Genomic DNA, 144,179 nt, shown 5'->3' on the forward strand with positions numbered 1-144,179 from the left:
GGAGGACATAACTAGTGTGAAGGGGCCACAAGGAGAATGTAACTACTGTGAAGGGGCCACAAGGAGGACATAACTAGTGTGAAGGGGCCACAAGGAGAACATAACTACTGTGAAGGGGCCACAAGGACGACATAACTACTGTGAGGGGGCACAAATGTAGGCATAACTATTGTGAAGGGGCCACAAGGAGGACATAACTACTGTAAAGGGACACAAACGTGGGCATAACTCTAAGGGGGCACAAATGTGGGAATAACTATTGTGAGGGGGCACAAAGGTGGGCATTACTACTGTGAAGGGGCCACAAGGAGGACATAACTACTGTATAGGGACACAAACGTTGGCATAACTCTAAGGGGGCACAAATGTGGGCATAACTACTGTGAAGTGGCACAAAGGTGGACATGGCTACGGTGAAGGGGCCACAAGGAGGACATAACTACTGTGAAGGGGCAACAAGGAGTAGATAACTACTGTGAAGGGGCCACAAGGAGGAAATAACTACTGTGAAGGGGTAACAAGGAGTAGAGAACTACTGTCAGGGGCCACAAGGAGGACATAACTACTGTGAAGGGGGTAACAAGGAGTAGATAACTACTGTGAAGGGGCCACAAGGAGGAAATAACTACTGTCAGGGGTCACAAGGAGGACATAACTACTGTGAGGGTGCACAAAGGTGGTCATAACTACTGTGAAGGGACCACAAGTAGGATATAACTACTGTGAAGGGTCACAAAGGTGGGCATTACTACTGTGAAGGGGCCACAAGGAGGACATAACTACTGTGAGGGGGCACAAGGAAGACATAACTACTGTGAGGGGGGGCACAATACAATACACATTGACAGTGGTGCCACAAGGATATGTGCATTCCCCAACATCTGTCATGGACTGGTAGCTAGGCATTTACAGCAACTGCCTACGTTGACTTGCATCATATACCATTATATTGATGACATCATGCTTTCAGGATCAGCTTAAAAATTGTAACAGAACATATGCAACAAAGAGAATGGGCAACAAATCCTAATAAAGTGCAGGGACCTGCACAACAAGTCAAATTTTGTGGTGTGATATGGGCAGGACCACAGAAGGTCATACCAGAACTAGTGCTGGGCACAGTAGCCAACTACTACATCTGTCAAGGAAGCACTAAAAGTGCATTTACAGGGACATACTGTATCTTGTATTATATGGAGGGGCTGATTCTCTTGTTTATATTTCTTTTTACAGATTGATCCCGATCCTAGACTGAGATCACCCTGATGTTGATGCTACTGATGCCTATGAGTTTTGTGAAAACATTGATGAGAGATGAATACCAGCAAAGGAGACCTAGAATGATACATTTCTGAAAAATGCATGATGAGTCCATTGCCCAAAAGAACTAATTTAACAACTGTTAGATTTGCTCACACTTGCCAATTTCTTCTAAGACTATGCCATGTTTAGCTATTCCATTAACTCAACTACTTTACAGAACATGTGCACCTGATTTGTACGCTAACTTCATCAGCAATTGGAGTGCAACCAGATTATCATTGAAAGCCCTACCCTTAATATCTACTCTTTTTCTGAGCCCCTTTATCTATATGATTTTGGTGTATATGTGTATATATTTAATGTGCCTGTCTATTTCTAGTGATGTGGTGTCAGCTGTCCTGCAAGTCCCCACCATCCTTTTATTCATGGACTTGTCCAGCTGGCTGGTACCATAAGTCACTTTTACTGTTATTTTGTATGTTGGACACTTGGCTACTACTCCTGGAAGACCCCCCTATTTCCCAGCCACATTCCTTCCAGAAAATTAGTATAAAGACCCTAGGTTCTGTTACCTCAATTGGAACAACCTACTGTGTCCAGAGAGTGATGGTTCTCCTGGGCCATAAAAAGTGATGGACAGGGCCCCCCAGACTGTAATCCTTAATAAACTATTCTACTTTTTAATTTGTTGTGTTTGTCCTTCATTATACAGTGTCCATATTATAATTTTCCCATTTGCATACAAAATTAGCATGGGGTCAATCCACTGGCAGATATGTGACCAGAATCAGTCTCCAATTTTTTTCACCTATTCTTCACCACTTCAGTATTCAGTTGCAAGAAAAAGTATGTGAACCCTTTGGAATGATATGGATTTCTGCACAAATTGGTCATAAAATGTGATCTGATCTTCATCTAAGTCATAACAATAGACAATCACAGTCTGCTTAAACTAATAACACACAAAGAATTAAATGTTACCATGTTTTTATTGAACACACCATGGAAACATTCACAGTGCAGGTGGAAAAAGTATTTGAACCCCTAGACTAATGACATCTCCAAGAGCTAATTGGAGTGAGGTGTCAGCCAACTGGGGTCCAATCAATGAGATGAGATTGGAGGTGTTGGTTGCAGCTGCCCTGTACAGTTCTGGGTTTGCTTTAAAAAAAAAGCATTGCCTGATGTGAATGATGCCGCGCACAAAAAAGCTCTCAGAAGACCTACGATTAAGAATTGTTGACTTGCATAAAGCTGGAAAGGGTTATAAAAGTATCTCCAAAAGCCTGGCTGTTCATCAGTCCATGGTAAGACAAATTGTCTATAAATGGAGAAAGTTCAGCACTGCTGCTACTCTCCCTAGGAGTGGCCGTCCTGTAAAGATGACTGCAAGAGCACAGCGCAGACTGCTCAATGAGGTGAAGAATCCTAGAGTGTCAGCTAAAGACTTACAAAAGTCTCTGGCATATGCTAACATCCCTGTTAGCGAATCTACGATACGTAAAACACTAAACAAGAATGGATTTCATGGGAGGATACCACAGGAAGCCACTGCTGTCCAAAAAAAACATTGCTGCATGTTTACAGTTTGCACTAGAGCACCTGGATGTTCCACAGCAGTACTGGCAAAATATTCTGCGGACAGATGAAACCAAAGTTGAGTTGTTTGGAAGAAACACACAACACTATGTGGAGAAAAAGAGGCACAGCACACCAACATCAAAACCTCATCCCAACTGTGAAGAATGGTGGTGGGGGCATCATGGTTTGAGGTGACGTCATCGAGCCTGCTGAGCTGTGGAGGAGAGTGCATAGGCCAAAGATCATTCCCTGGATGGAGAATCAGCTTGTCAACTCTTCTGCTCAGCTCAGCAGGCACGATGATGTCACTGCACTGCACCTGCTGCTGGACAGAGCATGATGTGCTCCATTCATTGGGCGAACAGGGCTAATTATTTTGTGGACACTACTGTAAGGCTAGTTTCACACTAGTGTTAGGCATGTCTGGATCCGGCACTGCCGGACCCTACCCGATACCCGCCGGCCCCATTCACTATAATTGGGACCGGCGGAGATCTTGCCACAACCTGGCAAACATACTGAGAAGAGGCCAGACGAAAACTATTGCATCCAGCAGTTTTCGTCTGGCCGATTCTCTGCATATTTGCCATGTTGCCACCGGGTCTCTGCCAATTCCCATAATAGTGAATGATTCCGGACGGCGATATGGTAGCTTGCAGCAATGCTAGGATCCAGAGAGATCCAGCACGGACTCTTCAAACGCTAGGGTGAAACTTGCCTAAGGGGGCAACATTATTGCAAGGGGGCAGCACTACTGTAAGTGGGGCATAACTACTGTGTTGGGATACTTAGGGGGTTAAACTACTGAGTGGGCCAGTAAGGGGGCTTAACTACTGAGTGAGGGTGCTAAGGGTAAAATTCAAACAGTCTCTGATCTTTGTGGTTACTTATCGGCGCTGCAGATCCACCAAGCGACGTGGGTAAAGTTCGCTTCACAGTCAAAGTTCCAATAAATGTTGATCGCGCTGCCTATGAGTGCAGAATTCCAATCCCAGATTCTTATCCCAAATGCGCAGTTTTTTCACCTTGTAGCCAAACAATCGGTTTAAAAGCCTAAGGAGGGTCCACCACAGAAGCACACGGACATAAAAATTCAGCCTTTAAAATCAATGTATTCTCATCACAAAAAGTCCACCCGACCCGGGTTTCGCCAGTCCAGCTTCGTCAGGGGCAATGATGAAACTGGACTGGCGAAACCCGGGTCGGGTGGACTTTTTGTGATGAGAATACATTGATTTTAGAAGGCTGAATTTTTATGTCCTTTTTGTAAGTAGAATAAACTGCTTTATGCGGAATTACCTGGTGGAACTTCACTATTTGTGTTATAGCTTCTCTCTAGGGTGCAGGTGTACGTGAGTGCACCAGCCTCTGGAAACCGATTGTTTGGCTACAAGGTGTAACAACTGCGCATTTGGGATAAGAATCTGGGATTGGAGTTACTACAGCGCTTCTCCCATTGAAGAACTGGAAAACCTCTTTAAAAAAAAAGTCTAGGGAAATCACGAGATCCTCTTTATGCTTCTGACCGGCTTAAAGGGTGAGAGGGCATGTGCATATTAGTATAAAGAAAACCCCCCAAATTATGGCTTTTGTTCATTTTAAAATAAAGAGCGGGCACTGAAAGCAGCACATCAACACTGTATTACAGATATATAATGTGCACCAATCTATGGGCCCATACCGTACCTCAGTATATCTCCCATATTATACTGTTACAGAATCTGTGACCAAAGAAAAATGCCCTAATACATCTTAGAAAGAATAGATATTTGGGCATTTGGATCATCTACTTCTCCATAACATGGACCTCTTGGCAGATGTGGGGGGGCATCTCTTATAGCTTATGTTAAAGAATTGGGGTTACAAAAAATGTTGTAAGAAAACCATGTATACAACACACAGGAAACCACGTATATAGGTCATATATGTTGCTTTCAGAAGCACTATGGTTATGTCACTGCACCTGCCACAGATTGACCTCACCTCCCAGCCTCATTGGCACATAAAGGGTGTATATTATATGATATATTTCATTATGGGGGAGGGGGGTTAAAATAAAGCGAAAGTCCTCTATAGGGGTGAATTTTTTTAAACTGTCCTTATTATATCCTTTATGTAATATTTCTGATATAAACAGAATGAGAGAGATTTATAAAAACTGGTGTAAAATAGAACTGGCTTAGTTACCTATAGCATCCAATCAGATTCCACTTTTCATTTTCCCAAGGCGCTCTAAAAAGTGAAAGGTGGAATCTGATTGGTTGCTATAGGTTTTCCTTTATACCAGTTTTGAGAAATCTCCCCCAATAACGTTATCTTGAGTGACGTCAGAAGAACGCGTTTCCATCTTGGTCACGCCTCGGCTTCCGTAGAAACTACTTCCGGTTCCTTGTAAACAAGGTAGAAAGTGAGTGTTAGGCATGCCGCCCATACACCGCTCCCGGAGCCGCAGTCCGGTCTCTCCACGGAAACGGCACCACAGCAGCAGCAGTAGCGACAGGTCCCCGGAGAAGAAGAGCAGGAGCTCCAAGTCCCGAGAACGGGGTGTCAGCAATGGCCACCGCCGCAGCCGCTCCAGAGAGCGAGCCCCTTCCAGCCGGACGTACCACGGCAAGCAGTGGGGGGACTACTACGAGAAAGGAAAGGAGGAGATAATGAGACAGAGGCAGGAAGCGTTTATAGCCAGGTGAGGAGGAGACATGTGCCCCCTGTACAATGGTACGACCCGGCCAGTGTCTGGATCTGGGAGAGCTAGTGCAGCCGTCTCCTATAGCAACCGTCAGGTTATTACTGTCCAAAGCCATATGGGAAATGACGGTTCAAGTCTAGTTGCTATTGACAAAGTACCCCAGAATCCCATAAAGCTATGTTCACATGTTGCAAATGCAGCAAGTATTTTATGTAGAAATCTGAGGCTTAGAGCCTATCTGTCCGCAGATTTGTAGCTATCACACTGGCTGATCTGGTACATGTGCAGTGGCAGCTGAAGGCATCTGTGTTGGTCCCATGGTCATATGTGCCCCCATTACTGAGAAAAATGAGCCTCTCGGAGCAACAGGGGAGTTACTATTACTCCTAGAGGCTCTGATCTCTCTCAAATTGCTGCGCCCCCTGCACTTTGACAGGGCCAGGCAATGATCACGTCTGATCCTGTCAATCAAAGTGGAGAAGGGGGCGGCAGTTGTAGAGAGAGCAACGGCAACACCCCCGTTGCTCAGAGGCTCATACATACATTAAAATATGAAAAGGAAATGACTGGGCACACCTAAGGATATGTAGTGACCAAAAATTTATTAAGTAAAAGGACAAGTGGGTTTGCGGTAATTACAGTATCAGATATATAAATGCAAAACCGTTGAGTAATATAAGGTTTCCACACTTCAACAATAATTCATAAAAGGTCCATATAAAAATCCATGTAAAAAACACTATATATTTGTGGTTAATGTATAGACCATTGAAAATATGTGTTTGTGGATAGCTCACCCCCTTTCTCAGTATGGTCAAGGTGCTCTAGTCAAAGACTGATCGCCCAATCAGTCAGAGTAAAGGAAAAATTTGGATAGTAGAGACTGGCACTCAATATGTGGGTCACAACATCAGCTTTTAATATTTAAAAAATATGACATATGTCTAAAAGTGAATACATGGTGCATAATACATAAAATATCCCCCTAAAAACTCAATAAAATTACCACTTGTCTAACGGTCCTAGATGGATGACATGTGCAACTAGTTCAAATTGGAAAGTCCATGATACAAAATTTCAATCTGGGACAATGTTCCTTTAAATACCAGCAATCAACGTCCGGACAGTACTGACTTCTTTCGAGTCTGTGATTCAGATCTCGATAACATACAATCCGCCAATTGTGGCGTTCAGTCTTTCCTCACCATAGTGGGTTGTGTGCGGTGGTCACAGGCTGTGGAGAGATATTGCTTACCGGTGTCTGCAGATATCCGGCCCTCTCGTTCACCTGCTTTCCACACCGCGCTGCTGTACTTACTTCCGGCGTCGTCGCACTCTGTTCTAGGTCACGTGTTCCTGCAGAGATATCGCGGGACTTCGTTACTTAATTCCGGTATCTGATGTGCTAGTGCTCATAGCAAGATGGGAGAAATGGAGCGCTCCAAATTTGAAAAGTCAATGAAATGATCTTTCTCATGTCCGGATTAACACTTGCAGCAGGGATTTCCACGCCATGAGCCACTGAGGAAGGGGATACTCTAGCCCCGAAACGCGTCTGGTCTGACCCCCCAAGTTCAACTTCATGTGAGTGCACCACATCGACCCCAAATTAGGAACAAGTTTGTACCGTTTTTATAAAGATAAGTCGGTCTGAAACTTTCGCCCGGAAGGCTGTGATACTGCAACCGCACCCAAACAAGCGGAACCACGTGCAGCAAGTCGAACAGGGTAACAGGTGACCCAGATTACTTATTTACTGTGGGATTCACCTAACCGTAACGAAAAATCTGGGAACAAAGTTTCGAGAGACGGCCGAAGTTTCTTCTACACGAGAGAAACCTTCTAATATCGGTAAGACTGTTCCTAAATACATTTTTATCCTATTGTCGGATCCCTTCCTGACTGTAAGCGGGACGCCGCTAAGTCAGCTACGGAGTAAGTCAATACTTACAATCTCTGCACTTTTGGCCACATCAAGGCCAGTAATCTATTCCTAACTAACATATAGTTCACTTGGACTCCCATGACCACTCCGGGGCAGTGAATTCTTATGTCGGGTTGATTATAACATCACCATCTAATCGCGGCTTAAGTTTTATATCTACGAACTATTGTCTGCACTGAATTTAAACTGATACTAGATTGCTGCTTTGTTATTAGTTTTATCTTGTATTCCATTTGTGTTTGAGGCGTGGATATCAGTCACGGGCGGTACCCTTACCATCCAGTGACTGGTCTATACATTAACCACAAATATATAGTGTTTTTTACATGGATTTTTATATGGACCTTTTATGAATTATTGTTGAAGTGTGGAAACCTTATATTACTCAACGGTTTTGCATTTATATATCTGATACTGTAATTACCGCAAACCAACTTGTCCTTTTACTTAATAAATTTTTGGTCACTACATATCCTTAGGTGTGCCCAGTCATTTCCTTTTCAAACTCTTTCTTTGCAAACAGCGGGGTGACGCTGTTAGACTGAGAGCACCCTTCTTTGATGTATCAACCTCCCTGTGCGTCCGACTAACACTAGTTTATCTGATACATTAAAATATACATATAATAAAACATAATTTTTCTCAGCAATGCGGCACATATGAAAATGGGACCAACACTAGGGTTGTTTTGGGTATTGAACTTTCGATACCCAATCGATACTTTTGTCCTGGTATCGATACAACGCTCATGTACAAAGCACCATAGAAAATGAATGGGTCAGGATTCAGTGTGGGTGCTATGCGTTCACGTCACGCATTGCACCCGCGCGGAAAACTTGCTCGTGTGAAAGGGACCTTAAAGAGGTTGTCCAGCTTTGGAGCCAACAACCTCTAGGGTCCTAATCAGTGCTCCTGTTCCTGATCCCACCTCTGCTCTGTTCCTGACCTTGACAGCGGGCATGGGACCATGCTGCTTCCTGGTCCTGCAGGGTTCAAAAGCAGCCGGGGATGGAACAGCGGTGAGTCTGCAGACAGGCGAGTGGGATTTTTTTTTTATGGCAAGGGTCAACAGTTAGCATGCAAGGTTTGTCATCAGCAATGCCAGACAACCCCTTTAACATTTGTGCTGGAGCCTTTTCCTGGCTTATACACTAAACATCAGGCTCAGATCTAACCTTTACTGAGCCTCTGTGTCTTAGATTCTGCAGGAATCGCTAACCTTCAGCTGGCTTCACTGTGTTGCTCTAGCGCAGGGGTCTCCAAACCCCGGCCCGCGGGCCACATCCGGCCCGATTGTGCGTTCGATCCGGCCCGCCCGCAGCTGGCAGGTTGCAGGAACCAAATCCGCACAACCGCCCAGGGGCGTAACGATCGCGGTCGCAGAGGATGCGACCGCGACCGGGCCCGGCGGTGGGGGGGGCCCGCAGCTCCGTCGCCCCATCGCAAGTAATTTTAACATTTTTATGTAAATGGCTGGTCGCTTGGGCCCCCGGCCTCTGTGAGTAGTTGCGCCGCCCCACCAACCCCAGCCCTGCCTCCATCCATTCGGGCTCCGCCTCCACCCATTCAGGCCTGGTGGCGCTGTGATATCGCGCCAGCCAGGTCTCGCGGGATCACACAACGCACGCTGGAAGACAGGATTGTGGGCTGCAAGCAAGAGCAAGAAGGCGGGAGCGGAGCAGTCTGACGAGGTAAGTATTTTTTTTTTAAATGTGCACACCACCACTGCCTGGCTATAACTCACAGGGGGGCACCTGGCATGGAACTAAATGTCAGGCAAGAAATCCTCCACAGGGGACCAATGGGGAACAAAAATATATTTCAATAAGAAAAAAAGGCAAGAAAAATGGAAAAAAAATTAAACAGATAACAGAGGGGGCAAAAATGCAATATATACACACAGGGGATAAATGATTATGGAATATATACAGAGGGGGCAAAATGGATATATACAGGGCCCCTCTATTTATATCCATTTTGCCCCCTCTGTATATATTCCATTTTCCCCTCTTTATCGATATTCCACTTTCCCCACCTGTGGAGCAAAATTGTATATATCTTATTTTGCCCCCTCTCACATTGTATATATTCTGAGTGAGAGGGGGCAAAATAAAAATATATTCTGAGTGAGAGGGGGCAAAATAAAATGTATTGTGAGTGAGAGGGGGCAAAATAAAATGTATTGTGAGTGAGAGGGGGCAAAATAAAATGTATTCTGAGTGAGAGGGGGCAAAATAAAATGTATTCTGAGTGAGAGGGGGCAAAATAAAATGTATTGTGAGTGAGAGGGGGCAAAATAAAATGTATTGTGAGTGAGAGGGGGCAAAATAAAATGTATTGTGAGTGAGAGGGGGCAAAATAAAATGTATTCTGAGTGAGAGGGGGCAAAATAAAATGTATTCTGAGTTTGCTGACATTGCTGTTCTGATGGGGACATTGCTGTGCTGATGGGGACACCGCTGATGGGGACATTGCTGTGCTGATGGGGACACCGCTGATGGGGACATTGCTGTGCTGATGGGGACAACGCTGATAGGGACACGGGTGTCCCCATCAATGGTGTCCCCATCAGTGGTGTCCCCATCAGCACAGCAATGTCCCCAACAGCAGCGTCCCCATCAGTGGGTGTCCCCATGATGGGAATATTGTTTTTCTGATGGGAATATTGTTTTTTTGATGGGAATATTTTTTTTTTTATGGTAATATATTGCTTTTCTGATGGGGACATTGCTGTTCTGATTTGGCCATTGCTGTTCTGATGGGGACACCGCTGATAGGGACACGGGTGTCCCCATCAATGGTGTCCCCATCAGCCGCGTCCCCAACAGCAGTGTCCCCATCAGTGGTGGCCCCTATCAGCTGCTAATGGGGACTCCGCTGATGGGGACATTGCTGTTCTGATGGGGACATCGTTGATGGGGACATTGCTGTGCTTAAGGGTGACACGGCTGATGGGGACATTGCTGTGCTGATGCTGACATTGCTGTGCTGATGCTGACATTGCTGTGCTGATGGGGACATTGCTGTGCTGATGGGGACATTGCTGTGCTGATGGGGACATTGCTGTGCTGATGCTGACATTGCTGTGCTGATGGGGACATTGCTGTGCTGATGGGGACATTGCTGTGCTGATGCTGACATTGCTGTGCTGATGCTGACATTGCTGTGCTGATGGGGACATTGCTGTGCTGATGGGGACATTGCTGTGCTGATGGGGACATTGCTGTGCTGATGGGGACATTGCTGTGCTGATGGGGACATTGCTGTGCTGATGGGGACATTGCTGTGCTGATGGGGACATTGCTGTGCTGATGGGGACATTGCTGTGCTGATGGGGACATTGCTGTGCTGATGGGGACATTGCTGTGCTGATGGGGACATTGCTGTGCTGATGGGGACATTGCTGTGCTGATGGGGACATTGCTGTGCTGATGGGGACATTGCTGTGCTGATGGGGACATTGCTGTGCTGATGGGGACATTTTTGTGCTGATGGGGACACCGCTGATAGGGACACGGGTGTCTTTGCGTTGTTTTGCTAAAGTTTTTTCTCTTTTGTTCTCAGTCATATCATGCTGATTACAAAAACGATCCATGTAAAATATATACATTTAATTTAATACATAACTGATTTTTTTTTCCGGCCCCCGAATACTTGTAAAATCTTCAATGTGGCCCTCCTGTTGAAAAGTTTGGAGACCCCTGCTCTAGCGATTTGTTCAAGGTACTGTGCAGCACCATTCTAATGTACAAGAGGCCTCTGAGATATTCACTTTGCTGCCTCTCCCAGCAATACATGCTGGATCTGTGTGTCCAGGATGCTGATGTCCTCCCCCTGCAAACTTGTGCGTACTCTCCTCCCTGTCTGTAGTTTGTGTAAGCTGCCCTCCTTGGATTGTCACCTCCTTTCACTCTGATGCCATCTCGAGCACAAAGAGAGGGGAGGGGGAGAGCAGAGAAGCATGAGCTCTGACAGGTTTGTCAGCTATGTGAAGGACTTGCACTCTACAGAAACAAAATGATAAGATATTTGTAATAAAGACTATATAGAAAGCAGATGAGCAATAGCAACAAAAGAGTAAAGGCGTCCACAGCCTTTGATTAGCACAAAAGATGCACTCTTATCTGGCTACAAAGGGTAAATGCACATTTTCAGACAAGCCGCACTGAAATCTGCAGATGTTCGCAGAGAAATACGTGCGGTCAATCCTCATCAATTGATGCAGATTTTCCGCATGTGAATTTTACTGTCCCCACTGAAGTGAATGGAGAAAATCCAGACAGGAAAAAAAAAAAAAAATTGACATGCTGCAGGATTTAAAATTCGCAGGTCAAAATCCTCATGGAAAAAATCTGCATTGTGTGCATGAGAATTTCAAATTCTCATAGAATACAATGTACATGACCTGCGGTGCGGATATTCCACATGCAAATCCACTCAGAAAATCTGCACACAATCCTGATCCTGTGCATTTACCCTGATAGGATAGGCCGTAAATGTCCAATAGGAGGGGGTCCCAGGAACAGGTCTCTTGTCAAGTAGGTGAGAGGTGTACGCGCATGCGTGGCTTTCCTGTCTTATAAGGTTTTTCACATTACTGTGTTTTTCCTTTGTGCAGACGTCTGAATGAAAGAGAGAGGATTGGAGAACTGGGAGCTCCAGAAGTCTGGGGTCTTTCACCGAAAGTTCCAGAACCAGAGTAAGTTATCACCCCCTCATCGGTCAAAGGATTTTCCCACAAACATGACTAATGAAAACTAAGGTATCACATATCTGCAGTATAGGATATTGGACCTCTGGGATCCCAATCAGTCACTAGTATGGGATATTGGACTTCCCAGGTGCTCTGCATCAGCATGTCCACGGTGAGGAGCTGTGTGGAGCATTTGTTCAACATGGCCACTGTCGCTCAGTGCAACTCTATGGCAGGTACCTAAACAGCTGAGCACTTACACTGAAATGAGTGAGGAAAAACCCTTTAGGACAGAGTTCCCCAACTCAAGTCCTCAGGGCCCACCTACCAGTCAGGATTTGAGAATATCCCACAGAATGAATACCTGGGGTAAGTCCTAAGGCATTGACACTAATTATATCACCTGCTCAATACTAAGGAAATCCTGAAAACATGACCGACAGGTGGGCCCTGAGCACCGGAGTTGAGGAACACTGCTTTAGGAGACATTTCCATTCTTCTCATTGATGGCAAAGCCATCGGACACTTTAGAGAATGGTGGTCCTGTGCCCCTGTTCACTGGTTCATACTGACCCTTTTTCCCTTAGTGGTGAATGAACAGGTCGCTCTCCACGTATCAGGCCTCTTTAAGCTGCAAGTCCTCATTTTGAGGGGACGAAAAACAGTTTTACAGTAATTCTGCTTTGTTTGTCTGTTGCAGCTCTGATGAACACACTCCCGTAGAAGAGGAGGGAAAATCGAAAAAATCTAACAGTTCAGACTCTTCCTCAGAAGGTGGGTAAGCCTTCTCAAGCTCTCTGGATACGTTTGGATAAGATTAGGATTTCTGTCTCTCTTTTTTTTTTTTTTTTTTTTTCTTACACGTTTGAATGTTATTTTTTAGAAGAGAAGAAGAAAAAAAAGAAAAAGAAAAAAAAGAAAAAGTCATCAAGAAAAAAGCATAGAAAACACTCAGAAGACAGCAAAAGCGGCTCCGAACAGTCAGAAAGCAGTGGTAACTCGTAGCAATCACTTTTTCCTCAGCTAGGGTTCACATACCGGCAGGGAGAATTTAGAGTACATGCCATGGTAGCACTTGCTTAGAAAGTGAAAGCTGTACACATTATCGTTTTCATGCCGCCCCTCTGAGTTTTGCCCTTTCTGGTTGGAGGGTATCCTGATATACGGTCCCTAGTATGCAGCGCACACTATATGCTAATAGAGAGCGGTATTCCAAGGCGACGTCCATCTTGGCTCCTGGGGTAGAATAGTCTTCCTAGCTGTGACGCTGTTCAGCCATCGCAGTCACGGTGCAGCTTTTTTTGAAAGCATTATTGTCGGTCGCGGTCATTAGCCGCAGGCCATTTCTACTCTTTAACTCATGCAACTCTCATAGGTATTGCGGCACTATGATATTTATTTATTTTTTTTACGTTTTTTCTTCATTTAGGTCAGTGGTTCTCAACCTTTCTAAAGCCGTGACCCCTTAATACAGTTCCTCATGTTGCGGTGACCCCCAACCATTACATTTTTTTCCTTGCTACGTCATAACTAATTTTGCTGTCAATTCTGGCTTTTTTGAGTGCATCAGCTTTGCTTCTAAAATAGTTGGTATCCCTGCCGGCAAAGCTTGGATGCTTGCTATCAAAATGGCGTTTTAGTTTGTTTGGCTTCATAGATTCAGCTGATAGAACTTCACAACAAATAACACATTGTGGTTTCTCAATCCCTACTGTAATTATTGAGGTAAAACCATACTGTAAAAAATCCTCACTATATTTTCTTATTTTAGGGTTCTTCTCTACACGATCCATTGTCATGGGATGGTTTGTTTTCTAAATGAAAATAATATATGACAATAGCTGATGAACAATAATTCAAGTGTTGCCCTGTCTTACCTCCAATGCCTTTAACACAGCAGCTGCTTTCTACAATACCTGCTCTCTGCAGATGTGTGACCAGTCTGCATAAATACAATGGCGCCAACCCCAGTGTCGGACTGGAACTCCCGTGGCCCACCTGGAGAATTGGGTCTGATGACCCACCAAAAACACGCACAGACACCAGTGCACCAAATGTTAATTCAAATACACAAGTATTCATTCATAACCACAGAACTTTAGCATAAATACAAAATATTTGTAAACCAAATAAATAACTTTAAAATAAATAATAAACAACAAATACCCCCTAAAAAAAAAATCTGTGGTGCTCGGGGTACCCCTCAAATAAATAAATCAGTGGTGCTTCAAGTCCCCCCCCCAAATAAATAAATCAGAAGTGCTCAGGGTCCCCCAAATAAATAAATCAGCGGGGCTTCAGGTCTCCCCCAAATAAATAAATCAGTGGTGCATCAGGTTTCCCCCAAATAAATAAATCAATGGTGCTCAGGGTCCCCCAAATAAATAAATCAGCAGTGCTTCAGGTCCCCTTCCCCCCCCCCCCCCCCAAATAAATAAATCAATGGTGCTCAGGGTCCCCCAAATAAATAAATCAGAAGTGCTCATGCGGTGCGATTAGCCAGGCTCAATTAAATCATTGGTGGCAGTGGTGCTCAGCGGCGGTGTCATTAACGAAAAAACTCGGACATCAGCAGACAGACTTACCCGTCCAGACGTCAGGCTCCTTCAAGCACAGGCAGTGATAGGACATCACTTCCTGTGCGCGAGGATAAGGGGCCGCTGCCGTTGTGCGGGCGACCCACAATAGGAAGCCTCAGGCGATCCCCCCCCCCCGGAAAGGGCCGATCGACCCCCAAAGGGGTCCCGACCCCTAGGTTGAGAACCGCTGATTTAGGTTTTATTGAAATTTTGCAGTATAACCAAAATAGAAACAAGTGCAAATTCAAGCAATGTTAACAGTACAAGTATGATGTCTACAGAACTGTAGTGGGTGTGCGCACCCGACATCAGGCAATGTAAATCATGGAAGAATATGAATTAGGCATATCTAAACGGACATGTAAATTATAATAGTATGTAGACAGACGAGACATTGGACAAGGGAACAGGGGGGAGGAAAAGAAGGGGGAAGGGGTACAGTTTCTTTTGAAGAGGTTAGACCTGCGCATCCCGAAATGCGGCTGAAGAGCGAAAGGCTTCCCAGGGGCCCCATATCTTCACATATCGTGAGGTGTCTGCGGGCGTAATACTAATGAGGTCTTCCAGCCTCTGATACAGAGCAATTTCATCAAACCACTCCTCAGGCGAGGGGGGAGAGGGGGATTTCCAATGCCTGGGAATCGCCGCCTTTGCTGCCTGAACCATGTATTTTAAGAGGGATTTCTTATATGCCGGGAAGTTCAGGTTACTGTCGAACAGTAAGAGGGCTTCTGGAGAATTTTGGATGGGGACTCCTGTGACTTCTTTGATTATTCTATGAACAATGTTCCAGAAGGGCCGTAAGCCACTACAATTCCACCACACATGGATCATCGTGCCTTCCTCTTTAAGACATCTCCAACAACGGTCCGACACTGTCGGGAACCATTTGTGGAGTAGCGCTGGTACTCTGTACCATCTGGATAAAATTTTGTAGCTCGTTTCTTGAGCTTTGGCCGAAATTGTCGATTTGTGTGATAGAAGGAAGCATCTGCTCCACTGGGCTGGGGTATAATGATTCCCCAGATCCCGCTCCCAGGCCTGACAATATGGAGGAAGGCACGAGGATCGCTGGTGTATCAGCAGCTTGTATACAGAGGATATGGGGTGTGGGATCGCTGAGGAGGAGACACACATCTGCTCAAACTCAGTGAGTTTCCTGGCCAGAGTGTGGGTTTTGCTTAGGGAGGTATAAAAGTGTTGAAGCTGCAGATATTCAAAGGAATAACGGGTTAGTGGAGCTTCCAGAATCTGGGACAAGGGTTTCAGTGCGGGATCAGAGAGGACCTGGTAGAACCTGATCGGGCGGGTTCTTGTGCCTTGAAGAAAGTGTCTAGATGAGCGCCCTGGAGGGAATCTAGGGTGATCAGTGACTGGCACCAGGGGGCCTTTAGGGTCAATCAGTGAGGTTAAGCGACCTATGGATGCTAAGGTTGCAAGGGTATGATGGGCAGAGAAGGACAATTGCGATGACGTTTGACGTGGAGAGCCCACTAGCCATGGGAGGGTTGATACCGAGCACGGTGAGGTGTCCTTTGTAATTTGCACCCACGACTTGGAAGTATCAGTACACGTCAAGTCCAACAGTCGGGCATAGGCTGCAGAGTGGTAATATAGTCGACAATCTGGGAGACCCACCCCTCCCGTTTCCTTGGTGCGAGTCATTATCTCCCATTTTATCCGCGGTCGGCCAGGGGCCCATACAAACTGCGTGAAACATCTGCGGAGTTGGGACCAAAATGTGGACGGGATGCGGAGGGGGATGGTCTGTAAAAGATACAGTAGTTTTGGTAAGAGGGTCATCTTTAATATGCTGATCCTACCAAACCAGGAGAAGTCTCGTTTACGCCATCCGTCTAGGTCTTTTTGGAACTGTAGGAGGAGGGGCAAAAAGTTCAGTTGATGAAGTCGCGAGAGATCTGCTGTCACCTTAATCCCCAAATATGTTATGCCTCTTGGTGGCCAAGCAAAGGGAAAAGAAGCCTTAAGAACGGGGGTCAGGTCGCTCGGCAAAGTGACGTCTAGGGCCTCTGACTTGGACATGTTGATTTTGAAATTGGACCAAGCACCAAATTGAGATATCTCCCGCAGCAAGGATGGTAGAGAAACGCGTGAGTTGGTTATGTAGAGAACACCATTTATACTCTTGTGATCCGATCGTTATTCCCATTATGTCTGGATTGGCACGTATGGAGGCCAGCAGATGTTCCATAACTAGGACGTATAGCTGGGGGGACAATGGGCAGCCTTGCCGTGTCCCGTTATGGATTGGAAAGGGGGAGGATAGGGCCCCATTTACTTTGACTCTAGCAGTGGGATGTTGGTAAAGTGTCAGGATCTTTGACAGGAATATCGGGCCCAGGCCTATATGTGAGAGAGCCTCATGGATGGCGCGCCAAGATATCCGGTCGAAGGCCTTTTCTGCGTCTAGGGAAAGCACCATAAGGGGGACCTTTTTTTGATTTGGCATAGTGAATGATATCTAAGGTTTTAAGAGTGTTGTCCCGGGCCTCCCTTCCCGGCACAAACCCAACCTGATCAGCGCAAACCAGGGAAGGTAGATAAGTGTTCAATCTATTCGCCATTAATTTGGCAAAGATCTTGAGATCTACGTTTAAAAGGGAGATAGGACGATAGCTGGCACATAGGTGCGGGTCCTTTCCCGGTTTCGGGATAACTGTGATATGCGCCTCCAGTGGTCTGCGCCGGGAAGGGGAGCCCAGGAGACACCCTATTGAAGACCTGGAGCATAATAGGGGAAAGATTGGAAGAGAAGGATTTGTAGAACCTAGCCATAAACCCATCGGGGCCCGGGCTCTTGCCACCCGGGAGCGACTTAAGTACCGTATGAAGTTCAGCGTCTGTGAATGGAGCCTCCATAGTGGCAGAGTCAAGTGCAGAAAGCTTGGGAAGTAAGAGAGGCGGGCCAGGAGAGTTACCCACTTCTTGAGGGGATGTTTGGGGCAGGTTGTAGAGCTTCGAGTAGGAGTGGAAAGTAGCAGCAATATCAGTGGTTGTGTGAACCATACGGTCTTGGGCGTTTTTGATAGCGGGAATGTGGGAGGTTGCCAGTCTTCCCCTTAGAGCCCTTGCCAACATACGGCCACTTTTGTTCCCGTATTCGTAGAATTTACTCCTGCAGATTTGTATCATACGTTTTATAGGATACTTCTAGGAGGCGTTTAGCTTCCATACGTGCATTCTGGAGATTGTGAAGAGTTTGCAGGGTAAGTGCTCGTTTGTGGGCAAGTTCCAGGGAAGTGACTTTTTGTAGAGCAAGCTTAAGTGAGTGGGCTTTCTCCTTCTTGAGACGGGAGCCGTGCTTAATGAGCACGCCTCGAAGAACACACTTCAAGGCCTCCCATTGGATCGGAATTGGGGTAGTATCCTCCTTGTGATCCGACAAGAAGTTTGTTATACTGCTAGCGAGGTCAGCAGCACACCCCGCGTCAAGAAGGAGACTTTCGTTTAACCGCCACGTCCACTCCTGTCTAGAGAGGAAGGGCAGATTCAGGGAACAGTATATGGGAGCGTGGTCAGACCAAAGGATGTTTCCTATCTGTGTGGAGTCAAGACAGGATAGGGCCGATTTGCTGAATAAGGATATGGTCAATGCGACTATATGAGCCATGGGGGGCAGAGTAAAAGGTGTAATCCTTATCAGCTGGGTGCTGGATCCGCCAGGGGTCGCGCAATTGTAATTGGAGCAGTGCCCGTTTGACCTTTTTAATGGTGGAGTATGTGAGGGAGGCACGTCCAGTCGAATTGTCAAGTGTGGGGTCAAGCGTCAGATTAAGGTCCCCACATAAAATAACAGTCCCCCGGAGCAACGGTATGACGTTGTTAATAAGGTTTACGATGAAGGGAGCTTGATTTTGGTTGGGGGCATACACGTTAAGGAAGGTTAATTCTTGGCCTCCAATAAGTAATGCGAGGGCCAGATATCTCGCATCTGGGTCGGCAGTACATCCCAGCACTTGATGAGGTAAAGACTTGTGGATCGCTATGGCGACTCCTTTAGTCTTGTTTACCGCATTATTTGCAAAGTGCCAGGTTGTGTAGTGTCGATGTCGTATGTTCGGGGCACTACCCTCCTTAAAGTGCGTTTCTTGGAAATAAACAACATGTACCTTTTGGCGATGGAAATGGTGAAGTACCTGGGCCCTTTTTTCTGGAGTGTTGAGACCCGTCGCGTTGAATGATGCGATCTTCAGTGACCCCATTGCTGTGGGGGGAGGGGGGGAAAGGAAAAAAAAACACAAGGGAGGAACGGGGAGACGATCGACAAAAAACTATTAGAAGTAAACAAATGAGAGGAAAACCCTGAGAAGGGAAGGTAGAGTGGTTTTAAGTGACCCAAAGGTCTAAAGAGGCTGTCGCTCGGGGCACACACCCCAAGGGAGAGTCTCTACTTATTTGGGGGAAAAAGTGGCAGCCAGACAAGAGCTGACCCGCCACAACACCGGTGGATGCAAATAGAAACTCATAAGCACCAGCAGTTTAAGAGCATAAAGGCAGAGAAAGAGAATGGGCAAATAACTAAGAACCAGTATGAAACATTCACCAAGTTAAAGCTTTAGTAGTCCCAGGCAGGTTAAGCAGGAAGCCCCTTATATGGTAAGGTGAGGTGGGGATCTGCGACTCTAGTAGCCTGGTCCTTTCTGGCGCCGTTTTCTTGAGGTCGGAGCAGAAGATCTGGGAGCTCTTTCAGCAGGTGATGGACGATGTCGTCCCGTCGACTCAGAGGCAGGCGGGAGAAGAGATGGCCAGGGCCGCAGATCAACCGGCGGCAAGTCCAGCTGCTGCAGAAAGCGGGGAAGATCTGTAGGGTGACAACTTGATCCTTGGGGCCTGCAAGTAGAGCAAAAGGAAAGCCCCAGCGGTAAGGGATACTGCGCTCTTTGAGAAGGTGCAAGAGTGGGCACAGGGCAGCGCGCTGGGCTAGGGTATGGCGGGATAAGTCCTGTAGCAAGATAAAGGGGGCGCCTTCATAGGACAGAGACGACATCTGTCGAGCTTTGAGCAGGATCTGATCCTTGATGGCATAAAAGTGGACTCTGCAGATGACGTCCCTTGGCTTTGAGGGGTCAGGATTGGGGGGCCTCAAAGCCCTATGGGCCCTGTCGATTTCGATGTTGGAGCTTGGTGGACGTCCCAGGAGGTCATTGAAAATTTTCACAATGGTAGGTAAATGTACCGCCTGTGTTATTGACTCAGGGAGGCCTCTGATCCGAATATTGTTGCGGCGACTCCTATTTTCGACATCATCCAGATGATATTGCAAGGCGTGCAGTTGCGCATCATGGGACTGTAGTTTGTCTTTCAATACTTGCACATCTGCAGACAAGGAATCATGTTCCTGTTGAACGGTGTCCACCTTGTATCAGTCAAGGCCATCTCAGAGCGTACTTGTGTGAATTCTCTTTTACATTCTTGTAAAATGTTAGCTGCAAAGCTAGAGAGGTCTGCCTTGGTGGGAAGCGAGCACATCAGGTTGCGCAAGTCCGCCATGGTAGGTGGTCGAACAGAGGAGCATGAGACGCAGGTCTCTGGGGCAATGGTGGAAAGCCCTGGGAGGCTGACGCTGCAGGGGTGGCCAGGATCTGTGTGTCTGGTGAAGCAGAGCCATCATGGCGTGGATGGTATCCGTCCCATGACGAGCCTGTGGACCAGTGCGGTGAAGTCGCTAGGGACGGCTCAGGAGAGCAAGGTCAGAGAGGCTCCCGCAACGTGCACGGGGAAGAGCCTGTGGTGAGTTTGGGGCCGGTTTGTTCGCAATTCCGGACTGCCCCCGGTGAAGAGCATCTCCCTGTGGCAGGGAATGTCCCATATAGCTGGCTGGAGCGCAAAACCAGGGGGACCCAGTGGGAGATCCCACCCCTGGGCGCAATGAGGCCGCAGACGGGCTGGAGGTTCCATGTCCCCGGGAGATGGGGTGAGAGGCTGACTGAGGAGCCATCTATAGCATGGGGAACTCCTCCTCACTGACCTGTATCGCCGGAGAACAGGGGGACAGCGTGGCGGCTGTCAGGCTTCCTCTCTGAGCCGAAGGTGAGGGCTCAGAGCGCGGTCCAAGGCCTCCTTCTTCCTGGGCATGAGGCGTCTGTGCCTGATCGGGATCGCTGCATAAGGTCGGCACGGATGCGGACCGGGCTCTTCGTCGATCCGGTAAGTACTGCACAGATCCAGGCTCCGCTATTTCTGTTGTGAGCGGAGTTACATCAGGGCCGGCGGCGCCATCTTGAAAGCGCTCGGCGCGCTCAGCCATGTCAGGGCCCGGTGTTGCAGGCTGTCTAGCGAAAAGCCTGGGTATGTCCCCCTGTGAAGATGTCAGGGGGGCCACAGAGCGCGCCCTGGTCTTTTTGGCAACTTTGCCCTTTGTTAAAGGGTCGCTGGCAGTGGATTATCTCCGGTGCTGTGGAGGAGCTCGCAGCACACACGTCCTCACTCCTGCATAGCTGGCCACGCCCCCTTTTTACATTTTTTTTTTTTTGTGTAAAAGAATTTAAACATGTCAAAAAAAATAATGCTGACCTGCAGAATAAAGGTAATGTGTCATTTACACTATAGGTTGTGGCTCTCAGAACACTGTGATTCAGGAAAGAACCCAAATCGATACGTCCCTAAGGCCCCAATATAGCAGCAAGCTTTGGTTTTCGGGGACTTTTATATTGGTGGTCTATCCAACACACGGCACCTCACCGATCATCGTTTCTACAGTAGGTCTGGCCAGAGCTGGTTACTGCGGTGCTGCTCCTGTTCAGTTCAATGGGAGCCGAACTGCAGTAACCAGTGGCCACTACACAATGGACGTAGCTTTGTAGTTGTGGTGCCTATTGCTGAAGCTACTGCAGAACAACTGATTGGCGGTGGTGTCAGACATCCTTCCCCCCCCCCCCCCCCCCTCCCTTGGTCTGAGAATAGGCTATCGATATATAAGTCCCAGAAAACCCCTTTTAGGGGTTAAAAACCATTTCAAGCAGTGCATAAATTAGCTGTATAAAGTTTTCAAAATTATTTTTTTCTTTAATAGATGAAGATGAGAAAAAGAAATCAAAGAAAAAGAAGAAACACAAAAAGTAAGTTGATGCCATAATTACAAGACAGATATGAGATGATTGGTTTATTTGCGTATCTATCATGATTGGGCTTTTCTTATGTTAAAGGGGTTTTCTGACTGTTAAGACCCCAGTGGGGCTTCCTTGTCCCAGCAGGGAAGTGGCTGCGCATGCTCTGTACCTCTCTGTTATACTATATGGGATTTACAGTGGTGCTTAAAAAGTTTGCAATCTCTTCAGAATTTTCTATACTTCTGCATAAAAGGGCCTAAAAGTAGATAAAGATAACCACGTCAAACAAATGAGTCAAAAATATTAGACTGGGTCATTTATTTATTGAGGAAAATTATCCAATATCATATGACTGTGAGCTGGGGATCGACCAATTATCGGAAGTACCGATATTATCGGCCAATATTCAGGATTTTGTACATTATCGGCATCTAACCTTGCCGATATACCGATAATGCGTATAAAGCGAATACTAGTAAGCGCTTCCATTATGGAAGCGCGCACTAGTATGCATCGGGTGCCGGGAGTGGGTAAGAAGCGCAGCAAGCGCTTCCGATACTCACCCTCCCTGGTCTTTTTTTATGGGGCCCGTGCTGCACTGTCCTGACCCCGTACAGCGTCAGGATGTAGTGCGCGCACTATGACCTGACGCTGCACGCTGTCAGGTAACAATGCAGTGCGGGCCGGAGAACACGGGAGCGAGACGCTGGACCCAGAGATGAAGAGGAGCCGCGGCGCAGGAGAGGTGAGGAGTTTATTTTATTCATCTGAGGTTTGATAGGGGTTAATAAAGGGCTGATATGAGGTCTGATGGGGGTTAATAAAGTCAGTGAGGAGGGAGGATGGTGTGGAAATTGGCATTTGGCACTAGTATATTATAAATGTAAATTATAAATTGACTACCAAACTAAGGGCTTTATTAATTTATAATTTACATTTATAATATACTAGTGCCAAATGCAATTTTTCACCACCTCAGTGACTTCGAACTAATATAATAATATATTATGAGATATAAAATATCAGTATAAATGATCGGCCTGAAAGTTCACAGATTATCGGTATCGGCTCTAAAAATCAATATCGGTCGATCCCTACTGTGAGCAGCAAAAGTATGTGAACCTTTTGCTTTTTAGACGTTTCTTCTAATTGCTGCACATCGGCTTGGAGGGATTTTAACCCATTCCTCTATACAAAACGGCTTCAATTCTGTTATGTTGGTGGGTTTCCTCCCATGAACTGCTTGCTTTTGTCCTTCACATCATTTCTATCCGATCAAGGTCTGGACTTTGACTTAACCATTCCAAAACTTTATCTTTATTCTTCTTTAACCAATCTATGATAGAAAGACTTGTGTGTTTGGGGTCGTTGCCTTGCTGCATGATGAACAGATGTCACGGACAGATATCCTGACACTTAGAATTAGCTGGAAGCTGTAATACTGTATATAGGGACAATTCTAGTGATAGCTTACTGCTCGCCATTATGTACCTCCTGGCAGCTGGTTAGAAATCACTGCCAGCCCTGGCCACTCTGATCAGTGAGAAATGGCAAGGAAGATGAATATATTTAGGGTACAGATATTAAAGGGGTTGTTCAGCCGTTAATATTGATGACCTGTCGTTAGGATAGGTCATCAGTATCTGAACGGCGGGGGTCCAACACCCAGCACCTCCGTCGATCGGCTGTTTGAAGAGTAGGCGGCGATCCATGCCGCCTCCTATTTATTACTCTGCACTTGGAAGGTCAGCGTAATACAAGTGCCCGCTCCATTCAAGTGGATGAAGCAAGTCTTGTAATTAGACTATGCCGCAGCTACACAGGAGACAAGACATAGTATAATGACTAGGAAGCGGCCACCTCCACTTTAGCTGATTGCCGGATGTCGGACCCCTGCCGATCAGATATTGATTACCTCTCCTAAAAATAGGTCATCAGTATTAACTGCTGGACAACCCCTTTAATTGTCCTCTGTGCGGGCAGCAGCTCCTAGCCCAGTCCGTCTTCCCACAGTCATTACTGCACTCTACTGTATTAGGAAGACGGATGTGCCTTAACAAAACTCACGCTGCTAAGGGACATTTCTGGGCAAGTTTTCTACTATAAATGTATGATTTCTCTAAATAAAGTATATTTAAAAAAGTTCCCTATTTCTGTCCCTACACCTTACCCCAAAAAAAATTCATATTGTTTTTCCAGGATTTTACTTGTCTTTTTCATGATTTACTCATTGTTTCACTTTGGAATAGTGATCTGTAGTGTTGATCGATCACCAAAGTGCTCAAGTAGAACACCTCGGGTGCTCTACCGAGCACAATGGAAGTCAATGGGAGAACCCGAGCATTAAACCAGGCACCCCCTGCTCTGAAGAGGGGAGGGTGTCTGGTTAACAGGAAAAGGTCAGAAATTGATGGAAACACCACTGAAATGGTTCTGGAACAGCATGGGGAGGATGTCTGGATGCATCTTGGACTCCCAGGTCGCTGCCGGGAATGATGTTGTCCAAGTAGTACGCCACTTTTACAGACTGACAATAATACGCACAAAACCGAAGATAAAATTGATTTTAGAGGAAAAATTGTTTTCTAACATTCTTTCCTGTATATTTACATGTATATAAAGTGCAAGTGCTGCCAGAAAGAAGTATGGCCCGCAATCCTTGGCGTCGGTAGCACCTGAACCATCCCAGGGTACGACTTGCTCCCGGCCTCCACATCGTTCACCCAGTGTGCAGTCGGGAAAATGTAGCGTCCCTGGCCACAAGCACTTGTCCATGTGTCAGTTGTTAAGTGGACCTTCCCAATAACTGCGTTGGTCAGGGCACGGGTGATGGGACACATGCTGGTGTAAGGCGGGGGAAAAAAGTGGCGGCTGGGGACTGAGTAACAAGGGACCACCGCCGCCATCAGGCTGCGGAAAGCCTCAGTGTCCACTAGCCTAAATGGCAACATTTCCAGGGCCAGCAATTTGGAAAGGTGCGCATTTAATGCTATGGCCTGTGGGTGGGTGGCTGGCTGGGTATTTGTGCTTTCGTTCTAAGGCCTGGGGTATGGACATCTGTACGCTGCACTGGGACACAGAAATGGATGTGCTTGCGAAGGTCCAGGTGCATGGCGGGAGGCTTCCGGGCCTGCGTCTTGGACAGGGGATTGGCCAGCATGTAACACAGGGGAAGAGGAGGCAGTGGTGTGACCCGCAGACACTGATTGTAGACCCAGGCTTGCGGCCCACCTATTAGGGTGCTTTGATGCCATGTGGTTAATGCTGGTGGTGGTGAGGTTGCTAGTGTTCACGCCCCTGCTCATTTTTGTATGACACAGTTTGCAAATTACAATTCTTTTGTTGTCTGCACTTTCATCAAAAAAGCGCTGGACTGCGGAACATCTACCCCTTGGCAAGGGAGATTGCCGCAAGGGGGTGCTCCGGGGAACAGTTGCGGGCCTGTTTGGTGTGACCCACCTTCTCCCTTTTGCCACCCCACTGCCTCTTCCAGCCTGTTGCGGTGCTGCGGATTCCTCCCCCTCTGTACTGCTGTCGTCGCTCGGCTTGCCACCTTCCCAGGTTGGGTCAGTGATTTCATCGTCCACCACCTCCTCTTCCACTTCCTCACTCTGGTCATCCTCTTTATTGGCAACTGTGTCTCCTAATCATCCTCATCCAACTCGTGAAACACTAATTGCCGTTCTCCACCGTCATCTTCTTGTGACTGTGGATGCTCAAGAGTTTGGACATCGGTGCACACGATCTACTCATGTCCCTCCTATAAGCGGTTGGCGAGAGGCCCAAATCAATAAATGGCGATGAAAAGAGCTCCTCGATATATATCCAAGTGTGGGGTCACTTGTTTGGCAAGACTCTCCATGGTGGGAGAAAGGAGTATCAGGGTGAGGATTCTGTTGACCAGACTCTTGGCTACTGAGACTGGACTTTGAGGAAGACAGGGTGGTGCTTAACCGACTGGAAGCATTATCTGCTGCAATCCAACCGACCATCTGGTCGCACTGGTGTGACTTCGATAGTGGTGTCCTGCGCTGCCCTGCAAACTGGGACATGAAGCTAGGTATCGTGGATGAGTGTGTTTCTTGTGCTCTGGCAGCAGGTGCAGTTTCACCGCGGCTAGGGCCGCGGCCACTTCCCCGTCCCTTACTGCTCGCCTTTTGCATATTAAATTGTATATATGCTTGCAAGTATGTCACTCGTACACTAGCGCAGGTTTTGTAAGTGTATGCGCAAATAAATTAAACTGAATGTCACTGATATTTATGATGCACAAAACTACACTGATGTCACAGATATTTTTGGCTGCGCACACGTTACATAGGAGATGTAGCGCAGATGATGTCGCTGTCTGCAGCGGCCAAACAATTGCAAGCTATTTAGTGCAGGTTGTGCTAAAAATATATATTGCTGTCAGACACAACAATAGTCTTTAAAAGGACTTTTGCGTCTCTAACACCAACCCTGCCTAACCAAACCGATGACGCGTTCCAGCCAATCACTGTAATGCCAGTAACCAACATGTCTACGCATTACAGTGAGTGGCAGTACTTACCTGCACGTTTATTGGCTTGCAGGGGGGAGACTACAGCATCGTGCTCGAGCACAAGCGGTATTCAGCCGAACACCGCGATGTGCCAAGCATCGCGATGCTCGAGCCCACCATGCTCGATCAACACTAGCGATCTGTGTTGTGTGTGTTTTTTTTAATTTTTTTTATTTTATTTTTTTTTACGTACTACAAGAAGAGTGGTTGACATAAATGTGACTTCACTTAACATATTTCACTATTTTTACAGAAAGAAATCAAAGAAAAAGAGAAGCAAGAAAACCAAAAAGGAGTCCACGGATTCAAGTAGTGAAGACTCCGACCAGATGCAAGAAGAAACTACATGGGTAGAGAGAACAAGTAGGTATTTATTTATTTATTTTTTTGGCAGAATATTGCACCCTAAAATTTTGCTAAGTGAGCACAGAATAAAAACCTAAATGGCACTTAAATTAACAACGTTTTACAGTACCGGCAAAGTGGATGAAATTTTCTAAAATCCTATCCACACTGCTGAAAATTGTAAATTGCATTATGGATTTTACATCCACAGCATGTCAGTTTTAGGGCTCATTCAGATGGCCGTATGTTGCTTTTCGCATCTGATATGCAATTTTGCGGATTAGATGTGGACCCATTCACTTCTATTAGGCTCCAAAAGATGCGGACAGCACACCGTGTGCTCTCCGCATCTTTTCTTCCGTTCCACGGCCCTGCAAGACAAATAAAACATTTTCTATACTTGGCAGTGAAAATCAGGAAGTCTATGGGTCCCCAAAAATACAGAATGCAATCTGTTTTTTTGCGGGCATGCTTAACTGTCCGCAAAAAAAAAAAAAAATCGCCAAAAATCATACGGCCATCTGAATGAGCCCTAAAGCAGAGGTTGAAATCAACAAATCTACAGCAAAATCGTCATGTAATTCGGATTTTTGCCATGGATCCCATGGCAGGTATTCAGCACCAAAGTACATTGCATGTTGCCATACCCTAAATAGACCTAGGCTTTCATTGAGACATTTGACTAGAATAAGATAGTATGCACTTGTGTATGAGAGCATGTTAATAAATGCATATAGTTTATGCTGCATATTAAAGGATGTAAGTCAACTAAAAGTACAATATTGGAATTTATTTCTCCACAGAGGCTAATCTCGAAGACATGGATTTTGTTGGGCCTGAAGCTCCAATGACACATTTATCACAGGATGATAAACCATTAAAGTAAGTCTACATGCTACTTATTAGTGTTTAAAGGTTTTGCCCCTCTTTTTATATTGATGGCCTATCCTCAGGATAGGCCATCAATATCTGACTGGTGGGGCTCCGATACCCAGCACCTTCGCTGTTCTAGTGTATCTCCAGTGCTGGAACTACACAGCTCTGTCCATTGTGTAGTGGATGAAGGCCAGTTTCTGCAGTGCTGCTTCCATCACAGTAACTAGTTCTAGAAAGTGGACGAAGCTGTCTCTGGAACAGCTGATTGGCGGGGTATCGGACCTCTACCAGCCAGATATTGACAACCTATCCAAAGGATAGGCCATCAATATAATAGGTATCGGCAACCCCTTTTAATTGTGGTGATTTTGGTGTCAAAGATTTACATTATTAACTGTGGCACCATAATGGAACCCTTAAAGGGGTTGTCCCACGAAAAATATTCTGTACTTTTCAAACCAGCACCTGGATCTGAATACTTTTGTCATTGCATTTAATAAAAAAATGAGAATAGCCACTGAGTTATACAATAAAATGTATCTGTATAGCGCCACCTGCTGTTTTTTGGTTTTTTCCCATACTTTGACCTGCTCACTGAGAAGGCCGCACATGCTCAGTTTCAATCTTCAACTGCCTCCTGAGTTGTGATAGGTAGAGTTGAGACACGCCCCCTGAGCTGCAGCAGAAAAGACACTCCCCTTGAGCTGTCAGCTTGATCTAAATCTAGCAGAGCAATGAATGTGGAGATCTCTGGATCCATGTGAGGTACAGGGCTGGGTCTAGAAAGAGATTATGTACTATATGATGACTGATTTTTAATTTTTTTACATTAGTAATGGGATAACCCCTTTAAAAATCCCAAATAGTCTGTCGGGTGCGGTTGATGTCTGCCATATCATGGGCCAGGTGCTTTTTTTTTTTTTTTTTTTTTTTGTCCTGTAGACCAGAACAGATAACCGGAAAATATGCTGCAAATGTGAACCTATGGCTATTATAATTTTGTAGCATTCTTTAACAAATAGTCTAAATTTTTGTAACATTACAAAATGGTAAAAATATCATCATTTTCTACACTTCCACTCCTTGTCGTGTATAGATATTTGTTTAACACCTACTTTCTGGAACTGAGTGACTTGGTAGCCCCTGTTACAGTGAAAAACGGCCCTGTATTGTGCCTTTTAGTCACCACTAGAGCGGAGCTGGATCTTTTGACATCCAGTAGCTCTAATACAGGGATGGGCAAACTGTTGTAAAACTACAACTCCCAGTATGCCCAGTCTGCCTACAGCTATCAGCCTACAGCAGGGCATGATGGGATTTGTAGTTTTACAACAGCTGTAGAGCCGCAGTTTGCCCATCACTGCTCTAATACATTGTGGGAAATACCACTGCAACCTGTAGTGTATTCAAAGTCATCAAGAGGACAGAAGCCTTACACGGGGGTTCTGGAGGCTTTTTCTGTATGGGAGCTTAATCTTTTGCATTATATTTCTCTTTATAAACAGCTATGGCCATGCTTTGCTACCTGGTGAGGGTGCAGCTATGGCAGAATATGTAAAGGCTGGTAAACGTATCCCGAGAAGAGGTGAAATTGGCCTAACAAGTGATGAAATTGCCTCTTTTGAGATATCTGGCTATGTGATGAGTGGAAGCAGGTATGTATATACATTGTTCTTAGGAGAGCTGCCTATAGAAATAATCTGTCATGGAAGTCCCACATCATTGACTTGCATCTAGGTCGACTGTTAGGTGGTTGTTTCACGGAGGATGGAATCAGCACTTGCCATGAAATATAGCCTTTAAAGAAGATCTGTTGCAGTACACTCTTGTGTGTTAGTGCAACTTTTTGATGGTTACTTAAATGGGCAGCGCTCAGCTATCTACGTCAATCCAATAGATAGTTAATGAAGTGGCAGGGCACACCTCTCCATTCAACAACTTCCAGAACTGGGACATGGGACTCCCCATTCTAGAGATTGGGGGTCACAGCAGTGCACCCTCCAGCGATCATACATTGACCTTTTGGATAGGTGATAAATGTATTTTCATGAGACATGACATTCAAAAATGAACAAGCTGTCCCAGCACTAGGAATACTGACCTCCTCACAGTATACTTGTGTTGCTTTACAGTTAAATAGATTGACATATGCGTATTTTGTACATAACTTTTCATGTATGCCATCAGTATATAATAAAACATCCCTGTAATCTGAATGGGCCTAAGCTAACATGTCATTGTTTTTCAGGCATCGGCGTATGGAGGCTGTCCGTCTGCGTAAGGAGAACCAGATTTATAGTGCAGATGAGAAGAGGGCCCTGGCTTCCTTCAATCAAGAAGAGCGGCGAAAGAGGGAAAACAAGATCTTGTCAAGCTTCAGGGAGATGGTTTACCGGAAAACCAAGGGAAAGGACGACAAATAAGAACCAGTATCTACACGACTTACAGCATTTGGTTGTACCTGGAGTTAACTTCTAAGCTTGTCAAGGAAACACGGTGGAGGGCTTTTTGCAAATGTGAACTTCATAGACCCTTGTATATACCTAGACTCACTGTACACATATATAATCACACAAATTATCTTCTGACTCCTTTTGACATGTTTCTGTTCAGATTTATATGGGCTCTTACAGCGCGTGTATTGTTCATTTTTAAATAACTTATTAAAAAACTGAAAAATGTTTCAAGAACCAAAGACACAGTTTATTATTGTGTTTGATTGGCACTGGTGATAGTTTGGTTACTTCTATCACTGCTATATGTCAGAAGCTAAAATCCCTGCCTGGAACATTTTACTGCTGGTTGTCCTCCTTTGGATCAAGCCTTACAGTTTCTCATCTACAAGCTGTTGACTGCAGCTCCACCGAGTTCAGTAGAGGAGTAAAGCAACTGCACGTTTTACCCCACAGCATTGCAGCCTGGATTGGCCATGTTCATATGTGAATTATTTCTTGTGGGTTTTCCATATAGATCTTGCAAGAAAGTATAGTACATGTGCATAGGGTTTACAAACCTCATTTATGTCCTGCCAAAGAAATGTGCACAGATAAGTTGCCATGCTGCAGATTGTAGTTTTGCACTGTGGTAATTTATGACAGAAGTCTGAGGTTGCACTCACTTTTTTTTATTTTTCATATATATATTTTCTTTTTTTTTTAAACTGCAGCATAGCCTATATTGGGCGCACTTATATCTTGACCTTTCGTTACTGACTAAGGCCTTATTCACATGTCAGTGATTCAGGAACGTGTGCTTTCCGTGTTCTCGATGGACCGCACAAGTACCCATTCATTGTAATATGTGTATTCCCACATCCATGGTTTAAGCACGGAAGGAAATCCTATTTTTATCCGTGTTTAGTGATCCATCACACCCATTATAGTTAGTGTTAAGCGAAGCGAGCTTCAGATGCTTCATCCGAAGTCGCTTCATTTATAACTTCAGAATAATACTGTGCAGAGATTCGTCTCCGTACAGTATTAGAATGTATGGGCTCCGATGAGCCGAAGTAATTATTCACGAAGTCGCACGTGACTTTGTTTAATAACTTCAGTAGTTGATTTTTAAAGTGGAAAACCACTTTAAAACTTGAAAAGAACTCCTCTGCTTCGGTTCCGACGAGTACCTCGGAATCGAAGCAGAGTACAGTATTATTCTGAATTTTGAACGATGCGACTTCGGATGAAGCCTCCAAAGTTCGCTTCTCTCAACACTAATTATAGTCTAAGGGTCCGTGAAAAACACAAACACCATCCTTGTTTCACGGACCATTTATAGGAGATGCTCTGAAAATTAATTTTCAGCTCTGCAGTGTCTGTGGAACACAGATGATACATGACAGAGCAAAAAACGGAGACATGGACCAAACACGGGTGAATCACTGACCTCTTATCAAAGATTTCAACACTGAATGGTGTATAAGGTCTAATATGGAGAAAAGTAACAGCGTTAAAACTATACATAAAAACAGCATTACTAGTATTTGTATGCAACACTGAGATGCAGAACATTTTCCTAGAAAAATTCGTTATGCACTACTACTGTGACTTTGGAAAAAATCCTCACCATTTGCCACAATTTGTACAAGTATCTGTAGCATTAGGCTTCCATATGTCTTTATTTAAAGTAATAACTTCTCCTGCCATGTGAATAGACCACTTCAAAACCAAGCCCTGTATTATGCTTCACTTGAGTCTCGCTCATTGATTATCTTGTGACAATGGCACTGGGAAATAGGTGGGATATATTAGGCAGTGAGTGAACAGTCACTTCTGGAAGTTGATATGTCTGAAGCAGAAAAATGGGCAAGTGTAAGGATCTGTGCAACTGATAAGGGCTAAATTGTGACATCTGGGCAAGAACATCTCCAAAACAGCAGGTCTTGTCAGGTATGCAGCGGTTAGTGCCTACTAAAGGGGATTCAAAGAAAGGACACTGGTGAACTGGCAACAAGGTCCTGATCTGATTCCACAGAAGAGCTATTGGTGCACAAAGTTAAAGGGGCTAGCTAATATTTTCAAGTTCTGTGGATAGGGGATAACTAACTAGGACCTCCACCAATCCCCAGAACAGGGCTTCCATTTCCCCATCCTGATGGAGCGGCAGTCCGAACATGTGCCCTGCTGCTGCATTTTTTTTCCTGTGAGGCTAGCAGAGTACAGCACCTAGCTATTTCTGGCAGTTTCAGATAATTATATGCCCTGCCGCATCATCAGACCAAGGGAACCATTCTTTGAATTGGTGGGGATGCCGGAGGTCGAACTTCCACTGATCACTTATCTCCTATGCGGTGGGTAGGGGAAACTTGAAAACTTGGCACAATCCTTTTAACTGCTGGCAGTGATAGAAAAGTGTCGCAACACAAGGTGCATCACGGCTTGCTGCGTTGTCGCAGACTAGTCAGATTCTTCATTCTGAACGCTGGCCACTGCCAAACGCACATACAATAGACTCACAAGCATAAGAGTTGTACTGTGAAATGATAGAAGGTGTTGTGGTCTGATGAATTGTGTTGTCTTATACGTCATGTGGACGGCTATGTACATAGCTGATCAAAATTTTGATCAGCTGAAAAACAGCCTGTTTCCGTTTATTCGTTGCTTTCATTAAATTGAATGCTCATTTCTTCTTGTTGCATGTTGAAGCTCTACTTGGAACTTTGTTAAGATCCAGCCATGCTAAATATGATATTTTGCCATTTTTCAAGTGGTCTTAAACTTTTGATCAGGACTGTATGTGTCATTTACCTGGGGAAAAAATAGCATCAGGAAGCGCTATAGGACAAAAGCAAACCAGCCAAGGCAGTGTTATGCTCTGAGCAATGTTCTGCTAGGAAACCTTGAATCCAGTTCATGTGGATGTTCTTTTGACAGGTAGAACCTACCTAAATATGGTTACATACCCTGTACCCACCTTCATGGTAATGGTATTCCCTAATGGCAGAGGACCCTTTCAGCAGAATAGTGCATCCTGCCACACTGCAAACATTGTTCAGGAATGGTTTGAGGAGCATGACAAACAGTTCAAGGTGTTGACTTGACCTCCAAATTCTCCAGACTTCATCTGATCGTCCATATGTGAAATATGCTGCAAAGAAATGTCCATGGAGGCCTCACCTGACAACTTACAGGATCTGCTGCTAATGTCTTGGTGCCAGATCCACAGAACACTTTCAGAGGTGTTGCGGAGTCCGTGCCTTGACAAGCTGTTTTGATGGCACAAGGGAGAACCTACATAATATTAGGCAGGTGGCTTTAATGCTATGGTGAGTACATACTCCATGTTTCCCACTAGTAGTAACATTTTCCATTTTTAGGTAGTCTCATTGAGGTTCCTGCCTTTAGGTCCATACTGTGCCCAAAGATTACACATTATAATACAATAAAATCATTTTCACTTGCACTTTAATAATACATAGATTAGATATATAGAGTGATCATTTATAAAGGGTAATGTATTACAATAATTAACATAATACAATGAGCGTGTCACCGCCTGCTTATCAATCCTTCCTGCCACATGCTCCCCACTACAGACATTGATTACAGGAGACAATTGTTCTCAGGTCAGCTGGTAACCAGCCCCCGTTCCCCCTATATTTGAGGAATAAGGAAGAATAAAGTCACTACTACTTTCCCAATACTTCTCCATGGCTTGTGTCCACTAAAGTGAATGGATCTGAGCTGCAATACCACCCACAACCTGTGGAAAGGTGAGGTGCTGTTTTGGAAGAAAGCAGTAATGTTTTTTTCTAAAGTCGGACGTGCCCTTTAATTCTATGACTGCAATTAACTCATTACAGTTGCTTAATTTTTCCTGAGGTTTAAAATGGCATTGGAAACATTACACCTTTTACAGTTCATACATTTTCCTCCATATCTAATTAGTCACTTTATATAATATATTAGGCAAGTGCTTAAATATACATTCCACAATATAATGTTATAACCTGCTATAGAGTTCTCATGGCAATATGCAGGGTGTGCCACAAATCTGCCAGCAGACGGCATATACTTTTGACTCAACTAATTACGGTATGTTCTACTAATCAGAGGATGAATAATCTGATGAAATTGAAAATACAGTAATATTGCCACATACAGCAGACAACACTGATTTTACATATAACATAGAATTGCTTATAAGAGTTTTCCCAGGCTTTAAGGCCTCTTTCAGACGGGCGTTGGGGGAAAAGGTGCGGGTGCGTTGCGGGAACAGGTGCGATTTTTCCGCGCGAGTGCAAAACATTGTAATGCCTTTTGCACTCGCGTGAGAAAAATCGCGCATGTTTGGTAACCAAACCCGAACTTCTTCACAGAAGTTCGGGCTTGGGATCGCTGTTCTGTAGATTGTATTATTTTCCCTTATAACATGGTTATAAGGGAAAATAATAGCATTCTGAATACAGAATGCATAGTAAAATAGGGCTGGAGGGGTTAAAAAAAAAATTATAATAATTTAACTCACCTTAATCCACTTGCTCGCGCAGCCAGCATCTCTTCTGTCTTCTTTTTTGCTGTGTGCAGGAAAAGGACCTGTGGTGACGTCACTCCGGTCATCACATGGTCCATTACATGATCCATCACCATGGTAACAGATCATGTGACGGACCATGTGATGACCGAAGTGACGTCACCACAGGTCCTTTTCCTGCACACAGCAAAAAAGAAGACAGAAGAGAAGCCGGGCTGCGCGAGCAAGTGGATTAAGGTGAGTTTAATTTTTTTTTTTTAACCCCTTCAGCCCTATTGTACTATGCATTCTGTATTAAGAATGCTATTATTTTCCCTTATAACCATGTTATGAGGGAAAATAATAATGATCGGGTCCCCATCCCGATCGTCTCCTAGCAACCGTGCGTGAAAATCGCACCGCATCCGCACTTGCTTGCGGATGCTTGCGATTTTCACACAACCCCATTCATTTCTATGGGGCCTGCATTACGTGAAAAACGCACAAAGAGGAGCATGCTGCGATTTTCACGCAACGCACAAGTGATGCGTGAAAATCACCGCTCGTATGCACAGCCCCATAGAAATGAATGGGTCCGGATTCAGTGCGGGTGCAATGCGTTCAACTCACGCATCGCATCCGCACGGAATACTTGCCCGTGTGAAAGGGGCCTAACACTGATGACCTATCCTGAGGATAGGCCGTCAGTATCTGATCGGGACCCCCGCGATCAGCTGTCTGAGAAGGCACCGGTGCTACAGTGAGAGACGCAGCCTTCTCACAGCGTACATTGTATAGCGGCTGGGCTTGGTATCGCAGCTCAGCCCCATTCACTTGAATGGAGCTGAGCTGCGCCTAGGCCGCGTGACCGATGGACGTGTCGTCACTGGCCTAGGAAAAGCGCCACTGCCTTCTCAAACAGCTGATCGACGGGGGTCCCAGGTGTCGGACCCCCACCGATCAGATACTGATGACCTATCCAGAGGATAGTCGTCAGTATTACAATCTCAGAAAAAAAAAACTTTAAAGATGATTTGTCAACTTTCCTGGGAGCGTTTTTGAGGCATTTTTGTGTTTTTAGCCAAAAAGTGTGTTTGAGCACATGGCGTTTTTTCGTATGGCTTATGTTATATGTATGAAAATACATATCCCCCTGTAATGTCGCTTCCTGTGTAAAGCAGCCAGGGAAGAATACACTGGTACAAAAAAGGCACACAAAAACACCATTAAAAAATGCCATGGCCAAAGCATGCTGCAATAAAATAAAAATAAATACACTGCAAGTGTCAAAAAACGCTATTCCACTATTCCTTCATTGAATCTTTCCCATAGACTTCCATATAACAGCTGGAGATGGTATTTCTCGGCCTGCAAATAATGCAAAACACCTCAACATTGCCAGGAAAACCAATGTGTGACACCAACCTCACTGTGGCTATTTATACAAATTGTATAGTTTGGCATGAAAGTGTTTACCGAGAGTTGTGCAATACATTAAAATGTAATACTGTTTATCATTATCAACTTGCTTTCGATGATGTCCTTCAACCATTTTTCTCTGAATCTTGTCTCTCCAGGTCTGTAGAAATGATAGCAAAATGTAAAAAAAAGAGAAAAAGCAATAAACATAAAAGCAGACTGGCAGATACCATATATACGGAGGAAAGAATTGCTCCATACATACAGCACTCAACAGAGAATGATAGGACAACCACTGTGCACACAGCTCTGCCAAGTCTGGACGCACCACATAACCCAACATACTGTGAGAGTGCTACTCTGCAGTTGAACAGTACACCAGTCATTCTGAAGAGTTGTGTCATACAATAGACTGACCTGTGGAAGTGGAGTAAAAAAGTATTCCAGCTCTTTAAACAAAAACGTAACATCAGGCAAAAACTCAGGTTTAGGGTGCATTCACATGGCCATTTGTGTTTGGCGGTCCGCAAATTGCAGATTCGCAAAACATGGATACCGGCCGGCCCTATAATAGAAAAACCTATTCTTGTCTGCAATGTCCTGTCCACTACTGATCATCTCTGCAGGAAGATCATATAACACATGTCAATGCAAGTCCATGGAGAGGAGAGAGGGGAGGAGTGAGCAGACATTCAGAGACATACACTGACAAAGAGAGACCGCACAGCTATATAGGAAGGTTATAGCTCAGCAGAAGTGCTTCATTCACAACCATACAGGTCAGTTCTTCTCCATAATGTCATCCATGATTCAAAGGCTGCTTTTGAGGGACTTTGAGACAGTTAGGAAGGAGATTCTCCCCTACTTTCTGTGTACAGTGGATGGCAGCTAGTCTCCATCCATACTGCAAACTAGATATTCAGCAAGCACAGAGGAAAACTGCTAAAAATCTCAGTTACAAGTGATATAATGGCCAAAAAAGGTATTCCTCATATGCACACACTGTACTACTGATTAAAGGGGTTATCCGAGTTATGGGGGGGGGGGGGAGACAAAAAACTTATAAAACTCATCAGGACATACATATACATTAATTAAGCTTGATTTCTTAAGAGAAAACCCCATACTTACACCTTTGCATGGTTCTGTTATTATTGCTTTGTTTACATGCTGTTGGGGCGTGTAACAACAATGACTAAGCTCTCCCTCATGAATATATGGGGGTGTGAACAATCTGACCTTCCCCTCACCCTGCTCTGCACATCCTAACTTTGCATAAAAAAAATGATCATCTCCTAACTCACAAAGGCAGAAGATCTTCCTGTCACATTGCAGATACTCTATACCATATATATATATATTAAGCTATATGACAGCCATATCTATCTAAGCTACATGACACCTACATCTAGCTAAGCTACATGACACCTACATCTATCTAAGCTACATGACACCTACATCTATCTAAGCTACATTACACCTACATCTATCTAATCTATATGACACCTATATCTATATGAGGGACAATGATTTACTTTGTGATGTTCCTGGGGGTGATATTTTTTTTTAATGGCCAGTGGAGTAGGGCAATGGTAACTTGCTGAGGCTGCCAGATCGCCAGACGCAGAGGCAGCGGAATGGGCACACTGTTGGATCACAGGGAGGGAGCGGGCACAACATCGAATCTTTCCACCCCGCTGCCGACACTGGTAAGGATCGCGCATGTGCGATCCCTCACAGGAGCCGCGGCAGCCAGAGGAGAGAGAGGGGGGCGGGCACACAAGGCTCTGACGTTTCGTGTACAGAGCCGGGCCACTCCCTGAAGCAGGGAGAAGCCTGTACACGAGACGTCACCACCGGAGCATGGAGAGTGACATCAGAAACACCGCAGAATAAATAATGTGAGTAAATTACTAATGTATTTTTTTTTCTCCTCTCTCAGTCCGGGTTGTGTGGGGGGGGGGGGGGGTTCAGCGATAAAATAATGTTTTTGATTACTGATTTTTTTAAATATTGGTCTGTATTTAAAGAGGACCTTTCAACCATTATGACAATGTGAACTAACTATACAGACATGGAGAGCGGCGCCCGGGGATCTCACTGCACTTACTATTATCCCCGGGCGCCGCTCCGTTCTCCCGTTATACCCTCCGGTATCTTCGTTCACAAAGTTATGGTAGGCGGAGTCTGTCCTTGTTCTGCTGTAGCGCTGGCCAATCGCATTGCAGAGCTCACAGCCTGGGAGAAAAGAACCTCCCAGGCTGTGAGCTCTGCTCTGCGATTGGCCAGCGCTACAGCAGAACAAGGGCTGACTCCGCCTACCATAACTTAGTGACTGAAATCTCCGCCTACCATAACTTAGTGAGCGAAGATACCGGAGGGCATAGCGGGAGAACGGAGCGGCGCCCGGGGATAATAGTAAGTGCAGTGAGATCCCCGGGCGCCGCTCTCCATGTCTGTATACTTAGTTCACATTGTCATAATGGGTAAAAGGTCCTCTTTAAAAAATGTTAAATAAAATATTTTGAAACAAATGTATTTTTAATAATGTTATAAGCCACCATAACATATAGATATAGCTCGGACAACCCCTTTAATGCAAAGTTTGTTGAAAGCTCAGTGATGCTTTAATGTTGCCCTGTTGTCCTAACATCTACCTGCTTCCTCTAGTACATGACAAACAAGTGGTTGATGCAAAAAGTGCACAATAGATATGCACCTAGGCGCTAGAAGAAACACGCAGAGAGAAGCCTGGACAGATTGATTGATTGAGCGAATATCAGTATCAGAAATATACTGCGGTTGGTCATTTTGATGGATGATCAAACCATGCTCCTAGCTTTATAACTAATGGAATTCATGTGCAGATTCCGCAACAAGGGACAATTCTTTGTTTTATACCTGTGAACAAGTCTGTTGGATTCGAAGACAAAGAAAACTTCAACTGGTAAAGTCTGAAAAACAAAGGAAACGTGAATAGTCAAAGACAAAAGAAATTGCGAGCCATCTTAGAAAGTAGACAGCGCCTATTGTTCTGCTTCGGAAACTGGAGTGAAGGTGGCCATACACATTAGACTTGGGGCTCATTCACACGACCCACAAATTGCGGATCAGCAAAACTACAGATGTCGCCCGTGTGCGTTCTGTAATTTGCAGAGCAGAATAGGGGCCCATTATAGAAATGCCTATACAATGCAGCGGCAACTGCCCCTTTTGTAATGGTGGCGGTATGTTGTATGGGTGTCACTCTGGGGTGTTACACCTAAGGCTACTTTCACACCTGCGTTAGGTGCGGATCCGTCTGGTATCTGCACAGACGGATCCGCACCTATAAATGCAAATGATGGTATCCGTTCAGTACGGATCCGTCTGCATACACTTAGTAAAAAAAAGTCTAAGTGTAATTCAAACGGATCCGTCCTGACTTTACATTGAAAGTCAATGGGGGACGGATCCGTGGATACGAGCAGTGTTTAATGTGATGGGAAAAGGAATCCAGCCAGCCAAGGAAGCAATATGGACAACCACATTACATTAGTAAGTGCCCTGTGTTATCTTCCTCTACATGATAAATGCCAGTTGATGAAGTGAGACAACCCCTTTAAGGTTGGCGGGACTGCTTGACCCTATAATGTGTATTCTATATCTGACCAACGTTTTTTTTGGCCTATGTCGGGAAAAACATAAAGGTGCATGATGAATTTGAACACGTCTGATGCTTATGGGAGATAAGCGACCACCAAAATGATCTGGCATTAGCTTAGCCCCCCATTCCCCATTGAGAACAGGTGCACGCTTCCCTGAGCCGAGCATGCACGTGTGAGGAGGACAGGAGGACTAGCTATAGATCAGTATATGCAGCTTTTACTTCTATGATCACAAATGGTTTAGCAGCAGACGGATACTTACGGGAGGTTTAATTTTGGAGATCTTTACAGTAAAGTAGATGCAGGCCGTCGCCCTGGGAATTGGCTTCCTACAGGTTGGGATGCTCCATCTCATCCTATAATGGAACAGCTTACTGAACTCGGTCTCTTCTTCTCTCAGGAAATCTGTGCAGTACAACCAGCTCTCGTGGAATTCCCATGTCTGTCCACAACACATGACTAAAAGTATTACTTTCAAGGCATACAGATTTCTTAAGGGTACTTTCACACTTACGGTAGAGGATTCCAGCAGGCAGTTTCGTCGCCAGAACTGCCTGCCGGATCCGTCAAAACGCATGCAAACCGATGGCATTAGTCAGACGGATCAGGATCCTGATCCGTAGGACAAATGCATTGAAATGCCGGATCCGTCTCTCCCGTGTCATCCGGAAAAACGGATCTGGCATTTATTTTTTCACATATTTTGCGGTCTGAGCATGCGCAGACCGCAATGCCGGATCCGTTTTGCCGGAACACCTGGGGCATTAATGCATGTCAATGGGAAAAAATGCCGGATCCGGCATTCTGGCAAGTTTTCCGAAATTTGGGACGGAGATAAAACCGCAGCATGCTGCTGTATTATCTCCGTCCTGAAAAGGCAAAAAGACTGAACTGAAGACATCCTGATGTATCCTGACGGATTGCTCTCCATTCATAATGCATGAGGATAAAACTGATCAGTTCTTTTCCGGTATTGAGCCCCTAGGACGGAACTCAGTGCCGGAAAAGAATAACGCAAGTGTGAAAATAGACTGGTGTTTCAAATGTCAGTCTAAGGCCTCATGCACACGACCGTTGTTAGGGGCGGTGCTGGAGCTGTGGTTGAGAAAGGAGAAGTGCATCATGGGTTTGGTTGGATACAACAGGAAATGTTCCATATGTAAACGCCCCAGAGTGGCATTACCACCTTTGTCTGGCCCCCACTATCTTTAATGGTGCATCCTGTGTTATCTCAGATATACTTATTGCCAGATCCTGCAAAATGTATGTATTTATTCCTATAAAACTATTTATGTTCATGTAATTGCCTGGTTTTCCACAAGGTGGCGGCATTACTGGCAGAGCTGTGCTACATAGAATGGAACCCTTCTTCCATTCTATTCCTCTCTCTAGAGACGGAGGAGTCTTAGTTTTAGCTAGAGTAGGTCAGTCCCTACCCCTCAGGGGGAGAGGTTGTAGGTTCAGCTTGTCCCCTTCTGGGAAGAAAGCAGGCCTTATCTATGCTGGACAGACCTTGCCTGTGAGTTTATACATGGTTGCATGTCCTCTCCTGGGCTTACATTGCCTAACAAGCCAAGCTAAAGTGAGCTTGAAGCCAGGAAGAAGTTTCCTAGGATTACAGTGAGAGTCAGACTGCAGAAAGCTAAGTAACAGCCTACAGCAGAAAGGAAAAGTTCCTATTTAAGCCAGCCAACATAGCAGGGCTGAGAGAGTTCAGACGTAGCAGACCTGAGAGTGTTTGCCTACCAGAACTTTATGCCAAAGCTGCTGGAACCCAAGACCAAGTCTGCAAATGGTTTGGATTACCGTTTATGCAAAGTAAAGCTGTGTTCAACGTTACTAAAAGTCTGGACTCTATTTATTCTACTTCCTTCATCATCCCAGTTATTATTCCCTTTTTGCCTTGTTTCGCCCGACCACATCTGGGATCCAAGGATATCCAGGTAGGAGCACCATGACACGTGCATGCAACACCTTCAGGGACATTGTAGGCCCACCTACACCACTCTGGCATTCCTACCCTGGGTATCAATACTACCATACTTAAAGGGGACTCCATGTCCTCTTTGCTTAACTGCAACTGGCGTCACGACTACTTGCTCTATAAGAGGGACATATTTCGTAGAAACCTCCTAAGGGGCAAGGGATATTCCAGACGCACGGCTTTTGGGAACTGCACATACAGAATGATTTATTACATGGTAAAAACGGGTTAGGGGGTCCAAACTGAAAAAAAAATAAGTATGGAAAAGATGTACATGAGGTACAACTGCAGGATCTGTTAAAAACCATAGTTTGTCATTATTCCCACGGCCGGCGCTGCCTCCGTGCGGCAGAAGAGTCCGGTAAATTTCTTGTCCTCTGGCTTCCCCGCTGTTCCCTTGTGGTATTTGAAGACTCTGCTGGTTTATGGATTTCTGGACGTGTATTGTGACTACGTTTTGGCTTTTGGCAATTTGGTAGTGTTTTGATCTCTTGGTTTTGACTTTTTGGCATGTTGCTTTTTTCATTTGCTTCCGACGTTTTTTGTACTTCATCGTCCAACTGGCATTTGACCTTTTACTGTACGACTGCTCTTTGATTGTTTGTTGTTCCCTATTTGCGTTTTGCCCTTGCACGTATTTCAGCATAGGGACTGCTGCCCAGTTGTGGGGTCACTGCCTAGGGTGACTGTGCAAGTAGGTGAGGATAGTGGCTCTGGGAAGTTTTATGGCTACACTATCCCTGTTTGTGTGTGATAGTAGTCGCCTTATCCTGACATGGTTACCCTAGAAAACCCCTTTAATGGAGTTTTCCAAAAGATAGTTGTGATGAAGAAAGGGTCTGGTGTAGGAAATGAACTGTCCCAGACAGCCGGCCCCACCATACACATCACTGGTCATATGCCGACCCTCAGAGAAGAGCTCCCGACCACGAGAGGCTGTGATGACACATTACATCTTATAGGAAAAACTCAGAACTGCCAAGTTTAAGTGACTACTGCGGCAGTCGGGCAATCCGTGCAGTTTTGAAATTAGAGAATATTGGTGATTTGCTTTATTTTACGTTTTCACCCTACTGGACATGAATTGTTGTTTTCGACGACCTCCAAAGGGTTTTTTAAAGCACACCACATGTGTACCTGTCCGTGGTCCTCCTGTAGATCTCCTAACCTCACAAAATGTAGATCCCATCATTATATTTCCCATTCCTTTTGCATCAAAACATCTACTCCTAGCGTACAGAAACCTTCCTTATCCTTAACGTGTCTTCATACAGTATATCTTACCGAGACATATTCTTCTATTTGCTTCTTGCCCAGCTCCACAGTGAAGTCCTGACACGAGAGCCATGGGATGTTCTTCGCGTCATGTTCCTGCTCTAAAACAAGACATTTTGTGTACGTTATAAGGTATTACTGCCCTGGCGTACCGAAGTCTTATGTGCAGGTGAAATGTGCATTTTCACGTTACCTTTAACCCTTTCCTCCCCTTGCCCCGTGTGTAGGCTTCTCAGGCTGTCCTGGGCATTTCTCATGGCAGTTTCTACCAGTTCACAGGCTTTTTCTTTAAGTGCCGCAATGTACATTTCCTCAGAATCCATGTTGCGCTGTTATAAAACAAAAAGTTTGGATTTTTATATGTCTACTGTAAAGGGTAACCACCCAAAATACTGAAATGTGTTCGTCGTTCCTCGGTTTACCTGATTTTACCAGATAGTAGCTTATATATCTAATATGTATAAAACCCAAACTCATTTCTACAAGGGTATATAGGCAGAAGGGGTGTAGGTGTAAGAAGGGTCTCCATGGTGAAATCAGGAGGTGCCCCCCTAACACTCACTTATGCCTTCAAGCCTATCTCTTTGAAATCAGCAGTAGGGGGGGGGGGGGGGTCACAAGTAAGGGCCGGGACGTCACCGTTCTAGGGGGTTCACTTTGGGTGGAGGGAGATGTTGTGAAGTTATCTTGAACACCTTCTACCTTCAGCTTCCATAATCAGATTTTTTTAATCTATTTTTTTGTTCCTACCGTTAGAAAGCCAATTTTATTAGACCTTTTCCTCACTTGATTCTCGTGTGATAGTTCATTATTTTATTAGTTATGAATTAACTTCTTCCCTCAATCTGCCCCTTCTCTTGGTTCCAAGGGAATCCGTTACCCCATACCTTGCAATAAAGGCAGCAGATGTGCACTTAGGAGCAGAATTTAATGGTCTTGGTCATATCTTGATACATGCCCTCAATTAAAAAAAAAATACGCCTTTTAATTTTATGGAAATGAGCCCCTAGGTGCAACTAGGGTGTTGCCATTGCACCGAGGCTCATCTTTTCTGGCCATGTCCCCATCGCTTTGACTAACAGGGCCAGGCAGTGAAAACGTACTCACCCCTGGCCCTGAAGTCTCTCAGCAGCGCATTCGGCACATGCGCAGTACATGACTGGAGATTGATGGGCACATGTGCAGACAAATTCCATCTGCCCGGCAATCTCCAGCTATGTACTGCGCGTATGCTGAATGCGCTGCTTCATGGCTACCCTGCCTGCCCGGTCAGACAAAGTGGTGAGGCACAGTCAGGAAAGAAAATGAGCAGAGCCTCAGTGCAACAGCAAAGCCCTCGTTGCACCTAGGGGCAAATTTGTATAAAATTGGGGGCATGTACTGAGATGGGACCAAGACCATTAGATTCTGCTGACAAGCATACACATCTCTCATGGTTGGTGACAGATTCCCTTAACATGCAAATGCATATTTATAAACTGTAATATAATCTTACGCCCATATCACCCTTCTTACTAACAACATGTGCCATTTGCTTTGGCATCTTTACTTTGCCCCAGACTGGTTGCTAGCATTGCACCGTATAGACCTGGAGGTCTACAAAGCGATATTTCCTTTTGTGTCTGAAGGCAATGCCGCTCTAGAGCACCGTGATTTAGCTTCTGGGTGCAATGCACAAGCAGCAGAGATGAATTTGTCATCTTACTCTACGCAACTGCATCACGCACATTGTAACACTCATTGAGACAGAAATGATAAAGTCGCAGATGACACACTGGCACTGGCATGAAAAAGAGCTATCTCAGCTCTGCTACATTCAGTAGTGTGTTGCCTGGTTAAAATACAAGCAAATAAACGATTCTTTCCATGAGATTCATGCAATACCGGAGCAGAACCTGCAATCAAATGAACACCTACCAGATTTTCCTCCTCTCTGGATGGGAGTTGTGTGACGGGGCAGCTTGTGTGGAGTAGCAGTGCGCAGTGTTTGAACACAGATGTAGCTATGGAGATCTGTGCACCAATGACAGGCGGCTGCAGTCTCCAATCACCTGAGCGGTCAGCCAAAGGGGCCGGTCTGCTGCAGGCTGACATCATCCTCTTCACACATTGGGATACAGCAGATCGCAGGATCGTCTCCTACCAACCACTGTAGCATTTGGGAGGACTTACCTTTTACAACATTGCATTACACCTATCAGATTGCTAAAATATAAGGAAAGCAACATAAAAAAGGTCTGGAATACACAGTTAAAAGCTGGCCATTCACATACTAATACTACTAATACTACTAATAATAATACTAATAATACTACTACTAATAATACTAATACTAATAATACTAATACTACTACTAATACTAATACCATTACAACAAGAAATATACAGTATTTGGACCATGATGCATTATCTATCACAGACCCCAAAGCTATTAAATGTCATTCATAGGACTGTCGTTGTCCTCTAATATTGCAGAGGTCCTAAGGTCCGGGTTTGACTGCAACCTCTGGCCCTCCCCCATACATCGGAATCTGGTTACTTTATAAATGGGTGGTCTTCTTTAGGCTTCCTTCACACAGTTGTTTTTTTAGTTTTTTGTAAAAATGCTATATATGTTTACCTTTTTTTAAGCTTGTTTACATTAAGGCCCCCCGCACATGAACGTGTGCGCCTCGTGGTCGTGCTGCGGCCGGCAAAATGCGGGCTGCAAAGCACGAACACCGTCCGTGGGGCAGCCGCAGCGGATCGCGGACCCATTCACTATAATGGGTCCGCGATCTGGCCGTTCCGCAAAAAGATAGGACATGTTTTATCTTTTCGCGGAACGGAAGTACGGGACGAAACCCCCCACGGAAGCACTCCGTAGCGCTTCCGTAGGGTTCCGTTCCGTGCTTCCGTTCCGCACCATTCTGCATCTCCGGATTTGCAGACTCATTGAAGTGAATGGGTCCGCATCCGTGATGCAGAATGCCCACGGAATGACACCCGTGTATTGCGGATCCGCAAATGCGGTCCGCAATACGGCAAAGGGGCGCACACGTTTGTGTGCGAGAGGCCTAAACAGGTGGTTTTTTTTAGCTGTTTTTCAACCCCTAGGCCTCTTGCACACGACCGTATGTCTTTTTCTGTATTTTGAGGTCCGCAGATAACACGGATGACATCCGTGTGCATTCCGTTTTTTGCAGAACGGAACATCTAGCCCCTAATAGAACAGTACTATCCTTGTCCGTTATGCGGAGAATAATAGGACATGTTCTATGTTTGAACGAAAATATGGAAACAGAAGGCATATGGAGTACCTTCCGTTTTTTTTTGCGGATCCATTTAAATGAATGGTTCCGTATACGGTCCGTATATGGAATGCATGTTCTATGTTTGAACGGAACAGAAATACGGAAATGGAAGGCATATGGAGTACCTTCCGTTTTTTTTTGTGGATCCGTTGAAATGGATGGTTCCGTATACGGAACGCAAAAAAACGGAACGGAAACGGAAAAAAAAAAATGGTTCATGTGCAAGATGCCTTATAGAAATGCCTAAGGGGGTAAAAAAAAGGTGACACCTTGAAAAAAGTACTTTGTCAGTAGTGGATTGCTTAATTTGCTATAAACAGATGCATTTCCGTGCTTCCTAAGTGATTACAGCAGGTGAGCGCTGCTCAAAAAACAGCAAAAACGCAGAAAAGACGACTGTGCAAATCCAGCCTAATAAGTGGTATTCTGGAGAGCGGTCACTGCAGTCATGTACATATATACACGACTTTCAGTTCATAACTAAGCATTTTCAAATTACAATGAATTTATTTATACATGGGATGCCTCGTGCACATGATAGTGTGTTCCTCAAACAGCGGGTCCTCAATATATGGGCACCGGCCGTGTGCACTCAGTATCACGGATGGGGACCCATTCTCTTAAATGGGTCCACAATCCGCAATATACGGAGCGGAAGCCCACAGAAACACTACGAAGAGCTTCTGTGGGATTTTGGTACGTGCATCTTTACCGCAAAAAAAATGTTCAATTTGTTTGCTGTGCGGAACGCATCTTGCAGATCGCAGACCCATTCAAGTGAATGGGTCCGCATCCGCAAACGGCGTGCAATCACTCGGTACCCATGCATTGCGGGCCACGATTTTTTTCTGTGCACAGCACAGGCACAGGGCACACATGTCCGTGTGTCTGTCATTATGTGGTGTATTTGTCCCACAGACATCCATTTTTTATTTTTCCCCTGCTTCAAAAATAAGGTGTGTCAGGGTGTGTTACCGTTTTTTGTGGTGTTTTTCCACCATCGTATATTGCTCTACACAGTGGAAGTGACACTACAGAGGGTACATACTTTCCTATTTAAAAAATAAACACAAGGCATACAAAAAACACCAACCTAAAATGCCAGCCAGGTGGTAAAGCACACTATAGAAGCAAAATGAAATAAAAAACACTGACCAAAAAATGCACAACTAACAACCATGTTCGGCAGCACCCAAAGGAGTTTTCTGAGCCCAACTTCCCCAACAAAAAAAAATAATTTGTTGCTGGATGGGAATTTTAATAAAATACAAAAGAAGCTCAAAAGTGCCACTGTTTCAGTCCTTCCAGTGGCGTGAATGCGGACCAAAACAATGGTCATGTGCATGAGGCCTAATGATGATAAACCTGACTATCTCACCTGACTGCTGAGGCTACTAATTGGTTGCAGCAGTCACGTGGAGTACAGTGCATGGAACGGCAAGCAGGTGAGTGTTAAAGGGATTTTCCGAGACAAGTATACTAATGACCTATCATCTGGATAGGTCATCGGCATCTGATCAGTGGGGGTTCAACACCCAGGACCCCTGCCGATCGGCTGTTTGAGAAGGCGCCGGTGCTTGCAGTGGCTCTGCGGCCTTCTCTCAGCTTTGCAACGTCACATTCATCGGTCACGTGGCCTAAGCGCAGATCAGCCCCACAGAAGTGAATGAGCCTGAGCTGTGATAGCAAGCACAGCCGCTATACTGTGCTGGGGAGCACGGAGAAGGCCGTGGTGCCGCTGCGAGCGGGGGCGAGCTGCTGTCGGAGGTTGCACACCTTGTTGTAAATAAGCCGCATTCTCCGTCAGGCCGATATCATAGACTGGCGCAGCTCACACTGGCCTTGATAAGTCTTCCCCAAAATGTTCTTTTTGTTACCCTTAGCAACTAGTTACAGTACAGCTTTCATTTTATCAAAGCTGTTTAAGAAATGAAAGCTGAACTCTGATTGGTTGTTAATTAAGGGCAAAAAACCCCACAATTTTCTAGACAGTTTTGGTACATTTATCCGAATAGTGAGTTCTGCCTAGCTCAGGGCTTGAAGAGACGGTGCCCTTACTGGTCCTGTTTGTCTCACTTCAAGCATTTATCAGGTAGGAAAGTTAATACCATGCACTTAGGCTACTTTCACACTAGCGTTTTAGTTTTCCGGTATTGAGATCCGTCATAGGGGCTCAATACCAGAGAAAAAATTCATTGTCAATGGGGACAAAACTGAACTGAACAGAACGGAATGATCCAAAATGTATTCCGATCTCATACCGGAGAGCAAACCGCAACATGTTGTAGTTTGCTTTCCGTCCTGGGATGCGGAGCCAAATGGATCCGTCCTGACACACAATGCAAGTCAATGGGGATGGATCCGTTTTTCTCTCACACAATCTGACACAATAGAAAACGGATCCGTCTCCCATTGACTTTCAATGGAGTTCATGACGGGTCCGTCTTGTCTATGTTAAAGATAATAGAACCGGATCTGTTCAGAACGGCTGCAGACGGTTCTATTATCAGTAACGGAAGCGTTTTTACTGAACCCTGCCGGATCCAGTAAAAACGCTGGTGTGAAAGTAGCCTTACTAATGTATTGTGATTGTCCATATTGTCTCCTTTGCTGGCTTGAATCATTTTTCCATCACATTATACACTGCTCGTATCCAGGGGTTATGGCCGCCACTGCAGTGCAGATACGAGGTGGTCATGCTTGCACGCAATAGCAAAATGCACCAGCCTATGCAACTCCCACGGTCCGGGCCACCACAGCCGACGCTTTTTTCGATAGTGTGCGAGCATGACCACCGCTACTGGATTGCAGGGTGGTCGTAACCCCTGGATACAAACAGTGTATAATGTGATGGAAAAATGAATCAAGCCAGCAATGGAGCTAATATGGACAATCACAATACATTAGTAAGTGCCTTGTATTAACATGACAAATGCTATTTGCTGAAGTGAGAGGACCGCATTAACCCCTTCCCGACCAGCGCCGTAATAGTACGGCGCTGCGGGAAGTGAACGGAACTCAATACCGGAAAAGAATAACGCTAGTGTGAAAAGTGCCCTTAGACTGTAAAGTATAGCAGCTCTCAATTCTATGTGCACAGAGGGAGAGGGGCTGGATGACTCACAATGATCTGACTGTACAGCGAGCACATCATTGGTCGTAATTCCATAGATCCGTTTTTAGGACTGACATAGAATTTATAATGATAACAATGATGATCATAGTAATGTTATTATTATTCATTTATTTATATGAGTTTATTGATTTTTACAGGGCTCCCTTTATTAGCAAAATCAAGAGCCAAATGCAGTTTTTCGGCCCTGGAAATCTGTCGGCGTTCATGAAACCAGCTCATGCTTAGTAATGCATCGCTTTCTCTGCAGTGATCAGCAGTTACACTGAGATGTTCCCATTTCCTCAAATCAAACAGCAAGAGAGAAATAGGGGCATGAAGGAATATAACAGTTCTTATGCACAAGATAAGATTTGTACAGAATAAGGCCTCTTGCACACGACCGTATGGCTTTTTCTGTATTTTGCTGTCCACAAAAAACGGATCCACAAAAAATACGGATGACGTCTGTGTGCATTCCGTTTTTTGCGGAACAGAACAGTTGGCCCCTGATAGAACAGTCCTATCCTTGTCCGTTATGTGGACAATAATAGGACATGTCCTATCTTTCAACAGAACGTAAAAACGGAAATACGGAAACGGAGTACCTTCCGTTTTTTTTGCGGATCCATTGAAATGAATGGTTCCGTATAAGGTCCGTATACGGAACGCAAAAAACGGAACGTAAATTATAATTTTGGCATAAAAAGCATGGTCAGCATATAATATGCATAGCCCCTACTGTAATAGGGTGAAACAGCCACCAATGCTTAAAGGGAACCTGTCATGTGGATATTTGATTATAATCTAACTAATTATATACAATCATTAACTACTAAACAGTTCCTTAGATGTATTCACTTACTGGTGTGACAGATGGTTACCTCATAATATACACACAAAGATGCCGCATGCTAATGAGCTGATTGGAGTCCGGCGTGATGTCATTGAGTCCAGCGTATATTTAATTCAGAGCTATAGCCACTCCCCTGTCCACCTGCTGCTGGTTCATATGAAAAATAACTGTCATTCAGCAGCAGGTGGGCGGGGAGAGTCAGGAGCTCATGAATATTCATGACTTATCATTATCAGCTGGAGCTTTTCAATACAAGATGTTGGCAGATTGACTGGGTCAATTAAAGAAAGTGACCTAGCATTGTGCTAAGAGAATCGATCATTTATTTATGTTGCCCTTAGTTAGGACACCATAAAACTGGTGACAGGTTCCCTTTAAATACGGTTTCTAATACTGTTGATGTGAATTTTTACTTTTTAGAGTTGTCATTGTGCAGTTTTACCACTAGAGGCCGCTGCTCCTCCACACAGTTAAAGGGCTTCTGTCACCCCACTAAACAGTTTTTTGTTTTTTTTTGGTTACTTTTAATCCCTATACTGCAATTTATGCATACATACTGTAATTAATCATTTTGGTTCAGCAGATTATGTTAAAAACGTACTTTTATAATATGTAAATTACCTGTCCACCAGCAAGTAGGGCGGCTACTTTCTGGTAGCAGCCGCATCCTCCTATCCTAAAGACGCCCCCTCCGCATGTTGATTGACAGGGCCAGCGGACGGGATCTCTCTCTGCTGGCCCTGTTTGCATTCAAAATCTGGCGCCTGCGCCGTACCTGTCTTCAGTCGGTGCAGGCGCACTGAGAGGCGGACGCTCGCTCGGCCGCTCCATCCTCAATGCGCCTGCGCCGGGTGTAGATGTGACGTCATCGGCGCAGGCGCATTGAGGATGGAGCGGCCGAGCGTGCTTCCGCCTCTCAGTGCGCCTGCGCGACTGAAGACAGGTACGGCGCAGGCGCCAGATTTTAAATGCAAACAGGGCCAGCAGAGAGAGATCCCGTCCGCTGGCCCTGTCAATCAGCATGCGGAGGGGGCGTCATTATGATAGGAGGATGCGGGTGCTACCAGCAAGTAGCCGCCCTACTTGCTGGTAGCAAGGTAATTAGCATATTGTAAAAGTAAGTTTTTAACATAATATGCTGAACCAAAATGATTAATTACAGTATGTATGCATAAATCGCAGTATAGGGATTATAAGTAACCAAAAAAAAAAACAGTTTAGTGGGGTGACAGAAGCCCTTTAAGTTTTGCTAAGTATTTGAATATGCAGAAGAGGTTGAGATGATGCTGCTGCAGCTGTGAAGAAGCAGGAAATGGTGAGCTGAGCAGACATGTCTGGGCAGAGACTGGAGGACAGCATTGTGTGCCCTCCTCGCGTCAGTGGGACTTGGAGTGGCCAGGGTCACTGTTGGAAGTGACTGATGGCTGTCAGCGGTCCAGATGGCGTCTAGGAGAGAGAGGGTCGGTTCCCAGAAGGCTGGAAGAGCCGTGGAACAGTCGGGGCTGCCATAAGGGGTTAAGCTACTCAGCCTGGAGAAGAAGCAGTCCGCCATTTTGTGAGCTGTCTGAGAGGACCGTGTGGATCCAGATTCTGTTCCTAGGGATGAGCATCGGCGTCAGGAAGCTGATCAAAACAGAGGGTCAAATTTACAGGTCCTGCAGGATCACATGTTGTGGCAGGGACTTGCTGTTCGGTTTGGAGAAACCAGCGGATACAGTCACTCAGGTCAGTGACTCAGCGGCCCGGTATCGACTTGTAGGCTCTTCCGTGTGCGCCATCGGTCAGGTCTGTTCCCCTGCGGCACAGTATCGACTTGCAGGCTCTGCTGTGTGCGCCGCCGTGTTAGGGTTGTTCAGTTAGACAGGAACAGTGACTCTGAGCCTGGAGTATAGGGTATCTTGTGTACTTCTATATTGCTGTGTTTGTTACTACTGTTATTGCTGTGTTTATTACTACTGTTAGTAAAATATCTGTTTTTGCACAAATGCTGGTGTCGGTGTTGCTTTTCTCATCTGTGACTTCGCTGTATCCTGGGGAGCCCTCCCCGGTTTTACGGTCTTACACTACAATGGATAACATACCAATATTAACCCCACACGTATCTCCAGGCATCTGGCATTTCATTTCAAAAGCTCTTAGCCAACGTACTGTAGACATTGGCTGTTCTATTGCTGTGTGGTGCATGTCATTGATTCTCTGGGATCACTAGGAAAATATTATCTATACACGAATGCGGTGTTCATGATCCTGGGTCAGCTGAGAATTTCATCAGCACCAAGCTGTCCTAATTCACCAGCAAATCAAGATTGCTCAGTCTTCTCTTGGCCAGGATTTCCTTTATGTCTCCAAGCAGCGCAGATACAAACCTGTTTAGTTTTTTTTTGCTTTCTGCATTTTGCCCACATTTTTCATGTTTTCCAATTTCACGTTCAAGTAATGTGTGACTGCTTCAAAGCACAAATATAGAAGAGAGTGATGAGCTTGTGACTGAAAGCTGTCCGTGTCCACCACTGGGTCTTCTTTAGTCACAGACAGGGTATTAGAAATTACTGTATATTTTCAAAGGAGAATTGTTATTTTGGAAAGAAAAAGCAAACTCTACAGCAAACATCAAAATGATGGCTTCTAATACTGTATATAATCGCCAAACCAATAGTGAGGCAAACTCACTACATAGTAAAACATGTATTATACCATATTTACTCTGGAGCATCATATACAGTATATATATATATATATATATATATATATATACAAATCTGCAAACAAACTGCACCAGAAGACACATTCAGAAATTATATTAAAATGTAAGGGGGTCATTTATTAAAAAATATATGCCACTTTTCTGAGTATTTTTAGATTTGCAGCAAAATCTGTGCCTTTTTCCTGTTTACGTCACTTAAGCTACTTTCACACCAGCGTTTTTGCTGGATCCGGCAGGGTTCAGCAAAAATCCTTCTGTTACTGATAATAGAACCGTCTGCAGCCGTTATGAACGGATCCGGTTGTATTATCTGTTACATTGCCAAGACGGATCCGTCATTAACTCCATTCAAAGTCAATGGAGGACGGATCCGTTTTCTATTGTGGCAGAGAAAACGGATCCGTCCCCATTGACTTGCATTGGGGGTCATGTCTGATCCGTCTTGCTCCACATCCCAGGATGGAAAGCAAAATACAACTAAACGGAACAGAATGCATTTTGGAGCATTCCGTTCTCTTCAGTTTTGTCCCCATTGACAATGAATGGAGACAAAAGTGAAGCGTTTTTTTCCCGGTATTGAGCCCCTATGACGGAACTCTATATCGGAAAACTTAAACGCTAGTGTGAAAGTACCCTACTCACTTTTTCGCAAGAAAAGGGGGCGAGGCGTGGGAAGGTGGCAGGCCAGCAGGCCTATCTGATTCATCATTTTCTACATTTGGTTTTGCTGTAGAAAATTACTTAAATCTACGCCAGAAAGGAAGCTGGCATAGATTTAATCAAGTCGCAAAGCTGCCAGTAAAGTGGGGCATCAAGCAGCAGCACACATGGACTAAAACCGGCATCTTTATCGCTGGTCTTAGTAAATGTCCCCCTAAATCTTTATTGTTAGGCTAGTTTCACATTTGCGTTTGACAGATCTGGAAGGCTGTTCTGGCCGGGAACGGCCGGATGCTGCCGGAATGCTGTCTGGCCCCATTAAGTATAATGGCGACCGGCGGAGATCCACCTGCAACCCGGCAAATATGTCAAGAATTGACCGGACAAATATAGCTGTGGGCAGCGATTTTCATCTGGCCGATTCTCAGCATGGCTGCTGGGTTGCGGCCAGATCTCCACTGGTCCTCATTATAGTTAATGGGAACGACGTGTATCAGGTAGTGTTCGGCAATGCCAGATACTGTCGGAACAGCCTGCCAGGGATGTCTAACGCAAATGAGAAACTAGCCTTAACAAATAGCTAAAATTAAAAAAAATCACATAAAAAACAAAATATGCAAAGAAGGAAGCCACATCAATGGGAGGGGCGAGTGGGAAAAGATCCCTCTATAAAAATTATCAAAACAGCCATGATTATATGAAATTGCTGATACACAAGGTGCAATTAATATAAGGAATCACCATCAATGCACCATATACACTGTCTATATTATAGATACCGGGCTCACAGTATCAATTAAATAAATCACATTGTTCCCAATTACTGCCGTAGCTCCACAATCACGGCTATCAACATGAGATCTTACCCACCATGTCCCCCATCACCAGGATGCCGCTGGCCCCAAAGAGTGTTTTTTGGCACTGCCTTCTTTAACAAGATACAGCCCTATAGGACCTTATTCTACCGCTTACTTTATTGGCATTAGTCATTGCTCGTTGTAAGATACATGTTATATACCTGTGACCTTATGGCATGTAATTTACCCGTATACGGTGCCGCAATTTTTTTTCCCACCCCGGTTTCCCTTCTGCTTTTCATTGTTGTGTAGATTCCTTTTCAATGAATTATGCTTTAAAATGTCATTTTTGAATAAAAAGATTATGAAATTTATTTAGTTGCTTGTATTCTTTTTTATTTAGGGCATTACATGTTGTTTTTGTCGGTATTGTTATTTTCCATGTAACCTTACTTGTTAGGTCAGGCTTGATAGGTAACTCTTATAAATTTCTATATTTAGAAAATGTTTGCACTATTGTGTAAAAGAAAACTATTGAAGTGTATAAATATGAAGGGATAATGGATCTTTCACACACTGAACCAAAATTGCCCCTCTTTGACTTTCCGAAAAAGTTGAATTCACCTGGCCACGGTTCCTCAATGCAGGTCTGGCCTCTTCTGGTTGGGTCTGCTTCTGTGGAACATCGCAGGCGGTGTGACATCACAGAAAACGTTGGAATGGCATGGCAAGGAACTAATGCCCACCGGCACTGTATCTGTGTCCTGTGGATGCAGACACAATTCCGTGCAGGGGCCCCAGAAAGTGGGTGAATCAACCCAGTGACTGGGGGCCCCCAGTAAATGTGCAGAGCAGGGCCTTGAACAAGTGGCTCAATGATGATCTGGCCCTGGCTGCGGGCTCTTCTGCTGATGTCAAGTGAACAGGCAGCCATAGGAGAACATCAGGTCGAGACATAAGCAGAAGAGCCCGCAGCCAGTCAGGCGGTGACATTGGCACAGGCCAGATTGCGGAATTGGCAGCATAACAGAACGGTAAGTGGTTGAGAAATGATCTTCCTTCCACAGAAGGAAAGCTAGAATTTAGTCAAAGACTTCACTGGAGAACCCCTTTAGCTGGAAGTTCTAACCGCTAATACAGTCCTGAACAAAAGTTTGAGACAACTTGAAAAATGGCAGAAAATCATATTTTCCATTGTTGGATCTTAACAAGGTTCCAAGTAGAGCTTCAACATGCAACAAGAAGAAATGGGAGTGAGACAAAACTTTTTTTGAGCATTCAATTAATTGAAAATAACGATTAAAATGAAACAGGCTGCTTTTCAGCTGATCCAAATTTTAGGACCACATGCCTTTAAAAGGCCAAATCTGTGCAAAGATGTGGATTCATTGTCATTTTCTGTCAGGTAGTCGCACGTTGTGATGGCAAAGGCAAAAAAACTCTCCCTTTTTGAACGTGGTCGGGTTGTTGAACTGCATAAGCAGGGTCTCTCACAGCGCGCCATCGCTGCTGAGGTGGGACGCAGTAAGACAGTCATTTGGAATTTCTTAAATTAGCCTGAGGGTTATGGAACAAAAAAGTCAAGTGGAAGACCCAAAAATAATTTCATCAGCACTGAGCCGGAGGATCCAATTGGTTGTCCATCAAGACACTGGACGATCCTCGACCCAAATTAAGGCCCTTACTGATTCTGACTGCAGCCCCATAACCATCAGGCGGCATCTGAGACTGAAGGGCTTCAAAAACAAAAAACTTCTTCAAAGACCTCGTCTCCTTGAACGCCACAGAACTGCTCGTTTGGACTTTGCAAGAGAGTACCAAACATGGGACATTCAAAGGTGGAAGAAAGTTTTATTCTCTGATGAGAAAAAATTTAACCTTGGTGGTCCTGATGGTTTTCAACGTTACTGGCATGACAAGCAGATCCCACCTGAGATGTTTTCTACGCGCCACAGTGGAGGGGGCACCATAATGGTCTGGGGTGCTTTTTCCTTCAGTGGAACAATGGAGCTTCAGGAAGTGCAGGGGCGTCAAACGGCCGCTGGCTATGTCCAGATGTTGCAGAGAGTGTTCCTCATGACTGAGGGCCCTCGTCTGTGTGGTAACGACTGGGTTTTTCATCAGGACAACGCTACAGTACACAATGCCCGCAGGACAAGGGACTTCTTCCAGGAGAATAACATCACTCTTTTGGCCCATCCTGCGTGTTCCCCTGATCTAAATCCAATTGAGAACCTTTGGGGATGGATGGCAAGGGAAGTTTACAAAAATGGACAACAGTTCCAGACAGTAGATGGCCTTCGTGCTGCCGTCTTCACCATTTGGAGAAATGTTCCCACTCACCTCATGGAAACCCTTGCATCCAGCATGCCAAAACAATTTTTTTAAGTGATCTACAATAACGGCGGAGCTACTCATTACTGAGTTCATGTTTGGAAGTTGGATTTCTGTTTTGGGGGGGTTTATTTTATTTTTTTTGGAGGTGTGGTCCTAAACTTTTGATCAGCTGAAAAACAGCCTGTTTCAGTTTATTCGTTGTTTTCATTAAATTGAATGCTCAAAAAATGTTTTGTCTCACTCCCATTTCTTCTTGTTGCATGTTGAAGCTCTACTTGGAACCTTGTTAAGATCCAGCCTTGCTAAATATGATTTTTTGCCACTTTTCAAGTGGTCTTAAACTTTTGATCAGGACTGTATTAAAGGTATACTAAAAGTATGTGAACCTTCCCTTACAACATACATCTTGTGTTCAGGACAATCTAATCTGCTTACCCATTACATCCTTAGAGTCTGTCTGCAAGACTGGTCCACAAATCATTGATTTCACAGACTAGAATGAACTTAGAAAGAGATGCCAACTCCATTTTATAACTGCAACAAATTGGAGAACTGTGGGTTAAAGCCAAATTTGCAGAAAGGCGCGTGGTTATTAGACAGTTATAATCTCTGCCTTCTGGAGTCTGCAGACAGATCATGTTCTCATCCAGCAAGATGAAACAACTTAAGGTGTCCTTACTGCTGGTGCTAATGACCTGCTGCCCAATATCATTCTCCTACCCAACTGGGGCACCAATATCTGCTTGCGAGACAATGAAGCCTGGTCATGTTGGAGTCTACCCTCAGCCAAAACCTGCACCCTACATAATGAAGATCAACTCTAGTTCCTACCAAAGTGGCAAACCAATACAAGGTAAGAGTCCTAAACCATTACCCATAACTCACCGTATGCTGAAGAATCATTGCGTGTGAGACCAGTCCAGATGCATGCAGACTGTGGGACTGAACAATTACCTACAGCCTAGGTTCTCACACAGTCCTCATGGTGTCCTTCTAATAGGTTCAGCACAGAGTATAGTCATAGCTTTCTGTCATTCTATTTAAGTAGAGAGCACTTGGTTTAGAAACACCGACTTCGAGGGAGAACTACAAAAATGAGTATTATGAGGAAAGTAGATTCATGTAAATTTATTTTTACCTGGACATATAGTGCCACCAGACAGAAAATAGTATTTTACATCAAGAAATGGTAGTCTCATAATAAAATAACAATACGTGAAATTGTAATATTTTAAAAGGTTAAATACAGGTTACTTTATTCTGATAGTGTAAATGATATTATTATGCATTAGTATTATGTATAGCATTTATGTTAGGGCGGATTCACATCTGTGTTTACCTGATCCGGTAGGACTTTCCAGCAGAAGAACAGACTGCTGGAGTTCACCAGATCTGGCAAAGCCGAGCCTCGTTGACTATAATGTGATCCTGCCGCTTTCCTGCACAAGTGCTGACGTCGGGCAGACAAAAAGTCCTGCATGTAGAGCTTTTCGTCTGGTCAAAGCCGGCACTTACAGTATGCCAGAAAGTAGCCGGATCCCATTACAGTCAATGGAATCCGCTGGTGCACAGCCGTTTTCAGCTATGCCGAATCCGGTGAACTCTGGCTCCTCTGCGGATCAGGTAAACACAGATGTGACTCAGCCCTCAGCTTTGGGTGTGACCTTATTGCACTTTTTCAGATGATTCCGATGAAACAAGGTACTATAGGTGGTCAGTTGTTACTTTTTAATGAAAACATTTATCTTTGTAGTACAAATACTGGGCCCTCCATATAGCGGAATCTTGCTTCAAACCCGGACATTTTCAAAGACTACGCTGTACGGGACATGGCTTGAACCTCCAAAGGACACCAAGATATTGGCGGTAAAATTATGGTTGTCAATTACTAACAGTATTAAAGGGGTTACCCATCCGAGGAGCCGACAACCCTGTGTCACTGCACATTCCCTGCAGAGACCGGCGCAGGCGCAGTGGAACCGCAGAGCGGCGTTTTGTTTATTCTGGCACGTTAGAAACATTGACTGGACAACCCCTTTAATTCATGATTAACCCACCTTCACTGCCATGTAACTGAGTTAAACAAACGTCTATTGTATTTTCTAATTACTTATTTTCAATTCCAATAGAATGATACAGATTTGTCCATATTCTAAAGGTGGTCGTACATATGTCGAAGTAGGTGGATAGTTGAACAACTGTTGAACGAAAGGTCATCTGGTGACCAATCACTACACCAATGCAGTCTTGCACAGTCTGGTCCATATTGACTGTTACAGTTATCAAACTGGTCCCACATATGGACTAACAAAGACTTTTTAAATAGATTTTGTTTTTTTCCCTTTGACGTATTTTCTCATAGTCATCTGAGCACAGTATAACAACTGCTAAACGTGTTACATCATTGGGGGTTATCATTTTGGAGGTATAGCTACAGTCCAATGTGCACAAAAAAGAAGTTATGCCATGATTGATGTGAACAATGACAGTCTCTTTCTAACAAAGCCAGACCCAGCCCTGTACCTCCCATGGATCCAGAGCTGCCCCCATTCATTGTTCGGCTAGATTTCCTTCATGCTCTCCATGTAACGGTCACAGCTTCTAACAGAAGATATGGCTGGTGGCAGCTGAAGGATGGAACTGAGCATGTGCGACCACCGTAGTAGTTTTTTTCATGCAGAATTATATTAAAATAACATTTAATGCTGGCACAACCCCCTAAAAGCAGTTTTTAACTAGCACCAAGTCTGTCGATTCACATTATGGATAAATGTGCGATTTATGTACAAATCATACTTGTTATCAGACCTACTAATGATATACATAAACTGAAAGTCAGTGCCGTCTATAATTATTATTTTTTATCCTAGTGTCCTGGAAATACGGTTGGTTCTATTACACACGCTAACACCAACCTAAAAAACCAGTCGACTACGTATATTTGGATGCCACCAAATTCAAGTTGCCCGAATGTCTTGTAAGTAAACAGCAGTGGAGATCGATGCCGCAAACATGTTTCTTATTGAGTATGATCACTGAATCATTTACAAGAGATCGCATTTCCACTGGAAGTGGTTAACCCAAAATTGCCTGGTGGTATGATGTAAAAAGGTAGCCATCCATGGTGGAGGCTATGCCCTGCACATTAAGGGCTCACGCAAATGTATTTTTGGTTCGCATCCGATCCGTATTTTTTGCGGGTCCGATGCTTACCCATTCTCTTCAGTGGGGCCACAAAAGATGCAGACAGCACACCGTTTGTCTGTTCCATGGCACCTGCAAAATTATAGATCATGTCCTATTCTTGTCCACATTATGGGAAAAGGATAGCACTATGGGCTGGACGTTCCGTTCCACAAAATGTGGAAGGTGCATTTGTGGATCCGCAAACTGCAGAGTGCAAAAACGTATACGGCCGTGTGCATGAGCCTTAATAAAGAGGTTTTCCAATCTGAGACGGATGGAGATAGCACTCAGTTCTATCTCTGATAGTCCCATATAAGAGAACAGAGTGGTAGTCACACATGAGCACAAGGACAGACTGGGAACTTAAAGTGGCCCTGGAAAAAAAAAAAAAAAAGCCCAAAAGTGACCCCATGTTGTAGGTATTGGGCCAGCCTGGCAGGGGCAACAGAAATAGCAATACTACAGTGCAGCACAAAAGCTTGTCGCCCTCACCTACAACTGTATCACTGTCCTGATGATGGCGATACAGTAGAATTCAGATGGGCACCTATGGTAATTGGTCAGATGCATATGTGCCTGAAGCTCCTACATTAATACTGAAAGCATTAGATCATTTTGCACCCGGCCGTGACCATAAAGGAGGACTCGGGCAGCCTCGGCCCACTGGGAAATTTCCCTGTAGGGTCTATGGCTAGTCCACCCCTGTATGAGCACTACTATTGCATTCTCATGGGGATTCCAGGACCCCTGTTCTTCTCATTATGGAAGGTCCAGCTGTCAGAACTCTAGTGATTAGTTATTTTATGCCCTATCCTGTGGGCAGGGGATAAGGGACCCTTCTTGGAAGACCTCTTTAAAGCCTGGTTATACAAAGACTTTTTGCAGCAATACTGATTGATTTTATCAGTGGCTATCCACAAGATTGCATATAACTGAAGCTACTCCTTTTCACTGCTGTAACGGGCCATGCTACAAAAAGGCTATGCGTAGTCCAGGCCTTATTGTTTAACTATATACTTTGTAGGTGGAGGTCCCCCTCTCTATTCAGAAATGAGAGGTGGTCACCTGCTCTTCCCACACACAAGGAACTGTAATACGCTGATATAATAAAATTGTGTATTATCCATGTGACCCATGAGGACTGATTTGATCATAAACAGTGTAGCTGTGTACATAGGATAAATCCATATCTGATCATGATACATGTTGGTATATTATCACAGCATAATTTACAGATAAATGATCATAGAGATGGAATTTCTGAATAATTTGTGATTTATTTTTAATTAGAGCCACAGTAGCGGAGTCATTTAATGTCTACTGGCTCGGAGTCAGGTCTGCTATTATCTATAGAGGTACGTATAATGGCTCAATATATTAGGAAATGGAAAAAAAATAAAAAAAATTCCTCTTCAATAAGTATACCCGTTACCACTGAAATTCTTCAGAGAACACAGTACAATAAAACTTGTACAAATATTGTTCACAAAGTCAAATCTGAAAATTCTGATTTGGTATAAGTTAGCCACCAATACCCTTTTATCCATCATAGACATAAGAAAAGCTAATTTACAGCCCACTGCACAAATGATGTGTACATCAAGGAGTAAAAGATTTTTGACTCTGCAGACTCACTTAGATGCCACCATCAATGCTGGCTGCAGGATCTAAGGGGTTAGTGACGGAGAGAGCTTTTCTTACCCCCACGGGGCAGTCATGGGGTGCTGAGGGCTTGCCGTGGCAGCCAGGGGCCAACAATGGCCTACAGGCCTGCCATATAGGGGTGCCTATTAGGGGATCACAATGTCATATACCCCAAAACGGCACTAATAAAACACAACTATAACTTGTCCTGAAATTTTTTTTTTTTTAAAACACCCACACAGCTCAGTCAATGAAAAATGTTAAAGGGTCTCTGAATGGAGCGGCTGACTTCTTCTCCGGCAGTCCATGTGCCGGAATGAAATCTACGGCAGCTCGGAGCTGCCATAGGTTTCAGTCATTATTTGGCCACACCACCTTTTTGTTAAATTGGCATGGGGCACGACGACGTAAAATGCCTACTGCGACTAGAAACAACGCAATAACATTGAAAAGTTTCAAACCCAGATATTTGCAACTTTTTTTTGCTCCAAAAACAGGCATAGGGGGAATAATGAATTTCCCCCAAAGTTTTTTTTTTATTGTACAAAAGTTCATAATAGGGCGTATGGAATAATGTTGTCACAGTGAGAAAACCTCTCCAAGAAGTCATCTTCTGGCCACTGATCCCCAATGAAGACCTTACAAATGGCAGCTTATTGGACCCCTGTGAATAGGACTTTATTAGGATTATAGGTATCTTTATAATCAAACTGGAATATTTAAATATTTAAACAGAAATTATAATACTACCCTAAATATACGTTATTGGTTTCATTTATTTTTTCTATTCAACAGATCCAGCAGCAACATGCAGCATGGATAAAAACACTGGGCAATCAGGACTGTTCTTGGACAGTAGTGGACTGGCCTGGGAGCCGGCCCTTTACCCATTTGTGTGCCTTCAACTTGTATTGTTCTTGGTAGAGTGGCCCCTTTTGCTATGAACAATTGCTGTTTCATCATCACGAGTAAAGACAGAAAGTCATTTCCATGATTATGTCAAAAATAAAAAGTAAACGTTAAAAAAAAAAAAAAAAGTTGTCATGCATAATTTTAGGGGCTACATTACATTCACACATTCATTTTGGAAACCATCAGTCACATGTATATCGGCGGCTGTACATGCAGTGCTGGATGGATTTGCTTTCATCATAGGTGGGGGTCTCATATGCAGGATACCCGTCATTGTGACTGATTGACATGAAAGTGCATATAACAGCAGTTGGACCCCCACAAATCAGACACCGGCGTCATATCTTTATGGAACGCCACCAGCGTTTAGCAGACGCATTAAAGCCAGTTTCACACAATTGTTATACGAGCACATTTTGGCACCCATTTTAGGCCGGTCTGCAGATCTAATGACTAAAAGTAACAGCATCATGTGTAGTCATTGGAAGAGATCACCGACAGACTGAATTAGGCCTCATGCACAAGACCGTTGTGTTTTGGCGTCCGTGTGCGTTCCGCAGTTTGCGGAACGGCACGGACAGCCATTAATATAACTGCCTATTCTTGTCCGCAAAACGCGGACAAGATTAGGACAGGTTATATTTTTTTTTGCGAGCCACGGAATGGACCAACGGATGCGGACAGCCCACAGAATGCTGTCCACATCTTTTGCAGCCCCGTTGAAGTGAATGAGTCCGCATCCGAGCCGCCAAAACTGCAGCTTGGGTGCGGACCAAAACAACGGCCGTGTGCATGAGGCCTTAGAGGAGAGTCGGGAGGCCGCAATACACATTACATGGTTGTCTGGTCCACTTCTCTAACATATATCTAATGGGTAAGGCAGGCTTAAAGGGGTATTTCATGATCATAATATCATAGGCCATCAATATCTGATTGTCAGGGCTCTGACACTTCACCAATCAGTTGTTACTAAAGTAGCTCCTCCGTCGCCAGAAATACACATATACTCGGCCCATTGTGTAAGTGAACGGAGTTGGTAACTGCAATGCTTCCCTCATTCACTTCAATGGGATCAAGGCTGTAATAACCAGCATCGTCCACCAGTGTCCAGAGCTACTCCGTAATTAGCGGGGTGTGCGGGATGTCAGACCCCGACTCTCAGAAACGGATGGGCTATGCTGAAGATAGGACATCAGTATTAAAATTCCCTTTAAACATGCATAAAAGATGGAAGTCTGGTGGCTGAGACGGCAGCAACAGGGCGGGAGTATGGCTTTTTTACATTTTTAACCCCCTGTGAGCCACATGTTAAAAGAAATGTAATAAGAGGCGCTAAATAATTATACTTTTTAAATACAAGTATGCTAAATCATTGTGAAACCGAGAATGGGTTTATTTTACGTCGTGCATCAATTTTATTGAAATCCAACATTTGGGAAAGATCTTCACAGTCAGCGATTCATCTTAATGGATATTTTCCAAGCCCTGGAAAATAGAAAAAGAAAGCGTTAAAGACAATTCCATGTCAATAGATTTGTAATTCCATTTTGTAACCAGGTTTAGGGTACGTAAATACTGACACTGAGGAGGGAACCTGACCACAATCAATGCCTATCATATGAGTGATATCACCACCCCGCATGTGGACCCACTATCCACTATGGACCATTATTCATTCATAGGCTTTTATCCAATACGGTATCCACCGTCTTCCATTGACCCGAGTGAACGCTCTCACTCAGACGGATGAACACTGACCTGCTAACCAGCAGCCTGACAAACCCGCCACAGGGCTTCCAACTCAGCAGGAGTGCTTGGAGCACATATCGCACGGATCTACTCATGACCATCAAGTGGATTCACTATTTGATGCCTGGACCAGGATTGTGCATGGTTTTTAATTTTCTGGGATATTTTTGTTTTGTTTTTGAATTTTAGCTCCATTATTGTATTCACATCTGCTGTTAAATGGATACAACTGGTATCGTTTATTCTTTATCAGGTGACGACATTACTTACTTTTGATTTATAATAGAGCTGCTCCCCGGAAACCCTCTTGTCTCTTTGTAACAGGTACCACTGGTAGGGTAACCGGGCAATCCTCTTGTCCTATACAAGACGACAAATCTGTCACATCAAACAAGCAACACGCAAGAAGCTAGGATATGGAAAACATGTGAATGCGCCCCTTACAGAGATGAGTGATGGTGTAATTGGGAAAGGGATACATTAGAGCAGTCTGCAACCTTCTCCATCTTTATCTACTGGGGTCTCACCAGCCAGAACGAGATGTCTAGGCCTCAACATTGGCCAAAGCATATGCCAAAAGTATCTCAATTTCTAAAAAAAATATGTTTCTCCTGAACCGAGTAGAACATTAAAATAGGCATAAAATGAATGAAGGGGGTCGTCCCGTTTCAGTAAAAAACTAGACAACCTACTTACCTGGTAGGTCCCACTTCACAGCTTGGGTTCTACCAGCCAGGATCTGTTTACCCAGTTGCAGTGGTGATGTCACTTTGATAACGTGTGACTGCTGCAGCCAATGAGTGGCCTTTTTGCTTCACTACTAGATGGCTGCAGTGGTCACGTGTTATCCACTTGATGTCACTGCTGCAGCCGGGTAAACAGATCCTGGCTAGGAAAACAGGAGTAGCAGTAATGATCAGTTTCTGACTGTACTATAGGTGGACAACCCCTGTAAAGAGCATTCATCTGTCTTCGCAGCACATAATCATTTATGTCACAACTACCTGTGCATTGGAGCCCACCTCAATTTCAAAAGCACTGGTCCAGATTATGACACGTTAAATAAGTATTCCAGGTAGTCGGGGTGCCTTTGCACATGCTGGAAACTCCACCAGAAGAAATACTCAACCTAAAGACTTCCCATCCGTTATTCTATAGGGTTGAGAAGTGTCAATCCCTGCGCTGTGCTCCGTATTCCGCAGCCTAAGTCATGATTTGGTGCAACTTTTTTGAAGCAGAATGTCTCCATTTATGGGGGATGAAATTCACACAGAAATATGCATCATAATTCACAAAGAAATCACATAAAAATCTGCACCTGTGAATTTTCTGGCAGATTCTTCCACCACATCTGGAGGCACCCTTATGCTTTAAAAGGGATTTCCGATAACCCACTTACCTTTTGAAAGCCCCTCCATTCCGGTTATTATTGCAGCACCTGCACTGGCATCAAAGGATGTTAAAGGGAACCTGTCACCAGGATTTTGGGTATAGAGCTGAGGACATGAGCTGCTAGATGGCCGCTAGCACATCCACAATACCCATAGCTCTGTGTGCTTTTATTGTGTAAAAAAAAACCGATTTGATACATAGGCAAATTAACCTGAGATGAGTCCTGTCCCCGACTTCTCTCACGGTAATTTGCATATGTATCAAATCAGTTTTTTTTTTACACAATAAAAGCACACAGAGCTATGGGGACTGGGTATTGCGGATGTGCTAGTGGCCATCTAGCAGCCCATGTCCTCAGCTCTATACATAAAATCCTGGTGACAGGTTCCCTTTAACCACTTGCCATCTGGGCCATTTGCCCCCTTCCTGACCAGGCCAAATTTTGCAAAACTGACATATCTCACTTTATGTGGTAATAACTTTGGAACGCCTTTATTTATCCAAGTCATTCAGAGATTGTTTTCTCGTGACACATTGTACTTCATGATAATCATAAATTTGAGTCAAAATATTTCACCTTTATTTATGAAAAAATCCCAAATTTACCCAAAAATTTAAAAAATTCGCAATTTTCTAAAGTTCAATTTCTCTGCTTTTAAAACAGAAAGTGATACCTCATAAAATATTTATTATTTAACATTCCCCATATGTCTACTTTATGTTGGCATCATTTTGGAAATGTCATTTTATTTTTTTAGGACGTTAGAAGGCTTAGAAGTTTAGAAGCAATTCTTCAAATTTTTAAGAAAATTGCCAAAACCCACTTTTTAAGGACCAATTCAGGTCTGAAGTCACTTTGTGGGGCCTACATAGTGGATACCCCCATAAATGACCCCATTGTAAAAACTACACCCCTCAAGGTATTCAAAACCGATTTTACAAACTTTGTTAACCCTTTAGGCGTTCCACAAGAATTAAAGGAAATGGAGATCAAATTTTTAAATTTCACTTTTTTGGCAGATTTTCCATTTTAATCAATTTTTTTCTTTAACACATCGATGGTTAACAGCCAAACAAAACTCAATATTTATTACCCAGATTCTGCGGTTTACAGAAACACCCCACATGTGGTCATAAACTGCTTTATGGGCACACGGCAGGGCGCAGAAGAAAAGGAACTCCACATGGTTTTTAGATGCCATGTCCCATTTGAAGCCCCCTGATGCACCCTTACAGTAGAAACTCCCAAGAAGTGATCCCATTTTGCAAACTAGGGGATAAGGTGCCAGTTTTATTAGTACTATTTTTGGGTACATATGATTTTTTGATCATTCATTATAACACTTTATGGGGCAAGGTGACCAAAAAACTGGTTGTTTTAGCACAGTTTCTATTTATTTATTTTTACAGCGTTAACCTGAGGGGTTCAGTCAAGTGACATTTTTATAGAGCAGATCGTTACGGACGTGGCGATACCTAATATGTATACTTTTTCTCATTTATTAAAGTTTTACACAATAATAGCATTTTTTAAACAAAAAAATTATGTTTTAATGTGTCCATGTTCTGAGAGCTATAGTTTTTTTATTTTTTGAGAGATTTTCTTATGTAGGGGCTAATTTTTTGCGGGATGAGGTGACGGTTTTATTGGTACTATTTTGTGGGACATACGCGTTTTTGATCACTTGGTGTTGCACCTTTTGTGATGCAAGGTGACAAAAATTGCTTGTTTTGACACAGTTTTTTTTTTTTTTTTTTTACGGTGTTCATCCGAGGGGTTAGGTCATGTGATATTTTTATAGAGCTGGTTTTTACGGACGCGGCAATACCTAATATGTATACTTTTTTTATTTTTTATTTTTTGACTTTTTTTTTATTTTTTGACTTTTTTTTTTTTTACATGTGAAACTTTTTTTTATTTTTTTATTTTCAACCTTTTATTTTTATTTTTTTTATTTTACACTTTTCGTCCCCCATAAGGTCATACAAGACCTCTGGGGGACATTTACTTCACTTTTTTTTTTTTCACTGTTGATTTCTCCTGTAACTGGGGCTGACATAGTAGCCCCAGTTACGGTGGAAATGCACCCCTATAAAGGCTGTACGGCAGCAATCCTGCGCTGTACAGCCTCAGCAGGGCTGATCGAGGTCTCTGAGAGACCTCACACAGCTCCTGCACTCTCCGGTCCCGGCGGTCACATGACCGCCGGGCCGGAACAGGAAGCGCACAGCGCTTCCTTCTCTGCAGACACAGCGCTCGGTGAGCGCTGTGTCTGCAGCGATCTAGAAGGCAGGGACACCTGGGCACTGTCCCTGTCTTGTCTTAGGGTTGCCCTGCTGTCACTGACAGCGGGCAACCCGATCAGCAGCTGCACGATTAGCGTGCAGCTGCTATTTCTGAAAGGACGTTCTGGAACGTCCGTTCAGAAATAGACGTCCACCCATAGGACGTTTATATCCTATGGGCGGACGTGAAGCGGTTAACCACCTAACTGTTTTGCCCGGGTCCTGCTCGGGCAGTGGGAAAAATAGCTTACTGGCGGGGGAGGGCTGCTTTAGATGCTGCTATCTCCTGAATGGTAGCAGCTAGAAACATGCAACTGGTCTTGTTTGAAAGCTGACATGACAGCAAAGTCCAAGCAACAGAGCAGAAATTGGGTCAGGAATAATCGCGGCTAAAACCTGATTTTACGTTCACTTTCAGCTGCATTCACTGCATCCTGATTTCTATCAGTGATATCTTCCCCTGTACTGAACATATTGCTGTCATTCTGTATTGTCTGAAAGCTTGGACTGTCAGCTTTCAATGACCAGTTGCATGCTTCTGTTACCATTCAGGAGATGGTAGCATCTAAAGCAGCCCTCCCCCCTCCAGTTAGCTACCTTTCCCACTGCTGGAGATGGACTAGGGCAAAACAGTTAGGCCCCTTTCACACGGGCGAGTATTCCGCGCGGATGCGATGCGTGAGCTGAACGCATTGCACCCGCACTGAATCCGGACCCATTCATTTCTATGGGGCTGTGCACATGAGCGGTGATTTTCACGCATCACTTGTGCGTTGCGTGAAAATCGCAGCATGCTCCTCTTTGTACATTTCTCACGTAACGCAGACTGCATAGAAATGAATGGGGTTGCGTTAAAATCGCAAGCAAGTGCGGATGCAGTGTGATTTTCACGCACGGTTGCTGGGGACCAAATCATTATTATTTTCCCTTATAACATGGTTATAAGGGAAAATAATAGCATTCTGAATACAGAATGCATAGTACAATAGGGCTGGAGGGGTTAAAAAAAATAATAATAATAATTTGACTCACCTTAATCCACTTGTTCGCGCAGCCGGCATCTCTTCTGTCTTGTTCTGTGAAGAATAGGACCTTTGATGACGTCACTACATTCATCACATGGTCCGTCACATGATCCATCACCATAGTGATGGATCATGTGATGAGCGTAGTGACGCCATCAAAGGTCCTATTCTTCACAGAACAAGACAGAAGAGATGCCGGCTGCGCGAACAAGTGGATTAAGGCGAGTTAAATTATTTTAAAAAAAATTTTTTTAACCCCTCCAGCCCTATTTTACTATGCATTCTGTATTCAGAATGCTATTATTTTCCCTTACAGGGAGTGCAGAATTATTAGGCAAGTTGTATTTTTGAGGATTAATTTTATTATTGAACAACAACCATGTTCTCAATGAACCCAAAAAACTCATTAATATCAAAGCTGAATATTTTTGGAAGTAGTTTTTAGTTTGTTTTTAGTTTTAGCTATTTTAGGGGGATATCTGTGTGTGCAGGTGAATATTACTGTGCATAATTATTAGGCAACTTAACAAAAAACAAATATATACCCATTTCAATTATTTATTTTTACCAGTGAAACCAATATAACATCTCAACATTCACAAATATACATTTCTGACATTCAAAAACAAAACAAAAACTAATCAGTGACCAATATAGCCACCTTTCTTTGCAAGGACACTCAAAAGCCTGCCATCCATGGATTCTGTCAGTGTTTTGATCTGTTCACCATCAACATTGCGTGCAGCAGCAACCACAGCCTCCCAGACACTGTTCAGAGAGGTGTACTGTTTTCCCTCCTTGTAAATCTCACATTTGATGATGGACCACAGGTTCTCAATGGGGTTCAGATCAGGTGAACAAGGAGGCCATGTCATTAGATTTTCTTCTTTTATACCCTTTCTTGCCAGCCACGCTGTGGAGTACTTGGACGCGTGTGATGGAGCATTGTCCTGCATGAAAATCATGTTTTTCTTGAAGGATGCAGACTTCTTCCTGTACCACTGCTTGAAGAAGGTATCTTCCAGAAACTGGCAGTAGGACTGGGAGTTGAGCTTGACTCCATCCTCAACCCGAAAAGGCCCCACAAGCTCATCTTTGATGATACCAGCCCAAACCAGTACTCCACCTCCACCTTGCTGGCGTCTGAGTCGGACTGGAGCTCTCTGCCCTTTTCCAATCCAGCCACGGGCCCATCCATCTGGCCCATCAAGACTCACTCTCATTTCATCAGTCCATAAAACCTTAGAAAAATCAGTCTTGAGATATTTCTTGGCCCAGTCTTGACGTTTCAGCTTGTGTGTCTTGTTCAGTGGTGGTCGTCTTTCAGCCTTTCTTACCTTGGCCATGTCTCTGAGTATTGCACACCTTGTGCTTTTGGGCACTCCAGTGATGTTGCAGCTCTGAAATATGGCCAAACTGGTGGCAAGTGGCATCTTGGCAGCTGCACGCTTGACTTTTCTCAGTTCATGGGCAGTTATTTTGCGCCTTGGTTTTTCCACACGCTTCTTGCGACCCTGTTGACTATTTTGAATGAAACGCTTGATTGTTCGATGATCACGCTTCAGAAGCTTTGCAATTTTAAGAGTGCTGCATCCCTCTGCAAGATATCTCACTATTTTTGACTTTTCTGAGCCTGTCAAGTCCTTCTTTTGACCCATTTTGCCAAAGGAAAGGAAGTTGCCTAATAATTATGCACACCTAATATAGGGTGTTGATGTCATTAGACCACACCCCTTCTCATTACAGAGATGCACATCACCTAATATGCTTAATTGGTAGTAGGCTTTCGAGCCTATACAGCTTGGAGTAAGACAACATGCATAAAGAGGATGATGTGGTCAAAATACTCATTTGCCTAATAATTCTGCACACAGTGTATAACCATGTTATAAGGGGAAATAATACAATCTACCATACAACTAACCCAAACCTGAATTTCAGTGAAGAAGTTCGGGTCTGGGTACCACAGTCGGTTTTTTATCACTCGCGTGCAAAACACATTGCACCCGCGCGATAAAAACTGAACATCGGAACGCAATCGCAGTCAAAACTGACTGCAATTGCGTTCCTACTCGCGCGGGTTTGCCGCAATACACCGGGACGCATCCAGACCTAATCCGGACACGCTCGTCTGCAAGGGGCCTTAGGTGGTTAAAAGGGTTTTCCAGGGGTTTATTACTGATGGACGACTGGCGATAGGAAAGGTCAAGTCTTTGCACCCCCAGCTAGGCGCTGAATAGCCACAGCTCCACACACCACGTAGTGGCTGTGTCTGGTTACTGCAGCCCAACTCCCATTCAAGTGAGTGTGTTTGCAGTGGACATAGGAAGTATACTTACCACTGCATAGAAACACTATAGCATGGATGTGTGCATGGCCCCATGAAAATGCAGATAGCACGTGGATGAAAAATATGGTGGAATGCATGAGGCCTCAGATCAGGGTGTTCCCCGTTCTTGCACGTTGTCCTATATGCATTTACTGGGTGAACAGGCCTAATAATTGTTCCTATGACATACATGGAAACTGATCAACCACATTCATTAGACACAACTACTGCAATCATCTTATGGAATGAAGAGTACGGGGTTCCCCTGTGCAGCCATCTAATATGGTCTTCTGATAAGTGGATCGCCATCTATATTCAAGACATCCTGTGGAGCATGTATACTGCCGTGTGGAGATGAGGAGGATAAGCAGCTGTCAGTCACCTGTGGTGACACTTATCTCCAAGAGGAACAAAATCCAACGCCCCAGAGCCCAATTTCCCCCTAAAAGCAAAAGGTACAGTGTACTGGGGGAGGTGCTATTGCCCCTGATCAGGAGGCTATAAGTTAGCATGTGGAGACATCTCATTTAAAGGGACTTGTCCCGGTGACATCTGCAGTGAGAAGACTGCTAGCTCGGGGATCACTAAAAAATACAGAAGCCTGAGACGGTGGACGTCTGATGCTTCAGGGTAGCGGGCATAGCAGCCGCTATGGGGCCACAATAACTAAGGGGCCCATTTCCGCTCAGAAATATATGCAAGTGCATTACTTCTGTGCTGTGACATCACCATGATTATACTATTGTGATACCACTGCGAACCTGATTGATGTGCTGTAACTTCGCTGAGCACATTATCCCACCAATGTGACATCACTGTGAGCATTATAATATCATATTATCATATTCATGCCACTCTTGGTGGTGTGAGGCCCCATTCCAAGTTTTGCTATGGAGCCCCATGGGGCCCTGCTACGCCTGTGGTCTGAGGACAGGTTACAGTGCGGACGGTCACTCACCTTGCCTCCGTTAGTGAAGCGGTTAATGTATATGGTGGATATTCCCGGAATCATGAGACAAACGGTCATAATAGCAAACCCAGGCAGGATTTCGTACCACATAGCGGCGCTACTCCGGTCTCCCCCCCGGTAGATGTACTGCAAAGACAGACCCGGGAGCAGCTCAGGGTCACTGCACTAGACCAGCATGCACTGCGCGCTATTTCCGCCATATTTGCTACTGGCAAAGCCGATAGCTAAGGGCTAATGAATGACATAAGGCAAATAAGAAGATATATTTCGGTGTAGAGTCCTAGTAGTGGTTGTTATTTACGGATGTAATATTATTTTGCACGACGGAATGCAATTAAGGTACTTGCCCATACCAGCAATGGCGGCTACATGCCGGAAGTCCAAGACAAAAAAAAAACACTCTCACGGTTGTCACTTACTGACGACAACTAACCCTCGCGAGAAAAAAGTGGACGCACAGCAACAGATGACGTCAGCGCGCGGCCATGTTATGAAGGGAAAAGTTGCTACGATGACAGATAACGTCCGCGTAGAAACAAGTTAATTTACGGCTCCGTGGGAGGCTTCGTGCACCAGGGGCAGACACGCATGAAGCACCGGCGGCTCCCCGTGTCCGTTAGGCAGGGATGTGCTACCAACGGCGTGTGTTAGTGCGCGTCAGGTGATTCCCCGTCCAAGCTGGCGGCTGTTGTGTGCGTCACGTGACGCCGTGCTGGCCCAATCGCAGAGCGGGGCAGGAGATTGCCGAGGAGAAGTGCAGCGCTGGAGTCAGTTAGTTCTGCTGTCCGCCTCCCCGAAGAAAGCCATGAAGGAAGACAAGGAGAACACGAAACCCAAGGAGAAGAAGGGGGAGCAGCTCGGGGCGGAGGATGGGGACAGACCCGTGAAGGAGAAGAAGGAAGTCATGAGCAAGGTGAGAGGAGCGGGCCTGCCCTGTACCACATGGGGGCCCTGGGGGGACACTTCTCATAGGCGGCCCCTGGGACAATGCACTGATGGCTGAAGATGACCTCAGACTGGTCAGCATGGTGCTTATTAGGATTGCATCGGTCTAACACCTAGGAAAAAATCAAGAAGTCCTGACCTCTGACCTCATTGCCCTGTGTTGTGATTAGGATCTGTCACTACCAGTGGTCAGAGGTCACACTTTATGTGGCATCTATGTGTCACTGATATTACATGGCACTTTATAAACGTGTGTTTAGGCAAGAAATGCGATGTTGGGATCTGCTGTGTTATTTTATGGGGAGTACCTGTTCTCCTTTCATATTAAAGGGGCGTTCCTGCGTCATAGGGAATGTGTCATCAGAAAAGAACCTCATTTTTATTTTGTTTTTAAAATCAAGTTTTTGTTAAACACATCTTTAAAATTTTTAGTTTAGTCTGCCGTATCGCTATCTGTGTTTCAAAAAATCCTGCAGTTTTTGCACCGGTCACTAAGGCTTGAATTAGTTGCCACTTCTTGGTCTGTACAGATCATCATTACAACCAGGATGAGAATGACAAATATCACTATATATATATATCTATCTATATATATATATACATACCGCACCCCAAATATTCACCCAAAATGGCTGTGACGTTTCAACCCAGCATTAGAGCCTTTCATCAGCAAATTCCTTAATGCCATTGTCACATATAACAAGTGCATATCAATAAAGTGAATGATCATTACTGTATAATTTTATACCAATGTATATATTATCTATTAAAAAAATATATATATCAAAACATGAGGTGCTCAGTTTAATATTGTAATGTAACCAGGATCCAGCAGGTGATGGTCCCAGTTTATCTACGCCTTCCTTGTACAATGATCTCTGTTCTGTCCACAGAGCATGTCTAGAAAACTCTCCCATAGAAGTCAGTGTGGCAAGCTGGTGCTCCGAGGGCTCTGGCCAGCCCCTTGCTGCTTCAGTATGGTTATCTGCATTGATTATCCAGAAATACACCTATATTAGGAGTATTTCTGGCCCAGATTGCGTGCAAAGGTTATTTGCGCCGCAATCTGTGACTTTTCCCGAGTTACGCCAGGTCTAAAAAAAAAGTGGGTGTGGCGGGGGTTGGAGTCCCGTCTCATTCATAATATTCTATGCCTGTTTTAGGCATAGAAAATAGTCTACATGTAAGACAGCTCTGAAGCTTACACGTAGTTCTGTAGGGGCCGGCGCCTCTTCATAGCTTCAGCAGATCCACAGCCAGCTATAGGGGTCTGAAACGCCAGTCTTCATAAATGACCCCCTGAGTTTTTTGATCAATGGGGCAACAAACTTCATAATCGGGGTATCCTTTATAAAAGCATAATCAACCCTACCAGGATGTATGCCTGGTTTAATAGGGTTGATCATGCTGACAATGCTCTTTAAGGCTAAACGCACACGACCATATGTATATTGTGGTCTGCAAACTGTGGATCTGTAAAATGCAGATACCCGCCATAGGATTCCCACATTTTCCTGTTCTTGTTATAGAAATGACTATTGTTGTCCACAAAACGGACAAGAATAGGACATGTTGTATAATTTGCGGAAGGGTCGCCCGGATTACATTAGTGTGCTGTCCACGTTTTTTGTGACCCCATAGAAATGAATGGGTCCACGTACAATTTGCAAAAAATGCAGATTGAACTTGGACCAAAAATCCCTTAGGTAACACTGCTGATCAAGGACCCTATGGGACTGTACAGTCAGTGGTAAGGGTCCGCTGCAGCCACCATTCTCAGGATTGTGGGTAACTCATCAGTCCCAGCACCATCAGCTTCTTATTATGGGGAAAATCCTTACAAATAATGAATAGTATCTGATGAAGAGCTGCAGATTATAGGATTGAAGCTTTCTTGTTTTAACAGGTTGTGATCCGTCGCTTGCCTCCAAGTCTTACCAAAGAACAGCTGGAAGAGCATCTTCAGCCTCTACCAGAACACGACTATTTTGAGTTTTTTGCAAATGACACCAGGTAGCATTGATGCAATGGAAATCCTCTCTGCCCATCGGGAAACTGTCATCATTTCTTTGGTATTCATTATTGTTCTTTTGGTCTAATGCGATTATACGTTTTTGTTTTTGTCCCGTAGCTTATTTCCTCATATGTTCTCAAGGGCATACATCAACTTCAAAAGTCCAGATGACATTGTGTTATTCAGAGATCGCTTTGATGGCTATGTGTTCATTGACCATAAAGGTAGGTTCTCGTAGTTCTAGCGGCGCCCGGTTTTCTCGTTTCTCCTTACCGTTGTGTGGAGGCGTTGTATCAAGTGTACACGTTACTGCTCCATGCAAGTCCTAGAAAGATATGGGAACAGCCGCTGACTTTGCCCCCCTAATCGTAAACGTGGAACTGTGGGCCCTTTTATTAGCAGTTGCTGGAGCCCGAACAATGTCCAACAATTAGAATCTGCACCCCATGTCCGTTTCTGAGGATATAAAGCCCACAGTATGTGGATGAGATTTCTATCACACTACAGTTTTGGAGATTACACAAGTTTGCTTTTAGATAGGATATCGGGTGGGTTGAAGTGAAGACGGTGGGGGAGATTTATCAAAACGGATGCAAAAGGAAACTGGTTTAATTGCCCAGAGCAACCAATCAGATTTCATTTTGACACAGCTCCTTTGTAAAAGGAAAGGTTCAATCTGATATTTTGCTATGGGCAACTAAGGCAGTTTTCCATTGCACTAGTTTTGATAACTATTAGCTATGATCAGTGCGCCACTTTCTTGGCATTGTTTGAGTGCACATTCTGCCGCACCTTATTTTAGACACTCCTCATTCAAATGCACCAAAGAGATGTTGATGTTTCCTGGTTTTAAAGGGTTTCTGTCATCAGAAAAATCGTTATGTATCTGGTTGACATTAGCGATGTGCATAACTGTATTTTATGCCCATAAAATCCCGCACCTGCTCCGTCCCGTTTAGTATTCGGCGCAGTGAGTGAAGCCGGCAGCAGGAGAGCGTCCTTCACTCACTGCGCCTGCACCGAATACTAAACGGGACAGCGCAGGCGTGGGATTTTTTGTGCACAGAGGAGAACTAGAACGTCAATCAGCTGGACATGGGCGTGCCAAAGGGTGAGAAGACGGAGCCTCTAGGTGCTGCAGCAACGCCCCACTAGCACCTAGAGGCTCATTAGCATATTATAAAAGTCTTTATTTTGAGGGAACGGCGGCAGTCGGGGAGTTAAAAATCATACAGTTATGTTCTGCTGACATTAGCACATCGCTAATGTCAGCCAGATACATAACGATTTTTCAGACAGAAACCCTTTCAGCTAGAATGTGGGCCTGGACAGCTTTTCTCTACCTTCTAGACACATTTATGAAGCTGAGATCCATGATTCTTGTACACAAAAGTGCCAGAGAGTAGACCAACTTACATGTGGTGTAAAGTTTTTGGCGGACAGAATTTTGGCGCATTGGGCCAGATTTTCCGGACCCGTGGACACATTTTAAACATAAGCTAAGCCATCTAATAGGTGGTAAAAACGAGACTACTGTAAAGATGCATCAGGTTTATCATCCAGCGTCAGCCACTACGATAAACTTCTCGCATTTTCAGACTGTCTGTAAATTAGACAGGATTAGTAAACTTGGGCCAAAATGTATATGTTCGTTTTATTGTTTGTATCACAGGTCAGGAATATACAGCGGTTGTGGAATTTGCCCCTTTTCAAAAAGTGGCAAAAAAGAAAAGCAAGAAAAAGGATTCCAAGACTGGGACTATTGATGATGGTAAAACACAAGTCATATAAAGCTTTTTCTGCCATGTCTTAAAGCGGGTTCACACGGCGCGATGTTTGGGGCGACTGTCCAATTAGTAACGCTCATTCCAGATAATTGGCCCTGATGTACGAGCGAAATAGAAACAATGAATTTATATGTGGACGAGCGGTGACAGTAGCCATCACTCATCCTGCATGTAAATGCCGGGCTTCACCTACATTGACGAGCAGGTAAATATCAGGAAGGAATGGTCCTTTCCCAACAATCTATTCATTGGCGCAGTGTAAGGCTCAGTTCACACCTGAGCGTTCTGAAAGGAGCGCTCTGTATGCGCGATTGTACGGACGTTTACAAGCGCGCATACAGAGACAAGTGTGCACACAGTGTCGCGCGTTCCCGAAAGTCTATGTACGGGAACGCGCGACAAGCGCCCAAAAAAACGCTCCTGTACTTGTGTGAGCGTCGGGCGTTTTACAGCGCGATCGTACGCGCTGTAAAATGCCCAGGTGAGAACCATTCCCATAGGGAAGCATTGGTTTCTCCTTGTTGAGCGTTTTACAGCGCGTAGGAACGCGCTGTAAAACGCTCAGGTGTGAACTGAGCCTAAAGACTTTTTACTAGTTTTTGAAAGGACTCTGCCTTCCAATCGGAGCCCCAGCAGTGAAATCGCGGGACTCTGATCGGTTACCATGACAGCCTGGGGCCTGCTGAGGCTTTCTAGGGCTGTCATACACACGAGGCACAGCTCAGCAGGGAGTGCGTCAGAATCCCATTTACCCTAATAGAATCTCTATTAAGGTGAATAGGACAAGGGATCAAAAGATCCCAGGTTCTAGCACCCTAAGGGGGCCAATAGTTGCTAAGTAAGTCTGGACTATTAAAATATATAATAATAATTCCTGTGCGGTGAATGCCGTAACAGAAAAACAATTAAAAACAAACAATTTGCCATTTTTTGTCACATTGTCCTCCAAAAAATTGAATAACAGTGATAAAAAAAGTTCTACATACAAATAAAAACTACAGTTCATTCTGCAAAAAACAAGCCCTCGTACAGCTCTGTAGACCGAAATATAAAAATTTTAAGTAATAAAACAAAGTAAAAACTATACAAGTTTGGTATCGCCGTAATCGTATTGAGCTGCAGAATAAGGATGTCATGTCCTTTTTAGTGCACAGTGAATGCCGTGATGTCCGAATTATTTTTTTTAAATTTTACTACACACAAAGAAAATAATTTCCCCGTTTTCCAATACAAGGCATGGTAAATTAAATGGTGCCATTAAAAAAATGAATCTTGTCCTGGAAAAAAAATAAGCCCTCATATGGATATGTGACTGGAAAAATAAAAGTTATGGCTATTGGAACGTGGGGAGGAAAAATCGAAAATGTAAAACTGAAAATAGGTCCGGTCTTTAAGGGGTTAAAGGAATGTTACCTGTTATTATTTATCTGTACAGTTGTGGTGTAAATTGGTCTTCCTCCTCTTATTTTATTTTTTAGATCCAGAATACAAAAAGTTCTTAGATTCATACAGCATGGATGAAGAGAAGCTCGCCTCCACTCCAGAGACATTGTTGGAAGAAATAGAGGCAAGAAACAAAGAAATGATAGGTAATGCCAAATATCGTTACATTAATGCTACACCGCATTGTGCAGGGGTCAACCGAAGGGTACTTCTATACAGGGCAGGATCTCCGCAAACCCACAGCAAAATCCACTTGTGTTACATAAAATCCACTTGTGTTACATGCCGATTTATATATTCCCCCCCCCCCCCCCCCCCCCCCCGAACTTTTGAGGCAGATTTGTCATAGAGTTCACCCTGTGCTTTGCAATAAATGAAATGTTGCTACATATTTTATTTATTATTATTTTTTATGCATTACATGGATAAGGTTTGGTTAATTGTCATCCACTTTGGTGCTGCAAAACGCTGCAGCAAGTTAGTGACAGAAAATCCACAGCACATCCACCCCGTGTGAACATGCCCTAAGACTGCCGTTGCTGTCAAATGAACAATTCGTTCTCCATTACAGAAATAACATATAAGGTGGTCCCTCAAATAACAATATATTAATTGGTTCCAGGACGACCACTGTATGTTGAAACCATTGTAACTTGAGTAATCTGTCCCAAAACCCCAAAATGTTATCCAAGATGAGAGAAAATGAAGATTTTGGCCCCTTTCATACGAGCGAGTTTTCCTCGCGGGTGCAATGCGTGACGTGAACGCATAGCACCCGCACTGAATCCTGACCCATTCATTTCAATGGGTCTGTGTACATGAGCGTTGTTTTTCACGCATCAGTTCTGCGTTGTGTGAAAATCGCAGCATGTTCTATATTCTGCGTTTTTTCACGCAGCCCTGGCCCCATAGAAGTGAATGGGGCTGCGTGAAAAACGCATTGCATCCGCAAGCAAGTGCGGGTGTGATGCGTTTTTCACTGATGGTTGCTAAGAGATATTGTTTGTAAGCCTTCAGTTTTTTATCACGCGCGCGAAAAACGCATCAAAACGCACCCGCGCGGAAAAAACTGAACGCAATCGCAGACAAAACTGACTGAACTTGCTTGCAAAATAGTGTGAGTTTCACTGAACGCATCCGGACCTAATCCGTCACGCTCGTGTGGAAGAGGCCTTAAGAAACAGTCAGGAATAGTTGCTCCCTAGTAACCGATCCAGCTATTTTACCTGAGAAGTGCCCTTGACTGGTTGGGTCTGAGGCATTTATGTTGTGTCTGGTTTCTACTTACAATGGGCCAGAAAAAAAAAACGACCACTGTATGGTGAAAATATTGTATCCTGAGGGATCATTGTATTGTTAGACTGTTCTCCAGAAAACCCTTTGACAACTATTAATCTTCCATTGTTTTATAGCTAAGAAGACAACTCCATTGTTGAGCTTCCTAAAAAATAGACAGGTAAGAATCTCATCATGATTCTGATTACTTTTATCTTGTTAAGAATTCTTTTGGTTTACTTCAGTTTCTTTATACTTATTTTAATTTTTTTGTAAGAAAACAAAATAAAGAGGCTTAACTGTAAGGGGGTCGTTTATCAAACTGGTGTAACGTAGAACTGGCTTATTTGCCCCTAGCAACCAATCAGATTCCACCTTTCATTTTAGACAGCTCCTTTGGAAAATGAAAGGTGGAATCTGATTGGTTGTTATGGGCAACTAAGCCGGTTCTCCTTTACACCAGTCTGATAAATGACCCCCTAAGTCTTTATACTTTTTATTCATGCCCTCTTAAAAAGATGTTTTCTGGGACCCAAAAGCTTAGGAGAGCCCAGGAGTGTTCTAAAATGTAAAGTTTTTTTCACTTGCTCAATCCCCTGCTGCTCCAGTGCTTACTGAAGCAGCATATCGTCACTGCAGTGGTGCTGCTATAATGGGATTAAGCAGGTGAGTTAAACCTATGTTAAAGCAAGTTAAAAACGGTAGCAAGGAGAACCATACATTTATTGCTATGTTATGCGTCAGTAGTTTAATCTGAGCTTGGACTTGTGCACCCGAACGTATTTTCTTTCCGTGTCCGCTCAGTTTTTTGGGTTTTTTTTTTTTGCGGACTGTATACGGAACCATTCATTTCAATGGGTCTGCAAAAAAAAAACGGAAGGTACTACGTGTGCATTCCGTTTCCGTATTTCCGTTCCGCAAAAAAAATGGAACATGTCCTAATATTGTCCGCATTACGGACAAGGATAATACTGTTCTATTAGGGGTCAGCTGTTCCGTTCTGCATAATTTGGAATGCACACAGACGTCTTCAGTATTTTTTTGCGGATCCGTTTTTTGCAGGCCACAAAATACATACGGTTGCGTGAACAAGCCCTTTGGCTGTATTGACTTTCTCAGCACATATTGCTGTTAGATTGTGAGGGCAGTGGGGATTACCAGCCGTGCAGGGGTATAAAGTTATAAATGTTCACGTGTAATAAATGATAAGAATTGACGTACTTTAAAGTAGGGCAGTGGCTCAGTGGTTAGCGCTTGTGCCTTGCAGCACTGGGGTCTGAGGTTCGAATCCGACCAAGGACAACATCTGCTTGGAGTTTGTATGTTCTCCCAAGGTTTTTGTGGGTTTCTTCCGGGTTCTTTGGTTTCCTCCCACACTCCAAAGACATACTGAAAGGGAACTTAGATTGTGAGCCCCACTGAGGACCGCAAAGTGCTTAGGAATATAGCAGTGCTATATAAGTGTGTGAAATAAAATAAATAATAAAGGACACTCAGACTGGCAGAAACTGCCCATGTTTGAGCAGCCTCACATCTTGATATGAGATTGCATAGTATTCATGCTATATTAGTGTTAGACATTAATAAGAATGCCTTACTGTTATATTAGGAGCTGGCATTGTATTTCAGAATCAGTTTATTGTGTTTTATTTTTTTTTTGTCCTTAAATGTGAGAATGATTGACCAATACTGACACAATTTTCCAGAGAATAAGAGATGAAAAGCGTGAAGAGAGAAGGAGGAGAGAACTTGAGCGTAAAAGAATACGAGAAGAAGAAAGAAGGAAGTGGAAAGAGGATGAGAGAAGAAAAAGGAAAGAAGCAGAAAAACAGAAAAAATATGAAAGGACTCCAGAGAAAGAAACAGAAAGAATAAAAGATGAGCCTAAAATCAAGGTACATGGGAATTGGGATTACCTTTATTTTGTAAAGACGCCTAGGCACATTTTCATGTTCTGTTCTCCATCCTTAAACCCCATCCCCACCACACCCTCTTTCCTGTCAGGCTTTGAGTACATTTGTAATCTGTGGTGTTTTATACGTATTTCAATACATGCGATTGTACTGATAGTGGTGTAATGTGCTCAGTTATATTCAGCAGCCATACATCGATACATTTCAGCACTGGTCAATTTTTAGGAGCTGCCAGGCACCTATTACTGAAGTGAACCTTGCTGTTTAAAGCTGCTAGTTTTACTTGGTGTTTAAAAGGAATCACTCACCACATGCCTGCCTCACTAGTAAACCAAGTGAAATGTTAGCTGCATTATGGTCTTTTGATTCCAAAGTTTTTGTCCCCAGAATGGTGCCTGCATTCCTGGGAAATCTTAGATATACAAATGAGCTGTCTAGTGCTACGAGGGCATCCCCATTGCTCCTTGTTGCACCAAAAGCGCTGCCCCTTAGCGCTGAGAGCCCCCAAGCTATGAGTGACAAGGCCATATAATTTTGGCTTGCCCTGTGTTCCCCACGCATGTGCCATTGCTTCGGCATTTTGCACACAGTCAGCACGTACGCAGTACAACCCTGATGCTTGCCAGGGTTGAAGTCACCTGTACTGTGGAACCCTGGTAAGCATCAGAGTTGTACTGCATGCGTGCCGACTGCCGAAGTGACTTCGCATGGGCGAGAACATAGGGCCAGAAGAGATTACATCACCACTGCCTGGCCCTGACGCTCAAAGCTGGGGGATGGGGCAGGCAGCGATAAGGAGCAGGGTGCACCAACCAACTCATTGACATATCACTAAATCTGAGATTTCTCTAGAATGCAGACTATTTATTTATCATGTAATTTATCCCGTACAGGGAATACCATTAAAAAGAAAACATTCCAGAATTGCTGCTTTTTGTTTATTCACCTCAAAAAAACAGAATAAGCAATCAAAAAGTGGTGTGTAAATCAAAAGCTGTAAAATTTTTAAAAAACTATATGTATTTGGTATCACTGTAATCGTACGGACGCAGAGAATAAAGTTTTATGTTCTCTATGCTGAAAAATGAACGCTGCAAAATTTCATAACGTAAACTCAGTGGCAGTATTGCTGTTTTGTCCTATCCCCCTCCCAGAAAGAGTTACTCAGTAAGTTATGTGTACCCCAAAATGGCACCATTAACAATTACAACTTGTCCTGTTATAGCTCTTGGAAGGTGACAATGAAAAAAATAAATAAAAATCACTTGGTCAGTAAGGCCCAAAACAGGCTGGTCATTAAGGGGTTAATGCTTTTGCAGATGATGTTGGTGGCTGTTAGTATAGTAAATACAACAATTGTCACCACAGCTTCTTAGAAAGCCTGAGAAAGATGATGAACGAGAGCCAGAAAAGAAGTTTAAACCCAGAAAGCTGGAAAAAGAGAATGTGAGAGAAGAGCGCATCTCAACCACCAAGAGATCCGATGGAGAAACTGGAGAAGAAAAGCTTAAACGGTAAGTTATCTTCCTCCTCTTGTCAACCTATGCTAATTTTTATTAAGGTTTTATATATGCTAGTTCCCTAACCAACTCCTACTGCAAGAAGCTTCCAATTACCCAAGGCTTTTTGTTGGCTTTTATTTGGCTGTTTGTAATCTGCTGATTTGACTGGAATTCTGTTGCTTGACAGATTAAAGGGGTTATCCGGGTAAAGATACTGATGACCTATCCTCAGGATCAAATTGGAGGGTGTCCGAGTCAGGGCACACCCGCCAATCAGCTGGTCCAGGGAGCTGCTGCGCCCACCGGAGCTCTGGTGAGTGATGCGGGCTCCCGGCAGCTTCCCAAGCACAGCGCCGTACATCGTATAGTAGCTGTGCTTGGTATTGCAGCTCAGCCCTATTGACTTGAATGGCTGAACTGCAAGTGTAGGCCATGTGACCGATATCTGCTGCATGGCTCGCCAAGTGCCCAGCCTCTTCTAACAGCTGATCTGCAGGGGTACCGGAAGTTGGACCCCCGCCGATCTGATATTGATAACCCATCCGGAGGATAGGTCATTGGTAGCAGTTCCCGGATAACCCCTTTTTAAGTTCTAGGGGTTTTCTGCGGTGAGATTTATTTTTTAAAAAGAAGCATGAAATCCACACCAAGAAAGGACATGTCCTTTCTTGCCTCAGTTTTCAAAACCATGTGGAAAAACCCATGGCCATGTGAATGGCAGCTTAAACTCCCACTGAAAAATACATTTGAGGAGACTTGAATCAAACAGAAAGCTGTGTACCAAAAATGGGACCTTGCTCATCTCACAGATTCCCTTGCCATTCTGATGCTGCTCCTGTCCCTGCTGCTCTGTACTTCCTGCTCCTGGCTCAACACACAGGAATTGACTAGAGATGTCTGCTCAGCCAATCACTGGTTGAAGAAGGTCCCTGCTGTGGCCAGTGATTGGCTGAACACAAATCACCAGCTGACTGCCATGTATTAATCCAGAAGGAGCAAATTGAAAGCATCAGAATGGCAGCAGTGGGGGATCTGTGAGATGCTGAGTAATGCTTATTCTTCTACTTTCAATCCATACTGCCGCTTAAACAAATAAGTGATAAAGTAAAATAAATACGACTCGCTTGTAGAATCCTCCGTTGCCCTGGTGTTTTGTTGGTATCTATTGTTGCTGTCCTGCAGTGAAGACATTGCAACTAACTGCATGTGATTGTTGCAGCCAGTCAGTCGATTGTGTGTGGGGGGGGGGGGATTTCCAGGTGAATATTAGTTATTTTACCACATCCCCTGCTTTCTGACAGATTTTTTAATTTTCCACATAACCCTTGCAACAAAAGTCCTTTTAGACAGTTTTCTGTGCTCTCTTTGCAGATGTGAAGATGACTATATGAAAGATTATAGAGATAAGGATTACAGAGATAAGGATTATGATTTAGAGCGACGTGCAAGAGAAAAAGAGAGGCAGCGTTATCATGAGGATGAACGGCGTAAACAGAGGGATCGATATGAGAAAGACCGATACTTTCGAAGACGGGATGATGACTTCAGGAAGGACCGGGAAGTAGTAAAGGAGAGAGTGAGAAAGCAGGAGGTTAGTGAATCTCAGTCTACCACTGATAAAGTTGAGCGTCCATCCCGAGAAGAAAAGAAAGAAGATATGGCCAAAAGAGATCGAATCAGAAACAAGGTAGGACTAGTCATCTTATCTCTCACTATAGTTATAGATATTTGCTTGTATGAATAATTTCATATCAATAAGAAGCAAATAATGTTAAAAGAATTGTTAAATACTTTCATACTAACCTAGAGACTGCAAGTTAGGAGCCCATAGCTGCTGAGCGGGCAGTGACTTCCGGGAAGGGCACACAGCTGCCCAGTGTCATTTAGCAGTAATTCTTATTGCCTTTGGAATTTAGGACCTAAAGTGTCCGGACCACCTTGCAATTCGCAACCCTGGTATATTTCTTGCTCTGTGTCTAGGTTTTCACTTTAAAGTGGTTTTCTCACATTTGAAAAATTTACACCGCAGGGGGCGGTATAAAAATTAAAACCCTTACTCTACTTTTAAATGCCCCGCCACTCCAGCACCACTGCTGTAGTCGTTTGTTTCCACTGGTCCTGCAATGATGACTTCTGTAGTTCACATGCCCACTGCTGCGGGTCACTGGCCGAAGCAGTCACGTGAATGATGAATGGCACGTAACTGCTGCAAACCCAGCGGGGACCTGCATAGTGACACTGGAATGTTGGGACACTTAAAAGGTGAGTCAGGGTTGTTATACTCCCCCCCCCCCCCACTGCCCATTTTTTTTAAATCTTTAAAGGAGTTGTCTCATCTCGCCATTACTAAGGCAAGATGAGACTAAGTCCCGACCACCAGATGGTCGGGAAACCGCAGAGCTGTTTCAGTAGCTTTCATGCAGTGCAGCAGCCAAAGTGGTTGGGGAACCCCAAAATAGAGATAGGAGCCTCTCCTGCTGGCACTCTAGGATTAAGAATTCATGTCTTTCATTTCAGGATCTGTACAAGACAGGTAATACAAAGGTTTTGCAATCTGTGAAATGGTGTTCAGAGGTTGACCTGTACTAAACACATTGACAGGACCCTACACTCCAAGCTTGCAACAACAGTTTTATATATTTATTTATTTATCTTTTTAAGGATCGCCCTGCAATGCAATTATACCAACCCGGGGCAAGGAGCAGGAGCAGGTTAACACCGTGTGATGAGAGCCCAGCCAAATCCGGTGATCAGACAACTGAGAAGACGCAGGAGAGTGAGACCAGTGATACCAGAAAAGAAGAGTAAGAATTTAGAAGATTTGGAGTGTCCTGCCCGTTGTGACAACCAAAGAATACAAATTCTGCAATCCAGAAGTGCCTTCACAGAGAAGGAATCAGGAACAGGCAGGAGCAGGGTCCGGAGGAAAGACATAGAGGTGCCTATGGGGTGTAGAACGTGCAGAATTTGGGTCAGAATCCATAATGGCTTCACACAGCAACATGAAGGCTGGTGGAACGTTTAGTATATAGGACTGTAGTGGAAATGGTGAGAGGAGACCATGAAAATTTCAAGTTTACAATATCTTGTCTTGTGGCCTTAATGAAACACGAGTCCTCCGTTCCGGTATTGGCAGAGGGAAATGACAGAAGAATATTTTTGAATGTTCCAGCCTAGTATTACATGGGCTGTTTCCATAGAGCTTGCCCTGTATTTCAGTTTTGCTGTTAAAGTGTTAATAAATATTCTGCTTTTTATTCCTTTCTTTTTACATTGGACATTCTTTAGACGAGAATGATCGCTGCTGTAAAATGCTGTCAAGACTCAGAACAATGCTGTAATTTTTGGTTTTCCGAATTATTTTCATACAGATCTTTATTACTTGCAATGAGAGAAGTCTACATTGGCATATTCACAGGCACGCGGCGGCTTATTTTATCACGCCTGGATCATATAAAGTATTAAATGTAACCTATGTGATTTCTTAATGTTTTTTTTTTTTTCCTAGGAAAAATAAAATTAGATTTTGAATCTAAAATGATGCTTTAATCATTTCTGTGTTCAGCAAGATTATTCACTATGCTGTAGAAAAAAATGATAAAATCACCTTTATTGAGAATTATAATTAAAATGTAAGGAGGGATATCACAAATGAGGATTTGTGAAAAATGATGGAGAGATATCCGCACATGAAAAACCAGTTCAGACGTAAGTCTGATTTACTGAACAGCTGTGTCGCTGAAATTCAGTCTAACCGGACAACATGTGAGGTATAAATCAACCATCTACATCACTTTAAACTGTGACCACATCATATACAATGACAAACGGTGATTGTCAGACTACAAAGGGTCAACACCCCCTGTTAAGTGCGGTCACAGAGACGACTGCTAAACACAAGAGGCTAAATCCATTGACACCTGGGCTACATTTCTGGCTGCGATTCCTAGCAATTGCGATTCTCTGCCATATGTCCTATAGGAGATTGATAAACATCTGCTCATATCCTGGTATACAACCACATTGCAGTGACGGGATGCATCCAGTATAAAAGATATGAGCACAAATCAATCTCCTAAACTTTTTTTTTTTTTTCTCTTTTCTGGGGGCTTAGATGCTAGTTTTCGGGAGATTGATTCGTGCTCATATCTTATTTACTGGATGCATACCAGGATATGAGCAGATGTTTATCAATCTCCTATAGGACATATGGCAGAGGATCGCAATTGCTAGGAATCGCAGCCAGAATTGTAGCCCAGGTGTCAATGGATTTAGCCGCTTGCGTTTAGCAGTCGTCTCTGTGACCGCACTTATCAGGGGGTGTTGACCCTTTGTAGTCTGACAATCACCGTTTGTCATTGTATATGATGTGGTCACAGTTTAAAGTGATGTAGATGGTTGATTTATACCTCATATGTTGTCCGGTTAGACTGAATTTCAGCGACACAGCTGTTCAGTAAATCAGACTTACATCTGAACTGGTTTTTCATGTGCGGATATCTCTCCATCATTTTTCACAAAGCACCATTTGTGATATCCCTCCTTACATTTTAATTATAATTCTCAATAAAGGTGATTTTATCTTTTTCTTTTTTTTCTACAACGTTTCAATATTCAGTGATTATTTATTTAAGGCCTCTTTCACACTTGCGTTGTTGGGATCCGGCATGCACTTCCGTTGCCGGAGGTGCCTGCCGGATCCGGAAAAACGCAAGTGTACTGAAAGCATTTGAAGACGGAACCGTCTTCCAAATGCTTTCAGTGTTACTATGGCACCCAGGACGCTATTAAAGTCCTGGTTGCCATAGTAGGAGCGGGGAGCGGTATACTTACAGTCCGTGCGGCTCCCGGGGCGCTCCAGAATGACGTCAGAGCGCCCCATGCGCATGGATGACGTGATCCATGCGATCACGTGATCCATGCGCTTGGGGCGCCCTGACGTCACTCTGGAGCGCCCCGGGAGCCGCACGGACGGTAAGTACACTGCTCCCCCGCTCCCCGCTACACTTACCATGGCTGTCAGGACTTTAGCGTCCCGGCAGCCATGGTAACCACTCTGAAAAAGCTAAATGTCGGCTCCGGCAATGCGCCGAAACGACGTTTAGCTTAAGGCCGGATCCGGATCAATGCCTTTCAATGGGCATTAATTCCGGATCCGGCCTTGCGGCAAGTGTTCCGGATTTTTGGCCGGAGCAAAAAGCGCAGCATGCTGCGGTATTTTCTCCGGCCAACAAACGTTCCGTACCGGAACTGAAGACATCCTGATGCATCCTGAACGGATTACTCTCCATTCAGAATGCATTAGGATAATCCTGATCAGGATTCTTCCGGCATAGAGCCCCGACGACGGAACTCTATGCCGGAAGACAATAACGCAGGTGTGAAAGAGCCCTAAGGGAGTGGAACATAAATTAATTCTCCTTATATTCAGTGAATTTAAGATTATTCACTATGCACAAAAAAAAACATGAATGTAGCATGTTAATGTACATCAGGCATAATGTGATATTAATGATAAAGGTCTTTTCTCAGACAAAAAAAGACCATGTATTATCTATAGTAAGTTGTCAAGTAGGGAACATGTCACCATGAAATTCAGTACATTCTGCAGGCCGCATGTTATAGCGCAGGAGAAGCTGATATATGGCTTTGTGGGAAAGCATTCGGCAAAACTTGTAATTTATACATTTAAAACTCTGCTCTTTCTGAGCTCAGTTGTACACTGGGGTTTAGAAAGAGCAGAGATTTAAATGTATAGATTACAAGTTTTGCTGAAACCTTTCCTACAAAGCCGTGTATCAATCTGCTCAGCACCTCCTGCTCTATAACCCGCTGCCTTCAGATTGCACTGCATTTTGCGGTGACCAGTACTCATTGAGGATCAGATTTGCATAGTGCGGAAATAGGACATTTATAAAGGTGTAAAACTCCCTGTTGTATCTCCATTTACCTATGATTTAATGTATTAGGGGAGCATATTTCTCACATGCAGCACCCGACGGAGCATTAGAGGAAAGCACGTGGTACAGTTCTTGTGTAAAGCGATTTATAAAGCATACGATTACTCATTAGTCTTTCTTTGCATGGCTCCTAGCAGCTGATGTCATGATCTTCTGGTCCCTAAAATCAAACTCCTTTCTTGGTTCCTACTAGATATACTGCTACCGTACTTTGTTTACCGAAATCAACTGGTTTAGGTCCAGAGTACTTTAGGCCTAAAGTACAATTTAGGCCAAGCTCACACTTAAGTTGTTTGATCAGTTATTGTGAGCCAAAACCAGTAGTGAATCCTACTTAGAGATGAGGGGTAATTTAAGGTATCATTTAAAGACTTCCTCTTGTTTTTCACCGGCACCTGGTTTTGGCTCGCAATCACTGATGGAATAACTGACCAAATAACGGAAGTGTGAAATCGGTCACCTCTGCCTAGCCTTGTTAAGTACCATAATACATGTATAGAACATCTGCCCCTGACACCAGATCAGTAATTTGTATGTCGATGCTTGCCCCCCATTCCCCTGCTACGTGCCCACAAACTTCCTGAAATACTGTATTTTTTGCCCTATAAGACGCACCTAGATTTTAGAGGAGGAAAATAAGAAAAAAAAATGTTTTTCAATTTCAATAGACCTCAGATCAGACCCCCCAATGTTAATCAGACCTCATCTTAGGGCCTCGATCAGACCCCCCTCCATTCAGACCCCCATGCTCTGAACAGACAAAAAAAAAAATCGACTTACCTCTACTGCTTTGGACACACCGCCGCTCCTACCATCCAGTGGTTTTCCTGCCGCACTGCTGTGACCCAGCAGCGCACAGCATGAGGTCACATAGCACCGGCACCCTCACGCTGTGCGCAGGTCACAGCACAGCGTGAGGATCCTGCAGGAAAAGACCAGGAAGAATTGAGTACAAAGCATGGCGAGCACTGCATTCACTGCTTCCCGGTCCTCCTGTACTAATGAGCGCTTCCATAATGGAAGCACACATTAGTATTCGCCCCATAAGACGCACTGACATTTCCTCCCCACCCCCCTTTGTGTCTTCCCCTTAAAGGGGTATTCCCATCACAGACAATCGAGGCATATCGCTAGGATATGCCCCCTTTGTCTGATAGGTGCAGGCCGCACCTACAATGAGAACAGATCGGGGAAATGAATGGAGGGCACACTGCGCATGCGCAGCTGCCCTCCATTCATTTCTATGGGGCTGCCGAAAATAGCCGAGCGCTGGCTCAGCTATTTCCGTCTCCCCCATAGAAATGAATGGTAGCAGGGGCCGCGTGTGCGTGGTGCGTTCCCATTTACTTCTATGGGAGCAGCGCTTGGTGGTGGATTGACCCTGAGAAAACCAGGGTCCTCCAGCCACAGCTCTCCCTGCCCGGTTCTCCTTGTAGGTGCGGGTCCCACCTCTGGGACCCGCACCTATCAGACAATGGGGGCATATCCTAGCGATATGCCCCCATTGTCTGTGATGAAAATACCCCTTTAATGCTCATTAGTTTAAAGCACTCTGTTCTAGTCTGTATGAGGGGCAAACAAATTTCAAGATGGCCATATCTCAGAAAAGTTATTGTTGGACTGTGTACCAATAAGGCCAATACCGAAACTCTGGATCATATGGATTAATGGGTTGGTTGGGAATCTCATAAGGAAATATAAGAGACCCATCCAATAACTATATAGGGCTAGTTTATGTCCACCGTGCATAATGAAATGTATTGCACACACAGCTCATCCAAGACACATCATAGTGACGACCACAATGGCCTATTACTGTGGATGACAACACTGGGATTGGAGAAAATGGAGCAGCAGGGTCCCAGGAATAGGGAAATTTAGTATGAGAAATATATGAAACATTGGCCCTGAGATCTTGATTTTGGAGTAAATTGTGGCCTTTCAGTCATTTTACTTGTAAGGCCTCCTGCACACGACCGTATGGCTTTTTCAGTGTTTTGCGGTCCGTTTTTTGCGGATTCGTTGTTCTGTTTTTCCGTATGGCATATACAGTATACAGTAATTACATAGAAAAAATTGGGATGGGCATAAAATTTTCAATAGATGGTTCCGCAAAAACAGAAAGGATACGGAAGACATACGGAATACATTCCATATGTGTTCCGTTTTTTTTGCGGATCCATTGACTTGAATGGAGCCACGGAACCTGATTTGCGGGCAATAATAGGACATGTTCTATCTTTCAACGGAACGGAAATATGGAAACGGAATGCATACGGAGTACATTCCGTTTTTTTTGCGGAACCATTGTAATGAATGGTTCTGTATACGGAACGCAAAAAACGGCCCATAAACGAAAAAAAAAAATGGTCGAGTGCAGGAAGCCTTAGACAAATTTATCAATGCTCTGTGCAAAGCTGATGTTATTTTTTTGCTCCTGAAATCCAGCTGTTTTGTGGGCTTCCGGTGGTGTACATTGGTTTTTGGCCTTATTTATCATTGGGACATTTGGATAAAGTCCCAAAAAATTGTGTCAACTGCATTTGAGTCCCGGCCTGCTGTATCTGTGGCAGGTGAAAAGAATGGAATAGTTTGCTGTATGGCACTATCATCAATTTGGCTGACCGTTACCTCTACACAAATTGACAAATGTGAAGACAAACTTCAATTTCCCCCCGGTTGATAAATCAGGGCCGTGGTGCCGAGTATAATGCCCAGGAATACACTCATTGACAAGAAAAATAACGCACCAAGGGCTCGTTCACACGAACGTGTGAAGCCCGTGCTGTGGACTGCAAATTGCGTTCCGCAATGCACGGGCACCTTCCGTTGGGCGGGCGCATGGGGATCCGTGATCCCTCCGTTCTGCAAAAAGAGCACGTTCTATCTTTTTGCGGTGCGGAGGCATGGAACGGACCTCAGAAAGCACTCCCTAGTGTTCCGTTCCGTGCTTCCGTTCCGCATCTCCAATTAAAATGAATGGGTCCGCATCCGTGATGCGGAAAGACAACGGAACGGTGCCCATGTATTGCAATACGGGAACGGGACACCAACAGTCATGTGAACGAGCCCCAAGAAAGAGTTGTTGGAATGGAATGATGATACATGTAAGTGATTACAATATTGGAGCAAAATAAGATTATTGGGGAAAAGTGTCTAATTGATACAAGGCTCTAGTCCCTGTTGGATCACCTCTAGCCTGGATACGAGATGAGATACGGTTTGGCACGGAGGTTACAGGTTCCGTATGGTATCCTGTGGCTCATTTACCCACAGATGTTACAGCTGGGCCTGTAGATCCTGCACATTGGTAGGTTGCTGAAACTGGAGTCCCATAAATGCTCGATTGGCTATAAATCTGGTGCTGAGCACGAGGGCTCATTCAGATGATCGTATCCGAATTGCGGATCCGCAAATTACTGATCCGCAAAACACGGATACCTGCCAGCCCTATGATAGAAATGCTTATTCTTGTCTGCAAAAATCGACAAGAATAGGTCATGTTCTATCTTTTTTGCGGGGCCATGGAACAGAAATACTGATGCGGATCCGCATCTTTTGTGGCCCCATTGCAGAACGGATGCGGACACTAACATACAGTCGTCTGAATGAGCCCTTAACCTGCTGAAAAATGCCAGATGGAAGCCCTGCCATGAGGGGAACACATGAGGCCGCCGGATGTCCTGCACATATCGGTGAGCTGTTAGTGTCCCTCGTATCACTACTAGGGGGGACTGACTGTCCTATGTGATGGCTCCTCAGATCACACCAGTGTAAAGGCAGAATTGAAGAGCAAACCATGAGGTCAAACCCACCTATCGGTCAATCCGAAACAGAACCTGGATTTATTGGTAAAGATAATATGGTTATGGTCCAGAGCAGTCCAAGTTGGTCGATGGTGACACCAATGCAAGAGAAGAGTTAATACCAAGGAAGACTACCACGGCATGCAAGCTTGTCTGTGCTGCTGATTCACCAACATGGTTTACTGTAAGAATCCAGGACCCCAGCGCCATGGACCTGCTGCAGTGTAGATGCTGTGAAGCTACAATGCTAAATATCAGCTTGTTTTATTCTTTCATATACATTTGAAAACCGCACCTGCTGCAATTTGTCCTCCGACCGCGAGGTGGAGCCCTCGTCTTACCACACGTTCTTGGAGAGCGACTTCCCCTCGTTCCCTCTCTACTCCTCCGCGCCGCTAACCTCTGCCCTCTGACTTCCGTCTTCCTCTTTCTCACCCGCCATTGTGGTGACAGGGTCGCTGCGGTTCACTATGGTGAGTGAATCCGATGTAATCCTCCGCAGTGGCGCGTTATATCGGCTCTGGGGCTGTGCTGTACCGCAGCGGAGACGCCGAGCAGTCGTTTCACGTGTGTATTGTGGCCGGAGTACGGGGAGGTTTCCTGAAGCGCCGGGTTCCCCCCATTCTAACCCGAGAGGACGGAGCATATTGGGCTCGGACTCCGCGTCTTCTGTGCTGGTTACCTGGGGATGCTCTGACGTGGAGCACTGCAGGGCCCAGCATGCCCCGTGTGTGACCAGGATGTATGAGCATTGTGGTGGCTGCTGATGGGCGTTGTTACTGTGGTACTGGTTAGTGGGCTGCTTGTTGTACTGGTTGGGTCCAGCCTTCAGTGAGTAATGGCTAACCTCCGGCTGTGGTACGACTCCCAAGATGCACACTTGCTTGGCTGTTCTCAGAACTCCATAGAAATGAATGCAGCATGCTGGGAGTCGTAGTTCCACCACAGGCTGGCGTGCCGGAGGTTAGCCATCACTAGCTGATTGCTGGGGCCCCCACCGGTCATCTATCTGTAAAAGTCTGTTGCCAAAAGCCCCATAATCCTTGTAGTGGAGGGAGCTTGTTACTACGACGCTGACGCTCCCTCCACCACAAGGTTGACAACGCTGTGTAGGTCCGGTGTTATATCAGAAAACCGTATCCCACGTGACTTCTGGAGAAGGGGGGTGTGCGCCTCAGGGCAAGCGCACTATCGGCCAGGGATCGCTCGCGCAGCGAACCACCATCTAAACTCCCTACCACTCAGTGCGCACTTACGGACACTCTGCGTGTGCACTCAGAGTTAAGGAGATCTGATGGTTTATCTTCTGAAATCTCCTTACCTTCACACTGCACACGTGCGGACACAGCCCTCAGGGGTAAGGAGATCTCATGGTTGTAGGAAGTTCGGATGGTGGTTCGCTGTGCGAGCGATCCCTGGCCGCGGTAGTGTGCTTGTGTTGAGGCGCACACCCCCTTCTCCAGGTGATCGCTTCAGCAGAAGTCACGTGGGGTACGGTATTTTAATGTGGTAGGGTTTTTTGATAGAACACCGGCGATGGAGCTGCACAGAACAGCGAATAGGTGGGGTTGTGCGATGTTGTCCCCTCCCTGCGAATCAGCTAGTGATGGCCTAGCATGATCGGTTGGAGAACCCCTTTAAGTAGATAAAGGGTCTGTCTACTTGCATGCCACGCAAAAAAAAAAACTGTCCACCTCTTGCCTTCCACGGGAGGCAGCACTGCGGTAAACGTGGCTGGCGGTTTAGAGCCGTGACCGTGCCACGAAAGGTTGTGTTCGGGTGGATACCACTAGAAGCCTTGGCGGATGTTCATTTGCTCCATTCAGTGGGTCTATGACATTCAAAGTGAAAAAAACCCGACAGACAGCAGGTAGACCCCCCCCCCCCCCCCCCAAACTGGTAACACCCAGTTGGCAATCCATTCATAAAACCATAACAGGTATAATAAAGGAACAGAACAGCATCGAGTCATAAGAATAAGTGCTCCCAAGTTATTACATGGGGATGCAAGTAAGACGTCTCAGGAGAGGAGACATAGCCTCGAATAGGGCTGTGCCCTGAGTCTCTGATAAAAAGCCCATCAGCGGGGTGTAAAGGCAGAGATGATGGGTATTGCTGTATTGTCGCATGAAAACAGGGGTGACCATATTTATTTGGGGGGGGAAGGTGCTCAAGTCAGAATGTAGAGCCAGGTTATACTAGCAGTACCTGTATTACATGGATGGTATGACCCCAATCTGATGCTACCTTGTAGTTGTTGCAGGGGAATCTGCTGTCGGATCTACGTGTCTATTTTGTCCCATGTGACTGGTCCCCGCTATCTGCTGTCAGGTCTCTCCTGTAATGAGAAGTAGGTCTAGTCATCCCACCAGAGGACTAATGCTGGGTGGGTAGAGAAAAATACCTCATGTGAAAGTCTGGCTTTTTTGCCAGGTTTGTAAGCTTTGCCGTGCTTTCTTACAGTATGGTCATATAATGCAGCACCCTGTATTGTCTCGTTGGGCGCATCCCTGCCTTCTTTAGAGAGATCCTTGTTTGGAAGGTGACTATCCTATACGAAGGAATGCGAGGGCCTATGTAGAGCTCCAGGACCATGGAGCAGATAGCTGCGGTGATGTAGAGGTATGATGATGGCTCTAATGTTCTGTATGCTTTTCTTTTCCCATCAGTCGTCCCACAAGACCTTCAGAATTAAGAGGTTTCTTGCCAAGAAGCAGAAACAGAACAGACCAATCCCACAGTGGATCAGAATGAAGACTGGTAATAAGATCAGGTATGTAAAAATGTGCAGACCCAGTCTTCATGGGAAGGGTGGGGGCTTGTATATATTCATTTTCATGTACATGCTCATCTGCACATTAAGCAGGAAGACATGCTGGGCTCTCTAGGAGGTAGTGGACAGAGTTCAGCGCTAGAACATGCATGTAACATGATTGCAAGACGTGTTCTTGGACGCATTTGGTAATCGTGTTTGTTTTTCCCCTCAAGGAACCCTTAACAGGCCATGTCTTGACCTCTAGACTAAAAAAAAGTGTTATCATTGGATTTATTCCAGTTTTCTGGAGTACAGAGATCTCCAACTTTTGTACTAGTGGAGCTCTGCCAAAATTGTCCAAATGTTCCTTATTTTGTGCCACTCTTGTCTTTGCTGAAATGGGCGGGATCTTCTCACGACCCAACAAATGTACTTTAAATAATGCCAGAAAATGGCGTCAATTATAGATAAAAGGGCGTCTGTCAGCAGATTTGTACCTATGACACTGGCTGACCTGTTACATGTGCGCTTGGCAGCTGAAGACATCTGTGTTGGTCCCATGTTCATATGTGCCCGCATTGCTGAGAAAAAAATTGTTTTAATATTTGGAAATTAGCCTCTAGGAGCAACGGGGGTGTTGCCATTACACCTAGAGACTCGGCGCTCTCCAGGCCAGGTGTAATCATGTTTTCACTGTGGTCCTGTCAGAGTGGAGAGGACGCGGCAGTTGCAGTCAGAGCAGAGCCTCTAAGCGTAATGTCAACGCCCACATTGGTTCTAGAGGCTCATTTGCATATATTACAACATTTTTCTCATCACAAGTAAGGGCTCTTTCACACTTGCGTTGTTGTCTTCCGGCATAGAGTTCCGTCGTCGGGGCTCTATGCCGGAAGAATCCTGATCAGGATTATCCTAATGCATTCTGAATGGAGAGAAATCCGTTCAGGATGCATCAGGATGTCTTCAGTTCCGGAACGGAACGTTTTTTGGCCGGAGAAAATACCGCAGCATGCTGCGCTTTTTGCTCCGGCCAAAAATCCGGAACACTTGCCGCAAGGCCGGATCCGGAATTAATGCCCATTGAAAGGCATTGATCCGGATCCGGCCTTAAGCTAAACGTCGTTTCGGCGCATTGCCGCATCCGACATTTAGCTTTTTCAGAGTGGTTACCATGGCTGCCGGGACGCTAAAGTCCTGGCAGCCATGGTAAAGTGTAGTGGGGAGCGGGGGAGCAGTGTACTTACCGTCCGTGCGGCTCCCCGGGCGCTCCAGAGTGACGTCAGGGCGCCCCAAGCGCATGGATCATGTGATCACATGGATCACGTCATCCATGCGCATGGGGCACTCTGACGTCATTCTGGAGCGCCCCGGGAGCCGCACGGACTGTAAGTATACTGCTCCCCCGCTCCCCGCTCCTACTATGGCAACCAGGGCTTTAATAGCGTCCTGGGTGCCATAGTAACACTGAAAGCATTTGGAAGACGGTTCCGTCTTCAAATGCTTTCAGTACACTTGCGTTTTTCCGGATCCGGCGTGTAATTCCGGCAAGTGGAGTACACGCCGGATCCGGACAACGCAAGTGTGAAAGAGGCCTTACTGAAAATCCTGTTTTTTTTTGTTTCCTCAACAAACAAACAAAAAAGCATGTATTACATGTGGAAAAGCCAGCAGATCTCACTCTCTCCATTGGAGAGAAGTCCGCTGTATAAACTGACATGCTGCTGATTTCAAGTCCACAGTACTTCAGCATTTGTTTTTTACGCAGCATGTGGATGAAAATTCAGAAATTCTCATCCAGTTTGCTGGTACTGCGCTAATCTCATGTGTGACTCCAACCCAGAATAAAAAAGGAGGGAATTCTATAATATTGGAAAGCTACAGGATTCTGTAAAGTCAGCCAGTACAGGCACTAAATGGTTAAATGCCACAGCTTTCCATGGTGAATGTTTTTAAATGTATGTACATTTTAGTGTTGGGGTCTTTTGTAGATTGTGGAGGATTCCAATGCAGGTTGCAATTACAGTGCTTCATTGTGGTGGGAGTGCTGTCATTATCCTGCAGAAATAAAAGATGTCGGCTCATTGGATGGTTTTCCTTCATCCGAGGAGAATCCTTCAGTGCTGACAGCTACAGGTTACTGCTGTATATTTACTATTGGAGCTGGGGTCATTCAGATATTAGGTTGTGTGGTAGTAATCTATGTATTGTAATCACAGGTACAACTCCAAGAGGAGACACTGGAGAAGGACCAAGCTCGGCCTGTAAAGAAGCTGCAGATGGCAGACCAGCCAGCTCTCTGTGGGGGTTCCTTGTGAAGACCTGATCAATATCTTATTATACAGTTATAATTTTGTTGTATCTGCTATTTGCATTGGAAGTAAATGACAACGTACCATCAGTATTTGTCTGTTAATTCTGTTCAAGACCAAGACTGGCAGTAAACTCACGTGCTCAGACCGGAAACTTATTTGGTGAAATTGAATATTTCCATTTCACCACCATGACTGGCAGGGTCACGATCCCCGTTAAAGGGGTTGTCCGGGTTGAACTACCCTTATTTTCACCCAGGCAGCCCCCCTGAGGCTAGCATCGGTGCATGAGATGGGCAGTGCAAGGTCTTTTTTATTTTCAATAACACAATGCCGGGCGGAAACTTCCGCCCGGCAGTGTGTTCGGTGACGGCACCGGCCTTCCTGACAGCCCCATGGAGAGCCCGGTGAGTCATCAGATCTCTGAAAAATGCCTTTGCCATGCGCCAAATTTGGCACAGGGCAAAGGAGAGCATTGGAGCATGAACTTTTCCGATGCTCAACTCAGGGAAGCTGCCGGGGTGAAAATGGAGGTAAATCCGGGTTCAGCTCTGAACCCAGATAACCCCTTTAATCAGTAGCCTACCCTGATGCTGACGCGCCCTCCTGTCTCCTAGTGAAATCAGCTGGCTTAGACGCAGGAACAGCACGTGTCGCGTGCGTCTGACGTCACTTCAGGTTCAGCAACGCGCGTGTGCGTACCCGGAAGTGCTTGTGCGACGGGGGCCGAAGCATTTAAAAGTCAGAGCGGGCCACGGATTTGACTGAGGCCTAGTGTGCTGGAGGATGTCAGACCCAGAGATTCAGCTGCCTAGAGAGCTGGATGCTCCAACGCAGCAAACTGAGCTCCCCCATTCGGGGATACATTGGCAGCAGGCTCAGTAGTAGTATGTTGGGGACCATACTTTTGTACATAAGGCTACAACTTAATTAGTTATTACTTAAAGAGGACCTTTCACTTGTAAAAACAATGTGAACTAAGTATGCTGACATATAGAGCGGCGCCCGGGGATCTCACTGCACTTACTATTATCCCCGGGCGCCGCTCCGTTCTCCCGTTATGCCCTCCGGTACCTTTGCTCTTTAAGTTATAGTAGGCGGTGTCTTCCCTTGTCCTGTGAGCGTCTCCTTCTCCTAGGCTGCAGCACTGGCCAATCGCAGCGCACAGCTCACAGCCTGGGAGAAAAAAACCTCCCAGGCTGTGAGCTGTGCGCTGCGATTGACCAGCGCTGCAGCCTAGGAGAAGGAGACGCCCACAGGACAAGGCCAGACACCGCCTACTATAACTTAGTGCGAGAACATACCGGAGGGCATAACGGGAGAACGGAGCGGCGCCTGGGGATAATAGTAAGTGCAGTGAGATCCCCGGGCGCCGCTCTATATGTCAGCATACTTAGTTCACATTGTTTTTACAAGTGAAAGGTCCTCTTTAAGGGAACAGGATGGGTCTTCCTCTCCCTCAGATATTATTTCTATGTATGGTACCTCCTATATAATCTCCTTTACTAAGTCCTTATGTCCTTAGGGGCATATATGTATACAAAGAATCCTGCACTGATGGAGCTGCTCTCTTACCATAGGTCTCTAGGCTTTGAAGAAGCCGAGGAGGAGTACGAAATACGTTCAATGCTATGTTAAGCTTCCTGATCAATACTCTAAAGAGTGTGTTACCAAAATTGTAAGAGATGAATGCAGGAATTCAAATCTATGATCCACGAGGAAGTTAAATCTTCACTGGCATCATTCCACGAGGAGTCTAGGCCTGCAACTGCCCAAACGCCAAAGATTGACGAGAAATTCCTCCTCGGACTCCGATGGTCTGGAAGATGAAGCTTCCTTGTCAAAAAGATGGGATGACTAAAATCCCTGATCAGAAGGGAAAGGTAGTGGAAGAATTGAGGGGAAAAAAAATTGTTTTTCCACTGAGGAAATGAACGACCTTTTAAAAGCGGTCAGGGATACTATGGGGATAGATGTCCAAAAACCCCGTTCTGTACAGGAGGAGATGTTCCGAGACCTAAAGACCAAACTCTCTAGAGTCTTTCTCATAAATGAGAACATCAAGGAGATGATTACGGATGAATTGGTGGATCCAGAAATGTGATTGGGAATTAAAAAATAGGTCCTACTGAGACTAAAGTTTTTGACGACATACCTAGGCTATTTTCACACTGGCGTTTTGCTTTCCGTCTGTGAGATCCGTTCAGGGCTCTCACAAGCGGTCCAAAACGGATCAGTTTTGCCCTTAATGCATTCTGAAAGGATAAGGATCCGCTCAGAATGCATCAGTTTGGATCGGTTACGCCTCCATTCCGCTTTGGAGGCAGACACCAAAATGCTGCTTGCAGCTTTTTGGTGTCCGTCTGACGAAACTGACCCAAACGGATCCATCCTGAGTCCTGACACACTGTAAGTCAATGGGGACAGATCCGTTTTCAATGACACAATATAGCACAATAGAAAACTGATCCGTCCCCCATTGACTTTCAATGGTGGTCAAGATGGATCTGTTTTGGCTATGTTAAAGGTAATACAAACGGATCCGTTCTGAACGGATGCATACGGTTGTATTATCTGAATGGATGCGTTTGTGCAGATCCATGACGGATCTGCACCAAACGCGAGTGTGAAAGTAGCCTTAGATCGATGTACAGGTAGCGAAAGTAAATAAAAAGACCTCGCTACCCTTTGAAGCCTCCACTCAGTTAAAAGACCCCATGGAGAGAGAGGCTGATGGCCTTCTACGAAATTCCTGGGAGATGGCCATGTATAGTCTTTAACCACTTCAGCCCCCAGTGCTTAAACACCCTGGAAGACCAGGCCACTTTTTACACTTCTGACCTACACTACTTTCACCGTTTATTGCTCGGTCATGCAACTTACCACCCAAATGAATTTTGCCTCCTTTTCTTCTCACTAATAGAGCTTTCATTTGGTGGTATTTCATTGCTGCTGACATTTTTACTTTTTTTGTTATTAATCGAAATTTAACGATTTTTTTGCAAAAAAATGACATTTTTCACTTTCAGTTGTAAAATTTTGCAAAAAAAACGAGATCCATATAGAAATTTTGCTCTAAATTTATAGTTCTACATGTCTTTGATAAAAAAAAAAATGTTTGGGTAAAAAAAAAAATGGTTTGGGTAAAAGTTATAGCGTTTACAAACTATGGTACAAAAATGTGAATTTCCGCTTTTTGAAGCAGCTCTGACTTTCTGAGCACCTGTCATGTTTCCTGAGGTTCTACAATGGCCAGACAGTACAAACACCCCACAAATGACCCCATTTCGGAAAGTACACACCCTAAGGTATTCGCTGATGGGCATAGTGAGTTCATAGAACTTTTTATTTTTTGTCACAAGTTAGCGGAAAATGATGATTTTTTTTTTTTTTTTTCTTACAAAGTCTCATATTCCACTAACTTGTGACAAAAAATAAAAACTTCTATGAACTCACTATGCCCATCACGAAATACCTTGGGGTCTCTTCTTTCCAAAATGGGGTCACTTGTGGGGTAGTTATACTGCCCTGGCATTCTAGGGGCCCAAATGTGTGGTAAGGAGTTTGAAATCAAATTCAGTAAAAAATGACCTATGAAATCCAAAAGGTGCTCTTTGGAATGTGGGCCCCTTTGCCCACCTAGGCTGCAAAAAAGTGTCACACATCTGGTATCCCCGTGCTCAGGAGAAGTTGAGGAATGTGTTTTGGGGTGTCTTTTTACATATACCCATGCTGGGTGAGATAAATATCTTGGTCAAATGCCAACTTTGTATAAAAAAATGGGAAAAGTTGTCTTTTGCCAAGATATTTCTCTCACCCAGCATGGGTATATGTAAAATGACACCCCAAAACACATTCCCCACCTTCTCCTGAGTACGGAGATACCAGATGTGTGACACTTTTTTGCAGCCTAGGTGGGCAAAGGGGCCCACATTCCAAAGAGCACCTTTCGGATTTGACAGGTCATTTTTTTCAGAATTTGATTTCAAACTCCTTACCACACATTTGGGCCCCTAGAATGCCAGGGCAGTATAACTACCCCACAAGTGACCCCATTTTGGAAAGAGGCCCCAAGGTATTCGCTGATGGGCATAGTGAGTTCATGGAAATTTTTATTTTTTGTCACAAGTTAGTGGAATATGAGACTTTGTATGAAAAAAAAAAAAAAAAAAAAATCATCATTTTGCACTAACTTGTGACAAAAAATAAAAAATTCTAGGAACTTGCCATGCCCCTCACGGAATACCTTGGGGTGTCTTCTTTCCAAAATGGGGTCACTTGTGGGGTAGTTATACTGCCCTGGCATTTTCCAGGGGCCCTAATGTCTGGTAAGTAGGTAAATGACCTGTGAAATCCGAAAGGTGCTCTTTGGAATGTGGGCCCCTTTGCCCACCTAGGCTGCAAAAAAGTGTCACACATCTGGTATCTCCGTACTCAGGAGAAGGTGGGGAATGTGTTTTGGGGTGTCATTTTACATATACCCATGCTGGGTGAGAGAAATATCTTGGCAAAAGACAACTTTTCCCATTTTTTTTATACAAAGTTGGCATTTGACCAAGATATTTATCTCACCCAGCATGGGTATATGTAAAATGACACCCCAAAACATATTCCCCAACTTCTGCTGAATACGGAGATACCACATGTGTGACACTTTTTTGCAGCCTAGGTGGGCAAAGGTGCCCAAATTCCTTTTAGGAGGGCATTTTTAGACATTTGGATACCAGACTTCTTCTCACGCTTTGGGGCCCCTAAAATGCCAGGGCAGTATAAATACCCCACATGTGACCCCATTTTGGAAAGAAGACACCCCAAGGTATTCAATGAGGGGCATGGCGAGTTCATTGAAAAAAAAAATTTGGGCACAAGTTAGCGGAAATAGATTTTTTTGATTTTGTTCTCACAAAGTCTCCCTTTCCGCTAACTTGGGACAAAAATTTCAATCTTTCATGGACTCAATATGCCCCTCAGCGAATACCTTGGGGTGTCTTCTTTCCAAAATGGTGTTATTTGTGGGGTGTTTGTACTGCCCTGGCATTTGAGGGTCTCCGCAATCATTACATGTATGCCCAGCATTAGGAGTTTCTGCTATTCTCCTTATATTGAGCATACGGGTAATGAGATTTTTTTTTTCCGTTCAGCCTCTGGGCTGAAAGAAAAAAATGAACGGCACAGATTTCTTCATTCGCATCGATCAATGTGGATGAAAAAATCTCTGCCAAAAAAAGAAAAAGGAGGGGAAAGGCGTCTGCCAGGACATAGGAGCTCCGCCCAACATCCATACCCACTTCAGCTCGTATGCCCTGGCAAACCAGATTTCTCCATTCACATCAATCGATGTGGATGAATAAATCATTGCCGGGATATTTTTTTTTATATATACAAAGTGTTTGCCAAAGTATATGAACACCGCCACCTCCTCAGCTCATATGCCTCGGCAAACATATCTTTTACTGCAGAGGAGAAATCTCGTCTTGCAGCGCCGCATACACCGACTTGCGTGTAATCTGACAGCAGCGCAATGCTTCTGTCCGAATGCACATCAGTGCTGCAGCTAGTCGATCGGCTGGTCCACCTGAAAGGTAAAAAAAACAAAAAAGAAAAAACCAGGCCGCAAAGCAATAACTTTATTAACTGTTGAACAGAACATAGAAACTTTTTTTAAACTTTTTTAACTGAACATTTAACTTTTTTACTTACCGGTATTTTTTTTTTTGTTTAGTTTTTTTTACCTTTTATAGAACAAACCTCTCCTTCCCCATGGGACAATGTGCAAAGCGCAAATCGCCCAAAGATGTGGCGAAGTACGTTATGCACTTTATCCCAGGTGAAAGGAGAGGTTTGCAGCAGCTGTGAGTGAATGGGCCCTAATAGCCCTGTGTGCCTGTCCTGGTGAGATGTGATCCCTATGCTAGGTGTACCTGTGTGTGGTACTTCCGGAAACACTCTCCATAGCATAGGGCAGGGTGGTCAGCACAGTCAGGACAGAAATAGCGGGTGTCACGCCTTATTCCACTCCTGCTACAGACACGACATCTTTTTCGGGGTGACGGTTGGGTTGAGGTACCAGGAACGACACTGGGGAAATGTCGCTCGTGTAGACGGCTAACTACACTGGTGGATGGGGCCACGGAACCTCCTGGGTAAAGGAGGTTCTCGATGATCTCTTCCTGGAATTTGAGGAAGGATCCTGTTCTCCCAGCCTTACTGTAGAGAACAAAACTATTGTAGAGCGCCAATTGAATTAAATATACAGACACCTTCTTATACCAGCGTCTGGTTCTGCGGGAAACTAAATACGGAGACAACATCTGGTCATTGAAGTCCACCCCTCCCATGAGCGCATTATAGTCGTGGACACAGAGGGGCTTTTCAATGACACGGGTTGCTCGCTCAATTTGGATTGTCGTGTCTGCGTGAATGGAGGAGAGCATGTAAACGTCACGCTTGTCTCCATTTCACCGCGAGCAGTTCTTCGTTACACAAGGCAGCCCTCTGCCCCCTTGCAAGACGGGTGGTTACAACCCGTTGGGGGAAGCCCACGCGACTAGTTCGCGCGGTGCCACAGGCGCAAATCCGTTCTAGAAACAAATGCCTAAAGAGGGCCACACTTGTGTAGAAATTGTCCACATAAAGATGGTACCCCTTGCCGATTAAGGGTGACACCAAGTCCCAGACTGTCTTCCCACTGCTCCCCAGGTAGTCAGGGCAACCGACCGGCTCCAGGGTCTGATCTTTTCCCTCATAGATCCGAAATTTGTGGGTATAGCCTGTGGCCCTTTCACAGAGCTTATACAATTTGACCCCATACCGGGCACGCTTGCTTGGGATGTATTGTTTGAAGCCAAGGCGCCCGGTAAAATGTATTAGGGACTCGTCTACGCAGATGTTTTGCTCAGGGGTATACAAATCTGCAAATTTCAGGTTGAAATGGTCTATGAGGGGCCGAATTTTGTGGAGCCGGTCAAAAGCAGGGTGGCCTCTGGGACGGGAGGTGGTATTGTCGCTAAAATGCAGAAAACGTAGGATGGTCTCAAGTCGTGTCCTGGACATAGCAGCAGAGAACATGGGCATGTGATGAATTGGGTGCGTTGACCAATATGACCGCAATTCATGCTTTTTTGTCAGGCCCATGTTGAGGAGAAGGCCCAAAAAAAATTTAAGTTCGGAAACTTGGACTGGTTTCCACCGGAAAGGCTGGGCATAATAGCTTCCCGGGTTAGCGGTTATAAATTGTGTGGCATACTGGTTGGTCTCTGCCACGACTAAGTCCAAGAGCTCCGCAGTCAAGAACAGCTCAAAAAATCCCAGGGCCGAACCGATTTGAGCCGTCTCAACCCGAACTCCAGACTGGGCGGTGAAAGGGGGAACTACTGGTGCGGCTGAAGTTGGTGACTGCCAATCAGGATTTGCCAGCACCTCAGGGACTCTAGGGGCTCTACGGGCCCGTCTTTGCGGTGGCTGCGACGGGGTAACTATTGCACGTGCCACCGTACCAGCTTCAACTGCCCTTCTGGTGCTCGCTACTTCACCAGGTTGTACGGCAGTGCTGGTACTAGGTCCAGGAAGGGCTGCGCTGCTGGTGTATGCCTCACCACGTGATCCGGCAGCGACAGCCCCACTCTGCTGCTCTTGAAGCGGATCCTGCGTAACCTGTGGTCTAGCGACATGGGGCCGGGTACGCCTGGTGCTGCCAGGGACCTCCACCTCCTCGTCCGAACTTTGGGTCAGAGAGCCACTGCTTTCCACAGGTTCATATTCTGACCCGCTAGATTCGTCAGATGAGGGTTCCCACTCCTCATCCGACTGGGTCAGAATCCTGTAGGCCTCTTCAGAAGAATACCCCCTGTTTGACATTTTGGACTACTAAATTTAGGGGTATTCCCTGAGACTACCCAAGAAAAAAAGCAAACCTGTCTTACAAAGGGGAGGCTAGCGAAGTACCGGAGGCTGCTGCGGTTGATAAAAAATATCAAAACTGATTTTTTTATCGCCGCAGTGCGTGTAAAATGAATGTGCAGTGATCAAAAAATATATATTTTTTGTCACTGCGGTGGGGCGGGCGTGGGTGAACGCACGTGTGGGCGACCGATCAGGCCTGATCGGGCAAACACTGCGTTTTGGGTGGAGGGCGAGCTAAGGTGACACTAATACTATTATAGATCTGACCGTGATCAGTTTTGATCACTTACAGATACTATAAAAGTACAAATGCTGATTAGCGATACGCTAAACAGCGAATAAAAGTGACTGCGGTGCGGTGGGGTGGGCGCTAACTGACGCTAACTACCTAACCAAGGGGCCTAAACTATCCCTAAAACCTAACAGCCAATACCAGTGGAAAAAAAAAAGTGACAGTTTACACTGATCACTTTTTTTCCTTTCACTAGTGATTGACAGGGGCGATCAAAGGGGTGATCAAAGGGTTAATTGGGGTGCAGGTGGGTGATCTGGGGCTAAGGTGTAGTGTTGGTGCTACTCACAGTTCAGTCTGCTCCTGTGCTGGATCCAACCGACGAAAAGGACCAGCACAGGAGCAGAGAAGCCATATAACAGATCATATTTACTAATATGATCTGTTATATGGCTTGTGATTGGATTTTTTGAAAATCGCCAGCCTGCCAGCCAATGATCGTTGCTGGCAGGCTGGTGACGAAATACTTCTTTTAATTTTGCCGGCCCGCGATGCGCATGCGCGGGCCGGCTTTGAGCGAAATCTTGCGTCTCGCGAGATGACGCGTATATGCGTGACTCTGCGCAGCGCTGCCACCTCCGGAACGCAATCCTGCGTTAGGTGGTCCGGAGGTGGTTAAACCAAGTCTTTAAACCACAACATCAGTGGCCAGGTCGATATACCTTTGGTTGAGCTAGAGAACCATTTGAGTAATAAAACTCGTAGGGACGATATAATACAGGGTGGGCCATTTATATGGATACCCCTTAATAAAATGGGAATGGTTGGTGATATTAACTTCCTGTTTGTGGCACATTAGTATATGTGAGGGGGGAAACTTTTCAAGATGGGTGGTGACCATGGTGGCCATTTTGAAGTCGGCCATTTTGAATCCAACTTTTGTTTTTTCAATAGAAAGAGGGTCATGTGACACATCAAACTTATTGGGAATTTCACAAGAAAAACAATGGTGTGCTTGGTTTGAACATAACTTTATTCTTTCATGAGTTATTTACAAGTTTCTGACCACTTATAAAATGTGTTCAATGTGCTGCCCATTGTGTTGGATTGTCAATGCAAACCTCTTCTCCCACTCTTCACACACTGATAGCAACACCGCAGGAGAAATGCTAGCACAGGCTTCCAGTATCCGTAGTTTCAGGTGCTGCACATCTCGTATCTTCACAGCATAGACGATTGCCTTCAGATGATACGAGATGTGCAGCACCTGAAACTACGGATACTGGAAGCCTGTGCTAGCATTTCTCCTGCAGTGTTGCTATCAGTGTGTGAAGAGTGGGAGAAGAGGGTTGCATTGACAATCCAACACAATGGGCAGCACATTGAACACATTTTGTAAGTGGTCAGAAACTTGTAAATAACTTATGAAAGAATAAAGTTACGTTAAAACCAAGCACACCATTGTTTTTCTTGTGAAATTCCCAATAAGTTTGATGTGTCAAATGACCATCTTCCTATTGAAAAAACAAAAGTTGGATTCAAAATGGCCGACTTCAAAATGGCCGCCATGGTCACCACCCATCTTGAAAAGTTTCCCCCCTCACATATACTAATGTGCCACAAACAGGAAGTTAATATCACCAACCATTCCCATTTTATTAAGGCGTATCCATATAAATGGCCCACCCTGTAGAATAAATTCCCTTATTAAAATTAGCAACTGGCTTCTTAGGGCTCTTTCACACTTGCGTTATTGTCTTCCGGCATAGAGTTCCGTCGTCGGGACTCTATGCCGGAAGAATACTGATCAGGATTATCCTAATGCATTCTGAATGGAGAGTAATCCGTTCAGGATGCATCAGGATGTCTTCAGTTCCGGTACGGAACGTTTTTTGGCCGGAGAAAATACCGCAGCATGCTGCGCTTTTTGCTCCGGCCAAAAATCCTGAAGACTTGCCGCAAGGCCGGATCCGGGATCAATGCCCATTGAAAGGCATTGATCCGGATCCGGCTTTAAGCTAAACGTCGTTTCGGCGCATTGCCGGACCCGACGTTTAGCTTTTTCTGAATAGTTACCATGGCTACCGGGACGCTAAAGTCCTGACAGCCATGGTAAGTGTAGCGGGGAGCAGGGGAGCAGCATACTTACCGTCCGTGCGGCTCCCCGGGCGCTCCAGAGTGACGTCAGGGCGCCCCAAGCGCATGGATCACGTGATCACATGGATCACGTCATCCATGCGCATGGGGCGCTCTGACGTCATTCTGGAGCGCCCGGGGAGCCGCACGGACTGTAAGTATACCGCTCCCCCGCTCCCCGCTCCTACTATGGCAACCAGGACTTTAATAGCGTCCTGGGTGCCATAGTAACACTGAAAGCATTTGGAAGACGGTTCCGTCTTCAAATGCTTTCAGTACACTTGCGTTGTTACGGATCCGGCAGGCACCTCCGGCAACGGAAGTGCATGCCGGATCCCAACAACGCAAGTGTGAAAGAGGCCTTAGTGGATGCCTCAGCTGCAGCAGTCAGGTTCTCAGCTAAAGACGCGGCATTATCTAATACTGCTAGGAGGGCACTCTATGAAATCCTGGACGGGGGATAAAACATCCAAAATGAAATAGTGTTCAATAGCCTTTTTGGGAGATTGTCTTTAGGCCAGTTCTGCACCAAATTCTAGAGAACGCTACTTATAAGAAAAAAGGTTTACCTGAGGAGAGGCCCCCTAGAAGGAAGTTGCCTTTTCGTCCCCAGAATAATCAGGAAAAATTCTTTCGTTACCAAAAATGGGGGTGCGGTAGAAGGTATCTCCTCAATCCCCAGAATAAAAGTAGCGACAAACAATGACGCCAGGATTGGGGGGGGGGGGGGGGGAGACCAAAAGAGTTTGTTCCCCAAAGGGAATCTGTTACTTCAAACCCCTGGGCCTTGAAGATCATAAAAGAGGGTTACAGAATAGAATTTTCTCATAGTATCAGACTCGGAACATTAAATAGAAACAGATCTTGTCATCTTTTAGAAAGTCTAGGATGGGTGATAAACCAAGGCAAATCGTGCCTACTACCGAAAACAAGGGTGAAATTCCTCGGTATTCCCCTATACTCTGCAAAACAAACATCCTTTCTTCTAGCAGAAAGAATAGAAACTATACAAAGAACGACCAGGGAGTTTCTGAAAAGATCTTACTCCATCAGAGAAGCCATGAGTCTTTTAGGTCAAATGATATCCTGCATTGTTGCGGTTCCCTGGTGTCAGATCCACTACAGAACTCTCCAAGCCTGGTTACTGAGGAAGTGGGACAAATGCCAGACATCACTGTACCAGAAAATTCAGATTCCGGAACATGTAAAAAAAAACTCTTCCCTCTGGTGGCTGATTTAAAAAAATTTGAAGAGAGGAGTAGTCTGGCAAAAAACACCATCCGTAGTGATCCACACCGATGCAAGCGGTACAGGGTGGGGAGAAAAGGTCAACGAAAGCCTCTATCAGGGGGTCTGGTCAGTAGAGATAGCAGTCCAGTCATCGAATTATCGAGAGCTCAGAGCAGTCTGGGAGACCTTTAAAAGCAGCCTCAAAAGAATGAAAGGACCGACACACAAAAATTTTCTTCGACAATGTGACAACGGTATCCTATCTCAGACATCAGAGAGGAACAAGGTTAGTAAGACTAGGAAATCTGTCTGAAAATATTCTCCTGGGCAGAAAGTACGGTGAAATCTGTCTCAGCTGTACATCTAAAAGGGAGCAAAAATGTAGCTGATTTCCTAAGCAGGAAGAAAATAGATCAAGGAGAATGGTCCTAAAACAGACATTTGACATGATAGTAATAAGATGGGGTCGACCATCTATAGACCTGTTTGCCTCGAAAGAAAACCGCAAAAGTCCCACTGTTCTACTCTCTAAATCCAAGGTACAAATCCTGGGCAATAGACTCGTTCTCCCAGAACTGGGATTGGGACCTCGCTTATGCTTTTCCCCCATTTCAACTAATCCACAGAGCAATACAGAAGGCCATGCAAGAGAGAGCTACTCTAATTTTAATTCTATTTTGGCCAAAAAGGAGTTGGTTCTCTCTGCTGACGAGACCGACATCACAGGAACCATGGATCCTTCCCTTCAAGAAGGACATCTAAGTTCTGGGCCCGATCACACATCCTTATCCGGAGTTCTTCAAACTAACGGCATGGATCTCGAATTGACATTTTAAGACGTAAAGGTCTATCAGAAAGTAATATCTACCCTTAAAGCAAGCAGGAAGAAGGTGACATCATCTATTTACCTAAAAATATGGAAAAAGTTATGTGCTTGGACACCTAATCATTCAGAACTTAATATTCAAAAGATTCTTGACTTTATTCAAAGAGGTCTAGAGTTAGTTCTTAGACCATCTACCTTGAAGGTTCAAATATCAGCCCTCATTTCCAAGGCCGATGCCCGCAAGGGCCCCTACAGATGATCTTCCTCATTAAACACCATAAAAACGGCTTGTATTTTGCCCCATATTTCATGCAGTTTTTTTTCCCCTCCCCTCCATGACGGCACCTTACTTGGAGATTATCCTCCAGCCAGGCAGGGACAGGAAGGTTCAAAAGGGCCCGCCTCCTCACTTATCTTCAGTGTCTTCCTGTCCCTGCCAGGCGGAGGATAGGAACTACCTTTGCGCTCCGGTCGGGAGCTATCGCAGGATGGCAGGTGCATTGCGCCAGCCACGGGCTTACCTTGGGCAAGTAAGTCCGTTTTCATGGAGTGCCTGCCGTTAAAACTCGCGCGCACCAGCGCGTAGTAGCGGGCTGCGGCACCCGGACACTCAAAAGAGCACTTCTGGGTTCTAGGCCGTCCGCTGCCCGAGATTCTCGGCTCCGGCGGGTGACGTCATCCGGGGGCCTAATAGTGGTGGCTTGAGAGTTGCCGGCCTGGATGACGTCGGAGGTCCTGGGGAGACTTCCGGCCATACGTTTCTTTTAAAACTGGCGCCCTGGTCAAGTCGGATGTCGGCCTCTGACCAGAGAAGTTACAAGCATTTCTGCAGCCTCAGCCATACATACATATGGATCCGGAGGAAGCTATGGACCAACCTGTAGCAGTGAGTGACATCCAGGTTGTGAGTATGGAATGCTGCTTGCACATGCTGTTAATAGGCCTTTCTCATCTTTTCCCCTTTTGTATGGAAGAGTGACAAAGACATTTCTGTGAAACCTAAAATAGCGCAAAAATCTAAAATTCTTAGATGTCGCGTATGTTCTGTTAAACTCCCCGATAATCATGCTAAAAAACTTTGGGAAAAATGCATTGATAACATTGTCAGTGAAGAAGTCCCGTCTTTAAGACAGGAACTGCAGGGTCTGATGAAACAAGAAATAAAATCCGCTTTTTCAGATTTTTCTGCAGCCGCTAGCGTACCATCAACATCAAAACAGGGGTCCAGGAAAAAATCACCCTTAAAAACCTCTACATCTTCTTCTTCCGATGTTTCTTCAGATAGCGATGAGAGTAGTAGTAATTCTGACTCTGATGGCGATTTTAAAAATTACTTATTTTCATCTGACGATACAAACGATCTATTGAAAGCGGTCAGGGATACCATGGAAAGTAAAGAAGAAAAAATACATAGATCCGCCCAGGATAGAATGTTTTCAGTATTAGAAACCAAGAAAAAAAGGGTATTTCCGGTACACAAAAATCTACAGTCTCTTATTTTGAGGGAGTGGAAAAATCCAGACAGGAAAGTTTTCCTACCCTGAACAATTTGGAAAAGGCTCCCCTTCGACGAAGAAGAATTATCCCCGTTCTTAAATTGTCCTAAAATTGATGTATCACTCTCCAAACTGGCTAAGGGTTCTTCCTTACCGTTTGAAGATACAGGATCATTATGTGACCCTATTGATAAAAAAGTGGATGCTAACCTTAGAAGAACCTGGGATGCGGCCGCATCTTTATTTAAAACTAATATCGCGGCCACATCAGTAGCTAGATCCCTAAAAAGTTGGCTGGTACAACTGGAAACATTACTAAAATCCAATACCCCATACGAAAACTTTGCAGACTCCTTCCCTCTCTTATTAAAAGCCGTAGATTTTTCTGTTAGGCTGACCGCAAGAGCTACGGCCCTAGCTAATAACTCTAGAAGGGCACTTTGGTTAAAAGCTTGGTCTGGAGACACAGGCTCCAAGGCAAAATTATTCAACATCCCTTTTTATGGTAACCTTCTCTTTGGTCAGGACTTAGATAAAATTCTAGAGAAAGCCTCTGATTCCAAAAAGAGTTTCCCGGAGGATAAAAAGAAAAGGAAAACTCCTTTTTTTCGTCCCCCAAAAAAGGGTAGTTTTCAAAACAAAAGGAGTAATACAGAAAACTGGAGATCGGGAAAACAGAAAGGGAAGGGTTTTATGTTCTCTTCCCGTTCTGAGGAATCTTCCAAAAAGTGACGCCAGAGCCCCAGTGGGGGGAAGACTGGGAAAATTCGTGGAGTGCTGAGAAAAATACTCATGCAGCCGCTGGTTATTAAATATCCTCCACGAAGGGTACAGTATTCCCTTTGTCAAAAGTCCCCCCACTCTATTTGTTCAGACTCCAGTTCAGAGCTCGGAACATCTTAAGCTTTGTCTGGAGCAAGAAATCGAACTGCTAGTTCAGATGAACGTTTTAGTTCCGGTACCGACTAATCAAGTTGGTCTGGGCTGTTATTCCAGGGTTTTTTTGGTAAGAAAACCGAACGGGAAAATGCGTCTCCTCATAAATATGAAAATACTGAACAAGTCCATAAAGTACGAGAAATTCAAGATGGAATCTATAAAAACCACGGTAAAAGTTTTACAAGAAGGGGCGTTTCTAACATCCATAGATTTAAAAGATGCGTAATTTCACGTACCCATTCATCCAGAGTCACAACAATTCTTGAGAATAGCGGTGTGGGTCCAAGGGCATCTAAAACATTTCCAGTTTCAAGCACTACCATTTGGGATAACAACTGCCCCCAGGCTTTTTACGAAAATTATGCTAGAGACGATAACCCCTCTGAGAAAGGAGAAAGTAATGATAGTTCCATACCTGGACGACCTTTTGATAGTGGGGGACTCCCAGAAAGATCTAGAAACCAATCTATCCAAAACGATAGACAGACTGGAGGAACTGGGTTGGATTTTTAATCGGGAGAAGTCTGACTTAGTTCCCACACAAAAAATAGTTTTTTGGGGAATTCTCATAGACTCAGTGAGCCAAAAATGCTTTTTACCAGTAGAGAAGATCACAAAAATCCAATCCCAAGTAAAACAATTCAGACAACAAATCCCACACCATGAGAGAAACTATGGCCCTGATACGGTCTTTTACAGCTTGCATCCCGGCAGTGAAGTGGGCGCAAATACATTCCCGTCCTCTTCAGAGATTTATGTTAAAAATATGGAACCGGAAACAGGATTCCCTGGACAGACTAATAGCGATTCCGCATCACATTCTGTCCTCACTAAAATGGTGGGAATTAAGTTCAAACCTGCAAAAGGGAGTACCGTGGATAGTGAGAAATCAGTTGATCCTCACCACGGATGCCAGTCTGTGGGGCTGGGGAGCACATCTCCAAGCATTGTCGGCCCAAGGGGAGTGGTCCCAATCCCAAAAAAAATACTCATCAAATCACCGGGAACTTCTGGCGGTGTGGGGGGCTCTAAGTTACTTCTCAGAGGAGCTAAAGGGTTCCAATGTACAAATAAGATCCGACAACAAGACGGTTGTAGCATATATAAACCACCAGGGAGGAACGAAAAGCGAGCAACTACAAGCCCTAACCAACAAAATTTTCTTGTGGGCAGAGGAGAATCTCCCCTCCCTATCAGCGTTTTTTTTTAAAGGGGAAGCAAAACATCCTAGTGGATTTCCTCAGCCGCAGGAAATTAGATCCGGGGGAGTGGAGTTTAAAAGAGGAAATTTTTCAAACCTTAACCACCTCCGGACCGCCTAACGCAGGATTGCGTTCCGGAGGTGGCAGCGCTGCGCAGAGTCACGCATATACGCGTCATCTCGCGAGACGCGAGATTTCGCTCAAAGCCGGCCCGCGCATGCGCATCGCGGGCCGGCAAAATTAAAAGAAGTATTTCGTCACCAGCCTGCCAGCAACGATCATTGGCTGGCAGGCTGGCGATTTTCAAAAAATCCAATCACAAGTCATATAACAGATCATATTAGTAAATATGATCTGTTATATGGCTTCTCTGCTCCTGTGCTGGTCCTTTTCGTCGGTTGGATCCAGCACAGGAGCAGACTGAACTGTGAGTACACCAACACTACACCTTAGCCCCAGATCACCCACCTGCACCCCAATTAACCCTTTGATCACCCCTTTGATCGCCCCTGTCAATCACTAGTGAAAGGAAAAAAAGTGATCAGTGTAAACTGTCACTTTTTTTTTCCACTGGTATTGATTGTTAGGTTTTAGGGATAGTTTAGGCCCCTTGGTTAGGTAGTTAGCGTCAGTTAGCGCCCACCCCACCGCAGTCACTTTTATTCGCTGTTTAGCGTATCGCTAATCAGCATTTGTACTTTTATAGATCTGTAAGTGATCAAAACTGATCACGGTCAGATCTATAATAGTATTAGTGTCACCTTAGCTCGCCCTCCACCCAAAACGCAGTGTTTGCCCGATCAGGCCTGATCGGTCGCCCACACGTGCGTTCACCCACGCCCGCCCCACCGCAGTGACAAAAAATATATATTTTTTGATCACTGCACATTCATTTTACACGCACTGCGGCGATAAAAAAATCAGTTTTGATATTTTTTATCAACCGCAGCAGCCTCCGGTACTTCGCTAGCCTCCCCTTTGTAAGACAGGTTTGCTTTTTTTCTTGGGTAGTCTCAGGGAATACCCCTAAATTTAGTAGTCCAAAATGTCAAACAGGGGGGATTCTTCTGAAGAGGCCTACAGGATTCTGACCCAGTCGGATGAGGAGTGGGAACCCTCATCTGACGAATCTAGCGGGTCAGAATATGAACCTGTGGAAAGCAGTGGCTCTCTGACCCAAAGTTCGGACGAGGAGGTGGAGGTCCCTGGCAGCACCAGGCGTACCCGGCCCCATGTCGCTAGACCACAGGTTACGCAGGATCTGCTTCAAGAGCAGCAGAGTGGGGCTGTCGCTGCCGGATCACGTGGTGAGGCATACACCAGCAGCGCAGCCCTTCCTGGACCTAGTACCAGCACTGCCGTACAACCTGGTGAAGTAGCGAGCACCAGAAGGGCAGTTGAAGCTGGTATGGTGGCACGTGCACTAGTTACCCCGTCGCAGCCACCGCACAGACAGGCCCGTAGAGCCCCTAGAGTCCCTGAGGTGCTGGCAAATCCTGATTGGCAGTCACCAACTTCAGCCGCACCAGTAGTTCCCCCTTTCACCGCCCAGTCTGGAGTTCGGGTTGAGACGGCTCAAATCGGTTCGGCCCTGGGATTTTTTGAGCTGTTCTTGACTGCGGAGCTCTTGGACTTAGTCGTGGCAGAGACCAACCAGTATGCCACACAATTTATAACCGCAAACCCGGGAAGCTATTATGCCCAGCCTTTCCGGTAGAAACCAGTCCAAGTTTCCGAACTTAAAATTTTTTTGGGCCTTCTCCTCAACATGGGCCTGACAAAAAAGCATGAATTGCGGTCATATTGGTCAACGCACCCAATTCATCACATGCCCATGTTCTCTGCTGCTATGTCCAGGACACGATTTGAGACCATCCTCCGTTTTCTGCATTTTAGCGACAACACCACCTCCCGTCCCAGAGGCCACCCTGCTTTTGACCGGCTCCACAAAATTCGGCCCCTCATAGACCATTTCAACCTGAAATTTGCAGATTTGTATACCCCTGAGCAAAACATCTGCGTAGACGGGTCCCTAATACATTTTACCGGGCGCCTTGGCTTCAAACAATACATCCCAAGCAAGCGTGCCCGGTATGGGGTCAAATTGTATAAGCTCTGTGAAAGGGCCACAGGCTATACCCACAAATTTCGGATCTATGAGGGAAAAGATCAGACCCTGGAGCCGGTCGGTTGCCCTGACTACCTGGGGAGCAGTGGGAAGACAGTCTGGGACTTGGTGTCACCCTTATTCGGCAAGGGGTACCATCTTTATGTGGACAATTTCTACACAAGTGTGGCCCTCTTTAGGCATTTGTTTCTAGAACGGATTTGCGCCTGTGGCACTGCGCGAACTAGTCGCGTGGGCTTCCCCCAACGGCTTGTAACCACCCGTCTTGCAAGGGGGCAGAGGGCTGCCTTGTGTAACGAAGAACTGCTCGCGGTGAAATGGAGAGACAAGCGTGACGTTTACATGCTCTCCTCCATTCACGCAGACACGACAATCCAAATTGAGCGAGCAACCCGTGTCATTGAAAAGCCCCTCTGTGTCCACGACTATAATGCGCTCATGGGAGGGGTGGACTTCAATGACCAGATGTTGTCTCCGTATTTAGTTTCCCGCAGAACCAGACGCTGGTATAAGAAGGTGTCTGTATATTTGATTCAATTGGCGCTGTACAATAGTTTTGTTCTCTACAGTAAGGCTGGGAGAACAGGATCCTTCCTCAAATTCCAGGAAGAGATCATCGAGAACCTCCTTTACCCAGGAGGTTCCGTGGCCCCATCCACCAGTGTAGTTAGCCGTCTACACGAGCGACATTTCCCCAGTGTCGTTCCTGGTACCTCAACCCAACCGTCACCCCGAAAAAGATGTCGTGTCTGTAGCAGGAGTGGAATAAGGCGTGACACCCGCTATTTCTGTCCTGACTGTGCTGACCACCCTGCCCTATGCTATGGAGAGTGTTTCCGGAAGTACCACACACAGGTACACCTAGCATAGGGATCACATCTCACCAGGACAGGCACACAGGGCTATTAGGGCCCATTCACTCACAGCTGCTGCAAACCTCTCCTTTCACCTGGGATAAAGTGCATAACGTACTTCGCCACATCTTTGGGCGATTTGCGCTTTGCACATTGTCCCATGGGGAAGGAGAGGTTTGTTCTATAAAGGTAAAAAAAACTAAACAAAAAAAAAAATACCGGTAAGTAAAAAAGTTAAACGTTCAGTTAAAAAAGTTTAAAAAAAGTTTCTATGTTCTGTTCAACAGTTAATAAAGTTATTGCTTTGCGGCCTGGTTTTTTCTTTTTTGTTTTGTTTTTTTTACCTTTCAGGTGGACCAACCGATCGACTAGCTGCAGCACTGATGTGCATTCGGACAGAAGCATTGCGCTGCTGTCAGATTACACGCAAGTCGGTGTATGCGGCGCTGCAAGACGAGATTTCTCCTCTGCAGTAAAAGATACGTTTGCCGAGGCATATGAGCTGAGGAGGTGGCGGTGTTCATATACTTTGGCAAACACTTTGTATATATAAAAAAAAAAATCCCGGCAATGATTTATTCATCCACATCGATTGATGTGAATGGAGTAATCTGGTTTGCCAGGGCATACGAGCTGAAGTGGGTATGGATGTTGGGCGGAGCTCCTATGTCCTGGCAGACGCCTTTCCCCTCCTTTTTCTTTTTTTGGCAGAGATTTTTTCATCCACATTGATCGATGCGAATGAAGAAATCTGTGCCGTTCATTTTTTTCTTTCAGCCCAGAGGCTGAACGGAAAAAAAAAAATCTCATTACCCGTATGCTCAATATAAGGAGAATAGCAGAAACTCCTAATGCTGGGCATACATGTAATGATTGCGGAGACCCTCAAATGCCAGGGCAGTACAAACACCCCACAAATAACACCATTTTGGAAAGAAGACACCCCAAGGTATTCGCTGAGGGGCATATTGAGTCCATGAAAGATTGAAATTTTTGTCCCAAGTTAGCGGAAAGGGAGACTTTGTGAGAACAAAATCAAAAAAATCAATTTCCGCTAACTTGTGCCAAATTTTTTTTTTTTCAATGAACTCGCCATGCCCCTCATTGAATACCTTGGGGTGTCTTCTTTCCAAAATGGGGTCACATGTGGGGTATTTATACTGCCCTGGCATTTTAGGGGCCCCAAAGCGTGAGAAGAAGTCTGGTATCCAAATGTCTAAAAATGCCCTCCTAAAAGGAATTTGGGCCCCTTTGCCCACCTAGGCTGCAAAAAAGTGTCACACATCTGGTATCTCCGTACTCAGGAGAAGTTGAGGAATGTGTTTTGGGGTGTCTTTTTACATATACCCATGCTGGGTGAGATAAATATCTTGGTCAAATGCCAACTTTGTATAAAAAAATGGGAAAAGTTGTCTTTTGCCAAGATATTTCTCTCACCCAGCATGGGTATATGTAAAATGACACCACAAAACACATTCCCCACCTTCTCCTGAGTACGGAGATACCAGATGTGTGACACTTTTTTGCAGCCTAGGTGGGCAAAGGGGCCCACATTCCAAAGAGCACCTTTCGGATTTCACAGGTCATTTACCTACTTACCACACATTAGGGCCCCTGGAAAATGCCAGGGCAGTATAACTACCCCACAAGTGACCCCATTTTGGAAAGAAGACACCCCAAGGTATTCCGTGAGGGGCATGGCAAGTTCCTAGAATTTTTTATTTTTTGTCACAAGTTAGTGGAAAATGATGATTTTTTTTTTTTTTTTTTTTTTCATACAAAGTCTCATATTCCACTAACTTGTGAAAAAAAAAAAAAAACTTCCATGAACTCACTATGCCCATCAGCGAATACCTTGTGGTCTCTTCTTTCCAAAATGGGGTCACTTGTGGGGTAGTTATACTGCCCTGGCATTCTAGGGGCCCAAATGTGTGGTAAGGAGTTTGAAATCAAATTCTGTAAAAAATGACCTGTGAAATCCGAAAGGTGCTCTTTGGAATATGGGCCCCTTTGCCCACCTAGGCTGCAAAAAAGTGTCACACATCTGGTATCTCCGTACTCAGGAGAAGGTGGGGAATGTGTTTTGGGGTGTCATTTTATATATACCCATGCTGGGTGAGAGAAATATCTTGGCAAAAGACAACTTTTCCCATTTTTTTATACAAAGTTGGCATTTGACCAAGATATTTATCTCACCCAGCATGGGTATATGTAAAAAGACACCCCAAAACACATTCCTCAACTTCTCCTGAGTACGGCGATACCAGATGTGTGACACTTTTTTGCAGCCTAGGTGGGCAAAGGGGCCCACATTCCAAAGAGCACCTTTCGGATTTCACAGGTCATTTTTTACAGAATTTGATTTCAAACTCCTTACCACACATTTGGGCCCCTAGAATGCCAGGGCAGTATAACTACCCCACAAGTGACCCCATTTTGGAAAGAAGAGACCCCAAGGTATTCGCTGATGGGCATAGTGAGTTCATGGAAGTTTTTATTTTTTGTCACAAGTTAGTGGAATATGAGACTTTGTATGGAAAAAAAAAAAAAAAGAAAAAAATCATTATTTTCCACTAACTTGTGACAAAAAATAAAAAATTCTAGGAACTCGCCATGCCCCTCACGGAATACCTTGGGGTGTCTTCTTTCCAAAATGGGGTCACTTGTGGGGTAGTTATACTGCCCTGGCATTCTAGGGGCCCAAATGTGTGGTAAAGAGTTTGAAATCAAATTCTGTAAAAAATGACCTGTGAAATCCGAAAGGTGCTCTTTGGAATATGGGCCCCTTTGCCCACCTAGGCTGCAAAAAAGTGTCACACATCTGGTATCTCCGTACTCAGGAGAAGTTGGGGAATGTGTTTTGGGGTGTCTTTTTACATATACCCATGCTGGGTGAGATAAATATCTTGGTCAAATGCCAACTTTGTATAAAAAAATGGGAAAAGTTGTCTTTTGCCAAGATATTTCTCTCACCCAGCATGGGTATATGTAAAATGACACCCCAAAACACATTCCCCACCTTCTCCTGAGTACGGAGATACCAGATGTGTGACACTTTTTTGCAGCCTAGGTGGGCAAAGGGGCCCATATTCCAAAGAGCACCTTTCGGATTTCACAGGTCATTTTTTACAGAATTTGATTTCAAACTCCTTACCACACATTTGGGCCCCTAGAATGCCAGGGCAGTATAACTACCCCACAAGTGACCCCATTTTGGAAAGAAGAGACTCCAAGGTATTTGCTGATGGGCATAGTGAGTTCATAGAACTTTTTATTTTTTGTCACAAGTTAGTGGAATATGAGACTTTGTAAGAAAAAAAAAAAAAAAAATCATCATTTTCCGCTAACTTGTGACAAAAAATAAAAAGTTCTATGAACTCACTATGCCCATCAGCGAATACCTTAGGGTGTGTACTTTCCGAAATGGGGTCATTTGTGGGGTGTTTGTACTGTCTGGGCATTGTAGAACCTCAGGAAACATGACAGGTGCTCAGAAAGTCAGAGCTGCTTCAAAAAGCGGAAATTCACATTTTTGTACCATAGTTTGTAAACGCTATAACTTTTACCCAAACCATTTTTTTTTTACCCAAGACATGTAGAACAATAAATTTAGAGCAAAATTTATATATGGATGTAGTTTTTTTTGCAAAATTTGACAACTGAAAGTGAAAAATGTCATTTTTTTGCAAAAAAAATCGTTAAATTTCGATTAATAACAAAAAAAGTAAAAATGTCAGCAGCAATGAAATACCACCAAATGAAAGCTCTATTAGTGAGAAGAAAAGGAGGTAAAATTCATTTGGGTGGTAAGTTGCATGACCGAGCAATAAACGGTGAAAGTAGTGTAGGTCAGAAGTGTAAAAAGTGGCCTGGTCTTTCAGGGTGTTTAAGCACTGGGGGCTGAAGTGGTTAAAGGGAACCTGTCACCTGAAAAGCGCATATTAAACTGACCACAGTACCTTACAGTATCCCCCCAGTGTGTTGCTAATCATGTTTTTCTTTCCTCTTTGTGTTTCCTCATACTTGTGAAAAACGCTGTTTTAATGTCGGTTGGCGCTCTCTCCGAGTCAGGCTTGAAGTCAAGGGGGCAGCGGCCTCCTTGCTTCAAGTAAAGCTAAGCCCGCCCCTTACCCCTTCTCTCTACAATTAGATGGATGTGATGCCGGGATCGCCCTCTTCTAGCGCATGAGCGGTAAGCTGCCTGTTACAGTGCGCCAGCAGCGCGATCGAACTGTCCGGTGCATCCGCAGTCAGCAAAATGCAGGTGGGTGAGTGAGGATCGCGCTGTAACAGGCAGCGTACCGCGCATGCGCTAGAAGAGCGCGATCCCGGCATCACATCCATCTAATTGTAGAGAGGAGGGGTAAGGGGCGGGCTTAGCTTTACTTGAAGCAAGGAGGCCGCTGCCCCTTTGACCTCAAGCCTGACTCGGAGACAGCGCCAACCGACATTAAAACAGCGTTTTTAAAAAGTATGAAGAAACACAAAGAGGAAAGAAAAACATGATTAGCAACACACTGGGGGATACTGTAAGGTACTGTGGTCGGTTTAATATGCGTTTTTCAGGTGACAGGTTTCCTTTAACACAAAAATGGGGTCTTCCCCAGATAGACCTTTTTGCAAACAAGATAAATGTGAAATTACCAACTTATTTTTCCCTAGGGATTCGAGAAGTGCAGGGACAGATGCACTGGCTCTTCCTTGGAACTTCCAACTGGCATATTGCTTCCCACCTCTGCCTCTGATTCCAAGGGTACTCAGAAAAATAAAAGAAGAGAGGACCAATGTAATTCTAATTGTTCCCAACTGGCCGAGGAGATCTTGGTTTCCTCTCCTGGCAAAAATGTCCACGGAGGAACCATGGATTCTACCCTGGTCAGAAGACCTCCTAAGTCAAGGGCCAGTTCTTCACCCAAAGACGCAAAGTCTGCGCCTCTCGGCTTGGATCCTGAAAGGGAAGTCTTAAAATCTAAGGGTCTATCTGACACAGTAATCAATACCATGCTAGCCAGCAAAAAAGAAGTCACAAATAGAATTTACCGTACAATCTGGAACAGATATGTTTCCTGGTGCTCAGAAAATCCTTCTAACTCAGCGGGGAGTATTTTGTCTATTCTAGACTTTCTCCACGAAGGCTTTAATAAGGGTTTAAAACCTAGCACTCTTAGAGTACAAATTTCAGCATTAAGCGCCTATTTAGATGAAAAAATAGCATCTAACCCGTGGATCATTCGCTTTATGAAGGGAACCGACAGGCTCAGACCCCAGAGTAGACCTCTGGTCGCTTCGTGGGATTTAAACACTGTTCTTTCCGGTCTCACTAAACCCCCTTTTGAACCCTTGGAATCAGCAAATATCAGATATCTGACCCTTAAAACAGTATTCCTAGTTGCCATTACTTCTGCACGTAGGGTTAATGAGATACAGGCCTTCTCGGTTAAAAAACCCTTCATGATTATCAGGGATGACAGAATAGTCCTGAGATTCGACGATTCCTTTCTACCTAAGGTGGTCTCGGAGTTCCATGAGATAGAGGAGGTGGTTCTTCCCTCATTCTGTGAAAATCCCAGATCTAAAAAAGAAGTCTTTCACACTTTGGATGTCAGAAGGTGTGTTCTGAAGTATATATCGGAAACTAAAGATTGGAGAAAATCTAATAACCTCTTTATCCAATTCTTAGGGGGTAGGAAAGGATTAAAAGTGTCTAATCCTTCTATTGCATGCTGGCTAAAATCGGCCATCTCAGAAGCCTACATAGCAATAGGAGAACGACCCCCGGTAAATATCAAGGCTCATTCTACAAGGGCAGTATCTACTTCATGGGCGGAAGAAGCATCCGCTTCCTTGGATCAAATCTGTAGGGCAGCAATCTGGTCGAGTCCTCATACCTTTGTAAAACACTATAGGATAGATATTGATTCTAAAAGAGACCTATCCTACGGTAGGAAAGTTTTACAAGCAGTTGTCCCTCCCTAATTCATTAATCTGTTAGCTCTCCAAGTAAGGTGCCGTCATGGAGGGGAGGGGAAAAGTTAAATTAGTCTTACCGGTAATTCCTTTTTCGCGAATACTCCATGACGGCACCGCTTATATTTCTCCCCCCCCCCAAAAAAAAAGACTAGTTATGAAATTAAATAATTGGTCTAGAGTTATATGTATGCGATTTAATATGTATAACAGAGAATAGTTAAGTAACTGGTGAAGGTTACGAATGAGTGTGTAAGTTTAGGGCCTGTCAAGTCCAGAAGACACTGAAGATGAGTGAGGAGGCGGGCCCTTTTGAACCTTCCTGTCCCTGCCTGGCTGAAGGAGGAGGATAATCTCCAAGTAAGGTGCCGTCATGGAGGATTCGCAAAAAAGGAATTACCGGTAAGACTAATTCAACTTTTCTAGCAGTGTTTTCTCTAAACTCTGAGCCTTTTTTTTCTGGCGTTTTTCTCTTTAGAGGAAGACATCAGAATGACAAACTTCAGCATGCTCTGTTAACAAAAAATAAATAAAAATGACATAACATTTGGATACGTTGCCTTAATGAAGCGATCTCTTTAAGGCCAGACACACACAAGCGAGTTCAATGCGAGGAACTTACAGCGTGCGTCAGTGAGGTCCCATTCTGGCCCCCTCCAGGATCGCACAACATTAGGCCTCAGGCACAGACCGTATGTATTTTGCAATCCGCAAAACACAGATCAGCAAAAAAAAGAAAAACTGAAGTATGTGTAACTTCCCCCCCCCAGGATCCATTGTAACAATGCCTGTCCTTAGGACATTTTCTAATTTATTTTGCAAAACGGACATACTGAAACTGAATGCACACAGTCACTTCTGTTTTTTTGTGGACCAATCGAAGTGAATGGTTCCACATACGGGATGCAAAAAACCCCGGAACGGACGTGGAAAAAAAATAAGTTCGTGTGCATGAGCCCTTATGATGATTTGTAATGGCTGTGTGACCCTTAGGCCCCTTTCTGATGAGTGCGTTCCACGCATAGGACTCAGCGTCAGTATGCCGTAGCTCCGGTCCTGACCTCCCAGCACTGATGGGGTCACGTAGCATTATATTAATTTATGATGCTATGTGACCGTTAGAGGTCTGAAATGTATTGTATAACACTGACATAATGCTGTCAGTGTAATTCAGGTCTCACAGGGACACACAGCATTACAAATCATTATAATGCTGTGCGATCCTGTCAGAAGAGAGGTTAGAACGGGACCTCGCATAGAACTCGCTCGTGTGTATCTGGCCTAAAGCCTGTATCGGTGCTTTGAACATCAGATAGAGATCTTTAGGGTTCAGTGTAAAACAGCGATGGTGCAAAGATTATTCTATGATCATGTTTGTTGGGGCAATTTTTAACGGGTTATTCACAGACATTGTCAGGGCTCTCACAAGCGGTTCAAAACGGATCAGTTTTGCCCTTAATGCATTCTGAATGGATGAGGATACGCTCAGAATGCATCAGTTTGCCTCCTTTCTGTCTCCATTCTGCTTTGGAGGCAGACACCAAAACACTGCTTACAGCGTTTTGGTATCCGTCTGACAAAACTGAACCAAACGGATCCATCCTGGCACACAATGTAAGTCAATGGGGACGGATCAGTTTTCACTGACACAATCTGGCACAATAGAAAACGGATCCGTCCTCCATTGACTTTCAATGGTGTTCAAGACGGATCCGTCTTGGCTATGTTAAAGATAATACAAACGGATCCGTTCTGAACGGATACAAACGGTTGCATTATATGAACGGATCTGTTCTGAACGGATGCAGACGGTCGCATTATCTGAACAGATCCGTCCATGAGGGATCCGCACCAAACGCGAGTGTGAAAGTAGCCTTACCAATAATTGTCTGCTCACTCTGCTCTCGTATAAATGCACCTTTAATGATACATTTGTACCTCAAATTGACACACACAGCTACAATTCTTCCTGCCGAGGGTACGGCAGAGTATTGCAGAAAAGTTGTGCAACTTTTTTTAGAACCGATTTGGCTGTGAAAACACAGCTGAGTCGCTTATCGCACCTAACTTACATTAAAGTCAATGGAGTAAAAATGTGTGAGAAACATGCAACTTGCAACACAAAATCCAGCATGTCTGGATTTTTTGTGACCATCATAGTTGCAGCATGTCACATTGCGACACTGTTCACGTACATTACATGGAATGTAGCCTGACACATGTCATCATGTAGCCATACTGGTGAAGCATACCCTGTAGTTGAACATTATCTCTTCCTCAAAATTAGGCCTCATTTAGACACTTCAATCTGGGGTCCATTCACACGTCCGTGGTGTATTGCGGATCCGCAAATTGCCGGCACCCCCATAGAACTGCCTATTCTTGTCGACAATTGCGGACAAGAATAGGACATGTTCTATTTTCTTCCGGAGCTGCGGACCGGAAGATCGGGGACGCGCTCCTGAAATGCGGATGCGGAGAGCACATAGTGTGCTCTCCACATCCATTCTTACCCCATTGATATTGCGGAACGGAAAGGATCCGCAAACGTTCCACAAAATGTCATTTTGACGGGGCTGCAAAAGATGCGGACAGCACACCGTGTGCTGTCCACATCTGTAGTTCCGTTCCACGGCCCCGCAAAAATATAGCACATGTCCTATTCCTGTTTGCAATTGCAGACAAGAATAGGCATTTCTGTCATAGTGCCGGCCATGTGCGGTCCGCAAAACACTACGGCCTATGGCAGTGATGGCTAACCTCCGGCACTCCAGCTGTGGTGAAACTACGATTCCCAGCATGCTCTATTCATTTCTATGGAGTTCTGAGAACAGCCAAGCAAGTGTGCATCTTATCATGTCGTAGTTTTAACACAGCTTGAGTGCCGGAGGTTAGCCATCACAGGCCTATGGCATCCATTTAACATATATATTATGTGTACATGTCAGACATAGGAAAGTGCCTGCGCCTGTAGGATACTACTGCTCCAGAGGGCAACAGCCTCAATAGTGTCACTGGGCATGCGCCGAGCCCAGTGACGTAATCAGAGCACTGTTGCCCTCTGGAGTAGTAGTATCCTACAGGCGCAGGCACTCAGCGATACTGCGCCTGCGCGGGATTTCGGAGGGCAAGAGAGGAGGAAGCCACGAAGGTGCAGTGAATAAATTAAATGACTTAGTGGGGAGGGGGCGGCGCCGTAGGCCAAGAGAGGAGGAAGCAAGGACGGTGCAGTGAATAAATTAAATGACATAGTGGAGGGGGCGGCTCCATTCGGCAAGTATGTGGGAGGACATTTATTTCTTAGGAGGCGTGCTGGGCTTTGAAGAAAGGCGGGCTGGGCACTGCAGGGGGGCGTTACTGGGCACTAGAGCAGAGTAATAACGCCCCGCTGGGCACCTTGAGACTTCATTTGCATATCAGAAAAATCGCTTTTTAATAAGAATTATAAGTTGAATAAAAGAAGACACATGCAGGAATGAAGGTACTTTATTGCACATTGCTATGTTAACGGTTTTATATGGTCAAAATAGGTGACAGATTCCCTTTAAGAGGCATTCAGTTTTGCTCCGTCATAATAGAAGTCTATGGGCAGCATAAACGGATCCGTCTGGTTATGCAGAACGGAAACAAAGTCCTGTCAACTTCCGTTTTGCTTACCCTCTGGCCATTCCGTTATAAACAGAACCTATAACGGAATGGCATAACGCTAGTGCGAACCCACCCTTAGGCCTCATGCACACGTTTCGTTTTTTTTTGCAGACCATATACGGAACCATTCATTTCAATGGGTCCGCAAAAAAAAAAGGAAGTTACTCCGTGTGCATTCCGTTTCCGTATGTCTGTATTTCCTTTCCGCAAAAAAATAGAACATGTCCTATTATTGTCCGCATTATGGACAACGATAGTACTGTTCTATTAGGGGCCAGCTGTTTTGTTCCGCAAAATACGGAATGCACACGGACGTCATCCGTATTTTTTGCGGACCGCAAAATACATGCAGTCGTGTGCATGAGCCCTTACATGTGAATTTGACTCTTTGTTGTTTTTTTTTACCAGAAAAAAAAACAACAATACATTCATGAGGTTTTTTTTTAGGGCAGTGACTGAGCTGCACTTTTTTCCTGTAATGAAATATGTGAAAAGAAAAAGCCTGAAGCAAAATGACAGAGGTACAGCATGCTATGTTTTTGTAAAAAAAAGGCAGAAAGACGAACACTATCTAACAAAAATGCCAATAGCAAAAGAGAATGCTTCCCAAAGACCTTCAGGTAACATCTAGAGTTTTACCACACACAATACCAGCAAAACCTATGTGTAACAGCAGACTAAGGCCTCTTGCACATGACCGTATGCCCTCCGAGATATATAGTCCGTGAGCGGGCCATATGTCCAGGAGCGGCATTGATCGTGCGCACGGGAGCGCACAGCATCATAGATTACAATGATGCTGTGCACGTCGGGCCGCCCACGGGGCTATTGTCCCGCACTCATATGATCTTATCAGTGCACAGCGTCATTGTAATCTATAACGCTGTGTACTCCTGTGCACACGATCAATGCCGGTCCTGGACATATGGCCCGCTCACGGACTACAGTCAGGTCCATAAATATTGGGACATTAACACAATTCTAACATTTTTGGCTCTATACACCACCACAATGGATTTGAAATGAAACGAACAAGATGTGCTTTAACTGCAGACTGTCAGCTTTAATTTGAGGGTATTTACATCCAAATCAGGTGAACGGTGTAGGAATTACAACAGTTTGCATATCTACCTCCCACTTGTTAAGGGACCAAAAGTAATGGGACAGAATAATAATTATAAATCAAACTTTCACTTTTTAATACTTGGTTGCAAATCCTTTGCAGTCAATTACAGCCTGAAGTCTGGAACGCATAGACATCACCAGACGCTGGGTTTCATCCCTGGTGATGCTCTGCCAGGCCTCTACTGCAAGTCTTCAGTTCCTGCTTGTTCTTGGGGCATTTTCCCTTCAGTTTTGTCTTCAGCAACTGAAATGCATGCTCAATCGGATTCAGGTCAGGTGATGGACTTGGCCATTGCATAACATTCCACTTCTTTCCCTTAAAAAACTCTTTGGTTGCTTTTGCAGTATGCTTTAAGTCATTGTTCATCTGCACTGTGAAGCGCCGTCCAATAAGTTCTGAAGCATTTGGCTGAATATGAGCAGATAATATTGCCCGAAACACTTCAGAATTCATCCTGCTGCTTTTGTCAGCAGTCACATCAACAATAAATACAAGAGAACCAGTTCCATTGGCAGCCATACATGCCCACGCCATGACACTACCACCACCATGCTTCACTGATGAGGTGGTATGCTTAGGATCATGAGTAGTTCCTTTCCTTCTCCATACTCTTCTCTTCCCATCACTCTGGTACAAGTTGATCTTGGTCTCATCTGTCCATAGGATGTTGTTCCAGAACTGTGAAAGCTTTTTTAGATGTCGTTTGGCAAACTCTAATCTGGCCTTCCTGTTTTTGAGGCTCACCAATGGTTTACATCTTGTGGTGAACCCTCTGTATTCACTCTGATGAAGTCTTCTCTTGATTGTTGACTTTGACACACATACACCTACCTCCTGGAGAGTGTTCTTGATCTGGCCAACTGTTGTGAAGGGTGTTTTCTTCACCAGGGAAAGAATTCTTCGATCATCCACCACAGTTGTTTTCCGTGGTCTTCCGGGTCTTTTGGTGTTGCTGAGCTCACCTGTGCGTTGCTTCTTTTTAAGAATGTTCCAAACAGTTGTTTTGGCCACACCTAATGTTTTTGCTATCTCTGATGGGTTTGTTTTGTTTTTTCAGCCTAATGATGGCTTGCTTCACTGATAGTGACAGCTCTTTGGATCTCATCTTGAGAGTTGACAGCAACAGATTCCAAATGCAAATAGCACACTTGAAATGAACTCTGGACCTTTTATCTGCTCATTGTAATTGGGATAATGAGGGAATAACACACACCTGGCCAGGGAACAGCTGAGAAGCCAATTGTCCCATTACTTTTGGTCCCGTAACAAGTGGGAGGCACATATGCAAACTGTTGTAATTCCTACACCGTTCGCCTGATTTGGATGTAAATACCCTCAAATTAAAGCTGACAGTCTGCAGTTAAAGCACATCTTGTTCGTTTCATTTCAAATCCATTGTGGTGGTGTATAGAGCCAAAAATGTTAGATTTATTTAAGGGCATACGGTCGTGGGCAAGAGGCCTAATACTGTTCATTTGGGTCATTAGACGTGTGGTCAGGCAAGGCAATATGGGAAATAAACGCAGAACAGGTTTTTTGTTTTTGTAGTGCCAATTTTTCACATCTGAGGCTTTGTTTTGGGGTGTTTTTTTAAGTTGCAGCATGCTCTCATTGTTGTGATGTTTTCTACAGAGTAAGGCCTCCTGCACACAAACGTGTGCGGCCCGCAATTTGCACGAACACCATCCGTGGGGCAGCCGCAGTGGATCGTGGACCCATTCACTTTAATGGGTCCGCGATCCGGCCGTTCCGCAAAAAGATAGGACATGTTCTATCTTTTTGCGGAACGGAAGTACGGGGCAAGACCCCATGGAAGCACTTCGTAGTGCTTCCGTAGGGTTCTGTTCCGTGCTTCCGTTCCGCACCATTCTGCATCTCTGGATTTGCAGACCCATTGAAGTGAATGGGTCCACATCCGTGATGCGGATGGCACACGGAACCGTGCCCGTGTATTGCGTATCCGCAATGGGTCCGCGATCCGGCCGTTCCGCAAAAAGATAGGACATGTTCTATCTTTTTGCGGAACGGAAGGACGGGGCAAGACCCCGCGGAAGCACTCCGTAGTGCTTCCGTAGGGTTCCGTTCCGTGTTTCCGTTCCGCATCTCCGGATTTACAGACCAGGAGCCCGTGTATTGCGGATCCGCAAATGCGGTCCGCAATACGGCAAAGGAGCGCACACGTTTGTGTGCAAGAGGACTAAGTGACCTTACAGAGAGGCATGTACTTTCCTACATACAAAGAACACCATAAAATGATGATTGTTGATATGGCATGCTGTGACATGGCGGTCACAAAAAAAGCCCAGATCTAATGGGTTTTGTGTACCAGGTTGCAAGTTGCATGCTACTTTTACTCTACTGACTTTAAAGGGGTTGTCTCACTTCAGCAAATGGCATTTCTCATGTATACAAAGCTAATACAAGGCACTTACTAATGTATTGTGATTGTCCATATTGCCTTCTTTGCTGGCTTGATTTATTTTTCCATCACATTATACATTGCTCGTATCCCAAGGTTACGACCACCCTGCAATCCAGCAGTGGTGTCGTGCTTGCACACTATAGGAAAAAGGGTCGGCCCCTCTGGTGGCTGGGACCGTGGGAGTGCGCATGGGCATGCATGCACAGAAGTAGAGGCCATAACCACTGGATACGAGCAGTGTATAATGTGATGGAAAAATAAATCAAGCCAGCAAAGGAGGCAATATGGACAATCACAATACATTAGTAAGTGCCTTGTATTAACTTTTGCTACATGATAAATGTAATTTGCTGAATTTGCTTTAATATAAGTAGCATGTGACTTGGCTCTGTTTCACAATAGTCAGTCCCTGATATTTTTTGGCGTGACTTTTCTACAACTTGCTCTCATGCGAGACATGTCGTCGTGTACCCCAGCCTTAAAATAGTTTGAGGTCTGTCCCTGACAAATTGATGGTTCCCCTTTAAATTTCATATCGTTATCATGTAAACATTTGCACATTTTTGTGGTTTGTTAAGTGAGGACATTTTTCAGCGTTTCCTAGTCAGGATGTGACAACACCCCAGTATAATAGAGGATGTGCTATTTACATGATAAGCAGCCTCTTCTGCTCGAGACGTTACATTCTCATGTCGCTAGAACCAACATTTAAAGGCCCCCATACCCAGACTATTGGCGGCTGAACACATCATTTTCTGATAGGACCAGCTGACAATCTAATGTGTATGGGAAGCTTCCGACTCTCCTGACTTTTTCGTGGAAGAAAAGGATTGGGTGCATTAAATTTCGACAGCTAATCTTTTTGTTCTCTCGGGAGATAAGTTGGCAGAGGTCTCTTGCAGCATTCTTCTCTCTCCCCGTTGAAAACACACACACACGTTTGGTGGAACTGTATGGGAGGAATTCATAAAAGATAGCTGATGGCCAACCGAGTGTTCAGCCAACAGTTATTGAAGATGTATGGCCCACTATAAGTTTTTGGATATTCCTTCTAGGAACGCTGGTCTTAATAAATGTGCCTCATAGTGTGTAGCTTTAGTTCTGGAGTTAGTCAAAGCCGGGATTTTATAAGTAGGAGAATTATGGATAACCAGTTCTCAAAGTGGGAATGATCTCAGATATTCCTCTATTTCGACCCATAGTTTGTGCTGTGTCGGATCTGGTCTGTGATCCTGTTGATATGCACAGCTCAATAATAGTATTCAAAATTAGGAAGCCCTATGCCTCCCTTACCCTCCGGTCTAATGAGGAGCTGGTAGGAAACCCTTGGCTGTTTCGACTGCCAAATAAAGGTAGAGATACATCAGCCATAAGGAAGTAGATTGGTAGGGCTTGGAAGGGGTATAATACTTTAGGCATGATTATACTTTAATAAGGATTTTCTACAAAGGCTACATCCCATGAACTCATGATACATTGACTCTCAGCTAATAAAGGGAGGTAGTTTATAGAGTGCATCCATATTGGGAGCTATATGGATGCCAAGGTACTTAATAAGTAAAGGAGGATGTCCAATCAAATGGAGAACCAACCGCAAGAGAACTGTGATCAGATTGAGATAGGGATATGTTTAAGGCCTTTGATCACCCTATGCTTTTAGGGTCATTATTGGGGTGTTGTCCTGTAGAAACACTGCTTGACAGAAATATTCATTTAAATGCCTAGTGTCTAAATATCTCCGTTTCTAAAGGGCAATATTAAAGGTTACTCTAAAAAAAAAGGCTCCAGCCGAAAGAGCTGCTTTCAGTCTGCTACACTATTCTTAGAAAGCCACCATTTCTATTTGCTAAATTTACAGTGAATTGCTGTTGTATTGTCTATATCCTATGTCACAGGATGTCCTGAATCCCATAGTTGTTCTAACTTTCATCATGTGCTGTATGTTTGCTTGATTTGGTACAGATTTTTGCACAGCATTGCCTCCCAGAACCTAAAAATGGTCTTATATTAGTTTTCTGGTATTGAGTTCCATCACAGGAGTTCAATACCGGAAAAAACTGATCAGTTTTATCCTAATGCATTCTGAATGGAGAGCATTCCGTTCAGGATGCATCAGTTCAGTCCCTCTTAAGTTTTTTGGACGGAGAAAATAGTGCAGCATGCTGCAGTTTTCTCTCGGCCAAAAATACTGATCACTTGCCGGAATGCTGGCATTAACTTACATTGAAGTGTATTAGTGCCGGATCCGGCATTAGGTGTTCCGGCAAAACGGATACGGCTTTCCGGTCTGCGCATGAGCAGACCTTTAAAAATGCAAAATAAATTAATACCGGATCTGTTTTTCCAGATGACACCAGAGAGTCGGATCCGGTATTTCAATGCATTTGTCAGACGGATCTGGATCCGTCTGACAAATGCCATCAGTTTGCCTCCGGATTGCCGGATCGGCAGGCAGTTCCGGTGACGGAACTGCCTGCCGGAAATCCTCTGCTGCAAGTATGAAAGTACCCTTAGTGACAACCATCACCCTGGTGAGTTGAGATGAGTCAAGATAAATGAGTCGAAGCAAAGTGTCCAACTTCAGTGATTGTATCTGAGGTTATAGTTAAGAATTCTTCTTTCTCTCACACAGGGAAATATCAAGGTTGCCATAATACCGCAACCTTACAGAATGTCCAGCTGTTGCCATAAAATATATCAACAAGACTTAATAAATCTGATGGCTCTGTGCAGCACAGCGTAAGGAAAATATTTTATATTCATCTATGTACAGACATAAACATAAGTATAATTTAAAGATCACTCATGGTGGAACCACTCCAGTGATTGATGACGTGTCCCACAATAGCATAGCTGAATGTAATGGTACCTTTAACTTAGCAATCCATTGCTTCATTCTCGAGAAAAAGTAATTTTAATCCATATGTAAATGAGCAGTTAATTGCACCAAGGGTGGGCCCAAGCCACTCTGTGCACTCTTCCTTCTCCTCGTCCCTCTGCCAGCTTATCCCTCTCCTTCCTGATTGATAGGGCCAGGAGACATATTAATGTAGGAACCCTTTAACATTGCAACATCATTAATTTGGCAAGCTAAAACCTTGGTTAAAGTGTAACTGTCATTCTTTTTTTATATTTGTAAAGTATAGGGGCAGTGATACTGACCATTTTTGTAATATACTTTAATTGCCGAAATCGTACATTTCTATTAGAAAAATTGCTCTAAAGTGGCCCATTTTGAGCCATAGCAACGCTCCTCTGTCTTCTATTTACATAACTGTGGAGACTTGCTCAACCTCGACTGTGTTATGTAAACAGAAGACAAAGGAGCATTTCTAAGGCTCAAAATGGGCCACTTTAGAGCTATTTTTCTAATAGAAATGCACGATTTTGGTTATGGTCAGTATCACTGCCTCTATACATTACAAAAATAAAAAAGAATGACAGTTACACTTTAATGTGAATTGGCGCTGCCCTGTTTAGGAGGACAAGGGGACAGGTACGCACTCCTATAAACCCAAGCAACAAAAATAAATATTGTTCCATTTGGATGATTGGAGATATTAAAGCCAACAGTGGACTCTTTGGCATATAGATTATATGGGGGGTTCTTTACTTGAGATCCCAGAGTTCTTTGGATTACTATGGAGTGCACTTTTCCTGATAGGACAACCTCTTCAGAGCGTACCTGAGTTTTCAATTTTTTTTTTTTTGCATAATGGCTGTGCTTCTTTGTATAATCATAACTGTGAAGAAATAGGTCTTTTTGGGCTTCCCTAATGATTTTCAGCCATATTATTCCCTGTTTCAGTTGCACAGCTAGATGCACTTCAATCAGAAGCAGGGGGCGTATCCCTTTTGTGAAATCTGCCATCACTGTACTGATGTAACGTCTTTTCCCTTGCATCCCACTATGTTTGTTTTCAGTTCCACAGCTCACAGAACAGATAGGAAGGGGGAAATCACACTTACATACACACACAAGACTCCTATAATCTTCAAAAGCTGTGTAGAAGCTGTTATTTTATCAGGCTAAGGATCTCAGCTAGCTCTGGCACGCCCCCATTTCCTGTGAGCTGTCCTCTGAGTCTCTGTTACTAGGGACCTATCTTGCGTGACAACAGGCAGTGGACTGCAAATTAGGTGGAAGTGAGGCCCCTAGTGGCCATGACTTTACAGCTCTTTTTCTGGTGGATGCAGAATTTTTAAATGAAGCGATTTAGAAATTTGCTAGTTACACCATTCTCTATAAAATGAAATTGTGGGAAAGTACAGTGACTCTTTAAGGTAGTGATATCTGGCGATTCGCCTAACACCGGCTTATAAAAGTTTGTATTCTCCCACTCTATAAACTCTATTGTTTTCTGATTTGACTTATGAGTGTCATTTCAAATTAGTCTCCAACTCGGAGTGCAAGTTAATTAATTGTCTTTTCTTTACCAAAATAAACTAGTGCAATTCATAATCTTGCTGCCTGATATACCATAATGAAAATTTACCAGTTTTTAAGGAAACTATAAGCGTTCCTTATAAAGTTTCTGAGGGTGCTACTGACAAAGCTACTTTAGGCAGAGAATCCATTTCAACATAGTCCATTGCGCCATTTTCTGCAGCGTAGCCGTGTGACTGTTGTTATTGTTGTTGATGCTAGCCGTTGCACCGGCTTCCTCTTCTTCAGGAGCACCTAAGAGTATCAGTAGATTCCCATCAGTCCTGCTCCTTAAGTACTGCCAAGCTTTTCGACCATTATGGTCACGGATATGAATATCTGCATTGTATGCACCTACCAGAACCTTGATGAGGCATATCATGCCCCTGTAATGCTGCAATGTGGAGTGGAGTTAAACCGCCACTAGCACGAGTGTTGATATCCAAATAGTAGCCATGAGCACATGCAAAATCCATAAGTCTAATAAAATCCTCATGTTGGCCGTGTTTGGCAATCCAATGCATCACCGAGTAACCAGTTACAAAATCTCTTTTGTAAAGCAAGGTAGGATCCTGTTGTAGTGAATCCTGGAGCTCCTCAAAATTGCCTTCTGCAACCATAAGCATCCATGCGTGCTCCACAGGGTCAAGTACCAAACCTCCCACCCCAGAATCTTGCGGCTGCTGTTCTTGACTATCAACAACATCAAAGCTAGCTGCTGAGATCCATGCTCCACCAAATGGTAGTGATCCGGTTGTGCTCCATAAGCTTCCTCTCATTCCTCTTTTCCTTTTACTTATTGTGGCAGGTGATGGAGTCCTGCTCACGCTTTCCATCATCTTCATGCTTCTCGCATCCCGTATAAAGGAAGATCTGTTGTCCGTATCTTCTTCTGTACTGCAGTTTGACATCTTCATGCTGCTGTGTGGCGAATGCTTCTTCTCCGCACCGTCTTTGTTAGTACCTTGCCAATCTAACATGTTAAAATTCATGTTCCTGCGCAGGGACTCGGAGTCACATCAGTAACAGGCATTTATATTCTAGACCTTTGAAATTGTCCCCTGCCCGCCGTATCACACGACATCAACCAACCAGCGTACTATGACTTCTTCTTTAAGATGTCACCAGCTGCTTCCTTTATCTGTTGGCATGTGACAAAGAAACATATGAAAGCAGGAACAGTTACTTTAACTCTTCACTGGCAAAAGAAAATTGTCCTCAACAAGTTAAATTCTAACTAAGCATTTAGGGGGTCATTTACTATGCTGAAATACGCCTAAATTAGCAGGCCCATCTCATTCACCATTCTCTACGCCTGTTTTAAGCGTAGTAAGCTGTCTTACATTTAGACTGGCGCTGGATACGCCGAAGTTATGAAGAGACCTGTGCCTCTTTATACTTCGGCAGACCCACAACCAGTTTAGTGCTTTATTAAGACCGCCATTTTTAGACCCCCTTAGTTCTTATCTAAATCACAAACTGACATCAGTGATATCAAACCAACAGGATTCTATCCACTGCCTCCAAGCAATGTGAAATGCCAGAGGAAACAAAATATGAGGACGGCTAAGCCCCACAGTAAAGTTCTGGAAGTTAAATGGGTTTTCAGTACTTAAATATTGATGCCAAATCCTACATCAGATTGATGTGATGTCACGTCCATCAGTGGCCTTTGTGCAGCTCAGTCCCTTTCAACCGCTATACAATATATGCTCCTGTGCTTATAGTATACCGTGAGGAGGCTGTAGCGCTGGTCAAAGCACTGTGGCCCCTTTAAACAACTGATCCACAAAGATGCAATCAAATATTGGTGGCCTATCCTGAGGATATGTGACCAATATTTAATTCCTGGAAAATCCCTTTAAGGAAACTCCTAAAACTGTAGTAGCACCTTGTATGTTCTCATTGGGACCATGTGGCTGCCTCTATAGCGTTAGGTGCCTCCACATGATTCTGCTCAGCCAATTTGTACAGTAAGTTAATATATGTTGGGTATAGATGAGCATGTTCAGTATCATGAAAATATTTAAAGGGGCATTCCCATCTGGTACATTTATAGCACATTGATAGGATATGCCATAAATGTCTGATAAGTGCAGGTCCAACTCCTGTCTCAAGAAATGGGACCCCAAAGTGAATGGAGAGCTAGCTGTGCATGCACGGCCACCCTCCTTTCACCACTATGGGACTCCTGAAAATTAGTGAGTGTTGGCTCAGCTATTTTCGGTAGTCCATAGCAAGAGAATGCTGCACATGCGCAGTGTATTCTCTATCACAGCGAGGTCCTGTTCTTGAGATACGAATGGTTCCCAGAGGTGGAACTACACCCGTCAGACGTTTATGGTATTTCTTATTGATATACCGTAAATGTCCCAGATGTTAATGCCCCTTTAACCCCTTCCTGACACATGACATAATAGCACGTCATGGCGGCAGGTGACTTTCCGTATTTTGACGTACTATTACCTCATGGTGATTCGACGGGCACCGAAGCGGTGCCCGCCCGATCACTGCAGGGGCCTGGCAATCACAGATAGCCGGGCCCCTGCTGTATCCGCCGGCATCACTGTAAAAGCCGATGCGGTGGATTAACCCCTTCTATTCCGTGGTCAGCGCTGACCGCGGCATAGAAGGGGTTTTGCGGTCAGTGTAGGAGCCCATCAGGTCCCCACTCTGAGTTGACGGGGACCCAATGGCTGAGAAGGCAGCCCGATGCTGTGCAGAGGCTGCCCAATGCCTTGCACGGCATGGGGACCTGCCTTCTACGGGCGTCCCAAGGAGATCCAGGCCCGTTCTCCTAGGCAACCTGTTAGTGTATTACAATAATGTTAGTGTATAACAATAATGCATTGCAGAGGGCAATCAGACCTCCAAAAGTTGAAGTCCCAGAGTGAGACAGAAATAAAGTTAAAAATAAAAATAAAGTTTCAAGTAAAAAAAAGAAAAAGGCCCCTTTCCCCTTTCCCCTGATTTTATAATAAAAAAGAAAAAAACACACATTAGGTATCGCCGCGTCTGTAATGACCGACTCTATTAATATATCACGTGATCCACCCCATCCTATAAACGCCGTAAAAAGTTAAAATAAAAACTTGGTCAAAAAAGCAAATTTTGTCACCTTACATGACAAAAAGTGCAACACCAAGCGATCAAAAAGGCATATGTCCCCCAAAATGGTACCAATAAAACCGCACCTCATACCGCCCCTACATAAGACAATCGCCCAAAAAATAAAAAAAAACTATAGCTCTCAGAATATGAGACACTAAAACATAATTTTTGGGTATAAAAAAATGCTATTATTGTGTTAAAGTGAAATAAATTTAAAAAAGTAGACATAATAGTATCGCTGCGTAATCGCTGCGTCCGTAACAACCTGCTCTATAAAAATGGCACATGATCTAACATGTCAGATGAACGTAAAAAACTGTGCCAAAACAGCATTTTTTGGTTACCTTTCCTCACAACAAACATAATATAGAGCGAATAAAAATCATATGTACCCCAAAATAGTACCAATAAAACTGTCACCTTTTCCCATAGTTTCCAAAATGGGGTCACGTTTTTGGAGTTTCTACTGTAGGGGTACATCAAGTGGGACATGGTGTCCAGCAAAATCTGTCTTTCAATAACCATACGGCGCTCCTTTTCTTCTGTGCCCTGCCGTGTGCCCTTATGTCAGTTTATGACCACATATGGGGTGTTTATGTAGACCGCAGAATCAGGATAATAAATATTGTTTTGTTTGGCTGTTAACCCTCGATGCGTTAAAGAAAAAAATGGATTAAAATGGAAAATCTGCCAAAAAAGTGAAATTTAGAAATGTCATCTCCACTCCATTTTCCTTTAATTCTTATGAAAAACCTTAAGGGTTAACAAAGTTTGTAAATCAGTTTGAGTAACTTGAGGGTGTAGTTTCTAAAATTGGGTCATTTATGAGTGGTGTCTACTATGTAAGCCCCACTAAGTGACCTTCAGACCTGAACTGGTCCTTAAAAAGTGGGTTTTGGATTTTTTTTAAATTCTAAGCATTCTAACGTCCTAAAAATAAAATAACATTTACAAAATGATGCCAACATAAAATGGTCATATGGGGAATGTTAAGTAATAAATATTTTATGAGGTATCGCTTTCTGTTTTAAAAGCAGAGATATAGAAATTTAGAAAATTGTGATTTTCTTTTGTAAATGTGCTTTTTTTTCCATAAATTAAGATGAAATATATTGTGTCAAATGTATGACTGTCATGAAGTACAATGTGTCACGAAGAAAACAATCTCAGAATGGCTTGGATAAGTAAAGTTTTCTAATGTTATTACCACATAAAGTGACACATGTCACACTGGCAATGGCGATGCCAGATATGTCTAGTAGAAGCTTATCCTCCTTTTTTTCAGCTGTTCCAAGCATTATGGGGCAATCAGGGAATATGGTAGGCACTCAGCTCACAATACCTGGGCTGGCTATAAATGGACAGCATACCGTAACAGTGAACATTCCTGCCATGTAGTCAGCTGACCAAAATGGATGACCACCAAACCTGATTGCATATGGCTCTCACAGACCAACTCCTATGTTCTGTGAGTAAATTCCTGTTAGGCCTCTTGCACACGGCCTTTCCGTTGTTTGCGTTCCGTATACAGACCTTATACGGAACCATTTATTTCAATGGATCCGCAAAAAAACACGGAACGTATGCCTTCCGTTTCCGCATTTCCCTTTTTCCATTCCGTTCAAATATAGAACATGTCCTATTATTGTCCGCATAATGGACAAGGATAGTACTGTTCTATCAGGGGCCAGCGGTTCCATTCCGCAAAAAACTGAATGCACACGGACATCATCTGTATTTTTTGCAGATCTGTTTTTTGCTGACCGCAAAATACTGAAAAAGCCATACGGTCGTGTGCAAGAGGCCTTAGGGTGACATGGTGGTTAACAATCTGACTATGGCGACATCTGCTTGGTTTTGCATGTTCTTCCTGTATTCACTTGGGCTTGTTTTACATACTTCAGCTTACTCTTGAATTCCATTAACATAATATGGTTTATTAGCTTTGTATTAAATAGGCCATAGAGTGTCTGTAAGTAATGTGATAAAAGAACCCGAGACAAGCCCCTGGGGAGAAGGAGCCCTGATCTACTGAACCCAAATTAGAAATATATATATATATATATATATATATACAGTGCATTGCAAAAGTATTCACCCCCCTTGACTTTTTTCGTGTTTTGTTACATTACAGCCTTAAGTTCAATGTTTTGTTAATCTGAATTTTATGTGATGGATCAGGACACAATAGTCTAAGTTGGTGAAGTGAAATGAGAAAAATATATAAATAAAACTATTGTTTAGAAATAGAAAACAGAAAATTGTCCTGTGCGTATGTATTCACCCCCTTTGTTAGGAAGCCCATAAAAAGCTCTGGTGCAACCAATTACCTTCAGAAGTCACATAATAAGTGAAATGATGTCCGTCTGTGTGCCATATAAGTGTCACATCATCTGTCATTACATATACACACCTTTTTTTGAAAGGCCCCAGAGGCTGCAACACCTAAGCAAGAGGCATCACTAACCAAACACTGCCATGAAGATCAAGAAACTCTCCAAACAAGTAAGGGAAAATGTTGTTGAGAAGTACAAGTCAGGGTTAGGTTTTAAAAAAAATATCCAAATCTTTGATGATCCCCAGGAGCACCATCAAAAATGGCACAACAGCAAACCTGCCAAGAGACGGCCGCCCACCAAAACTCATGGACCCAAGGAGGGCATTAATCATAGAGGCAGCACAGAGACCTAAGGTAACCCTGGAGGAGCTGCAGAGTTCCACAGAAGAGACTGGAGTATCTGTACATAGGACAACAATAAGCCGTACACTCCATAGAGTTGGGCTTTATGCACAGTGGCCAGAAGGAAAGCCATTACTTTCGGCTAAAACAAAAAGGCACGTTGTGAGTTTGCGAAAAGGTATGTGGGAGACTCCCAAATGTATGGAGGAAGGTGCTCTGGTCTGATGAGACTAAAATTGAACTTTTCGGCCATCAAAGAAAATGCTGACGCAAACCCAACACATCACATCACCCAAAGAACACCATCCCCACAGTGAAACATGGTGGTGGCAGCAGCATCATGCTGTGGGGATGGGACTGGGAAATGGTCAGAGTGAGGGAAAGATGGACGGTGCTAAATACAGGGATATTATTGAGCAAAACCTGTAGCACTCTGTGCGTGCTTTGAGGCTAGGACAGAGGTTCACCTTCCAGCAGGACCAATGACCCCAAAACACACGGCTAAAGCAACATTTGAGTGGTTTAAGGGGAAACATGTAAATGTGTTGGAATGGCCTAGTCAAAGTCCAGATCTCAATCCAATAGAAAATCTGTGGTCAGACTTAAAGATTTGCTGTTCACAAGCGCAAACCATCCAACTTGAAGGAGCTGGAGCAGTTTTGCGAGGAGGAATGGGCAAAAATCTCCGTGGTAAGATGTGGCAAGCTCATAGAGACTTATCCAAAGCGACTTGGAGCTGTGATTGCCGCAAAAGGTGGCTCTACAAAGTATTGACTTTAGGGGGGTGAATAGTTATGCACATTGACTTTTTCAGTTATTTTGTCCTATTTGTTATTTGCTTCACAAAAAAAAAAAAAAAACATCTTCAAAGTTGTGGGCATGTTCTGTAAATTAAATGATGCAAATTCTCAAACAATCCATGTTAATTCCAGGTTGTGAGGCACCAAAATACGAAAAAAGTCAAGGGGGGTGAATACTTTTGCAAGGCACTGTATTTGGTGAACTGCCCACCATTTAGTCTGTTTTGACCTAGCTGACCTAAGAGAAGTGGTTACATGAGGACACCTGCACACGACAAACAGGCTCCGGATGACCCAAAAAGACCACCAGTCGAGAGGATCGTTTGATCTGCTGACAAGCATGAGCTGCTCCCACAGTTTGCTTGTCCATGATCCAAACACTGGTCACACCTTTACTACACACACCTGTCTGTGTCTGGGCCATTTCCAGGAGCTTAGCAATGTTCTGCCATTGACAGCTGGTCACCATCAGTGGTGTCGTGAATGAGAAACCTGGACTGCTACCGACTGGAACTGTATCCTCTTTAGTGACAAGTCCAGGTTCTGTTTGGGATCCAATGACAGTTGGAAGTATAGAGCCCTAGTGGTGAACCACCTCACCCGCTGTGGAGTAAAACACTGCCCCAACTGCTAGTGTGATGATCTAAGGAGCCATCACATACGACAATCGATCACCCCTAGTAGTGATATGAGGGACACTAACAGCTCAGCGATATGTGCAGGACATCCAGCGGCCACATGTGTTGGCTCTCATGGCAGGGCTTCTAACTGGCATTTTTCAGCAGGATAATGCTCGCCCACACACAGCACGGGTTTTCCAGGAATGCCAGATTGCAACACTTCCTTGGGACGCCCGCTTCAGCAACCTACAAGTGTGCAGGATCTACAGGCCCAGCTGTAATATCTGAGGGCATCTGTGCCACAGGATACCATACAGAACCTGTAACATCCATGCTCAACTGTATCTCATCTTATATCCAGGCTAGAAGCTAACGGGGACTACACCCTACTTTTTAATTAGACAGTTTCCCCCAATAAATGTATCCTTTCACTGTAATATTGTAATCACATATGTCTTTATTACATTCACACACAGAAAGTTTCATTCCATTCCAACAACTCCTTCTTGATGCGTCATTTCTTTAGTCAATGATTATAGACAGACAGACAGATGGACAGATAGACTATGTTAATGCATAATATATCTTTTAGTTATTGCCATGCTATTTATACATTAGAAGGTGAGCACAAAGTAGATACACGTGTACTTACAGCTTTCTCCTGCATTAACAGGTGAGTCTGATCAGGAGCGGCCAGTTTCCAACCTGTGGTCTGGACAATGTCCACGTCCCTCCCTTCTGAATATAATAATCAAATCCCTTCCGTCTTCCTGTAAAGTTTGCCAAAAGTCACTAACAGAAGTACAGATGTAGCAATGTAACAGAGTTTTCTTAGCGGTGACCTCTGCACCTAGAACAGGTCTGACTAGTTGACTGGTGTAAGCGGAGTCTCACATTCAGGATACATGAGAAAGGAACACAAGGGCAGAGAGGGAGGAAGAGAAAGGAATAACATGTATCCACAAGAGAAAGGTCACATAGACAGGACCTTAGTGTAATGACTTACTTCCTTTATGAGTCCTTAGAGGAAAGAGGCACCCAAGGACTGTTACTGAACGGCAGCTTCTTGTGACACTGCTTTCACTTTATAATTGCGTCACTACACTACAAAAATCAATAGTACACTCGAGGATATATACCTATATACCTACAGAAGTTGTTGCCATTCATAACAGTCCCGGTTGCCAATGGGGCTCACAATCTGATTTCCCTACCACACACCCAATCACCACATTTCAAAGAGAAACTAACCTAAAAGTATTTTTGTAGTGTGGGAATAAACTGCAGAACGCTGCTGTGAACACCGAGAGAAAATGCAATCTCCATTATAATACCCAGTTGTCAATTTATTCATACATTTCCAAGAGGAATAGGAGAGGAACAATACAATGTGGAGTTTTACTAAGCATGCTCTAGAATTGTTATTTTATGGACATTACACTTAAAACAAACAGACATGTTTCTAATATCCTGATTTGCGCAGAACCTCTTTTAACTTGCAAAACAGATGCAATGATACAAGCAACCACAAGAGGGACCAACTATAAAACAGTCAAGAGGAATAAAATGACTACTACAAAACCATTATTATTGCTTAAAGGGATTATCAGAAAAGGGGATTTTTTTAACTCAATATTCATTTTTTTAATTCAATATTCTATTTATTTTAAATGTTTTGGCTGTTTATCTTTTTCATTTCAGCAGTAATATGCAATTGGAAATTAAACGTAAAATATTGTCCTTCTGTAGCAATCAACACAAATAATAAAATCTCCAAAATAGTTAATAAGTAATTCATGGTCAGTTTGCTGCTGCTGTGAGGGGAAGATGTTATCTTCAAGGCAATCCTCATTATATTAGTAGGTGTAGAATTGGGATAACGGTATGGCAGCTCTATTTTTTTCTTGACAGAGCTAGATAAAGGTGCACATGTAAAAAAGAACTTAAAGGTGCATTTACATTGTACTGAGCAAGCAGACAATTATCGGGAAGGAAGCATTCCTTCCTGATAACTCGCTGCTTATCAGTGGAGGTGAAGAGCAGGGCCGGTGCAACCATATAGGCGTACTAGGCGTTCGCCTAGGGCACCGGCCTGCTGGGGGCGCCCTGGTGGGCTCCCCCTAACTGGGGCTGCAGCCCTGGGCGAGCGGCTCTTGAGCCGACCTCAGCGCCATTACAGGGGGGCCAGGAGGTGGAGCTCCTTCTTAAATATGGCAGAGCAGGCATCTGCTTACCCTGATGGCAGGTGCCTGCTCTGCCAGTAAATTACCGGAGTAGAGGAGGCGGGCGGCAAGGGAGGCTGTTCTAGCAGCTCCCCACTCCTCCCTCGTGCACCCTCTGTGATGCCGGAATATGACGTCATTCCGGCCCCGGCATACTAAACAGTGCACTGGAGGACTGAGGAGCTGCACCACACTGGACCCCCAGGGAGGTGAGTGTTTAAGTGTTTGACTGAGTGAGTGTCTGCTGTGTATTTATGTCAGTGAGTGAGTGTATGTATGTCTGTCTCTCTGTCAGTAAATGTATGTGTGTCTGTCATTGAGTGTCTGTGTGTGTATGTCAGTGAGTGAGTGTATGTCAGTGAGTGTGGATGTCTGTCGGTCAGTAAGTGTC

The 144,179-nt window shown here is 44.5% G+C and overlaps 7 protein-coding genes and 1 non-coding gene across 9 annotated transcripts; 5 read left to right on the forward strand and 3 right to left on the reverse strand.

Moving 5' to 3' along the window:
• Nucleotides 1-5,204: 5,204 nt before the first annotated feature.
• On the forward strand, nt 5,205-30,645 carry LOC120977373 (NFKB activating protein). The gene is made up of 9 exons (XM_040405300.1): nt 5,205-5,530; nt 12,097-12,177; nt 12,872-12,945; nt 13,055-13,165; nt 21,784-21,829; nt 26,617-26,726; nt 27,512-27,590; nt 29,090-29,239; nt 29,833-30,645. The coding sequence occupies exons 1-9, from the start codon at nt 5,265-5,267 to the stop codon at nt 30,005-30,007; spliced, it is 1,092 nt and encodes a 363-aa protein (XP_040261234.1). The 5' UTR covers nt 5,205-5,264; the 3' UTR covers nt 30,008-30,645.
• Nucleotides 30,646-35,488: 4,843 nt separating this feature from the next.
• AKAP14 (A-kinase anchoring protein 14) lies at nt 35,489-44,852 on the reverse strand. The gene is made up of 6 exons (XM_040405302.1): nt 44,778-44,852; nt 43,054-43,189; nt 42,870-42,961; nt 39,864-40,043; nt 38,856-38,908; nt 35,489-36,114 (listed from the first exon to the last, which is right to left on the reverse strand). Exons 2-6 carry the CDS (start codon nt 43,181-43,183, stop codon nt 36,030-36,032), a joined length of 540 nt encoding a protein of 179 aa, XP_040261236.1. The 5' UTR covers nt 43,184-43,189; nt 44,778-44,852; the 3' UTR covers nt 35,489-36,029.
• Nucleotides 44,853-57,185: 12,333 nt separating this feature from the next.
• LOC120977374 (putative defense protein 3) lies at nt 57,186-62,440 on the forward strand. Its single transcript, XM_040405301.1, has 6 exons — nt 57,186-57,472; nt 58,373-58,485; nt 59,490-59,597; nt 60,820-60,829; nt 61,098-61,160; nt 62,245-62,440. The coding sequence occupies exons 1-6, from the start codon at nt 57,256-57,258 to the stop codon at nt 62,391-62,393; spliced, it is 660 nt and encodes a 219-aa protein (XP_040261235.1). The 5' UTR covers nt 57,186-57,255; the 3' UTR covers nt 62,394-62,440.
• A 1,290-nt stretch (nt 62,441-63,730) lies between these two features.
• NDUFA1 (NADH:ubiquinone oxidoreductase subunit A1) lies at nt 63,731-72,294 on the reverse strand. Its single transcript, XM_040405303.1, has 3 exons — nt 72,101-72,294; nt 64,381-64,470; nt 63,731-63,846 (listed from the first exon to the last, which is right to left on the reverse strand). Exons 1-3 carry the CDS (start codon nt 72,200-72,202, stop codon nt 63,826-63,828), a joined length of 213 nt encoding a protein of 70 aa, XP_040261237.1. The 5' UTR covers nt 72,203-72,294; the 3' UTR covers nt 63,731-63,825.
• Nucleotides 72,295-72,402: 108 nt separating this feature from the next.
• UPF3B (UPF3B regulator of nonsense mediated mRNA decay) lies at nt 72,403-86,511 on the forward strand. Of its 2 annotated transcripts, none has more exons than XM_040405298.1 (10): nt 72,403-73,025; nt 74,964-75,070; nt 75,189-75,295; nt 76,744-76,842; nt 78,337-78,447; nt 79,714-79,757; nt 81,283-81,471; nt 82,858-83,003; nt 84,363-84,582; nt 85,653-86,511. In XM_040405298.1, the coding sequence occupies exons 1-10, from the start codon at nt 72,918-72,920 to the stop codon at nt 85,797-85,799; spliced, it is 1,278 nt and encodes a 425-aa protein (XP_040261232.1). In that variant the 5' UTR covers nt 72,403-72,917; the 3' UTR covers nt 85,800-86,511. The 2 variants fall into 2 exon arrangements, with proteins under 2 accessions (XP_040261232.1, XP_040261231.1); XM_040405297.1 differs by having other exon boundaries at nt 84,363-84,678; nt 85,653-86,508.
• Nucleotides 86,512-93,114: 6,603 nt separating this feature from the next.
• RPL39 (ribosomal protein L39) lies at nt 93,115-97,910 on the forward strand. The gene is made up of 3 exons (XM_040405304.1): nt 93,115-93,230; nt 95,427-95,530; nt 97,729-97,910. Exons 1-3 carry the CDS (start codon nt 93,228-93,230, stop codon nt 97,775-97,777), a joined length of 156 nt encoding a protein of 51 aa, XP_040261238.1. The 5' UTR covers nt 93,115-93,227; the 3' UTR covers nt 97,778-97,910.
• Nucleotides 97,516-97,647, forward strand: LOC120978330. Its single transcript, XR_005774080.1, has one exon. It is a non-coding gene; the product is annotated as a small nucleolar RNA SNORA69 (small nucleolar RNA).
• A 36,386-nt stretch (nt 97,911-134,296) lies between the features above and the next one.
• Nucleotides 134,297-142,473, reverse strand: SOWAHD (sosondowah ankyrin repeat domain family member D). Its single transcript, XM_040442796.1, is given in 3 exon segments — nt 134,297-134,728; nt 134,730-135,496; nt 142,219-142,473. Coding segments are annotated over 2 exon segments (861 nt in total). The 5' UTR covers nt 135,348-135,496; nt 142,219-142,473; the 3' UTR covers nt 134,297-134,485.
• Between the last annotated feature and the right edge of the window lie 1,706 nt (nt 142,474-144,179).

The sequence above is a fragment of the Bufo bufo genome, chromosome 8 (assembly GCF_905171765.1).
Source record: "Bufo bufo chromosome 8, aBufBuf1.1, whole genome shotgun sequence".
In the NCBI taxonomy this organism is placed as follows: Eukaryota; Metazoa; Chordata; class Amphibia; order Anura; family Bufonidae; genus Bufo; species Bufo bufo.

Coding starts and splice junctions, on each gene's coding strand:
- AKAP14 (XM_040405302.1), bottom strand. CDS start 43,183: ATGGATTCTGAGGAAATGTACATTGCGGCACTTAAAGAAAAAGCCTGT. Junction 42,962..43,053: donor AGGGGAGGAAAGGGTTAAAG/GTAACGTGAAAA, acceptor GTCTTGTTTTAG/AGCAGGAACATGACGCGAAG. Junction 36,115..38,855: donor TCCAACAGACTTGTTCACAG/GTATAAAACAAA, acceptor TCATTTCTACAG/ACCTGGAGAGACAAGATTCA.
- LOC120977374 (XM_040405301.1), top strand. CDS start 57,256: ATGTTCTCATCCAGCAAGATGAAACAACTTAAGGTGTCCTTACTGCTG. Junction 57,473..58,372: donor AAGTGGCAAACCAATACAAG/GTAAGAGTCCTA, acceptor TTATCTTTGTAG/TACAAATACTGGGCCCTCCA. Junction 61,161..62,244: donor GTCTGCTATTATCTATAGAG/GTACGTATAATG, acceptor TCTATTCAACAG/ATCCAGCAGCAACATGCAGC.
- LOC120977373 (XM_040405300.1), top strand. CDS start 5,265: ATGCCGCCCATACACCGCTCCCGGAGCCGCAGTCCGGTCTCTCCACGG. Junction 12,178..12,871: donor CCGAAAGTTCCAGAACCAGA/GTAAGTTATCAC, acceptor TGTCTGTTGCAG/CTCTGATGAACACACTCCCG. Junction 13,166..21,783: donor CGAACAGTCAGAAAGCAGTG/GTAACTCGTAGC, acceptor TTTCTTTAATAG/ATGAAGATGAGAAAAAGAAA.
- RPL39 (XM_040405304.1), top strand. Junction 95,531..97,728: donor AAGACTGGTAATAAGATCAG/GTATGTAAAAAT, acceptor TTGTAATCACAG/GTACAACTCCAAGAGGAGAC.
- UPF3B (XM_040405297.1), top strand. CDS start 72,918: ATGAAGGAAGACAAGGAGAACACGAAACCCAAGGAGAAGAAGGGGGAG. Junction 73,026..74,963: donor AGAAGGAAGTCATGAGCAAG/GTGAGAGGAGCG, acceptor TTGTTTTAACAG/GTTGTGATCCGTCGCTTGCC. Junction 75,296..76,743: donor TGTGTTCATTGACCATAAAG/GTAGGTTCTCGT, acceptor TTTGTATCACAG/GTCAGGAATATACAGCGGTT.
- NDUFA1 (XM_040405303.1), bottom strand. CDS start 72,202: ATGTGGTACGAAATCCTGCCTGGGTTTGCTATTATGACCGTTTGTCTC. Junction 64,471..72,100: donor GCTTCACTAACGGAGGCAAG/GTGAGTGACCGT, acceptor CGTCTTGTATAG/GACAAGAGGATTGCCCGGTT. Junction 63,847..64,380: donor AGCTCTATTATAAATCAAAA/GTAAGTAATGTC, acceptor TCTATTTTCCAG/GGCTTGGAAAATATCCATTA.